Below are 144179 nucleotides of genomic sequence, written 5' to 3'. Positions count from 1 at the left end.
TAGGGTTTGCCCAAAATCAATTAACAAATGTCAGGTGTGTCATGTCTATCTCAGAAGCTCTACTCATATGTTCTTGGACTAAGGTCGCATGCACCAGCGAAATTGCAGGAGATCCTGGTGTGGCGCTGACGTCAGCAGACGACATTACCAACGGATCGTTGACATTACGTCTCTGCACCCTGGCCCACCCACGGGTGGTTATTGAAGTGGCACTGCCTGTCAACTTACTGCTGTGTTTATTGAGTCACGTATTCAACCTTTGTACAGCGAATAGTTGTGAGATTGTGTTCACAGGGCAATGTACACACAAGGGATATATATCCACAACACATGGTTGTTTCGAAAACGAAATGAGAATTTTACTGGTGCAGAGAAACTCATTTATATTAAAAAAATTTCATCTTTGTTTATAACTCTATTTTTATTTTTTTATTTATTTATTTTTGTCAAATATATTCATTCCATCGAGTTCTTGGTGGTGCTAAAGAGAAGATCATTCTGTGTAAGCTTGTTTTAATAAAAATTCTCATCATCATCATCATCATCATCATCATCATCAGTGTTCTCTTGTATATCGCCTTCGTTCTGCATAATATCAACCATAACAAAGCACTTCATTCCTGAGGCGGGGTAAGCTGTTCACCTGTGTGTGTTATGAAGGGGACAGTGTATTTACTTACTTTACACTCGTGAAACACGATCTTGTGGGATTAAAATAGCTCACCATGGTTTGGGATTTTATAACTTCGCGAAGCTGTAGTGAGCTTTGAAATATTTATCATGAGCTTGTACATTGAGAACACTCAACTTGCGGAAAGAGACTTCCTACCTTCCGCGACTGACTCGCGACTGAGATAATAGTAACACAAGCAGGACTTTGTGAGGAGACATGAATAGCTGCAATCATCTGGCTGTCAGCCCAGCTCGACACAACCGCTTTGTAAAGTCGTTTGTGAACAGGTTTTGATGGGGACAGAGTTTTGCCTTTCATGGGAGGAGTCCTAATGTAATGCAGGTGATGACGAGTTCTGCTCTGTTATCACGAATATCCTAGGAGCTATGGATGATGTGGTCAATAAACAAGACTATAACTTGTCCATGGAGTTACAATTTGGAGCTATGCAAGTTTTCTGTATTGTTAGGCATTAGGCGGGAGTAATATGTACACATAGTTGTAAAGGGACACTCAAGCACGCGTGCAAACATGCACATGCACTCACCCACCCACACACAATATCAGAGATGAGTCAGAAAGATGGGCAGGCAGGCAGGCAGGCAGACCTACAGACAGACAGACACCGAGTGAATTTGCGATTAGACTTCTTCGTGAAATAAAAGCAGTCCCGGAAGCTTTATTTCAGGGGTATGCGAAGTTCGCCAGCACCGCCGCGACGACAACATCGTTGTGCACAGGACTGGTGGCTGGTCTGCGCGACTTGTCGCGATGTAAACTGCAGTGTGACTGTCAAAGATAAAATTCCGAACACCTCACAACAAGCTGAACAAGCAGTGCACGCCTCCTGTTGGCCTCAAGACGCCCGATGACTGTTAAAGAAACGCAAACGTGTCCGGGGAAGTCGTAGCGGCAAATCCGAAATTTGTTGTCATGGCAGAGACTGTGTGACCCTCGGTTACTGTTTCAAAACTGAACAGATTCCCTTTTTCACCAAAAATACTTATCTGTGTAAATCTTTCATCAACAATACGACCTGCAAAGTGAATGTAAGTACTGATGACAATGTAACTTGTCCTGCGTTTGACTTAGGAAGAAGAGAGTTTTATTTTCTATTTATGAATAAAATATTCTTTTTCTTTTCCTTTGGTGAATATTATAACATGGCGTGCCTGTAATGTAATTAGGTCGTGAATCTGGAGATCTCAGTTATTTTCAAGGACTTTTGTCTGATGTGTAAAATTATTTGTATGATGTGACCAAGAGGTCATAGTGCAGAGGTTACAGCATTAAAATAAGACAGTAGCCGTGCATTTAGCAGATCATAATTCTATGCAATATTATAAAACGCAATTATTAGTATTGTTATTATTTGTTTTTTTATGGTTTATGTTTAGTTGATGTTGTTTTACATGACGATGATTAACCTGGGTTGTGACTTTGTTCTTGTAATTGACCCTTGTAAATGATTTAGTTTGCTTTAGGCTTTTATGTGAATGAGTTTCTTTTTCTTTCTTTCCTTTTTGAATCTTTCCTCCTCCACAACCTTTCTCCCCACACAGATAAAAACAAACGCACGCACACACGCACACACGCACACACGCACACACGCACACACGCACACACGCACACACGCACGCAAAAACAAAAACCCAAATGCTTGCCGCAAGCTGCAGTAAGTTGAAGTTGAAGTTTGCTTATGGAAATATTTCTTTGCAATCTTTCTTCAACAGCTCCAGGAAAGACTTTCAAAGTGCAGCAAAGACTCACTCTGAGGGTCAGGGGTCATGTGCTGTGGAACTATTACTTCCCTAGAGGTTAAAGGTCAGGCGTGGGAGTATCAACATTTCTATAGTCAAAAGTCATGCGTGGGAGAGTGTAAGTTCTGTCAGGGTTAAGGGTCATGCGCGAGGGACTTTGTGTCTTCAATGTCTAGGTGTGAGCTGCGGTGTGATGGTTGCTTGGCGACTGTCTGGTGCTTCAGGTCTTGTCAAATTTGCAATAACTCGTCCACTTTCTATGCCAGGTTCGAAGCTCAGCTATATTCACGCTGGGCCATGGTAATGTTTGTTCCTTTCGAGACTTTCATTTCTTTGATTCAATTTTTTTAAAACGTTCACCTCTACATCCATTGCTCCGTTGTCTTCTCCCGTAACATTTTAAAACAGATATTAAACAAACAACAGTTCTTTCCCCATAAAAATGTTTAACACACAAAGAACAAGTAAAAACGGCGAATAATAATGCATAACACAAGGGAAACACCGGCCTGACAAAGTGCATTACAGCAGCCAACTGAATGAAACTGTAAAATGGTAATTCTCATACTTAAAACTTTCTATTGATAAAATCGGAAAAATAAATAGGTTGCTAATAGTTGAAAATGTAACTCAGTCAGGTGGTGGACATAGCCCCGCCCCTAAACCCTGTCACTGTGAATGGTTTGAGTTCAGATGCTAGAGCTTGGGAGCAATGGCGTGCTTTGGGAATTTCCACACATCGTCATGGGGAACAGATTTCAGTTTTCCCATTTTGATCATTGTTTTCCTCTCTTTTAAGCTCTATTTTTCATTTTTAAATTTTACATATACATTCTCTCGTGGAGGCTGATTCAGACAATTTTTGATTAAATTTTAAAAGCTGGGTACAGGTTGAACAGTTAACTCGCACATGTGGTTAACCATTTTCAAAGAGTACTGGAGAATGAAATATCGGCTAAATATTGCTCATGTCAAGCGATAGAATAAATTGCCAGACATCATCTTAGATATTTTTTGAACTAATAAAAACTTGAGCAGGAATATCAATCTTTGTTATCAATATTATCGTTGGTCGTTCTCCATCCTGCTCCAGAAGACCTGAACCAATACAAAATTATCTAACACGATAACATGTAATGACAGTAGTGGGTGTGTTGTCTGGCTCTCCATCACTACCTTTGTACATGGGTTGCCAAGAGAGAACCTCACTCTCCTACATTACTTACCTCCTGTTAATCTAAGTTAATTTAACATTATTTTAACATTTTTAACATTTTTCCAGACCTTTAATTGGCTCCTTTGAATTTGAGACCCTTTGTAGGAGAGATTTCCTTCGCACAGTACTCAGCCTCCTACTTTTTGCTGATTTTTCTAAATGAAAACGAAAGTAGGAGGTCACGTGCATTATGTCATAGTGATAAGAGAAAGGTGATTAGTGATGGTCAGGGGGAGCAACAGAGGCTTGAATTTATGACTTTAGAGATTAAAGTGGAGAAGGGCAGTAATTTTACAAGATTGATATGCAACAGCCCATTGAGACATGAAGGAAACACAGATCGTTGAAACCGAGAACACACACTTGATTAATTCTACTGGTCGTGATGTGGTGTTACCCTGAGGTGACCTAAAATAGTGCTTCAACAGTTGCTCTGTTTTTTTCTATATCTCTGTGTGTGAGAGAAGAGAGAGATATTATTTATAACATGTAAGTAGTAGTGTACTGGACTGTCAAACTTGAGCAGACTGCGACGACACTTAGTACATACATATTCATCTCACCTTTTCGTGTCATTTTGGCATTTGGTACATTTTTGTTAATAATAATTAAATGTATAATTTCCACAATATTGGTATTTTTTTATTTTCAATCAGTGCGTGGTCCATTTTACGAAGCAGCATTTGTTGCAGAGCATAAATAATTACAGGAAGCACAGTTTAACATAAACGATGGTAAAGAAAACAATTGAAAACACCCTGAAGAAAGAGCACTACCCTACAGATGTTAAGCGTCTGACAGAAGTGTATCAACATCAAGAGAAACGACGCTGCAAAAATATTAAGTACATAATAAAGGTAAAGATATTCTTGAGGTGCATCTTTTTGTAATGTTTGGATAAATCTTAATACAAGATACTTTTCCCCAAAATCTAGGCTAATATCCAAAGCCGTTCTCGAAACACTCTTACGAACATCCCCATGTGTAGAAAGAAGTCGAATTCGTGACGTCACGATTGTACACAGATGAGTCATCTTGTCCTAGCTCTTCATTGGTTGAGGCCTTCACAAAGTAAGCGTATCTATGTACAATCATGACGTCTGTTTTGGCGATCTCTTATCGTCACCAGCTTGAGTTTCAATAAAAAAAATACTGCAAAATGATCTTCAAAGACAGACAGGCTGACAGTTACACATATACATCGTCAGACACAAACTGTTGTCATCTACAAGAGGTTGCCACGACCATCAACAAGCTTGAACTGTTCAAGACTTAACAGTCATGTAGGAACCTTCTCTCTTGTGCGCTATGGACTGATTCATCGCTAGGACGAGTCAGAATTTGTAAACCAAAAAAACCCCAAAACCTATTAAGTACATAAAAATGAAATTTTACTGACAGTGAAAATTAAAATATGCAGGTTCACTGTGATACAAATAACTTGTTTATAAATCGGTGATCGGATACGACAGGACCCGCTGACGAAATTCAAGAGGAAAACAATTTTGAAATATTCTTTCGTGTGTGTATGTGTGTGGTAGAAACTAAAGAAAAATGCGAAAGTGGAAATGGAGAGGAGAAAGAAAAATGCTTCAGAGATTTCTGTCGGAGTCATGCTGAGATGCTGTACCCCAAGATTGGGGAGCAGGCGTATGCTGTACCACCCTTCCAGATTCACTCCAGCAAAACCTCCGAAACAACCGTTGGCACTTCTAGAATTCTCCAGAGCAGTGAGTCCGAGAGTGATTTTCGAGGATTGACGGGTCAGAGAACGGTTGGACAAAGATTTAGGGTATGTTGTCTTTATCTGTATTGCCTCTATATTTTAAGAGTTTGTGGATCTGCTGTACTTGTATGTTTATGTGTATGGATGTGTTTTATCTATTGCTTGTATGTATGATTATATAGATGTATGTATGAGAGACCAAAGAGCTTTATCTTATTTAAAGAAAAAAATAAACACTCACTTGGGTTAATGCAAGTTAATTTTCATGACATGGAACTGAACACAAACAAGACAAGATTCTGACAACCTGACGGAGAGATATCTTGCCATCTAACCCTAACCCATAAAACTTACCTGGATAACTTTGTCTTCTTTCAAACAGGCCCTGAACCGCACATTTGAAAAATCTTCAAGAGAAAAATGCATGTTTATTATAATAGATTATGTCATGGACAACTTTATGCGGAGGTTCTACAAGACAAATTCTAAAACCTCGAGGCCATCTCTGGAGGACTTCTTCAAGGATTCAATAACAGGGTTAGTTTGTCAGTAAAAGCCTTACTATAATCTCCCTTAGTCTGTTTAATGTCTGATGAACTGTAATGACAATTTGCACAATAATGTGACGGTTGAGAACATTACATGTTGGTCTTCGGATTCTATGAACGCACAGATATATATAATATAAACAGATATACAAGCACATTTTTATCTCTTATCTTTCAGTATCACTATTTTTTTCGCTTATATAGGAACTTCATATATATATATACTTCACTGTGTGTCTGTGCAGGGAAGACATACAATATTTTTGTATAATGTTCTCAAAATTCTTTAAGCACAATGACTCGTTAGTATGTAATCATGAAATTGCTCCGATATATTGTTTTTCAAGATTATTTTCAGTTCCAAACGCTATTAAAAGTGTCCACCTTTAATAGTATCTCGTATTTATTTTCTTCTTGAAGTAAATGGTGGGTTGGATGTCCAGACGATTCAGATGAAGAAACGAAATCTGCTGGGACAAGAAGTAATCAAGATCTGATAGTATTGCATGAAGATAAGGGTCTTCTCTTCGTACAGGTAATCAATTCTTTATTTGACCAAAGAAGGTGATAAATCCGGAACTTAATTTTATTGAATTGAAGAGAATGATGTTGGGGAAAAAAGTTTTTAAAAAACCAACGGGGCAAAAAAATTGAATTATTAAATTGTGTGCTCAGAATCTGAAAATTATTTTGTAAGAAACTTCAACGGATTCACTAGAAATTTCATGTATGTGTGTCTGTAGCAGACATTTAAAAGCAGGAATTTCCGTCTTTGAATTTTTTTTTTTTTTTTAATATGCATGCACTTTTAAATGAGACGGTGACTCGTTACTCATTACGGTGACGATTACTTCAGTTTAGCTATATTTGGTTGTTTATTCACAGCTATCAGTCGGTAGCTACTTTACTTTTGTTTTTAATTTATAGCTATTTCTGTGTAGCTAAATTACTTTTCTAAGTGAACTTGCGATAATCTTTCTATCAAGCATGTGTGTGTGTGTGTGTGTGAAAATACTTGCGCACACCTGCTGTTTATGTTTCTTTCATGCGATATTTTTCCTTGTAAGATCAAATCAGTACAGAAAAATAAGACCACGACAGATGAAGCTGTAGTGAAGTCAATAAAAGATGGACAAAAACAGCTTCTACAAGATGTCAGTGTTCTAAAAAAGTGTCTACGAAAGTCTACCCCACAGAGCGTGACAAAGGTGCTGGCGCTTCCGAACCTGAGAAAACAAGACCTTCACAGTGTAAGAGATGTTGATATTAGCGCTGGTGGTGGTGGTGGTGGTGGTGGTGGTGGTGGTGGTGTAACGGCGGCGTCAATGGTGTAGGTTTATGCGATGGTTGTGGATAAATGATTAACGAATAAACGAATAACGATATAAAATGGATGTTGATGAATGTACGGACGGACAGACGTATGGATGAATGGATGCTGCAGTAGGAAGATGCTAAGCTACTGACGCATCACCCTCATCAGTATCGTCGTTGTCGTTTTCATTTTTGTCGGATAGTTTGTTATAGAAATGCATTTATGTTTAAAGATAAAACAGATAAAAGGATTGGTCGGCAAGGACGTTAAGCTTCTTCTTGCTGACCATCTGTCTGGTGATGAAGATTTTGGAGTGTGGTGGGAAGAGCTGGATAAAAAAAGACTCGGTTCTGATAAAATCAAAGAAATCGTTGGCAGGTACAGTTGAGCTCAGAACTTTTCTAACTTTTTCACGCTGATGTTTGAATATCGGGTGGGTGTATTATTTCCCTGATAACAGCATGGTGCAAAATTCACACACCCATGCAGACAAACACACGATTTTATTTTTGTGCGAAATAAACATATTTGAACTACGTACGTATGCTTGTGTCCTTAATAATGTTTATTATCACAGATACCTAGGGCTTTTTTCAACACCTCAACAGCTCCAAGCAGTAAACGAACGCCATCATGTCAGGGACCACTGTGATGCCCTCCTGTTTACTGGCAGACTCTTCAAGCGCCTCATATTTACACAGAAGCAGGTGAATGTGGTCTAAAACCCATTTCAGTGACTGTTTAGTGCCAGTAAAACAACAAGTGGACTGGGCTAAATGCCCGTTCTTTCTATAATGAACACGAATATATAATTATGTTGTTTATTCAGCAAATGCTTACATTTCAATGCTTTTCACTATGTCTTACTTTTAATAACTTGTTTTTATCTGAATAGCTGAAGATAATCTGAAGTTACAATATGTACAGATAGACATATTGGAAGAACACGACAACACCGAAGAACGTATACATAAGCGGTCCTCCAGGATCAGGAAAAACTCTGATGCTCATACAGCGATCCAAACTCTTTCTGAACTCAGATCCGAAACGGTCGTCGTCTTGACGCATATCGAGGGAGAGAAGGCAGAGCTGTTGGAGAATTCATCGTTCAAACTTTAACAAGGGATAGCAATGTAGGAGAAGGAAGGTTGTACACCTGGCTTTGGACATAAGTGATAAGGATGACTGCCAACATCAACTTAAAAAATTCAAAAAAGGGATGAAAGTAATGTTTATCATCGATGAAATGTTCTCCCACCGAAACTGGGAATCGATCCTCCAAGCGCTTCATCAGCAAAGTCATTGTTTCTGGTGTGCTGGAATAGACCCTGAATTTCCTTTCAAGGGAATAAATTGCACAACCGAAGAGCTTACGTCCATACTACGTTGTCCTCCGTCTGTCAAGAAAGTCCTTTCACAGGTCGACTGGGAGAAAAGTCGCAGATCGCAAGGCGGGTGTTACAACTCCGAGTCGGAGGTAACCGAGAGGGGCACGGAGGGACCTATCCCACTGTGCATCAGACACGAAAAGCATGTAAAGTATTCAGAACAGAAACCGATTCAACTGTCCCGAATGCGCAGAAGAACTTGTTGATATTTTTCAGGAAAAAACTGAAGCTGATTCACACTGAAAAATCGTCAACAGTTCGCTTGCCATGCAGCATCGTCATCCTGTACAACATTCCCCGTAATGAGTACCAGAATACTGAGTCTCGCCAAGTAGAGATAACAAAGACAAATTTTGACAAGTACAGTAAAACTTTATCAGAGTGCACATTTCTAGGCAAGTTACAAGAAAATCTACAAAATGTTGAAGTTCATACTGTTTTGAACTTTGAGGAAGGTTTCATGAAAGGACATAAATGGGACGAAATTCTTTTCACCTGGGTGGACACTTTCCAGGGACTGGAAAGAGACATTGTTGTTTATCTGCCGGGTGATGGAAAGATACCAAGATCAGAAACTAAAACTGGTGAGAGACCCGTTCCTGGTGTGCGAAAGACACCCAAAGAATCTGATACCGGGAAAAAATCGCAGGCATCTACAAGCCAGCATCATTCACCACACGTAGAGCCCTCACCTCGTGAGAAAATGAGAAAAAGAAAGAGCCCTTCGCCTTCAAGCCGCGGCCATCCCAAGGTTTCCAAACATGACCATAGGGCTCTAGAGCCTGAGACGACACGACAGTCGCACAAATCTGAAGTCAAACAACCGCCTACAAAACAGGTAGAGACTTCAGACCGTTGGATGAGAAACAGAGTACCAAGCCCAAAACGTCATCCTTCATCTCAAGCCTTCCGACATGGGCCAAGGCCTTGAAACTGAACCCGAACCCCAACCATCTACAAGCCAGGAGCGAGTGCAGAGTCGCAAACCTCAAGATCGACCAGAGACTTCAGACCGTAAGTTGAGAGACAGAAAACGTGGCCCTGGATCCCCAGGGGATCAGCAGGAACCAAAACCGAAGAAAAACCGACCAGAGTCTGAGATCGAACCCCAGTTACAAGCCTCTACAAGTCAGAACCATTCTGTTCAGTATGGTATGGCATCAATGATGTTCAACGACGATGACATCCAGAGGTACAGCCAATGGGATCAGACCAACCTCTTCCTCGCCGCCTCCAGATGTTGCGCTCAACTCATTATGATTGTTCCTTAACTAAGGTGCTGTTGTGAAGGGATGACTACTTAAAAGTATGAAGAGGGTAGTTGGCAAACATTCAGTACTATGCACCTGCTTGGTAGGAACCTGTTGATGGTGACATTTAAGCGAGTGACCAAATTAAAACTATTTTGTGGTTAGAAAGCAGATTTCAAAATTAGAAGCATGCTAAAGATTTGATGATAGTTGCTCTATTGTTGTCGTGCAAGACTTTGAATAACTTCTATGCAGATGTCTATGCAAAAATTGCAACTAATCTACAAAGAGGATTTAGCAAGGTGTGTTTCTTAATAATTCTTATAAGAACGCTCGAGTAAACATTGCGCACATAACATTCATTAGCTTGGACGATTAGTAACCGTGTAGTCGTCTTTAAGAATATTTTTATTTAGTCTCGACATTGATTGTTAATGTATTTTATAGTGTTGTTGTTGAGCTTTTCAATCATTATTAGTGACTCACACGTGTAAAACTCTTGAAGAAAAATAATTGTGTTTTGCTATGAAACGTGTTATCAGGTTTTATTATGCAATGTTCTCTCCCCTCCCGTCTGCAAAAGACAGACTCGTACGTGTGTGGATGCTTGTGTATGGATTGGGCTGTCGGAAAAGTCAAAAGGTATTTTTCTCTTTTTCTAAGGGCATTAATTTATATTAAAAAAACAACGATCAACAAATGATATTTTGTCCGTTTTATTCAATAACTCTTTGGCAAAGAGACTTCATAATTCAAGATGTTGATTTACAGCCTCATCTGAACTGATTATACCACATAAAGAGTTTTGATGGAAGCGAACAAGTCGAAGTCTGAGGTGCAAGGTGAGGCGAGTATGGTGGGTGTGGCAACACTTCCCATCCAAACTCCAGTAACTGTTGACAGGTGATCAGAGTTGTGTGTTTTCTCCTTTACGATTAACCAGCGCTGGATCTTTCTAGATGATGGATTCGTTGAAATTGCCGACAGTCTACATTCAAATTGTTTGGTCCTTGATGAGGAGCTCCCACCAACCGAGAGCATAACCTTCCTCTGTTGAATGTCTACTTTCTATGCCTACATCATCACCTTGGGACCAAGACCATCTGACCATCACTTTGTTGTAAACAATCCACTTGCTCATCCCTAGTTATCAGACACTTCAAAAAAAAAGATCGTTTTCTTCAAGTTGTTGTAGAGCAGTGTGAGCGGAAACTTTATAAACTTTTCACAATTAATGAAGCGTTCTTCCCTTTACGGAAGTAAAACTTTAAAATATGGCGAACATGAACAGCTTGGTCTGACATCTTCAGCTTAGAATAACTCTAGTTATTCCAAAAATGGACTAGCTCCGTTTATTGCAAAAATATATTCTGACTTTTCCGACAACCCAACATGTGTGTGTGTGGGTGTGTGTATGTGCTCGTGCAAATGTGTGTGTGTGTGTGTGTTTATACATTGGATTTAGCTTCAAGCTCAAACTTGCTGCAATATACGATTTATCATTCTTGTTACTATTCACAAAATTGTTGTTGTTGTTGTTGTTGTTGTTGTTGTTGTTACTCGCAAAACATTCAGTTATGCACTTGAATCGTTTTGCATCTCCTAACAGTAAGATGTATACATATATCAAAACATACATATTTAAAAATAACGATTATTTTTAATTCATGTGATATTATCATATTTTGGGAAGTTCTAATGTTTTTTTCAAAACATTTAATCAGATGTGTTTGATTTGACTTGGGAGACTTTTGTGATCGATACTATTTTCTCTGTTTATATTTATTTACAAAGGAGATGTAACAAAGGAAAGGTTGGAAATACACAGTCAGAACCTCATGGCGTGTTAGAGACCTGTCACGTGACAAACTGCTTTGTTTGCTTTCAATGAGCGCTTCAAGTGACTCTCTCCTGTGTGCATTCACTACTTGTAAACAAAATTGCTTTCATTTCCATCTGATCTAATCAACAGTGAGTATAGCGACCTTCGTGAGTCAGTAATTTGAGGGTTAGTTGACAAAAACAGGAAACAAGTGTAGTGAGAGAGAGAGAGGGGGATGTTGAAATTTGAGAGAGAATTGTTGCGGTTCTGTTGAAGGACAGACAAAATGACTCGGGGTAACCTAAGGCGAAAACAAAAACTGATACTGGCTCTCTATTATTTCTATTATTCTAATCAGCAAAGGGTTGTGGGGCTTACGGCGACAGACATCCTGAAAGCTCTGTCCTCTCTAAACACAGACCTGACCTATCGACAACTTCGTTATTTTCCTCTTTGTCTTTTTCGTCTTCCTCCGCCTCCTCTTCGTCTTCTTTCATTTGTTTTTCCTTAACCCTCCTCTACTTTTTCTGCTTCCTCCCCTTCTTCCTCTACTTCTCTTTCCTCTTCTTTCTTCTCAACTTCTTCCTTTTCTTCTTCTTATTCCTCTTCTACTGTGTCAGGTTTATTGCATATTTTTGAAAATTGTTCATTTGACCCCAAGTCTATTGTATGTCAGGGTGGCAATGTCAAGCAGTTCTTAAGAGAATTCAAACCAAGACTCACAGAAAAACTGGCCAGCAAACTAATTAGTAGTGATCTATATTTATTCTCTATCTCATTTAAATTATCATTGATTTCTCCTTTCCCCCTTGCCCGACTTAGGTTGTGGAAACAAGAATAAGGAGATTGCCCAATCTCTCTCTCTCTCGCCATTTATACAAGACTTCAACGTGAACACTTCAAGACACGGAGTGTGTAGGTTGAGGACTGTAATGATTACCTTGCTCAGGTGTGCGGACTCTAAAGAAACTAGTTCTTTCGTCAAGCATGAGCTGTTAGAGGGCAGGTAGGTGGTAGGTAAAGGAGAGACAAGCAGTAAACAGCTCGACACTAAAATACTTGTCAGGACACACAGTATGAGCGAGTTAGTTGGGAACGGTATCCGATGACGGACATTCCTCTTGACGGGATTTTTGCTAAGGAAGAAGTCGTTAGGTTACAGTTTCAACTTACTTTTGTTGTTACCTAATACCTCATGCAATGTCGCTCACCTGGGTTTCAGGAAGATAAACCGTGTCTGTGGGTGGACAAAATTATTTTTTCTGACATCAATCTTCCATCCTACTACCCACTCACATTCCTACACACCCATGAATCCATGATATCAGATTTACCAGGATGTCAAGCTTCACTGACATCGTGTGAATAATAACACACGTGGGTAACGGTCTAACAGCATGAATAGAATGATCATAGACAATTCCTTTGGGTTCAGAATTGCAGGAAGAAAACAATGCTTCCGTCAGAACATTCTTTTATTTACTTTGGTATTTACAATGTTTCAATATTTCAAACCTTCTTAACAGGGTTTAGAATTGTTCTCTCCAACCGAGATTTTTTTTTACTATCCAACGATACAAAACCTTTGCTGTCTGCTCACCCATGCATGTCTCAGTTTACTTTTCTATCCTACCGTGTTTCCCCGAAGAAAAGACCTAAAATTATTTTTCCCGATGCTCCTACCTCAACTAATAATTTAAGATCCTCATTCAGACGGATTGTTTTGTTTGTCCGTTGAAGCTCATGACAGATATCAGATGACAGATGAATTTAATTATAAAGTAGTGGTATCAACATATTAATAAATAACTTGACGACTTGCCATAAGATGACAGGACTGTATTAGAAAATGAAAAAATGGCATCCCCTGAAAATAAGCCTTTGTACCCTTTTAAAAATAAATTACCGTGAACAAAGATTTTTCGGAGAAACATGGTAAGATAAAACTTCCTCCACAGTGCATGTTCTCGCCATTCTGAAGTTCCCAGTCTTTCATACTGAGTGTCAAGGAGTTCACCGTACTCATGCATGAGTGATGAGAGATTCCTTTCAACAAGGGCGACAAAAGTTACTTTCAAATGTCGTGTTGTCACTAAAAACATTAAAAAATAAAAACGGAAAGAAAAATAATCAAACTGGTTCCCGGTGAAAACCTAAAGAGAGAACATACACATCTGTAGCTTTTGTCAACCAAGTAGGTAATTCTTCATGTCAGTATACACACAACATTTCAGCACACAACAAATCTCAAAAACTCTTAAAAGACATTATTTTGCACACGATGCATGTAAACTGTCGGTAGGAATCCTAGAGAGAAAAAAAAAAGCCCACAAACAGCAAATATCCTTTAGTGAAAAGGAAACCGAAAGTAGATGACAGTTCTCAGAAAATAATCAAAGACATAAGTGTGTAGGTAGATCAATGGGGCGGTGAAGGTGGAATTTATTCTCTCAACTCTAATGACACCGAGACTCATGTCAAGTCGAGACTGTCCTCTGCAAAACACGAGGGTCTGGGTTCGTTTCTTTTTCCTGTAAAGATGTTAAGTAAAGTCATTAATAATATAGAGCTGTGAGACCAGCTTGAGACCTTTGACAGTTAGTGAAGATAATTACCAAAAAATCTGGACAAATCAAATGAGTGAATCCTAAAAAAAATACTTTACTTAAAAACTCGCAATTCCCATTTTCTAAATTAAATTTTTTTTTCAGTTGTTTTTTTTTTTCTCTCTCTCTCTCTTTCGAAACGTCGTTTATATGAAAATGATGAAAAGGTAATGGTGTTAGTAAAAAAAAAAAAACCTATATATATATACACACGTTTGAGGGGGATTGATGTCAGCAACAGATTGCATATCACGATATTGACAGAGGCCACGGCATTGTTTACTCAGAAATATCGCAGTTGACACACAGCACGATATCAATAGCCATGCACCTAACGGCCAGACCACATACAGTCTCTTCGTTTACGATGCAAATATAAAGTAGGAGTGCCATGTGACTAAAAAATATGATATGAAACATCTGGCTGGTGATCTGGGGACAAAACTATGAAGGATTGTTTGTATGCCGTCAGCACCGACACGTTGCATAGAACTTATCTACTTGTTGGGTAGACTGGCACACCGACAAGTGATATCCGCTTTGAAAAGTATTTATGTTGTTTGCGATTGCGATTTACGGTCACATGAACTGTGAATTTGAGGTTAGGTCCTGTGTACTTGTCTACCTGAACGCTACGTCACGTGTCCGTTACTTCTCAGTGCATGGAAAGTTTACAGCAGACGACGCGTGACGTCAGGGTCAGGGCTATTTATATCCGATTTGCTGGGTTGGGGAGGGGTCAATGAACAACGAATCCCTGTTGGTAGAACAAGCAGCAAGTAAACAAAGTGTAGAGTTATGCCTCAAGGATGAGAACTCTGACAGGACTGTGCCGCCGTGTGTAGGGAGCTTGCTTTTTTAATTAATATTATCTCCCTTACCAATGTCATTCTTTATCTCTAACCTTGCATGGGGTAGTTCTCTGTTCTTTTGTACGTGTGTGTGTCTATGAATTTCCACATTTTTTATTATTTTATCTACCTGTGAATAAAGTTATTATTTGTACCGTTCATTTCGTCTTTGTTGTGGGCGGCGTTTATCAAAGGTTCGATAGGTAAGTCTGTCCCGCCTCTGGCTGAGCGAGTGTGTGTGTTGGTGCCGACTGTATGAACGGTTGTGAGTGTGCATCCGGCGACACTGGGGACCAACCGCGACAGATTGATAAACACAGTGCATCCTGTCCATCAGAATAGCACATAAACACAGACTTAACTGTCTATTACACACTTTTCCTTTCTGTCTTTCTCTCTTCCTTTCTCTCTCTCTTTGTTTTCTGGGTAATCTCCCCCTCCCTCCCGAGTGTGTGTGTGTATAGCAGCTGACTGATATATTTGTCATAGGATGAATTATATTCCATTATAACCAGACTACACTTCCACTTTATTACACATGTCTCTACCATCGCTTACAAATAAACCTTGTTTAATTTTCTTCCTGTAACACAAACTAGTTCCTTTGCATTTTTTCATCAACTATCACACATGGAAGTGACCCGTGTGTTTTTTATTTTTACAATTGTTCCAATCGTAAAACAGAAACTTTTTCTTCACGAGTTGTTTCGGTTTTCTTACAACTTCCTCTCTCAAGAGAAGTTTGACTCAAACATCGTGAGCCCTTCACAGACCGTAACCGTCATGGTAGAGACAGTGTAGAGACCTCCGTCGACTCTAAATGTGGGGATCGCTGGTTCGATGCTAGGCCCGTCTGACGTGGTGAAGGCTCTCAGTATGAACTGTCGTCAGACCACTAAATACAACAACAACCACCGGAGAACCCTTGACAGACGGGGACTCGCTGCGCGTGGTTGCCGCCCACACGTCGCAGTTATCACAAGAGAGAGAGAGACTGACAGAATAACTAACTTTCGAAGTAGTGGCAGCCACACTTTCTGTCGCTCTGTAGTTTTATATTTCTGTCTTTTTATTCATACATCGCTTTTAGCCACTAGATGAGAAAGTTATTCGATTTGCTAAATTTAAAAATAATCGTGAGAAAGATGTGGATTCTAAAGCAGTGAGCTGACAGTGAGTTTGGTGACGGATCGAATCCAGTGTTCGCTACAGAAAGCATGTCGAACGTTGGGGCTTTGCGAGGAGGAGGGGAACCTTACCGTGGAACGTGTGGTCCAGGCTCCTGTCGATTCGGAGGCTCGAACAGTTCACTGACGTCGGCGGTAAGAATCACCTTTTCTTTCCTTAAAGGGGCAGAAATCCTACAAGCGCCATGCGCGTCGTTATGGTCGGCATATTATGCAGTTGTGGTTACTGCCCTTTGATTTTGTTACTAAATCTTCCCAAGCACGTGATTGTCTGCTGCTGGGTACTTGTGCTGGAGTGCGCGTGCGCGCGTATGTGAATGCGTTTATGCGCGTGTGTGAATGCGTGTTTGTTTATGTATGTTTGAATGCGTTTATATGCTCGTGCGTGTGTGTGACTGTGTCTCTCTCTCTCTTTCTCTCTTTCTCTCTTTCTCTCTCAGTGGAGTAGGAATCAGTGGCCGTAGGGGAGGGGCAACGAGGTCAGCCCCTTCCCTCCAAGATCCCGGATGGGTGTCAAGAATATTTTTTGCCCTCCTGTCCCCTCTCCCGCGGCTCATTGAGTGAGACGAGATTCCTCACAAAGTGACGAAAAAAAAAGTTGTCGAGAGAGGGAAAGAAAAGGCGAGAGGTGGCAAAGAATCAAAGAGAGACCTATTACACAGCAAGTCAACAAGTCATATTTACATTTACAAGTGCAAATGTTGCTGTCATATTTACAAGTCATGTCGCTGAAATTAAATTAGTCATTTCTTATCAATTTTTATGTGCCCAACACGAAAATGACAAATCGAAATGCATAATTAGCTCTAGTTTTTTTGGTGTAATTTGCAATAATTATTGTGACCATCACAACATGCGTGCTAACAGTAATTAAGTGCTATCACTTTGAGCCCACACAAAACGACAGTTCAGTCAATCGTCAGAGCACAAACTTGTATTACTGGACTGCTTGCAGACCATTTTTCAGTTAACTGCTCGAACGAGGCTGGTGTGTACAAAGCTTCCGGTTTAGTCCCATTCATTCTTTAGGCTCGCCGAGACTAACAGCGAAGAACTTCACAAGAGCGTTGGTCGCGGCTGACCTCTGGGGTCAGAGGAATTTTATCTAAATTTATCGTCAGAGACCATGAGAAAAATGTTAAGGAAGATACATCAACTTTTGAAACTGCATCTCAGTATAATCTTAATGTTTTTCTAGAAGTACGTGGCAAGTTGGGAGGATGAACTACTTAGCTTCGGTAAGTTTCAGTTTCCTAGGTCGTCGACTTTCAACTCATTGTTGATATTTGTGACTGTCGTACAGAATCGCAGGAAGAATAAAATCTCGGGATGTACGACCACATCCGTTCAGCAAGCAGGTCAAGGTCCGCACATTGTTGGCAAGCGGCGAGCTTTGTTTACCAGCATCCAGGCACCACCTCCAGAGAAACGACTGAAGAGAGGAGCTCTTATCACCAGTCGCTCTGTATGTTTGTCCAGTTGTCTCCTCTTGTTTGGTCATTTCAAATTTTCTTTTATCTTGATTTTTTCCTTCAATTTTTCTCTCTTTCTTTCTATTTTTTCTGACTTGTTTATTCGCTTTCATTTTTTAAATTCTGTTCCATTCTTCTATTCTCTCATCGTTTGCTCTCGTCTTTTGTAGTGTTTGTCTTCGTTCTTTTCTTCTTTTTTTCTCTTTGAAGATTAACGTGACGTATTAAGTTTATTTTTTCAGTCCTCGTCGCCGATTTCTCTGAACAGGTATCTGGAAACGGCCCACCACCCCACCGACGGAGGGCGCTACCAGGTGGTGTACACACAACAGTACACACGGCACGTGAAACTCGTGCAGAAGGCATTGACAGTGAGTGGCTGGCAGTGATGTACAGACATCTACTCACAAACACCAGGATTCTCTCACATTTCTGTGTGTGTCCTCTCTACATCACCACCACCAATCACCCACCACCCACAATTTCGATTTTATAAACAGGTCCCTCTCTCTTTATCAGAAAAATTCGATTTCGATTTCCTTCTGCAGCTCACTGACATCCTTTTCAAATGAAAAATAACCCTTGCCGAGACATGAGTAGATAACACATGCAGCCTATTTAAATAAATCAGTACTTGCACATTTTTTCCTGTTCATTTATGTTCATTAACGTTCATAACTGTGTTGTTTATCATCGAGACAGGAAAATGATGATAGCTTTATAACAACACATTAACAATGACAGTTTATTAACCCCTACTTACTACAACATTCATACCTGACACTTGTCAAATAAAGTAACGATGAGAGAGATTTACTTAAATGCTTCGTTATTTATATCTCTGCAAAGGGACTTAATCGACGACTGAAGAAAAAAGAAGGATCAGAAAAGAGAGGGGTTGTCTCCCGATGGAGCGCTCGACACTCCGAGAAGCTGTTTCCGGGCATGTGCCGGAGGACCTACTGTGTCCCTCCGGTCTTCATCAACACTTACGGAATGAGGGAGGACAAGGAGTGTTCCTTCAAAGTCGGGAGTCCCGTCTTCAAAACGAGAGTGACGGAGAGCGACCTCCGAGGAGATAACAGCCACCGAATGGTCGCGAGAGCTTTTGAGGTAACACTGTTTGGATGTTTGTATGTCTGTCTGCGTGTCTGCCTCCAAGAATGACAGACTGCATTTGAGAAATTTAAACCAGTCAGTCTGTCCGTTGATCTATGAATACAATCGGGTGGGGAGTACAGATAGGTTAGAGCAGTCATCTAAGAAGAGACTAAACATTCACTCTGCCCACAAGATGGTCAACCAAAGAATTTTTTCCTCCCATCAAGCGGTAGCCAATAAAACATTTCGTTTCCTACAAACAATCTTTTTTTCCAACACTTTGCCAACAACAACAACAACAACAACAACAATAACAACAACAACAACTACTACCACCACTTCCATTCTTGCTGTCGTAGTCCTTGAGCCGCCAACTGGAGAGACAAGGAGATACCTGCATGTTCCTCATCTCCGACTACACCTACGACAACTACTTCCGGTGGTGTCGTGACCCGCGACAGTTGTGGCACGAGTGTGGCGACTGGTTCCGGCGCCTTCAGCCCGACGCCTCGTTGTTCAGCCATGGCGGAGAGCAGGATTCGTAAGGCTGGCAGTGTTTCTACTAGTCCGCTACCAGTATTCTGAATAATTAAATCTGTGAACTGATCAGTAGTACATCCACCTGATCATAACCTAGACAGAGGAGTTTGTAAACTACTCAAACCACTCATAAACTGTAGAACCAGACGGTGTTAAGTCAGCTTCCCTGACCTTTGTCGTTGGAGAAAGGAACATGACGAATGCAGCAACAGACAGAAGGGGTTTTATTCCTCACAATTGTGATGAACGAAAGCTAGCAGGTCCGGGCCTTAAAGTTATTCGTGCTAACAATTTTAATTTTTTTTTTACAAAGTCAGACACACACTGTCCATTCCTACAGTCAACCTATGAACTCAACCATTAAAACCATGCAGGCTGGATTCTCAAGCAAATGTTGACGGGCTTTCATTTTTGCTTTCAGATGTTTTAGTGTTCCAGAGGATGCTGGAGTCCAGAGACATAAAACTGGTCTCATCGTTCTTCATCAAGACAAAGGCATTCTGCTGATACAGGTAAGCAGCTGAAGCACTTCAGGACGTGGGACTGGTTCCAGCAATAAATTACTCCAGGCCAAGAAGTTATTTTTAAGTCTGAGGACAAGTTCTCATCTTATTTTCTAATCTAATTAAGTTTAATCATCAAAAAATCTCTTTAAACGAAAAGGGGAGATAAAAGAAGGGACAAACTTAATTTTATACAACGATTAAATTTCAGACACGCACATGAAGATATTGATAGAGAGAGGTCCATAGTCCACAAAGGTGAGCTCAAGGCAAGAAGACGCACAAGCACACAACACTTATCAAATGCGTTTTAAAAACACATTCACCATCATTCAGATTGTAAGTACTTAATCTCTCTCCTCTTTCTCTCTCCTTCTCTCTCCTTCTCTCTCCTTCCCCTCCCCAAACGTATGTCCTTGTTTATATGATGTATGGAAATACGTATTCAAATAAGGAAGAATTCTCCACACAGTTTATCGCCGTAAACACGATATCTGTTTGGACAATAGTCTTTTGTTCTCCTTACTTTGCCGACACCCATGATTGTTGAGATCAGATATGCGGTAGTTTGTTGTTTTTTTTTTTAACATATCCATCCACCAACGCGGACGTTAAACATTCTAATGGAGAGCTTTCTGAAATGACTGTTGTCAACCTCAGACACATTAAATCTCCTCAGGACTGCCTCCCAGTATTCTTAAAGGGACTTATCACAATATTGAGAGTAGATGATCCTATGATCGTGAATAAATGCATAAAGCCAGGAAATAAATGCTAAAATGTTTTCGTGCTCGTGAAATGAAGAAGGGTGTGTCGCCAAACTGTTTTCCTGATGTCGCGTTACAGGGAAGATTAACGATCAACAATGGAAAATGTTGACGAAGGTGAGAAGAATTTTCACAGGCTAGGTCACGATCAGTACTTCTATCATCGTGGATGGACAGCGTTGTAAAAATAATATGCGAGCATGTGTTTGTTTGCGTGTGCTTTACATGATGGTGAGTGCGTGTGTTGAATATCTGTATTATGCTGGTCAAGGGTGGATGCCCCGCACAGAGTACTTTTAATGTGAATACGTCCTCAGACCCATGACCTGTCTATACACTTAGATCAAATCTATTGGAAGCCAGGAGACGTCAAGGGAGATCATCAAGCTGAAGATCGAAGACTGCATCAGCCGACAGTTGAACAGAGACGTTCACATTTTATGTGAGCTCCTTCAACCAGACCGCGCCCGTGACGTCACGAGGGTGTTGGCGCTTCCGAACATCAGCACCGAAGACCTTCTCAAGCTCGATCTCGACAATGTAAGCGAACTTCAAACTACCATTACGTCACCTTACCATTAAACTACATGACGTCATCTCCTCGTTAACATTTCAAAGTCTCAGGAATTTCTTCTAATTAACAAGAACTCTGCACAGTCTTCATGTGCACGACAGTAATCTCCGGTAACAACAATAGATACCTTGAAAAATATTCATTTATCCGGATTATCAGTAACCAGCAAAAGGGACTGGCTGACTGACAGACTTGCTCACTCACTCACACACTAAATAACTGACTGACCTGAAACTTTTATCATTCTAGAGGTTAGGGAATAACGTCGAGTTCCTGCTGAAAGACCACCTGTTAAGCGCCGACACAGGTATCCCAGAATCACAAGCTGATGTCACGAGGTTCTCACGCTGGTGGCGACAACTTCCGGACAAACCTGTACCTCTGGAGGTCATCAAAGAGATCGCCGGAAGGTACAGTACGTTTTTCTTGAGGACATCTTCACAGAAGGAAGAGTGGGGCAAGTGGCCCAATAAAAAAGCAAACCATCATTATTTTGTCTTTCAATAAAGGGATAGAGCACAAGGAGGGAGAGAAGAAAAGACTCCATTTTCAAAACTTGCGTGCAAAGGGAGACAAACTTATGGAAAGTATCAATCCTTTGGAAACAAACTGAAGTGAACTACTGATCTATCAAGCCCAGCGTTTTTTGATATCACATGCATTTTTGCTGGTCTTGCCAACGTTAATCCATAAGCACAGCATATCGAATGAAATTCTTCTTTCTCAAATCGTTCTAAAAAAATAGAAAAGAAAGTAAAATTCGACGATGTCAAGGTAGATTCTCTATTGCTCACGCACACACAGCATTGTATCTGTGATATGGAGGTTAAGAACCAACGAGAACGGTGGACGCCTTTCCATCTTCGAGTATACAGTTCTTTGGTGTTATTTGTTATCATGGGCATCTTGCTACAAAAAAACGATTTTAGGATCAATCGATCCACTAAATAAATATAAACCTTTATGAATGTGCTGGTACTTTGGACTGATATATATATATTTCACATAATGTTTGGGGTCATAACACGATCTAAAACAATGCCAACGTATTAGTGGTTTTTTTTTAATTCGGGGTTTTAATATCTTTTGCGATTATTTGCATTCCCCTGACTCGCGATGTTTATTTCCTTTGTGAACAAACTTAGAGTTGACGATGATGATATTTTCAGAAATAGTTATATTATCATTCTTTGTTTGTAAAACTCAGGTACGTCGGAATACTCTCAACACCCATTGACCTGCTTGAAGTCAACGAACGCAGTCGAGTGCGGGACTTCTGTGACGTCACTTTGCTTGTTGGGCGTCTGTTTAAACGCCTCCTGCTCACAGACGAACAGGTTGGTAATGTAATTCTCTCCCCGTCCAACTTTCTTTTCTTTTCTTTATCCCTCTTGTTTCTTTGTTTTTCTTTTTCATGTCTACACAAAACTTTCAACAATACTTTTTGATTTGCTGTTGTTCAGGAACGGATAGTATGTCCGATGCTAATTGTTGTATCAGGCACAGATTGTATCGTTTACAGCTTCTGAATCAAAGAAAATATATAGTGCAACCTCTTTGTTTTGCTCGACGACTATTGTCTGTCTTATTTCTATTTTGGCGATGGTCTGTCTGCAGACAAACATACTGAAGACGCGAGCGTCCGACAAGAGAGTGTATTTGTGCGGGCCCCCCGGTTCTGGTAAGACCTTGCTACTCATCATGAGAGCCCGGATGTTCCTATGCGAGACAAAACTGCATCACGTGGTCGTCCTGAACCTATACCGGGGGGCAAAGGGGAGAGTCATCGGATCCCACATCATGAAAGCTCTCTGCCGACCTGACGATACATACGGTCATGGTGTCGCAGTCGTCAAGTCCAGGGTCCACCACGTCTGCCTGGACCTCAATGACGATGTAAGCATAGTGCAGGTGGTCCGGCAGACTCTGCCGTCAGATGTGGAGATGAAGGACGTTCTGTTTATCATCGACGAGGTCCTCCCAGAGAGGTACTGGCAAAACATTCTGCTGGCGTTAGGGGCGGGGCTGCGGAACTGTCACGTCTGGTGCGCTGGTTTGAGCAGCAACGCCCCTAAGGGCCTGTCAGGCTGCCAGACGAGTTCCCTAAGCCTCGTCCTCCGTTGCCCGCCATCCGTGCAAAACGTTCTACAGCGCGTGGACTGGGAGGATCAGCGGAAGCGGGCCTACCGTGGGGACGCGGACAACCCCAACGTCGCTTCCAATGGCCCCGCCCCTTTGAGCATCAGGCACGAACGTCACCAAGGGGGCGTAACCGTCGCGGAGTGCGCCAAATGCGCCGAGGAACTGGCCAGTCTGCTACAACATGAGCTGCATCTCGTGAGGCCACAGGACAGGGACCCTGCGTTGCCTAGCGACATCGTCGCTTCTGTCCAATCACCGGTACAGATTCCTTGCCAGATCATCGTTCTGTACAGTGTTCCGCGCCAGCAGTTCCGAGGTTCCAGTCTAGAAATGCGGGACGAGCTAGAGCTGCCTGCCGATCGCTTCAAACGTCACGTGGAGAAGATGTCCTCGTGCATGTTCTTCGTGAAGCTGAAGGAGAAGCTGGGTAACGTCACACTTCGTGTAGTCGAGACGCTGGACGATCCGTCAGTTGAAGGGGGAGATAATTCTAACGAAATCCTCTTTTCTTGGGTGGATATTGTCCAGGTCTGGAAAAAGACGCTGTTATCTTTCTGCCTGGAGACCTCTCGGCAAAAGAATCATGTTCTGAGACAGTGGAAGGAAAGCCGCGAATACAGTCCTCAACGTCAATGATTTTTGCAGAATTAGAAGAAATAACAAAACCTCACCTCTTATCAGTAAACATGACTGACAGGATCCCTGTAGCTCCTAGGCGAAGCGAAACTCATTTACAGAGGACGTTCCTAAATAAATTTGTTTCCGGACAATCTTTCAACAGTGAAAGCTTCTCCAAAGCAGCATATAGACACGATGGCGCAACGATCCATCTTTACTGGACCTGTGACCGTCACGGACAGCAGTTTTGTCGGAGAGTTGAAACCTCGCGAGATGGCTGTTCCAGGTTTGTCCAGACGAGACTTACTCCCACCACGAAAAGTCATCCAACCAGCTCTTTCTCAGCAGCAGAGCCACGCCCAAACGAGGCGAAGAAATCGGGAGATGAAGGAGAGGCGAGGTGGAAATTATATTGGAAACTGGGGTAGCGGGTATGCATTGGCTGGTGGAGGACATCGCCAGGTACAGCGAATGGGAACAGAGCAACCTCCTGCTGGCTGCATCCAGATGCTGCGCGCAGCTCATTATGATCGTGCCCTGACCTCCGGCAAGGATATCGAGGTGAGTTGGACAGTCAAGCTGGCCACGTGACCCTGAACGACACCCTGTTGAAAACTATCCTTCAAGGCACCATCGAGGGTGGCCGACACCATAGTGGCCAGAGGTGACAGAATAAAGAATCTTGAATCTTACTTCAGAGCTGAGCTCTAATAAAGACCAATAGCAAATGCGAAAATATCGATACTTTTACAGGTAAAGCATAATACTTGTTCACTGGCACTGTCATGTAATTTATAACAGTTATGACAAAATTTACCATATTTACCATGTGCAAATGTAGAATTAAGAACCTCGATAAATTGAATTCATATATTTCTCCTGAAACTATGTAGAAAGACAAATATTATAATTATGAAACCATCATTTAACAAGTTGTAATTATACTTAGCTGATAAAATTTTATAATACATTGTCACTTGTAAAATGTAAACATGTAAATAAATGTAAATTTGCAATATGTTGGTATAAAACATTCCTAAAACACAAATTAAAGAAAATAATTCTCTTCATATTCTTTTTCTTTCATGCTCTGCAGAGAGGTTACTAATAGAATAATCAAGAAATAAATTATGCCAGGGTCACCTGCAATGACTCCACGTCTTCAGAATTAGGTTTGAAGCCATAGGTCACCTTAAAAAATAAACTATAGACACTGTAGATGATTTCTGAAAAATGATTGTAAATTCCTTATGACTTATTCTCATGACTTTTATTGCCAAGGATTCGTCTGTGTAACGGGACCGTATTACTCAGATTTACTAGGGGCTACGCAGCGATCACTTGAGAAAGAGAGAGAGAGAAGATGGACAGAAGAAGGAAGGGATGGACGGGAGAACGCGACAGACTGAGAATGAAAAAAGCGATCACACGGGGGAATGAAACCGGAATACCCGGAGAAAACTCCCGACGCCCAGTGAACAGATACCGCATACAGTGTCCCGAGAGGAGATTTGAACCCAGGGCCTCTCACTGCAATGGTGGGAAGTGAGAGTTTTAACCACTACATTAACATGCGTTTCCTGTCTTTGTATACACGTCCAGGGGGTCGCGTTCGGAGTGCTCGCACTTTCATCCCCACTGAGAGAGAGAGAGGAAGTACAGAGTGAATGAGAGAGAGAGAGGGGGGGAAGAACAAAGAAAAAGAAAGAAGAAACATTTACATCCGAACAAGCATCACTCACAAACTTGCATGCTGCATACGCCTGTGCACACACACACACACACACGAACGTGTGCACAAAGATATAAAACAAACACACTGGCAATGAAACGTCCAAGTTCGAGTTTAAGTGCAATAATTACCAGCATGCTGTACAAACGGTGTGCCACGTCATCACAAATAGCAAAGCGAATAACAATAAGTAAATGTGCGGTGGTCACATAAGAGTCTACAAAATAAATCTTCCAGTCTCACAACAAGTCACGTTAGAAAAATAAAAAAAATCCCTGTACCTTTAAGTGGCAAAGTTCTTGCCTTCTGTCATTATTCACTAACAATGTGAGACACAACCTCTGGGGCAGCTGTTGGCTAGTTTGATTCCAACCTCTTCATCTGTTTCTCTTTCTCTTTCATTCATTCATACTTTGATACTTTCCGGGGGAGGGTTCTTTCCTTCTCAAAACTTTTCATCATCATTCATTCATTCTTATTTTCATTTCATTCATTATTTATCTTTCATTCATCCTCCTTTTTTATTAAAACTGTTCCCGTTCTCTTCAATTCTGTTGGATTGCTTGGCAATGTCGTCTGCTACACCTATCAGTACGGTGTGCCCTGCTTGCTCCAGGGTACTTTGGCCAGGGTCCCTTGGTGTCAGCCTTCTGTATTTTAGACACGTTGAACACCTCTTCTTCAGAGCTGTCACCCCCTTGCGTAACAGACACGTTGGACTCGTCCATGCTGCAACAAAGCCAAACCCGAGTATAACTCAGTCTGTCTATACGTTCATCTGTCATTCTGTACCGTTCTGTCCATTTGTTCACCCATCCATCTTTCTGTCTTCCTACACACATCACTATTGAAAAAAATAATAACATCAAACAAATGACATCTTACATCAAATGGTTACTGATTCTGTGTATCATCTGTAACATATTAATAAACAGGAAATGCAGTTTCTCCTTTCAGTCCTTTCAGCAGTCACTTCTGTTAAAATCTCTCCCCGTCTAACAATTAAGAGGTAGTAATCGCGTTTAGGATTTAATACAGTATTGATCACATATACAAACGAAACTAACAACTGTGGGACAAACAAACAACGCACAACTCGGTGGGAATGCGAAAGTCGAAGACAGTTGTCCATCTGTGACATTCCGGAATCTTACACAGAGGAGAAAGTGCTGTCCCGGTCGTCCGCTCTTGCGCACGGGAGAAAAGTGGATGTAGAGCGGAGGGTCGGTGTCGAGCCTGGCCAAACTGTCCTCCGTGCTCCTCATCACTGCCATGTGCTGGCCACCGCTGGAGGGCAAGAGGGGCTCCTGTAGAGCTGGGCGAGCGATAAGGAGAGAGCAGGCAGGAGCAGAAGGTTCCTGTAGAGCAGGACTGGATATGAGGACACGGCAGACAGGACGGCAAGAGGGAGCGGTGTACAGTAAGGGAAAGTAAGGAGATGGCAGACAGAGGGATGAGAAGAAAAGAAAAGAATCTTAATGAGAGTGACAAAATGGGAAAGCTACACAAAAAAAGAAAAAAAAACTATTTTGACAAAGCCCCTGCGTGTGAGCAAGAACGTTACTGACGTCACTTATATCGTTATAGCTTGTAGGATTATTTGTTACCATCATGAGGAGTTATGTCGGGTAAATGCAGAGTGAAAGAAGCATCCTAAACAGAGATTTGTAGCAAGTTTTCTTATTAAAAATTCCCCCTTTTAATCTTGATAATCGATGTCTCTGCGCTCAATCGCTACACAACTGATCTAGTCGTCTAGCCTTCAGCAGATGTCTATGCCGTCACATAAAGTTGTACTTTGAGGGATGTATGGACCTGAATATACATACACACACTACTGCAGTTTGAGTGTCTTCAACAGGATATATTTCAATACAGTGGCAGGTTGACTGAGGTAGACAGACGCGCGAACACACACACACACAAAATATTAGAGAGAGGCCTGTCGGGAGTCGCGAGTTTTAGGCGCTCAAGGCAATAAGGAGAAAATCCTCTCAGCCCCATATCTTTATTTTTTTTTTAAAAAAAAAACAAACCCAAACACTGTCTGCAACCTAGAAAAGTATAGCCTAGACGCCTACCTTTTGCAGCATCTCATTTGACACGTCAGCATCAAGCAGCAAATAACGAGCATCAGTGACGCCATAGCAGCCGCCATCATTATTGCGTACGTCACGGCGTCTTTCCAAGAGCAAACAGACAAACAAACAAACAGATAAACAAACAAATAAACAAAATTGCATATATCTGCATCACGTGACTCAGCTTTGTGGAATGGTCCTGAAAGATCTATAGTGACAAAAGTTTGATCTGATTTCGGACGAAAAAAATATTTTTTTCTAGGATATCTTCCCACACCTGGCAAAAAGTTTTTCCGATTTCGTACAAAAGGATTTTGCATTTCACTACACTTCACTTCACACAGCGAGGAGGGAAATAGAATTTTTCTACCGATACTGGATGAAAATCTCGTCACAGACAGTACACTCAAACTAATGATGATGATGATGATGATGAGGAGGAGGAGGAGGAGGAGGAGACGTTACCTGTCGAGCCTTCCTGGGAAAAGACGCGGAAGATGCTGGCGATGTCGGAGAAGTAAGATCCCTTCGAATCTACTTTCGCTTCTGTTGCTAGGTCTTTTGATTCTGTTTCTAGTTTTGTTGTTGATACAGGTGATGCTGGTGCCTCTGCATCATCTTTCGCCACATTAATTCCGTCAGAGTTTTCTGGTGCAGGGGAAGCTACTCCTTCTTTCTCTTCAGTGCTGTCTTTCGTCTGTATTATCTCCCTTTGACCGTTCCTCTCATCGCCAGGGCCCGTCTGTTTTAAATCGGAGTACCTGGGTTCGTTTTGCGTTTTGGCCTCCTTCACAATCTCAGGAAGGTTAAGTCTTCTCTCCACACTTGGCAGGACAGCAGTCGCACTCGAGTCCTCGGACTTAGACCAGGCGACAGGCGCCTCCATCGTTAGAGGAGGTGGAGGCAACACCTCCAGCTCAGTTCCATTGTCATCTTCCGGTCTTCTGGGTAACTGACTGTCTACCGCGTTTTTCATTGACTTTTCCTCTACGTGTCCGTGCACCACATTTTGATGAAGCCCAGTCTCCCCGAGTGTGTCTTCAGGGATGTCCTCGACTTTTATCGAGATCGTAGGTTCTCTGCCCTTTTGTGTCTGCAAACTAGAGGATTCATTCCGCGTCCCTTCCTCGTCTTGTCTACCCGTGAGCTTGTCATCGCCCTGCTTGACATTTTCTTCCGTGATCTTAATTAAGAGTGCTCCCCCCTGGTCCTGTAAATCAGGTTTTTCATTGACTTTTCCCAAGATCTTGACAATTTCCTTCGAGTTTAAGTCGGTGGTCACGTTGCGTGTCTCCGAAGTGTTTAAAACAGCGCTTTTACCGTCTCTTCCTTTAACGAACTTCTTTATGAGGTCACCAGTCTTCATCTTAAACTTTGGTTTTCCGCCACTTGTTTTCATAACCTCAACCAGGAGACCTTTCACATTCTGTTCTGTGTACGGTTCCTTTTCATTGTCTTCTATAATTCCTTTCAACATTTCTTTGATTTTCATATCTTCTATATCTTCCTCAAAGTGACGTTCTCCGTCACCTTCTTCTAGGAAATCGCTGTCCATGGGTTCTAAATCGTGTCCCTTGTAACTTTCTACCGAGATCTCGTTTTCTGGAAGCTTCTTCTCCTTATTCAGCGCAAGTTCTATCCCGGAAGCTAACCCCTCGATCTTTTTCAACAACATCTCCTGCTGTCCCAGCTCCCTAGCGATGTTCTTTGCAAAGACTGATAAATCTACCTCCTCTTCGTTCGATTTCTCTTGTTTGTCCATCACAGCCTTTATCCACCCTTCGTCCACTTCATCATACACCTCCTTTCTGCTGCCTTTCTTGTCAAACCGAGCAGTCGCTGCATAGTCATCGTCCATGAAGGGACCTAATGCCTCAGGCAGAAAGTTCTGTCCTGCAGTCGTGTCCACTGGAGGCCTTGTGAGCATGTGTTCATTCAGGCCAGTGACTCTGTGGACGGGCGCGTGCAGTCTTGGTCTCGCGCCAGGCGGCACTGCGATGTGAGAGAGGGACGTGGGAGTGTTTTGTAACGGAACGCGGTCAAAGTCTCGACCTGGGAAGAGCGAGGCCAGCTGCTCCTGTGGTCTTCTCTTCTTCTGTCTTTTAGATGCTCCTGCTGACAGACAAAGAAGTCAGATCGTGTAGCCCTTGGTTGTTGACAAATTATTTAAAAGATTGGTAAGTAAATTAGACGTCTGTCTTGGGCTTATCGGCAACTTTTATATTAAATGCTTGTGAGTAGAGAAAGAGGATGTAGGGGGTGTAGCGATAGCTTTAAAAACCTGAAAAAGTTTATGAAACAAATAAATCAGCCCTACTCACGTCAACAGAATAATAGGAAAAGGTAAAATACTCGGTATAATGGAACCAGATTTTCTTTAAGCAGCTAAGAAATACTATGGACAAGATGCCTGCAAAGTTCTTCGGGCTGTTCCATACTTGGACAGATTTATGATGTCAGAGTCCAATTTATTTGCAATATATGTGTAGAAGTGTGTATTGAAGTTTGCTATGACATACAGCATCATCTGTTTTCATAATCTGTTAATTTTGAGAACTGTAAAATGAAAGAGAAATAGGCAAGGGAGCTAATATAGCTCAGCTTAGTGGATGGTAAGATTTGCTTCCCCTGGACTATAAAGGAGACTTCCATGGGTCTGTGTCATATCAAAACGTTCCACAATATTTTACACTTTTGACCACAAGTTACACTACACTCAGGGCCGTTCTTAGGGGCAGGCAGACGAGGCATCTGCCTAGGGCCCCGCGCTTCAAGGGGCCCCGCGCTTTTGATTGTAACCTATTGACGAACGTTACAAATAAATTAATCGTAGGCTTATGTTGTAATGTGTATGCAGCGTGCTGTCAATGATAAAAGACGAGATATCCCTGAGGAAAAAAGTGACTTTAGATCCCAACTAAAACCGTGTGATCGTGGAGTGAGGGCCCCGCACATGCCCTTTGCCTCGGGCCCCGCGGGGGCTAAGAACGGGCCTGACTACACTTTTATATTCTTCTTTATTATTTCATCCTGCCTTTTGAAAAAAACGGTCTAGATTTTCTCTGGGATCCTTTTTCTTTAGTTATTATATTTTGTGGGAGCTTAGAGATTTTGATTGCAAAAACAACACAGTAATAATAGGATATGAATAGCATCTTACGTTAGGGGAGGGAAAATAATGTTTTGTGTTATTTTGATTTTATCTTGTTTGTTTGTTTGTTTGTTTCTTTCTTTCTTTGTTTGCTTGCTTGTTTGTCTGTTTGCTTGTTTGTTTGTTTGTTTGTTTGTTTGTTTGTTTGTTTGTTTTTGCTTGTTTGCATGTACAATTTTTTGCTTGTTTTATACCTGTAGAATTCTATAAACCCCTTTCGTTCACATGAAGCATCTATACTTAATCTAGAAACAGCAAATAAATGACACCCATTCACTCTTTCGCCACCTCCACCTCAGCCATATAGCCTCCTGAGAAACAAGCCCCCAGGAGAATTAATAATAAAATAAACAGAAAAAAGTGCGTGTCACTTAACCTGCGCAATCGACGAGAAGTAGGACGAAGAAACAGACGACGACACCGCATGCCCTGGGCTCTGCATTCGTCTCGCTGTGCATTGTGTCTCATCCTGGTCTTGTCACGTCAGTCCAGACAGCGACATGGCGTCACACCACTTCTTGTGCACTTTGACGTCATAGGTAGTGACGTCTTTCTGGGCTTGACGTGAAGTTTTTGGTGTTTTTTTTTTAACCTCCCTTTGTTCACCTCTTCAGTCCGACCTCTTGACCTTCCTGCAGACCACCATTTTGAATCTACTAAACAGTTTAAGAACTCCAAATAATCAACGTTGACCTGCCAGTGAATGAATTGAAAACAGAAGTCATAGAAGTCCCTCAGTCCTACTCCTTCGTCCCCCACCCCACCCCACCCCACTTTCAGTGTTATTCCGACCCCGACCCCATCCAATCTCACCTCCCTCCCCCATCTTTTCTACCCTCCTTGCCTCTGGAAAATGAATCGTTCTGCCTCGTCGTCAGCAACAACTACTTTCCTGCGACGACCCTGTCACCCGAGCGTCCCACCCGTCAGGAGCAAGGAGCGAGTAACTCTCAATTACTGTCTCCACAGGCTCCCTGACCAAGAGGGCTCATTTTCAACATGTCGTCAGGACAAGTGGGCATGCGTCGTGAACTCTTTAGCGACAAATGACCCTACTGGCCTCAAAAAAAGAAGAACAAAAAGAATTGAGAGAGGAGGGAGAAATGAAAAAAAAGAGAAAAGGTTTGCACGGAAGTATGCCATTGATTTCTCTTCATGGTCGTATTCTTCTCTTGTAAAATGTCAATGTGTCTTTTCTTCCACCGGATGAAGGATGGAAGGAGAGGATTTTTTTTTGAGAAAATTTTCTTAGAGAAGGTTTTTGCTGTAAAGTACATAGTCACAAGGAGCATCATGAGATTTGGGGCTTAACATGTGTTTGGTTTGCAGCAGTTTTGAAATACGTCAAACAATATGAAAAGAAAAAAACGAAATAAAAAATTAAGGAAAACGTATAAACAAATGAAATTAAACAAATAACAAGAGAAAAATATAAATAATAACAAGAACGGATAAAGAAATAAATGCAAAGCAAAGAAATAATTGTAAAAGGAAGCAAAGAAAAAAGGCAAAGGAAGAAAGAAAATAAAGAAAAAAGAAGGAAAGAATTGAAAGAAACAAGGAAGAAAAAAAAGAGAGAAAGACACAATGAATGAAACTCATTTTTTTTTTTTTTTTTTTTTTTTTTTTTGGTAAATTCTGTGATTACAGTCATCGCATCGGTAGTGATGGTGCTGGTGTTGCCAGGAGTAGCAGCAGCCGTAACGATGGTGTTGATGGTAGTTTTAGGTTGATGTGGCACCACCTCCACCAACAACTGCAGCTGCAGGAGACAAGAGGACTTCTCTTGTCGCAGCTCTCGCAGCCCGGCTTAATAAAGGACAACCTGGAAAGGATCGTTCCCCCCTTGTCGCCGGCAATTATCGCCCTTTATATGTCGCCTGTCGCCACGTCCTTCGTTTGTCTCCCAGCGTGGACCTGTCACTCCTGCTGCCCTCCAGTGCGCAGATCCTTCCGCTCGGACAAAGAGTCCGCAACTGCCCTGTGCTGCGCGCTGCTGGGAGAGAAATTGAAGATGTTTGAATTGCGCTGTTCTTTTCAATGGCAAGACAAATAATTTGGGCGAGGACCTGCTCGGGATGAAGAAGATGAAGTGACGAGGGTAGAAACGATCCATTCTAAGCAAAAAATAAAATAAAATAAAATTTAAAAAAAGAAGTGGAGAAGGAAAGTGGTATGCTCGTGCCGTCCTTCTTCATGCTCGCATGCGATGGTGTAGGGCTGGTGCTGGTCTCGATGTTGGTGTTATTATAGCGTTACTATAATGTTACTATTGAGATATATATATATACACATACACCACACGGTTTTTCTATATTGTTTGGTAAAATTATAATACTTTGTTATTATTTGTGCACTGTCGGTTTTATTGAACTATTGTTATCATAATTATAGGTTTTTGTTGGCGTACTATTTTGCTGTGTTGGTGTTGTTGACGTGTTGGTGCTTGCTGTCGTTGTACTGTGTATTATTGTTGTTAACGTGTTGCTATTTTTACCGTGATGGTGTTGGTGCTATTGTGATGTTGATGTTGTGTGAATGTGACGCAAGTGATTTTATTATGGTGTAATTATGGTGTTATCATGGTGTTAGTGGTAGTGGGAGGTCTAGTGTTGATGATGTTGTGGTGTTAATACTACGTTGTTGGTGTTAGTATAGAGCAGTGATTGCATAGTATTTGGGTAAAACTAAACAAAAACGTTATAAAAATATGGTAAAAGACTAAAAGAATGAACAAAGAAAAAAAATCAAACGACTAAAAGGTTCATAGAGTAGGAAAGAAAGCAAGAAGAAAAAATGAAAATAAATGAATAAATTTCTAACTAACAGGTTCAAGAAAAAAGTGAGAGAAAGAAAGCAAAGAAAAAACCCAGCTGATTGGAATAAAGAAAGAACGAAAGAAAAGTCGAATACAAGGCGGAACCAAAGGACGAAAAAGGGAAAAAAAAATAACGAATGAAAGAAAGAAAAAAACACGCTTGTATGCGATAACAGTGTCACTGTGTCACGATGTCATGTACATCCCAGTAATAGTCCGCTGCATCCACTGCGTCGATCTACACAAAAAGGAAAATTACTTCATTTCTTCCAGTTTTCCATATCACAAAACTGTCCAAAATCGAAGTGCATGTGTTAAGCTGTTTGCTGTTGAGATTCCCGTTACGGGACGTCAGGCAAGAAGTTGTCACAAAGTCCTTGACGCCCTCAGTTCGATGAAAGACTTTAAAAAAAAAAAATCAACCTGCGACGACAAGTCTTCTGGTGCGAGCTGCATACAACAACATCGACGTGGTGCAAGGCGCAGATGTTCTAATGACTTCATTGTTTCCTTTTAGGTGTTATGCCGTCTTCTTCATCTTGGTCTCTCCTTTAATTTCCAATGTTAGTTTTTAGACTTCATCCAGAATTTCTTGTTTGCTTTTCATTTTTATCCATTGGCAGCAAGCCTGTGGTGGACGAAAGACGATCTGACATTTATCTGACGACAAAAACATGGCGATCATTACGGATTACTTTTGTTTCCAGAGGACAGACTCCGTAATTGTTCATTGACATCTGTACGTTGAGAAGAGGAAGACTGTGTGTGACTAGTCATTGATGCAACAACATCTGACAAGAGGAAAACCACGTGATTTACATTGACTAGGGTGTTCTAGTAGTCGGTGAACACTCAATACAGAACAATAGAGTACAATACAAAACGATACGATAAAGTACAACATGATGCGATACAGGGAGGGGACAAAGACAACAAGAGAGAAGAAAGTAACAGAGAGGAAGGGAAGAAAAATTGAGAATGTTAGTGTGGGGTGGGGGTAAGTGGATGAAATGGGGTGGGAGAGCACTGGCTATATCGGGTTGACTTGCTGAAGCATCTAATCCTAAAATATGGTTTGCTCCCTTGCCCGGCCTTGTCCCACCAACCGTCTCGCCCTCACCCCGAACCGCCCACGTCCATCACCTTGAGTCGTCTCCGAGGCCGGGACTTAGCTGAGACTATGCGGTTCCTGTGAGCAGCTGGATTCATTTTTGTCTTAAGTACAAAAACAGATGAGTTCAGAGCGAAATGGACGCCCCTTGCCAGTATTTTTCATCCTTAATTGTGCGGCGTCTTCTGCAAGGACTTGCTCCGCCGTCTGTAGACTGGAAACCGGCAGAGGATAGTTTATCGCCGGCTTCTTCAGGTTCTTCTTTCTATGTCTGTCTGTCTGTCTGTCTGTCTGTCTGTCTGTCTGTCTGTCTGTCTGTCTGTCTGTCTGTCTGTCTGTCTGTCCACATCGGCTACATTGTCGATTGAGATGACACAGCGTGTCGTATCTCCACATGACTCCCCCAGTGTCATTGTCCTACTGGGCACCTCTCGCATCAACGACACACACGACGCAGCTCACGATAGGGGGGTGGAGCATGACACCTTGTGTCAGCGATTAGACCATCCACCCATGATCCACTGAGATCATCCACCCAAGGTAGAAAGCTAACTCAATAAAGCCTAGCAAGTATCCTCCTCACAAATATGTTAATTTGACAACGCCTCTCCCCTCTCGTTATTTTCCCACCCGTGACTTACTAACTAAACTACAAGCACACAATATTTTCTTCCGAAATAATCTCGTTAGATTTATTTCTGATGTTAGTCCTACTGGAAAACGCGAGCGAGTTGCCGACTGTAGATCACAATCAGTGTCCCAGCCAATCATGCGCTTGGCGTCCGTCACGTGGTATTTACTGGCTGACCACCCAGCCAGTTAGGAGACACGATCAGACAGGCTGAAAAATCTAACGGTTGTTAGCACCTAATGTCGGCTGCTCTGTGACAAGCCCGTCTTCAAACGGGGTTGAGGGCGAGGGGTGAGGTGGAGGAACAGGCAGCCATCTTGGAGTCTTCTGATGCAGACATCGAGGCGTTCACGTCAGTGATGTTACGTGGTCCCGGTGCATGATGGGACGGTCTCACTGCAGAATACTGAGAGAAGATGACTTTTGTGTCTTTTTTTCTGCTCGTATTTTGGTTTGTCTGTCTCTTGGGCTGTCAGTGAGACCAAGAGAGAAAGTGTTCGTGAGTCAAGAGATATGAGTCAAGAGCAAGGATGTGAGCATTTGTCAAAGTAGCTACACACCATCTTAGAACTGATATAATCCAGTCATAAACAAGACCAGTCCCAAATCACCTTCAGCACACACACCCACCACTCATCCGCCATCTCAACTCCCAAACAAACGAGACAGCAACAGTCCGAGAGAAAAAGATGGATTCATTGTAACTTTAGTGTTCTAAGAGCCTGTCTCTCCACCAAGGGCTTAATGAGACTGATCAAAGTCATTTTACCGCACACTTGGCTGTAGACATTAATACACAACTCTATTCAAATCTGAATACACACACACAAACACACGCACACATGCATGCGCGCCATAACACCAGAAAAAAGCTAGCCTGATAAGCTGCCGCCTGAGGTTGTATTTCATGGCTCACGACAGCGAACTCAGTTCAGGCGTCAGTCTCCGCATCCTTTTCCCTCCTCTCTCTTTTCTTCCTCTCCTCTCCCCCCTCTCTCTCTCTTTCTTGTCATGGAGATGACGGCTTTGCGGGTACACCTCCTCCTCGTTCTCCTCCTGGCTGCACTCCTCCGCTAGCCTGGCCGGTTACGGCAGTCGCCATAACGGAAGCGAGGGGAGAGAATCGTTGACATTTCACGCGTATACCAAAGGACCGGCGAGCCGCCATCTTTTTTCCACCAATTAGCCGCGCTAAGACGGACCGAGGCTCAGCCTCGTTCTGACAGCCACAGCCCTCGCCGTCAGCTAAGGAGAGACAGAGAGAAAAAATCCCTGGACAAGACTGCCGCCCTTATCTGTCTATAAATCCGTTCGTATGTCTGTCTGCAGGCTTGTCTGTCGGTTTATCTACCCGTCTATCTCACTGTGTTTTATCATATATCTATCCGTCTGTATGTGTGTTTCTCTGTCTGTTTATTTGTCTAACCGTTTGTGTCTCTGATTTACACTTTTGTTTTCTGTGTGTGTCCCTCTCTGTCCATTTATCTAACCGTTTATCTGGTTTATCTTTTTTTCTCTTTCGACTGTGTGTCTCGCTCACTCTGTGTCCATCCATTTATTTATCCGTCTTGCTTTCTGTCTATTTATTTATCATCTATCCATCTTTATATATTTCATTTATGTATATTTCTGTTTGTCAATTTGCAAGTCATTTGTTTATGTTTCTGTCTGTCTTTAAGTCCCTATACACTTGTGTGAACATGACATATTTGTGTTAACAAACTCAACAAAAAATATTTACCTTAAACCGCCTTTTAAAGCAGTTATCTTTAACAAATCTTTTTATTTAAAATTAATTATGTGCTTCCTTACAGACTATACTTACCTGCCTCTGGTAAGCAGACCTGTTGTACTTTGACGGGTTTCAGAGTTACATATATTACAGCTAATTCTCAAACATTACAGTTGTTGATATTTGATTTGTACATTACACTAGTTGAAGATTCTAGGTTATTTTCCGGGGTCACGTGTTTTTTTTTTCTGAAAGTTTTTTTTTCTGAGTGTGTGTGCCCTAACTAACTGTCAAAATGGCACATTACATCTTCTCGGTAATGGCATTACACAGCTAACGACTGTTACAAAAGTGTCGTAATGACGACATAGAAGGTTGAGAGAGAGAGAAAGAGCAATCAATAATGTGAACACAGATGAAGAGGTGAATTACAAAAAAAAAACATGACAGAATACATGACAGAAATAACTGGAATATTAACCTCTGTAACACCGGGAACTACTTTTCATTTATTACATGTCACCAGTGACTCGTTGTCGTCAAACTGTCGTCAAGCTTGACGCTGCTGTAAAACTGCCGTCAAACGCCACGGTTCTCATTGGTGGATGTTTAAGAGGAACACTACAGAGGCCAAAACAAAAACAAAAACAAGACTGGAGTATTAGAAGTAGATAGGGACCAAGCATCCATAGTCTCAGTCTGAAAGTACAAGTCTGAGTACATTTAGGTTCTGATAGCAATTTCGCTTGAAGAAAAAAAAAAAGAAAAGAAAAAAAGAAAATATTGGTCTCAGCCTTTCAACTCAGCGTTAACTGCGCCAGACTACTGCCCACCGAATTGCGATGAACCCTTCCGTTAACTCTTGCTTGAGTATTACATCTTCATTTGCCTTAATAGCCGCTTGCTGAAACGATACCATCAAATAGTCTCTGGAAGAAAAAAAACTTGAGACCGTCTGGAGCCGTACTTTAAGTTAAACCGGAAGGACAGTAATTAGTGTTTGAACAATTTTCCACCTGGGCAGTTCGCGAAAGGGGAGTCACCGGCTTTTTGGTGGTACTGTTTTCCCACCCGGGGGGAGGAAAGGGGGAGGAAGACGGGAGGGTACGAAAGGGAGGTTGGTCATTTCGTGGAGGGGTGACAGCCTCGAACCTGGCCGGGCGAGTTTTCCTCCCAGCCCTAGGAGAGTTCGAGACGGATGCTAGCTGCCTGGTCTGTCAATGGCTCCTGGGAATTATCTGTCGATTCCTATCAATCACATCCTCAAAATGTCTGCTATTAGGACTGTGCGCCCCCTTCAAGCTGGGGCAACGGTTGTCAAGGGGTTGTCAATTTTGCTTCGCTTCAGTTCTCTAGTGTGACATCTTTTTAAATCGATCCAACAAGCACCTCCAGCCCCTGTGCTCATGCGCAAGGACACCCTGTAATTTTAGGATCGGAGACAATGGGGAAAAGGTGGAGGGTGTGGAGAGCGAAACCCAACCTTTTCTTTCTTTCTTTTTTTCTCTCGCCACTCCTTCCACGCCAAGCATATTTGTCAGCGCGAAAGGAGCAACTGTTGATGCGGGTGTACGTTTGTCAGACTGTGAATTAAGTCCAAGATTTATTCATAGGTTTCTCAGACTAGAAATTAAGTCAAAGATTTATTTCTTCGGTGTTTCGTCTTTAATTCATTACTTGCTGGAGAGGTTTTTTTCTTGTTAGATTGAGTGACATAAAAGTGGAAAGTCTACAAATTTGTTCTAACGCATATCTTTATGGAACAAACACAGATGAAGGAAATGAAGAGTGAGAGATAGAAAGAGGGGACGGTGCAGGAAGGAAGGTGCAGCTATAACTATATTAAGAATAACTCTATGGAAAACTTTTGCTCATGAGTTGTTTAAGTGTATTTTAAAAAGTACTAATGCTCAAGATCTGAGCAAATAATTGTGTTATCATTAGAGACACATCTTTAAGTTCTCACCAGGGTTTTGTAAAGAGGTCAAAACTTCCTGTAATACCACAAATATCGACTCTCTGATTTTGTCAGCAAAAATTGTTCTGATGTGATTTAAAAAACTTGAACGGTTTAATTTTTAAATAGTTTAAATAGTTCTAAAATTGTGTCGTGCGTGGTGTTCCTAACTTATTTAAATATATGCAAGGCCTAAAAGTGTTTAAACTGATAAATGTGTTGCTTGTCTTTTTTTCTAATTTTTTTAAAAATAGAACTAACGACCTCGTTTGATCTTCATCGAGTATTGGTCTAGTTAATATTTTAGTTTACAGAGTTGACCTGATTTAAAACCAGAAAAAAATAAACAAACAACCAATCATTCTTAGGAATGGATATTTCAAATGCTTTGTCCTGTATCCTCACCTGTAAATGTCTACCCACCGAATCCAGTGCTCTCCATCTTTGATCACGTCCTTGACGAGTGTTCCACTTTTTGTTTTAGAATTCATACAAACTTCGCCATCTTTGGAGCTAAATTTTTTTAGTCCTTTTTATGAGCAGCAGGACTATCTCTGAAGAAGGTTGTATCCTTTTTTTTTTTTATTGCCTCCATAAATGTTTGGGTTGTTGGCATCTGGGTCTGCTTCGTGTGAGCAGCGACACTACAATACTTGAGACATTTCACAGAAACAATTTTTCACTGGATACGAAGATTAAGTATCTAAGTCAGTGGATATGTCATGGTGTACGATTTTACTGGGGGTGGGAAGGGTACTTACTAAGAATGAAACATGATAATAAAGATGGTAACACCCACAGAAGCGTCAAATCGCGACAAGATAATATTGCACAAAAATAAATTATTATTTTACATGAAATTGTGGTGTAATCACCATAGAGATTGTGTGTGTGTGTGTGTGTGTGTGTGTGTGTGTTATTTTTAGATTAGATGTTAACGAATATCACATCTCCATTTCCATCTGTTGGAGGCCCACATACAGCCTATGCTGTCCAGGCGACAACCTGGTGCCACTCACCAAAATCCTTCTCACCAAAATTGACAGACTTTGCAAACGCATGTGGAATGGAGGCCAGAACTGACAAGAGCAAAGTCCTGGTCAAAACCAACATCAGTAGCAGAGTACATTAATAGAGTAGACAGCTCAAGGAGCTTGGGAGCCCCTTTGTAAAGATGGCGGCTGCACGATAGACAGCTACGTCATGGTTGTATCAGTGACAGCAGCGATGGCCAGGCTGGACCGGATCCGGAGAAGTAGCACTATCAGGTACAGACTATGCAAGTCCCTTGTAGTTCCCATCCTGATGTTGGAAGTGAGATGGAGAGAATACCCCAGCCATACCTGTCTGAGGAGGCTGCTCTAGAGAGGGGACACCAAACCAATGACGGGCAATAGAATGATTAAAAAATACTCAGATAGAAAGAAGAAAGATATTTAAAAGAAGGTGTGGGGAGGATGGAAGGTAAAGAGAGGTCACCTGACCCATTTCAAGGCATCTGAATATTGTCCTGTTTATGTCCTGATGAAGACACCTTGACACTGGATACAAGAGAACGCTTCTTTATTCCTCCTGTTCTCTCTGTCACACTCCGTGCTACAAAGCACTTTCTCATTCGCCGTCGGGCCCTTAGACCATTGATTTCGTATCGTCTGCTCCTGGGGCCAGCCGGTGCTGGTGATTAGTATACAGTTTCTTCTCTCTCTGTCTCTCGACAAGATGGGAGCGGCGTTATGAACTTGTATAAAAGTGTGATATTCTGGACCAACGAACTGTCAGAGGGACGAGGCGACGATCCATTCCTCCTCCCTCCTGTCCAACACTCACGAGTCCAGGAAAACCTCGCAGCGCCATCTTTGTATCCTGCTCATCGCGCCATTCAGTCCTCGGACCCTTTAGCAGAAGGTCTCGGCGACAATTTTTCAGGAAGGAATCGCTCGCCTCCCTTTTGCTAACAAGCGCGACAAGCAGCAGAATGCAGACGACCGGGGCCTGAGTGATTGTCGTCTGCTAAGTGGCTTCATTATTCGTCAATTACATCGCGGGCGTTGCACGGCGCATGCGCAGGCCTCGTTCTGGACTCATTAGGCCTCGCGGAGGCTCGCGACAAGCACGCGGCGAGCGCAAGAGAAAGATGCACGTGCGACACTGGAGAAAAAGAAGATGGGAAAAAAACAAGTTCAAAATGGAAGAGGAAGGAAGAAGATGGGGAGTGAGCGAGGGAGTAAAAGATGTGAGGGGGTGGGTTGCTGGGGGTGGAAAGAGGGGGAAGCTGCTAGCCGAGACTGTAGTTACGACTGTCCTGTTGTCTTTTAAAGTTTGCTTTTGCCAGCGCAGCCGGGTTCTTTCAAAACTAACTTCGACTTCCACGTCAGTTAGGGACGACTGGCGCACACGATGAAGTCTGCTAGGAGGAAGGGGACTGCGATTGAGAGGGGATGGGGGATTGGCTTGGAGTAGGGGGAATAAAGGCAGCTGGTACCAGCAGGGGCTGCAACTCTAGTCGTACTCTCAGCTCTGCTGTTTTGTTTCCTTTTTCATCTTAAAATGAGGGGTTAGGGAGTATGTGTCTAGGGGATGGTGGGTAAAAGAGAAGAAAAAATGTCAATCTATTTTTAACCGTATTGATAGCAAATGTTTGTGTGAATCTGACGATTTTGTTTTCTTCTTTGTTCCAATCCTGCTTTCTTCCAGTTAATGTCTTTTTTTAAACTTTTGTGTGGGAAGGTATGCTTCGTAAAGAGGAATAAGCAGAGATATATTTGACTTACTTTTAAGGGCCGCCACTAGTTCACAAGTAAGAAACGAACGCTGCCCATCCACACCCTGTACCTGAATCAACCATCATCTCAACGAAATCCTGTGTTTGTGTATCCATTTAAAATAATGACAAAATTATATAAACAAAAGAGGGTTCTGATATTATTTGAAGAAGTGATTATCATTTTTCAATCGGATGATGGGGAGATAATTTATGATTGGTAGTTGCGGTTCCTGGCCAGATGCTTCCGTTTCTGTGGTCGACTTTGCGCCAGCAGCGGGCGACCTTACAAGGAGTCCACACACGATGAGGATTCCGGGGCCGTGGGCAAGTGGACAGAAGCTTTGTGGGTAGCCTGGGTGGCTTCTTATCTTCAGGGTAAAGCGGAAGTCGAGAGAACACAAATAGCGATTTTCTTGTCTTCCTTTGGTTTTTCTTTTTCAGTGTGCGTGCGTACGCACGTGAGTGTTTGCAAGCATTGACTTTTGACTTATTTCTGTCTGATTTTTTTAAAAAATTTCGCACTTAAGGGTGTCTTCTTAGCTGTACCTCTCTCTTTTTTATTTTAGTCATTTCACCATTTCTCTCTCATTTTCTGTCTTTCTCTCTTTGTAGCTATCCATAGTAGAAAGAAAACGAAACTGGAGTTTGTGTCCATATGCCTTCTTCACCGACTGATACTATCCATCTAACTATCTCAGCTCACAATTTCATCTTTCTTTTTCCATCTCTCTTTCTCTCTCTCTCTCTCTCTCTCTCTCTTGTATCAGTCATTTCAGCTAACGATCTCATCTGTATCTTTCAGTCATTTTATCTCAGGTTCATCTTCTCTTTTGCCCCTTTCCTCGTCCCCAGCGTCCTCCCTCCCCACCTAAGAAAACCCAGAGATCTTGAGGGCAAATCGCGAGTCGGTAAGCCGCAGACGTCAGCTGGATGCACAAACTGGATGCAAAGCACACCAGGGATTTCCCGACACGCTTTGGGCTGTGACTTCATTAGTGGGCGCTAATTGGTCAGTCCTCCAGCAAAGCCCTCAGCTATTGGCCGTTGCTATGGAGCATGGCTTGAATTTTTTTTTTAAAAAAGAAAAAAAGAAAATGTGAACAGATTTTCGTGGAAACTACGAACGTTTGAAATGTAAGTGAAGCGTAATTTATTTTTAGTAATTAATTCTTAAATTAATTTTTTTAGGAGAGATGGTACAGTGATTTCACATAACACACGCCCTCTCTCTCACACACACACTCAATCACATATTCATACATTTAGAGGTGAATTAAATAGTGTAAGACGTAAACCTCATTTTCTAAAGATAGAATAGCTTGATTAATTTTTTTAACCATCATTTTTTTTTGAAATTGTATCGATGTTCCTTCCCTCTCCCCTCCTCTACCGAGATTACATTAGACACATTAGCTAGTTATTTATAGATACTTTGTGTCACGACAGCCAAACAGAATATAACGATAGGACAATTTGATACACATGTGACCTATTACCTCTGTGACGTAAGACACACCAGCACTTTATGTGATGTACGTCACCACACAAACTTCGCAAGTGACAAAATATAGACAAGGTATAGACGCACACGTGCATGTCAAAAAAAGGGTCACTTGTGGCCGTAGGAGGGACTGAAGGAGGGAAACCACAACAAAAGCAAGACACAGTGAAGCACGTACACCCTGGGAAAAGGTCAGCTGACAGCTGGTGCCGTGTGCAGCTTGAGGACATCTAAGATATGCAGGTGCACGGGTGCCCCTTCCTCACTCAAACTACCCATCTCCCCCTCCCCCACGTGATGGGGCTAGCGGCGTGGCAGTGAACTTGACCTTTATTACGAACCGTTAAGCAATTCAATGGTAACGGCCATTTTGGAGGCCGATTTGGACAAGATATTTGTGTCCTCCACCTAACTGTGTTTGTAAGAACGGCTAGGGACAGAAAAAAATCTATTACTGTTAATGGTAGGTGTACAGAAAGAGTTATCACCCTTTTAAAGAAGTAATTATCACCCTTTGATATGTGTGTGTTTGAGTGCTCGCTTGATGTTGAAGAAAGTAGGGTATCTTTAATATATACTAGAAACGACACGGCATCGCCATCGTCGTCGTCTTCATCGTCTTGACCTTCATCTTTGAGTTTGTCATATAAAAAGTCAAGGATTATCTAAAGGTAACGATAATCAAACAACAAAAAAGTTATTAAAACAATCCCTTGCCACCACTGCAGTGAGAATATTTTTTAAAAAGAGTCCTTGGGTTCAGATCTCGTCTCTGGGCGCTCTTTGTGTATGACACTTGTACGTAGGGCTGACCGTTGGTGTGTGTGGCGGGGGGCTTCCGGGTACTCTGTTTATAAGACGACAGGATGATAATGATCGATAACAGTGATGATCTTTATCTAGTGGCTGTCGTGACGGTGGTAGGGAAGCAGCGGAGCTGACCAGCTGAACAATGGGGGTATCTAACTGGCGACACTCTCATCATCTTGTAGAAATGCCAGAAAGTGGAAGGGAAAATGACACCCGAGACCAGAGAAGAAGGTGCTTGACAGGAGGACTACCCTTTACCTAGCTTTCTACACCCGATAAAATAATAGAACTACTTAGCTCAAAGCTTGAAGCTGACCTTCAACCTCCTGTCAAGTTTCCTACTCTGCCTGTAACGAGGACCAAAAAGTTCACGCCGGTTGAACGGGTTAGAAGATGGACATGCCACAGGACGATGAAAAGGGACATCACTCACAAGACTCTCTGCAGCTGTTTATTTTCTGTATCTCTGCTGACTTCACTTGCCCTCTCAACTGGACATGAACCTCCCTTAATTCCGAGAATTGTTTTCCTACCTTTGGTATTGTTTATTATTTGACACTAATTATTTGATATTGTTTGTTCTTTTGTTGAATCTTTTATTTTTCTGTCCTTACGTTCTTCTTTTCCACATTTTTTCTTGTTAGCTACAGATGTATGTAAAGTAATCTTCTGACCCAAAGCTTACATGAAAAGCAAAGAAAGTTTAACGTTTTCGTTCGTAAGTTCAATATTTAGACCCCCTACCCGACAAAGGGAGAGGAAAAATCCTTGAGAACAGAATGGAAAAGGAAAGGAAAGTAATAACTGGACAAAGAAGTATTAACCCCAGCCAAGGTTTCCTTTGTCATTTTTTTTAACAGATTAAAGAAACACCGCTAACACTGGCAGAAAAGCGGGATAAAGAGTTAAAGAAATGGAGAAAGAAAAACATCCCTTGCTTTCCTCTCTCTCTGTCTATCTCTCTCTCACATCCACACACACACATATTACATCCGAGACTTAGCGAAATTTCCCATTTTTCTCAGATGCCCGCATTTCTGATGAAGATCCGACACACTGACAAGGGCAAAAACCTCCCTGGAGTTGCCTCCCCCTACCCGTTCCCAGCAGACTGCTTGTGGCGTCGTTGACAGTCGACCGAAATCCAAGCCGGAAAACCTTCAGAAACTCCACACACTCGTCACTTCCTGTCGCCGGCGGCGCGCGCAAATCGTGCGGGGAAGAGCACGTGCGGTTTGTGGCGGCTCTCTTCTGCTGCCGAGAGGAGGACAGTAGCGCCATCTGAGGCCACTGTCCCTAGGGCTGCTGCAGACAGACGAAAGAGTGAGAGAGAGAGAAAGAAATAGAGAATACTGTAAAGCGTGAATGTTTCTCTGTATGTAGTTGAAAGAGAAAGAAAGTTCGGTTAACGTGAGATAGATTTTGTAAGTTTACGATGTCTGTGTGTGTGAGAGAGAGAGAGAGGAGGGTATGAGGGTGTTTGTTTTGTGTGTCTGAGAGAGAGAGAGAGACAGTCAGAGACAGAAAGAGAGAGATTTGTTTCGAGTGTCTGTGTGAGAGTATAGGAGAATGTTCTTGTGTTTGTGTATGTTTGTCTGGGTGGCGAAGGGTAAATGAGTGTGTGTGTGTGTTTTGAGTATACCTCATATCAATGTATGAGATACATGGCGCTTTAATAAAACTCAGACATACAATAAATAAACAACAACTATTTTAATGGCTGATGGACGTATGAGGCGTTTATAGCAAAGGTCAAGGATCACCCTCATTATTTCTGTCTTACCCAAGCAATATATTTATAAGCAGGTAAGGACGGCAACTCTGAAGACCACTGATGGTCTGTTTTCTCTCTCAATCTTTCTTCCGTCACTCTCACTGTCAATTTTCAATTAGTGTTGGTTTAATGTATAATGATAATGTTCTTGTGGTGTATTTTACAGAATTGTATTAACTGTTTTGTACAGAATCAGAATGCTTGCTGATGTTGTTGCTCACTTTGCCCCTGGAAACAGGCTCAGGTTTATTAGGCCTAATCAATAAACAGTTTGAGTTCGAGTCGATTTCTCCCAGTCTGTCTGTTCTTCATGCTGTCTTTTTTTTTCCTCCACGTATCTCTGTGTGCATATGGGTGCATGAGTATGTATGTGTATGTGGAAGCTGCTCTGGCCTGCAGGTACATAGATATTCAAACTCACCTAGATGAACTCATTCATAGCTCACCCTCCCTCTCCCTCTCTCTTTGTCGGTCGCTTTCCAAATAAACTCTCATCACGCACTGATCAGACCAATAAATAATATTTCATAAGTTAAACCACAACAACAAATATTCCACAAGTTGCCAAAGTGTCACCAGATACCAACAACCCATCTACTGTCTACGAACTCTATGCCCCACTCTCCCTTGCCCAGTGTTCAAGACAGTCTCCAAGTCAATTTATTAAAAAAATTCCCCTGAAAATAACAAAGAAAAGAGGGTGCAAGAAATGGGCCCCGATGAGTGAGAAAGAGATTTTGAAAAAAGTCTCTGGAACACCCGAGTCTAGTCACCCTTTTGTCTTCAGGAACTCTTCACCGAAAAGGGACGTAACCCCGTCGCTACTCATGGCCAGGCAGGCTTTGCAGCTTGTCCTCGCCCGGAAGCAGGCGTGACGGCATTTTCAAAGGAAAATGAAAAAAATCCGGAATTTTCCGCCCCTTGAAAACTGCAGCGAGAACGCCAGAAGACTCTTGAGACAGGATGTTCCTGAGATTCTCAAGATCCTCCAAAAGAGCGGCCTTCGCATCTGCGTCTGGCGCCATCTGAGAAATCAACAAAATGAGAATAGAGATTTTGAGGAAAGACACTTTTGTCATTTTTTTCTTATTTTTGAGGGGTTATTTTTTGTGTTGAAGTAAAGGGCTAGTGCGGAAAGTGAAAATCAAAGACCGACAGACTGACGGAAGAACAGAAGATAAGGAATTGGAATAATAATGAACACGCGTGTAACAATGATCAACAATGATCAAGAAACACCATGAGTGTGTTCATATCAGTGAATAGGGACACGTGTAAATTGTGTGTAAAACACGGTACATGTCTGTATACATTAATACTAATTGCTACTTTACAAGAACAAAGATCAAAAGAGATATAAATAGTTCAGCCATTTCCAATAATTCTTTGGAATTCCCATCTAAGTTTAAATCTTAGCTATGCGTGAACTTGAACATTTAACATACAAAACATTCAGCATACAAAATACTTAGAAAACAGAATTGAAAAAACACGTAGCATGCAAAATAGTGTAAACAAAAACATTCAAAACATGTAGCATGCAAAACACTTTATTATCTCGGCTGTGGTAATTTTATTGTCCTGATGAGAGTTTTGTTTTTGTTTTGTTTTGTTTTTGTTTTCTTTTTTTCTTTTTTTTTTTTTGTTGGGTTTTGTTGTTGTTGTTTTTTGGGTTTTTTTTTCAGAACTCTGTTTTTATTTAGTTTATAATGTTTTGCCAAACATTCTTGTGCATGTAAAACAAAACAAAACAAACAAACAAACAAAAAAACAAATAAGGGTGAAGTCGAGACACCAGAACGAGAGGTCAAGCCAGTGCAAGTGTGTGTCTTCCATCCCCAGGTTGACCACCCGATAAACACTGACATCGAGGTCATGACTTCCACCCTGTGCCAGACATGCGCCGACCCTTCTTGTGAGAGTCATTTCCGCTGATGCAGACGGTAATCTGACCGGTTGTAGGCACTTTTAGTGCTCGATATTATGGTCGGGGACTTTTTTGGGGGGGTAGGGAGGGGAGGAAATGAGTGGGAAGGTGGGTAAGAGGATGCGGTATCTCGTCTCATCGCCGCGATATGTCGTCTGCTTCCAGAATTTATTGGTCTGCACTGACCGCCGTTGGTGCCCCAAGAGACCTTTGTGGCTGGCCTGCTGTTTGGCCGGTCGGCACCTGAATGTTGTGCTGTGTGTCTGAGTGGGCTGTGCTTGTACTAAGAGGTGTTGTGCTGCGGCTTTGATTAATAAATAAAATGAAGAAAAACATTTCTGATTAGTTGACAGGTTGCTTATTATGATGAGATACAAACCTTTGATTGACTGACTGCCTGTTGTGATAAATGAATAAATAATATCCTTTTGACTATTGGAGTGGCAGCTTATTATAATGAATGAATGAGATACAATCAGTGGATGCTTGGATGGATTGATGGATACAATTTTGATTAACTGCTTATTATGATGAATGCGTGTAAAACTTTTCAGAATGATAGACGACTTTAGTTATGATAAATGAATGAATAAAACAAGCTGGATAACTAAATGAAGCGACTGATAATTGAGAGAAATAAATATGCTGATTATGATGATGAAGATGATGAATGAATACATGAATTGACTTATGCAATAAATAATATAGTGATAATGAATGACAGATTTGGTATGATAATAAAGACGATGCGTAATGAAAGAAGAACTGATGATGATGATGAGGAGGAGGAGGAGGAGGAATATTTTCTATGACATTTCAGTCGGGTTTTTTTCTCATAAGTAATAGAGATCCAACTTGAAATAAAATTCGGGAGGGAAAAAACTGACAAAACTCTGTAATGAAAGTAAAGATAAAAGAAAATGAAAATTTAATGCTTTCAAACTACACTGCTAAGAATGATAATGGCCTTACGACAGGTCTAAATTGCAAAGCCGACACTCCATACCTCGCCATCTTCATCCACACACTGCTAATGACTCTCGCCGCTAATTTGACGTTTCCGTTAGCACGAAGGAAAGGATAAAAGCTTTATGGCATTTCATCACTTATTAACATGCCCCTTCCCACCCTCCCACCCCTATCATCTCCAACCTGTTATCGCGCCTTAGAAGAGCTTTTTCCTCCAGGGTTCCTTCTCCAAGTCCCACGAAGAGGACCGGCACAAAAATACAAAGCGGTTATAAGGCTAGGGTGGTGCAAGCTCTAGGTCTGTAGGTAGAGATATAGGGCTAAGACAAAAGCTCTACAGCTTGGCTTCTACCAGACATTGAATTACAGACTGCTACAAGTTACAATCATGGCGTCGGTGCCAGGCAGCAAGTAAAAATAGAGATGAAGGGATGGGAGGGGTAGAGAGAGAGACAGAGAAGTGAGGAGGGAGGAGGTTGTGTCTGCAGTGTTATTGATTGGGTGAGGGGGCGGTAAACTGAACAAGCCTTATTATTAGATAATTTAATGTAACTTTAAAGGGAAACAAAAAAAATGGGGTGGAGGAGGGTGTAGGGGGAGAAAGGACCTGACAGGTTCGCACTCAGCAAAAAAGGAGAAAACATTTTAATACGGATTGTGTTTTGTCTTCACTGCAGGAAACCTTTGTTCTTGTCGATAAGATGCCGGGTAGAAAGAAAGAAAGAAAGAAAGAAAGAAAGAAAGAAAGAAAGAAAGAAAGAAAGAAAGAAAGAAAGAAAGAAATGAAAAAATCAAACTCTGCCCTTTTCAAGCAGGCGGTAAAGTTGAAGGAAAGAGATCTTGGAGTGGAATCGGAATAAGGGAAGTAGAAGAAGAATGGACGAAAAGAAGTGAGGAAGACAGAAGATGGAGACGATGAGGATGCATAGGAAGACACATGATGTAGCGAGGATAAGAGAAAAGGTACCGTTAGGTGGAGAATCGTGTAGACAAGGGGGGTGATCGGTTATAATGAAATATTAATAATATAAATATTAATATAATGAAACATAGATAACAAATAGACGAATAATGGTAAATTATTCAAGATGTACTTATGTGATCCTCCAACTACTTCCAACGAATCTCTAGCTTTGACGAAATTTTTTTTTTTCGCCTGTATTGAGGCCAGCATAGTTTTTTTTTTTTTAAAGAAAAGTTAACTAATAACTAATTAACAATCTTAAACTGATCGCATCCGACACTTGGGATTTCAGTAAAGGGAGAATGAATAGGAAAAGAGATACAAGATGAGGGGAACAGAAAGAAAGAAAGGAAGAAAAAGCAAGGAAAAAATAAACAAAGATAGAGGTTGTACGATGAGGATGCATAAGAAGATATATGATGTAGGAGGAAAGAGCGATAAAAGAAATAAAGAAATAAATACAAGAAAAGGGGGAAAGAGAGATACAAAAAAGAAAGAGTTACAAGAGGGAAAGTAGACCAAAGAGGGAGAGAGAATGAAGTGACTAACAGAACGAAAAAGTGATAAAATGAAAGACAGAAGTTTTGGACGAAGACCTGTTCGTCCTTCTTGCCCCGGTGTACATGAGGCGGAAAGCGAAGATAACCTATCGTGTCGTCTGCGGCAAAGACTTGGACTGCAGGCGCGAGAACCGTCGCACTTGGCCGCCAATCATCTTCACTGACCTGTCCTCTCGTGCAAATCTCCTGACATGCGCAATGAAACCGAATCCTGCTTCCGGACCCTATCTTCCCCTCCACCACCGCGACTCTGTACACTAAAATCTCTTTTCGCGTCTTTTAAGTAATCCTTGGTCTCACCTGCTAGGTGCTTAGTGAGCGTCAACTTTCTGTTGGCGGCACGCATGCGCACTGGAAAGTTTAAAACTTCCGGCTTGAGGCTGCACGCTTGCGCAGATAACGACGGTGCAGCTGACCACTATCTCGGACCGCCGGGTCCAGCGGCGGCTTATTTTTATCTGATTTATTGGGAGGAGGAATTTATTGACGCCATTGTGCGGTCTCTTGTCAGCCGACCTGCCGCCTGCAGTTCGACAATCGAAGGATGGGAGTACAGGCTCACAGAGAGAGAGACAGAGAGAGACAGAGAGAGAGAGACAGAGATAGAGAGTGGGGCGAGAGACAACTCCACGTCAGGGAAAGTCACCTGCGTACCTGATGGCCGACGACATCAAGCTGGCAGTGGGTCCACGTGAGTGCTAATGACTGTAGTCACAGTTCAAGATTTTAGGTCCGTCTAGACCCGGAGTGGGCAAAGTTTTCTCTCTGCGCCCCGGTCTCAAAATTCCTAAGCTATGAGGCTGGCCGGTAAAATACCCAAAACACAGACCACGTGACTGCACAACACACCTAGTGATAATGGAATGGACAACAAATGAGTGCATAATGGCGACCACTACCCAATTTATTGTGTTAAGGGAAGCTGAATTCTCTCGCAATAAAACTTTAAAACCATCTTTCCCTTGAAGGCAGCGGACCCCCCCGCTTCTCTCTATAACGACTCCATCAGACATGTCAGCTTTTATTTGTGATCTTTGTACTTTGCCTGTGTTAAAATGTTAGGGACTGCCAATTTCTAACGCTGTTGTACTTGATAAATTAAATTTCAATCAAACTAACCTAGGGAATTAAAAAAATTGAAAACAAGTGAAGTTCACATTTTGGCCGACGGCCTGGTCCACTGGCTGTACTTTGCCCACCCTTAGGTCTGGAGGAACCACGCTTCTAGGAGACTGGGGCTGAGGTAAGGGCAGAGATTTTTAACGAGAACAACAACAACAACAACAATAACATTAATAATGTAGAATTTCGGCCTCTCATGAGGCTTGTTCTCTTCAGCTAAAGGAACATTCAAGTGCTCCGTGAGTGTGCAGTCAAATATTCAAGCAATCTGTTCTGGAACACGGGATCGAGGATCTCCCAAGTCGATCAATTATTATTATTATTATTATTATCGTTATTATTATTATTATTATTATTATTATTATTATTATTATCATTATTATTATTGAACCCTGCGCCAACGGACATAATGACTGAACTGAGTTAGTGTAAATAATAAATAATGGACGAATCCTAAGCCAACAGGAAACTGAACTAGAGTAATTTTTTCAAAGTCCATCAATTTATTAAACTGTTTTTAATGTAGTCACAAAAGCATTGCAAGTATCTGATCAGGAATTTAGTAGTTGTTCTTCTTCTTCTTCTTTGAAAATTTCAAAATTCTGATTGCGAACAGTCGGAAATGTCAGCAGATGTAAGCAAAAATGTGTACTTACATTATTTATATTAATTCTTTTAATATCGGCTATTGTCGAGCTATTCTACAAGTAGTAAATTTAGACATGTTGACATCTTTGGGCTTTTTGACGTCAACATTATTGGCTTTCATACTGTGTGTCAGTTGGGAAAGGTGCATCTGTAGCTTGGTCAAATGTTTCATTCCCTCGAGTCGGTGGTGAAAAGGTTAAACGTACTTTGCTTTCAGATACATCTCATAACTGCTGAAAACTGTTGGAATTCGTTATTTCTTACAAAATAATAATATCACTAAGTTCTCCCACAGTTTGTTCAAACATCTTGTAAACAAATAATTATTTACCTATTATGTTGCTATGTTTTATTGTATTTTAGCCGCTTCCTGCCTTAAGGATAATCTCTCTCTCAAACACACACAAACACAAAGCTGTCGTCAAATTCATTTAACAATTGAACAAGCTGTAAGTTGTAAAAAAATAAATAATAAAATAAACAAAGACACAGAAGAAACATGTTGATACATATAGCACACAAGCGCGCACGAGGAGAACACACACACACACGCTCTCGTGCAGGTAATAGGAGGGAAAAATTTCTGAAAGTCGAGGACACCTAAAAGAACAAGAAGGAAAGTGGGATAAACTTATCAATGATACGAATTCTGGTGAATGCGAAGAAAATCGTTATTACTATAGTAAAATATATATATTGCTCATGAGTTGATCAACTTTTTAAAAAATAATCGAAATTTCCTTTGTTTTTGTGCTGCTGAAGACATTCTTGCTACTTAATACACTCTTCTTAGTTAAGGAATGTGCTGAGACAGACACAAAAAGGCTCTCTGTCTCTCTCTCTCTATTTTCTCCCCCTACCCTGTTAGTTTCTAGTTCCACTCTCATTCTCTCTCTCTCTCTCTCTCTCTCTCTCTCTCTCTCTCTCTCTCTCTCTCTCACACACACACACACACACACACACATATTTACACACGTATCTATCAATCTATCTTAATCGGATGCTTAAATTCACTTTCGTTTCTTCATTAACATTTTCCCACCCAGTAACGTCTCTCGACAGGCTTGATTCGTTATCCTTAAAGACTTTGTCTTTCTAACTCGCTTTTTCTCTCTCTTTCTTTCTCTCTCTCTCTCACACACACACATAACTCTTTATCTCCTCCTCCCAGTAACCCCCTCAAACCCATCATTCGCTTGCTACAAATAAGTTTCGACTATACAGCAATGTTTACGATCGCCAAGACTCTCAAAATTTCTCAGTACTTCTGCAGGGATCTGCAAAATTTCTTTTTAAAATATAGATATTTCAAAAAAAAAAAAGAAGCTAAAATCTACAGTTTTGCAATCCCTCTCCATTTAAAGCGAGGCAGAATTTGATATAAACCCGACCCGGTCTGTGGCGAATTTTACGTACCCTGCTGGCAAGCTTTGATTAGGGAATAAATCTTCCTTCGCTTCCATGGCCAGGCGGTGTCAGACCCGACTCCCTTTAATTAGAGAACCACCATTTTATTTATACGTCATTTACGCCATTTTTCACAGGTTGGCTGGGACGGATTTGAGCCAGGTTGGTGAGACACGAAAGACCTGCGCCAAGATAGGGGCTGAAACCTTAGAGCAACGCCAGACGTTTTGATTAGAGCAGGGGTCCCTCCCTGTGCTTCTAATTGGATGAAGTGGGGTTCGGGTTTGACTTGGATCCAAGTTGGGATGCAATTTATGACTCTGTGGTGAAAACGTAATTGGTCTTTGGAAGACTATCACCCCTTGCTTCCGTATGTATGTTCACATCTGCTTGATAACTTTCATATCGAGTTAGGTTTTGCTGCAGATGGGGCTGGGGGAGTAGCTGGGAGGAAGAGAAGAGGTGGTTAAAGAGGGGTGTGCCAAACCATATGGAAACCCTTCACGGTGGAAACAGGTTTACGAGTTCGGTTCAACCTCGGCAAAATTATTTTCAAATGATTGCCTTTACCTCATTATAAGATACTCAGCCATCTAAATCTGTGGGATCACTCCGGTCCGGTCGGACAAAAAAGTTTTCCGATAGCAGGGTTCTTGTTCCGTGCAAAAGGAAAGAACTGAGTCGCCATTGTAGGGGCAGACATCACATGACCATCGTAAGGAAACGAGAGAGAAAGAGGGAGATGAGTCTCGATGAACTCATGGCCGGTTGAGTGAGTTTGTTTCCTTTCCATTTTTAATTCGCTGCTAATCGTTGCAAGTGTACCACAACATAAGGAATTCCTACGAATATGAAAATATGGCGCACTGGAGTAACCGGGGGCTTTGCTCAGCAAAATCTTTACAATTTTGATTGTGATGGTATTGGCGTGTACAAAGCATCTAAGAGAATAGAACGTCTTGGTTGTTTGTTTGTTTGTTTGTTTGTTTGTTTGTTTGTTTGTTTGTTTGTTTGTTTGTTTGTTTGTTTGTTTGCTGTGACAAAGGAAATCTTGATGTGTCTAATTATGGCAAAACGTTTACCAAACTTATAAATTAAAATGAGATTAATGAGCAAGACCCGGGAACACATCCACACCTACCCTGCCTCCTCCCCACAGTGAGGGACTACAACATGCACAAACATATAGAAACACTCAAAACAAGCAACAGCACATGCACGCATACAAGTACGCGTACTCTCACACACGCACACCTACGAGTACACACATAAATACACGTACATACGTGCACACACACACACACAAAAACGCGTTCACACTAACATGTAATACACCTATACATACGCGCGCACACACACACACACCTTGCACATAAATTTAATGAAATGCGTCGAACAAAAGCACACACACACACAAGCACAAACAAACTTATAATGTCCTTTGAAATCTGAAATCATGAGCTCACCCATGACCCCATTGGAACTAATGTTTACGAGCTGGTAAAACTGTTGTTGTTGTTGTTGTTGTTGTTGTTGTTGTTGTTGTTGTTGTTGTTGTTGTTGTTTCCATTTAAAAAGAAGAGACACACAGGGCAGAATATCCGTGAAAATTGTAAATATCTAATTCTATTTTTAGGGACTTTCCTGTTATTTTGGCACAAGCACACACCGGTATTGTTGAAACTGTTGTGATAACAGATGTGAAACAACGAACAAATCAAAGCTCCGTTTAAATTGTTGCTGTTGTTGTTTTGCAAAAGAGAGGGTTTAGTTTATGGTGTGTGATTGATAAATAACTCATTTCAGCCAAGTCGGTATGGATCTTTCTGAGATCCCTACATAGTTAGTAGTATAAAGGAGGGTTACTTTTTCACACGGAGTTGCACATTCTATCGCCATGTCAGCACTGTATTACTGCGCGTGTCCAACATGTGTCACACTGCCATCATGGCTGCCTTCCACATGTGTCATCGTGCTGCTCAATATACGATCGATTACAATTATATACGATCTATATTGAGCCATCCACCCGCATCTGGTCTCCTCTGTGTCTGTGTCCCTCAGCATACATACCTCCCAGTCCCCTCCCCACCTTCCAGCCCCACCCACCCTATTTCCCTCTGTCGCGCAACACCCGGCACATGCACGACGCACCCAGCCCTCTGAACGAGGGGTGGAAACCGAGGAGGAAGGAGAGAGAGAGGGAGGAGGAGAAAAGCATCGTTGCGGCGCAGGTGCAGCACCAGCTCGGCGCGCGCTCCTGGATGCACGTGCTGCCGTAAGAGACACGTGCTGGCCACGCTCTGCCAATGGTGCGATCGGATTTCGGTCCGCTGAACCCCTAGCAGCGGGTCTTTGAACACGGAAACACGATATACCCATCAGAGAGTTCGGCCTCCTCGAGATCCGATCACAAGGCCCATGCCTTTCTGGAGTTAAACGTAAGAGAGTTTATGGTCATATGCCAGGATTTTTTTTCTTTTTTTTTTCTGGAACTGGAAAGTATTTTTTATTTTAATACGACTCGCGGGACACCGCAAAACACCTGGTGTCATTGAAATGACCATCAAAGCGATCATCACCGATACCGACCTGCGCACAGATACGGAACCACTGTCCAAAAACTAGAATAAGGGAAGTGTGTTTGTTAGTCTGTGTGAGAGAGAGAGAGTGTCTGTGTGAGTGTATTTTTCGGTGGGTTTGTGGGTAGAGAATTTAACATGTGTGGTTTTGGAGGGAAGGTTAAATAAAATAGAAAAAAATTTGTTGCAATTGCAGGGGTTGTCTGTAAAGACTAGATTATTTGATTTGATGGGAAAGAGAGGTATGAATTAATAGGGTAGATGAAGTTTGGGGTGGTAAGAAAAAAACGCACAAAAATTCTATAGTGAGTAGATAATATGAATTATTAGTATCAAAGGTCAAAGCGGGATTTTTTATGAAGAAAATGAAATAAAAATGTAACATAAATATAAAACTGCAGTCTGTCTGATGGATAAGTAGTAAAACAGACAAACCAGGGTAGTTAAGAAATTAAGAACATTAATACACACGTGCAGCTTATTATGCGCTCATACACACACAGACGCACGCGCACTTACATACGGAAGCACAAACATACACACGCACGCGAATATACACAGGTATCTTCTGCATATACATCAACACGTCCCTGATTAAATTTCATCTTCATCCTCATCATTATCATCTGAATCATCATCATCATTGATCATTTCGTCTTTATCACACGCTCCCTTCACCTGTCTCCCAGAATTTTTAATCTTTTCCGTCTCTCTAACCCTTTGTTGTTGATCTGCTTTTTTATTTTCTTCCTTTTTTCCTCCGTAATAAGCAGTTTCTGTTTCAGAGGTCCGTACCAAACAAGACTGGGAGACCCAGTCTCCACCCAAATTTCTTCAAGTGGCAGGAAGGAGGGACTGCGCAGAACAAGGATAATGAATAAACGCAAACAAAAAAAATAAATAAATAAAAGAGAGAAAGAGATGGAAAAGATAAAAAAGGTTAACGCAGCACTTCTGCTAAAAAAACACATACACAGAAATAAAGAACACGACCATTTTTTTCCACCGGTTTGGAGAAGCTGGCTCTTGCCACGTTTGAGAACTGTAAAGTGGAGGATGCAGTAAGTGATGCACGAATCAAGCAAGAATATATTTTTTGTACAGGTTCTTTTGTTTTTCTTTTTCTTTTCTTCTGACTTTAGCCTCAAAACCGACTCGTGTTGTGTGATGAGAGGTCTGTCAGAGCGAATTCTTGATTGTAAGCTAAGGCCAGCCTCAGTGTAAGTTTTCTAAGAGTTAGGTAAACAGGATTGTTTGTGCCTCTGGTGTTACATATGTATCTTGTATTTACCTGGTATGGGGCATAACGATACGAATCGGTTTGCTGTCCTACTTCAGGCAGACTAAACAAGTAGTTTTCAGAGAACAGAAGACTAGAAGAAAGCTATATGGTTGATGGCAGGTGTGGAGCTTGTTGCAGCATCCATCATACAATAACAATAACAGAGGAAACGAAGAGAAGGGAGAAGCCCAGAGCATCACGACTGCCAGCTTCTACCAAACAGCTCTGCCAAAGAAAAAGTTCCGAAGCGTATTATGAATTATGGAGGAAATTGTCCAATTCTTTGTGGTCGAAACAATTTTCACAAGCACAAACATAATTGAGGGTCTCATGATTATGACCCCTCAACAACATGATCAAATTCTGAGCACATTTTCTTTTTCTATTTTGGTTTCATTTGTTTCTGTTTCCTCTGCTTATCTGTCCTGTTGTAGGGAACTGGAGTTGTCTGCAGCCTTCATTTCTTTTTCTTCATATATAAACACACATAAACCAATTTATATATCAATAAATGAAATTATTCTCTAATTCATTTATTTGGGTTTTTCTTTCAGTTTGTTCCTTGAATTTTATTTTTCAGATTCCTCATTCTAATCATTTTCCCTGATTTTGAAAGCTGATTATTGTTTTTATTAAAAATATTTCCAGTAAAAAAAAAAAAAAAAAAAATGTCATCAAATTTACACAACAATGAGTGTTACTTCAACAATTGATGATATTTACAGGGGCTAAAATATTATGTCTGTAAGCTTTTTGTTGTCGACAAATAAAACAACAACATCTATATATATAGGAAGAAAACAATTCAAGAAAGTAGCAAACTAAACAAACAATTGAAAAATAACAAAAAATAACAAATAACTATTTTCCCTAACCCTAACCCTAACCCTCAACTTTGTACGTGTTGTTCCTGGTACTTTAACAACCCTACAGACTAGAGATAAGGAGGTAAGCAAGTGCGTCTCCTATTAGAACAAACTTTTCCCCTTATGTTGGTGTATTTCATGTCCAGACGAAGTATTAGCGCTGAGCACGAGATAAGAAGACAGAGAGAATTGTCGAGGGCTTAGTGAGAACACGATCACACCCGTTGGCTGTCTTGAATAAAACATATTATCTTCGCAGACAGGAAGGCGGGACCTGATCAGACGAAATCTAAGACAAATTTCTAAGGTAGGGAAGCAAGAAAATAATATGAGAAAGGTGGAATATACATCAGAAATAGAGAGAGGCAAGCAGAATGAACGAGCAAAGAATGTTGATATAAAATTGGATTCTTATAAATAGCAGAGTTGATTTCAAGGCTGGCGGGAGATAATTATTTCTCAGGCAAAAGAGACAACCAAACACGTCCAGAACAAAACATCAGACTTGTTAGATGTAAAGCCTGCAACACACTTCCCTCCCTTTTAAAGACAGGGGCTTCGGCATGACATATTTCAAACGGGTTAGACATTGTCAGACGCCAGGCGCCATCTTGCTTCCCCAGCTCTCTTAAAATCACGCGAACAATTACCTGATCGAATGAGTTACAGGTTTTTATTCGAAGTATGCCAAATCCTTTCGGAGTAAATTTATTGCAAATCAAGTTCATTATGGAGCAGTTAGCTGCTCAGCTTGGCATCACCTACCACGACGATTTTCCGTGCCGTCTCGGCTACAGACATTTGCTGTCAACAAACAAATATTTTAGGAAAACAAATACTCTCCTTTGCTGCAACAGAGATTTACTACGTCGTGTTTAGTGCTGTTGTTTCAACACCGAGAAAGCAAAGGTCGCATGATGACTGTAAGAAACAGTGGACGTAGTGTGTTAAAGGCCTAGTGGGGTGCAATTTGGGCGAATATTGCTTTCATTCTCGAGATACAGGCTTGCATGCAATCATCATGGAAAGAGAGGTGGATACAAGCTTTGAAGTCATGTTTGTCCATACCTATACCTAATTAACATATGGTCTCAGCTCACAGATGCTTTGACACTAATCTAATCCATGTACAATTCTGACGTCAGTGTTGTTGACCGCTTTCTGGATGTGGTGATGGTTATACACGAGTGTCTCCAGGACAGAAATGCGACATTCAACCAGTTTTTGAGAAGCAACATCTTGCACTAAGCTTTACCCTGTCATTATCTGCACCCCACTTTAAAAATGTTGAACTCGTTTTCTGGACATCACATTTGCTATCAACGGTCCTGCTTTATGGATCAGGTGGAAAAAATGGCGATCAATTCACAACTCTCGTCTGTACGTGATCTGTAGCTTCATCACTGTACCAATGAGGACAAATCTCTACAACACACGTGGTCTGTACTTTGTTGTTGATGACATCGATATGTATTTAATGTTTTTACAGTTACGGAAATCGCTATTAAATGTTCCCCCAGTTATTGCAGAATATTTTTATGTTTCCGGTGCTTTCCGGAAGTAGCAGAGGATGTAGTCTATTTTTAAGCAGTTTCTCGTAGTACTAGGCATCAGACGTGGTACCCTAACCCTTCCCAATGACAGCACACTGGTTAGCTTTTCCTCCCTTGTCAGCCCCGCCACCCTCCTCCAGCACCTGTCAACTGATTAGCTTCGTCTGTCAGGAGGCGCCGGTCAGGCGGTACTGCGCATGACCAGGACAAATCAGGCGCTAAACAGAAGACGATTGGTCGATCAAGAGAGACACTGAAGTTGTCCCTGAAGATCAGCGGGTTAAAGTGTCCATTAAAATAAGACCTCAGTGCACTTTTGTGAGTCTTTGTAAAGAGATCAAGTCTTCCTTTTCTTCCACTCATTCTTTCCTTCTTTCTTTGCTCTTTCTATAATTTTGTATCTTTGTATTATCTTCTTTTTTTCTTTCGTTCTCTTTTACTTTCTTCCATCTTTCTTTCTTCTTTCTCGAACACTTTCCAAAAGGCAGTATTTCTACTTCTAGTGCAGCGGTCGTAAAAGTAACGAACGTTTGTTACTTTGAATCAAATGCTTGTTTAAACCTACTCTTCCTCTCTCTTTCTCCTTTCTTTCTTTCGTGTAATTTTGCGTTCGATGCGTTAGTTAATTACTGATGCCAATGAAGTCTTCGGGATGCAATATGCTCTTGAACGATTCGGTCTTTACTGTGGTTGTTGGCATTTGAATTTTTCTTCTTTTTTTCTTTCTTTTTTTTTTAAGCTTCTTTTTTTTCTTTTTTCTTTTTCTTTTTTTTTTTTTCTTTTTTTTTTTTTTTTTTTTTTGTGTTACCCGTGTTCCCCTCGCTCACCCAGGAACCAGAGGGAAGCTACCCGGTCTCGACCTCCCTTTTGACCAATCACGTCACAGGAAAAAGAGTCGCGTCTGCCCGAAGTGCACAACCTCGTGTGGTTCATTTCCGGTTCGCGCCTTCACGCCAAAAGCTGGCAGGAAGCACGAGAACTAACTCTGCCACAGAGTGTGGTCGGCGTGTCACAAAAGAGGACCTCGTCTTTCTCTCTCTTTCTCTCTTTCTTTCTTTCTCTCTCGGGTGCATTTCGAGGTATTGACAGTCAACACGAAGTGGACACTGGGAAAACGTCTGCCGTCTGTCGTCTGCTCAAAGAACGATAGCGACTGAAAACGGATGAAAGAAGTAAATAAAGGAAGAATGGCACAAAGGGAGAAACGCGTCTGCTTGTCCTAGAGTAGTCCGAGAACAAAACTCTGCAGTTGGAGACAGCACGGAGGACAATGGACGGTCCCGGTGGGGCTGATGCAGCATGGAAGCTGCATTGTCTGTACAAAGTATTAACTGGGAATTCCTCTGTTTTGTAAACTATGCACAGACACTTGTATTCGAAATATTCACTCACATATTCGGCGCCATGTTCCATGATGATGTCAACAAAATATCATGCAAAGAAATTGTGACATACACATCACGACAGTGGAGCTTAAAGTCTTAAGACCTTTCTTTATTGGAAGAAATGTGGATTAAATGTTTGACAAAGTTTTCCGAAGTTTTTGCATAGCAGCTATAACATCTTTCTCAAACTTGGTCAAACATGACAATATTGTCCAGTGAAGACCGTTAGTGTGGGTTCAAAATTATCGTCAAACAAGGGGCGATTACACAATATCACATTTCTGACTCGTTGATTGGTTGGTTGGTTTGGCGAGAAAGTGCTTCCGCCTAGAGGAGAGTTCGTACTATGAGAAAGATGGAAGGGGAAGGAAACCGAGATCTCAACTCGGACGTATTATTGCAATGATGACCAGCGAGTGTTTTAACCACTACACTAACGGGTGTCCCTTCTGTTGACTCTGGGTGCTGGAGAGAAGTCAAGACGACTTATTTATTGTTTCCGAAGCTCTTACACCGGGTATGGTCTCAAAAGAACATTAATTACAAGTGCCTAGCGCTTCTTCGTAGCAAATTAATGACAAACTTCAAACCAATGTCAGAGCAGTTAACTTCGTTTTTTTAACTGTGCAGTTAATTTCATAACTGAATCGGGTTAGACTGGAAAAGGACACAATTTTTCCACCTAGTATTTCGTCTGAGATCGCATCAATTTTGAATCTTGGGTACAGAGGTCCGCGTGTGGATTCAACGACCGTTGGGCCGAGCGGTCGACGACAATTAATTTGAATGTGGGGTGGATGTGATGAGTGAGTTCGTAGGGGGTTAGAAGATGGGGACAGGGTTCCCAGGGCGGAAGAAAGGGTCCACCACATGGCCACACGCCGACAACACGCGCCTTAACGTCAGTTATTTCCGGTACGAGGATGTCGGTCTTGACGTTAGTGCAGCACGTGCAGCAAGCGCGAGGAGGACGGTGGTCACGTGCTGGGGGCGCCGTCAGCAAACGCAGTGGCGGACGGTCGAGGTAGGACGAGTGGGTGCAACAAGGGTAGAGGGGAGGGGAACCTTGCAAGACCGTGGAGAGGACGCTGGTCACCCTTGGAGGCCCGGCAGCTGTTTTGTGGAAGTAGAGGGGGGAGACTATCCGGAGGATCTCAACCCTGGCGAGGACGTGTGAGAGCGGAGTCTCTCGATTCGCCGGCGGCTCTTTTATAGTAGAAGACACGTTTGGTCCTAACCCACTTCCGGAAGGACAAAAATCGCAAGTCACGGCGGGAAAACGGACCTCCTGCAGACATTTCAGTCCGTCTGTCCGACGGTCTGTGACCTCAGTTAGCCTGCATGCCTGTCTTCCTGTCTCTGTGTCCGTATCTCTGTCCATCTACCCATCTGGTCGGCGTCCAGCTCTTTCTTCACACTCTTCTCGCACAGTAATGTGCCGGTCACGTGATTCACATTGCGATACCTTTTAACAGCAGTTTGCAAAATTGTGTCAATATTTGAAACAAAACAAAACAAAACAAAAACAGAAAAGAGAGCAATGTAGTCACGCTAGTCTCCGCCCATGTGAGATAGTTCTACTCTTTCTTAACTAGCTTAGTCTGGTGTATGATCTGTCGAGACGCCTATAAAGCACGTGCATAACAAAAGAAAGGAAAGCTTTTATTTGAGCGCCAACCCGAGTACTACAATACATTATTTTCAATTGAGAAAGTTCAGTTAAAAGACACCAGTGTCCCAAAATCAGAATTGCAAATTCATAACTTAGTTACAAAACTTAGACCTAACTGTGAACTCGATCACGAAACACTGTATCTGTTTTCTAGCATGCCCACACACTAAACGGAAATGTCTAATTAATGCGTAGTCTCAGCTCTCCCGTTGGTTGTAGCTTGACAACGGAAAACTTAGCATGTACTCTCCTGAGATCAGTAACTTTTTATTGATATCAATAGATTATTATCATCTTTCTAGTCTGTTGGTCTTCATGCATATCGGAAAAGAGTCCGGTGAAGGGAGCGAGGAATGTGGGACCGGCATCCTGTTTTAGCAGACACTGTTTTCTGCTGAGGTCAGCTTAGTAATTCGAAAACAATTTCCGTGCTCGTGTTGACCTTTAAACTACAACTACCAAACATATTGTAGTAACCATCTGCCAGCTGAAGAAGCCAACAGCACAATCATCGCAACCAAAGCCAGCAGCATAGCAATATATCCTGCAAGAGTCTTTCCCCTTTACCCCACCCTTTCCCACCCGTCACCTTAAGTGTGTTTACTCTTGTCAACCTTGTCAGCAGTTGCAACGTGCGTCCGTCGCCCTGTCGCAGCCTCCAACGGCTGCGGATTAAGCAAGGGGCAGATAATACGGGTGCCAGGAATGGGTTGGGGAGGTCGTGTCGGAACATGCGAGCCGCTAAACTGTCGTTAACCCGCTACGTGGCGAATACCCCGCCACGCGGCCGCAGCGCCCTCTGTCCCGTGTATCGTGCACGTGAGGGTGGCCCGACGGGCCCGCATTTGGGGCCCTTCCCACCCCGCGTCGTTCCTCACCCGGGGGACAGTGCTTGGGCGGAGCTCGTGGCCCCGGGTGGATGGAGATGGCTGTATCTCTTCGTCTTCCCACGCGGAGGGGGAGACGAGGTGCATGGTCTTGAGAGACTGGGTGGGCGTGGCGGAGGCAGTGTTCCACCCCCACCCCAGTGCGTGCCAGGACGGAAAGGTCAGCGTCGGAGGAAGTACTTCAATAGAACGTCTTGGTCGCTGGAGAGACCGAAACAGGAGAGACAGAGACGCCGATGAGAAACACAAATGAGGGACAGAGAAAGAGAGGGAGAAGGGGAAAGAGAATGAAAGAAAAAGAATTAAAATAGGTTTGTGTTTGAACTTATGTATATCTGATTGAACAAAAGGATTAAAAGAGAAAATACAATGAAAAAACAAATAAATTAATAAACAAACAGACAAAACCCTAAACAAACAAAAAACCGGGTAGCAGACAGGCTGAAAGAAAGAGAAAGCACACAGGTGAGTGCTCGCGCATGCGCACACACACACACACAATCAAAGCTTCCTGGGACACGCCTGGTGCGGTTCTCTTTGTACCCGAGTCCTTAATACCCGGTACCTTAGCTGGTTATCGTCCGTAAGACTTAGGCGAACGCAAGTGTCTTCAGACCGCCTTCTTTCATCTCGGGTATTGTGCGACGATCAGGGACCACGCCAAAACCTCGCATCGCCCCGTCCTCAACCGGTTCACCGTCCTCATTAATGTAATGACATCTTAAGAGTCTATCCCTCCAACACACTCATTAGGAAAAGTCTTCAGCCGTAAGCACTGAAATCAATTCAGCCACAAACCGCCATCGGAGACCGTCAGAAATGATCTGTAATCATCAGGTTCATATTTAAAAAAAAAAAAAAAAGGAGAAAATATAAATCAACTTCGTTAGTTTGCGGTTTTGTACTCGTTGGCGAACTTTGATTGACTGTTGTTCTCTCTGTCCTGTTCGCCAGGGTTCACGGCTTTGCGAGACAGGTCATCCTCAAATTAAAAAAAAAAAAGCACGAAAAAATCTGGTTCTGCTTGGTTGATTGTTCGTGAAATGGGAAAATCATCAAAGGCCTGTTTCACATTGTGTGACTTAGTCGGTTGAAAGTGGAAGTATTCATTTTAATATTTCTGATTTTGTGTTGCTGTTATTTATTATTTATTATCCTCTAAATGTGAATATTATTCAAGCATACGCTAACGTGGAAAAATTGTTGTCGTGTAGTGACTACTCAAATAACCTCACTATAAGTTGGTTCGAGTCTCATCTGGGGTAGCAGACTTTCTACAGTCGACCCAGCTATGTATACCTGATTACTTAAAGGGTTAATTAAGGAAGGTAAGGTAGCAAAGGGAGTGGAGATATTGGCACCGTCCTCAAAAAGTGGAGTCCCTAATAACTCAGAACTAACAGGCTTGGTAACTACATCACATTTCTTCATATCTCTTTCTTTTTAAGAAAATAACATTTTAAAATAGAGACATATCCTTCATTTATGTATCGTCTCTTTAATTGTTTTATTTATTTATAAATTTGCTAATAAACAATCTCTTCCACCCTTTTACCTTTCAATCTCTTTGGTGCTCCTTTCTCCCACCCATTCCTACAATTTTTATCCCCACCCCGACCCAGTCAACCCACCCTCCCATGCCCTCGTTTTTTTATGGCCTTTTTATTGGAAACTCACCATAAAATCCATAACATTTTACTTTCAATCCCTGGGTTTTTATATTTCCCTCCTAGCGGCCATTGTGTGGAAGATATTGTTTCAAACCTCGCTTCTTCGTCCTCTTCGGATAAGAAAAGACTTTGTTTACTTTTTGCAGCTCTCGTGGGACTTAGTTGCTGGCTGACAATGGGAGGCTTACGCAAGGCTTGTTAGGTCCTCAAACATGGCCGGCGCTCGTCGGGTACGCCTGCGAGCTGAGCAAACGGGCGTGCTGGCGACACCTGAACAGGTAAGGGATTACGTGGCAATCTGGGCCGCGCATTTCAGGTGTCTGTGATGATAAGATGTTGTAAGAGGCTTTCGCGTCGCTCTGTCAACAGAGCAGAAAATAAAACTGGAAAATAAAATAAATCAATATTTGTAAAACTTACTAATAAGAAAGTAAAAATATTCGGAAGGTTTCTCGATTTTTTAAATTCTTCTTGTGTGTGTGTGTGCGCGTGTTATGTGTTTATGCATGTATGTGTTTATATTTATGTGTTATGTTTATGTGTTTATGTTTATGTCTTTATGCCTCATCCTCTCAGGTCTAAAACGTTTTTAAATGTGTTTGAAAAAAGCACACATACAGATTGTGAAAGTGGAGAAGGATAGAGAACAAGTAGAAGGCAGAGACCTTTGACCTTCTATAGAACCTCCGCCACATGAAAACGTTTGTCCGAAAACAACTTGGTGAAATCGAGTCTGGGTAATATACAACAGGGATTAGCACGAAGAACGGTTACTGTTACTTAGTTCCAAGGCAAAAACATGCCTGTAGGGGGGAATAATACAGTTTCAGTCGTTTTATACACCTGTGCACCTGACTGTTCACGCGATTCACTAAAGGACTTATCGAAAGGTATATATAAATAACAGCAAGACCTCCCAGTCCATGTAAGATTCACACTGGCAACATGATCTCGCAAAATGATCAGACGACTGTTATCGCAGATGGAGAGATGGGGCAGGGGGGACCACCGTGATGCAGGCTGCAGGTCGTTGTTGATAAACGCATCTTGACGTTGCGGGTTAAGGTCCAGGCTGGCCCCTGCTTCTCCTCACCACCAGCAGTTGGGTCCCACAGAGTCATCGCCCTTGCTGCAAAGTCGCCTCCCTGGAAATCCGCGCAGGGCCCGCCACTCTTGCCTATTTGAGGACGACCAGTCCAGTCTTTGGCGTTCGTAAATCAGTTCTTCCTGTGGTCACCACGGTGTCGACTACTCTCCGACATGCCTCGAAGGATACAAGATGTTGTTCCAGGTCACATGGCCAAAGAAGATCATCTTACATCCCTTGACTTTTGAGAGTAGAGGTTCCTGATGTCTTACGAGTGTAGCAACCTTGTTACGTACAGTCGTTGGTTCTATGTTCTCTGTATGAACATACTTCTCAGGCACATGTTCTCGAATGCCTGGATTCTTGGGATGACGGTGATCCAAGGACAGGAAAAGAGTTCTGCCCAGTAAACTACCCCGGGTTCACAAGACCAGGAATCATGGATAAACCTTCAAAGGTTGATGTAATCGATAAAAGAACCAATTTTTTTTGTGCCACGTCATCTTAGCACCTCTCTTGCACCTCACATCTCTCCCCACCCGCGCCTACCCCCATCACCTCACCTTTGCTATCCAGCCCCTCCCTATCCTCAAGATAGCCCCGAAGCCACCTAAGTCGGGTGGCAAGCCGCGATGACATGAGGTAAATCTTGACGCGGTCACTCGAGAATCCTTAACTCCACCCCGAACTCCCTCCCTTCACTACCCTCAGCCCTCCAATCAGCTCTCGCTTAGATTATGGTGTGCGGAGATGCACCTGCACCACCTGATGAAACGAGACAAAAAACGGTTTTTCTTTTTCAAATTTTTTGAATCAGGCACGTGTTACATGTCTTACCACGTTCTACTCTTAGGGAAAAATCTGTCTTTGATGTTTTATTGCACTTCTGCTAGTAGGTATATAAACCAGTATGAGTGAGTGAGCTGAGAAATGGAAAGGAGTTGTTACGAACACGAGGTGTTTATATTTATAAGTGGGGTCAGTTAATTGATATTTTAAACGGCAACCCTACTCTTTTGTAAATACAACAAAATTAGGCATAGTCTTCCTTCTCCTCCACGAGTCATTCATTCATTTATTCACTCCAAGTCTTCTTACTTTTTTAAAACAGACTTTTTGTTTTGAAAGGAAGAACATGAGCTGTTTCATGCTAACCTTTCATTTGCTGGGAACTGTAAACTAAATACAAACATTAATTAAACATAAGCTAAACACCTCAAACACGGGACCATAACACGGGATCCGAAGAAGGAAGGGGAGAACACTGTAACCATGTCAACAATAAAACAGAAAACACATAAAACAGTGGAGAGAACTCGTGTCCGTTAGCCATCCCGTTAGTCCTGCGCCTCAGACTCACACGTCAGCTTCTGTCGTTGTCGCCGTTGTTAGCTTTTAGCGACATGGTTATGTCCCCTCATGGGTTTAGTTTGTCTGGGTGGGTCTTGCCAGATACCAGCTGTAGTCTCCCTTGGCGATCGTTCAGTACTCGTATAGCCTCGAGAGCTGATTGATGTTCTATTGAATGCGTGCGTGCGTGCCTCTCGTTTTTCTGTGTGTGTGTGTGTGAGAGAGAGAGAGAGTGTGTGTGTATGTGCTCATCTACTCCCATTGGTGGTGGCAGTCGCAATTCACATCCATCTCTTAACTTCCTGTACCGGACATCTTTAGCTTCGTCTCACAACAACGTTTCCAAACTTCGTCTATTCCCTATCACTCGAGCTCTCATTTTTATGTTTTCTATTGTCTAGTCTTCCTAATGTTTTTTCACATAGACATGCAAGCCATTCAGTGACGTACTGCTGACACCGATCTCTGACAAAAGGAGCTAAAAGGAGCAGTGATCAGGAGCAAAAACGACTAAACGAGAGTAGCAAGGAGCAGAGACAGATAAAGGAACCGGAGCTCAAACAAAGGAACGGTTACCACAAACACATATAGCTAAAGGAGGAGTAACCGAAGAATGGAGGTAGCTAAAGGGAATCAAACAACGAATCAGGAGCAGAAACAATGAATGGAGCCGTAACCAGATGGAGCAGCTAGAAGAGACGTTACCAGGAGCAACAACAACAACAACAACAACAACAACAACAACAAAATCACAAAACTCGCCCACTAGAGGTGGTCACTGTTACGTTCTTCAGGTTGCAAGTGTTCGGGCGAGTGATGTAACGCCTTGCAAATTGCCTGGCAAGGTGGAAGAGAGGAAACATCGAAAAGAACCGATTTCTCTCACTCTCTCCAGCTTTCGACTAAAAATGATATGATAATGTTATTTACAAGTGCCGGCAGGTCTGTCCATCCGTAAGCAACTCAGACAGCGCTAGCACGCTCCCTCTCTCTCTCTCTGAAGAGCTTCTTTCTCCTGTCTGGGAGACTTGGCGACAAGACGCCGCAGACTATGAAGACTATGCAGACTTGCAGCCAGCCATTGGAACCGAACTCCCACATAAATGTCGCGCTTCGTCGTCCTACGTTCTGACCTTTCCTCCAACCACCACTCCTCAGTCACTATCGACAAGGGGAGGTCATCTCTGCCTGCTCCAGCAACTCCTTCAGTCATCTGTCCAGGGCCCGGCCCCAGGAACCGTCGTACACCCTTTCTATACATAAAAGCGCCCATAAAAGTCAGTGTGTCATTACGCGTGGAAGGTGAGGTACCAACAGGGTATGTCTAGGATCTCATGCCAAGCATACAACGCTCGCGTCTGGTTAGGTTTTCTCCCTTGTGTCTCCGCCCCTGTGGAGGTGAGACGAGATCAAGGCAGCTAACATCCCGGGGAGTGATGGATGGGGAGAGGGGGGTCTGTCATTGTTTTGTTTTTGTTTTCTGGTAGCCTGGTTAGATAAACTTATTAAACGTCTTGCACTTACCCATCGATATTTTTCTTTTGTTGTTTAGGTTTGTTTGTTTGTTTGTTTGTTTGTTTGTTTGTTTGTTTGTTTGTTTGTTTGTTTGTTTGTTTGTTCATTTCGCTGATCGTCTTGTTTTCTTTGGATCCGATGCCATAGGTTCGAATCTCGTGTTCTTTAGCTTCATGTTGGACTTGTTTACAGGGTCGTCTACTCTGTCGTGATGAAACCTTACTTTTCTCTAGCTTTGCCTAAAACATCTCAACAATTGAAAAAAAATGTCAATGGATTAAAACGAAAACAAAGCCGGGTCTGAGGATTATCATACATGGCAACAGCAAATATGTAGTGATCTTTTGAAAAGATGAAGAGCAATATGTGTGTGTGAGAGAGAGAGAAGGACGGCGCACTTGTGAGAAGAACATACTGCCCGGTGATTGTCTCTACCCAGACAGGATGGCTGATGTTGGTTGGAATCTTGACGCCGATGTTTTCGGGTGCAGTGCGCACCTGCTACTTTTCGAAAGCTTCTACCCACCCCCACCTACCCCCAACCTCACCCTAAACTACCTCCTTCTTTCATCCGCCTTCCTCGTCTTGATGACGATGAGTTTTCGAGGCGCCCATCCGAGTGCGGAGGAAAGCATTAACCGTAAATTCTCTCACTGAAAACTGTAAAAAGAGGAAAAAGATACCAGCGCACAATAACAATAAATATTTACCTGAAGTAGACTGGCCCCCGCGCGCAAAGTCAGGAATTTTTTTTCTTCTTCTTCTCGTTTTCCCAAAGGGCGTTGCGAGTTTGATTGACACCCAGGGCGTCAGCGTAGGCAGATACAACAACCAATCAGCTATCGACAGTCAGAACAGACCGCGCATCGCTTATCCACGGCCGTCGGGTGACGCGGAGGGAGGGCTAGACACAGGGGGCGGAGCTTGCGCCGCACGGCTTGTGCAGGTTGGGTGAGGGGGCCAAGCTCCGCCTCCCTCATTTGGCGTTGAGTTTTGGCGTGACATCCAGGGAGCAGGAATACCATGCGTTCGTGCGTACGCGCTCGCGCGCTGCTCAACACGTTCGCTCGCGTCCTGTTTCTTGCTACGCGAGAAGGGTTGAGACCAGAGCGAGGCAGCAAACGTCACAGAGTTGGCCAGCGCAACACGACCAGGCGGGAGATTACTTCAAGAGAAGAGTGATGGCTCCCAACGCCAGACACGGCCGCGAGTAAAAACGTCGCAGTGCTGCAGCCGCGGAGGCAAACCCTCGTCTGAGCCTTGCCAACCCACGGCAACCCTCGTGACGACAAGTCTCGTGCTAGGCGTGACAATCAAGCAGAAGTACCGGACTCTGGGAAGGCGATAATAATGATGAGCACACATTTTCTGCAGCAATCTGAGCAGCAGGGTTAAGGTGCAGCACGACCCAGGTTTCCTCTTGGGAAGAGAACAAGCAAGCGAGCGAACGAACGAACGGACTGGTTCGTGACGAGTTCTCTCTCTCTTTCTCTTCCTCTTTCTCTCGCCGTCGCGTCAAGTTCGTCGGCGCAATTACTGCTGGAGTAGAGGGGAAAGAATTTAACCCCCGCTTGCCTGTGTGCTTAATTGTCTGTGCACCTGCTAATTGGCAGGTAGCTTCGCTTCTGTAGCTGCCGCCGCTTCGATTTTTGTGACCGCGCTTCGTGCTGTCCACGACTTAAAAGGAACAGCTGTTGAGGCGAGTGAGAAATTAAAAGTGTCAGAGGTTTCTCTATTCAAGGCAGCTGTGATTTGTGGTGGATTATATAATATGGTGGAATCAGGTGAGGTACCTACCAACACCTAACTGATTCTTGCAGCGAGAACAGCATCATCTTTTAGTCATTAACATCCAGGTCATCATCGAGTGTGTATTTATTTTTTAAAGGGACTTCTAGAGATCAACACGGTTGTCTTGTTGCTTGCTGATGTCGTCTGGCAAGTGTTTGGACAATTTCGTCGAAGGCTTCATCAACTAAGTGCTCTCTGTCTGTTTGTCGTCGACACAGGCTATTTTATGGGAGTGGAGAGAGGCTGGGTGGTAGCTCACCACCAAAATTTTCATCCCCATTATCATCATCCTGCTCATCAACATCCTCCTCTACCGCCTCCTCTTCCTCCGCCTGACGTCGACAGCAACTACATCCACGCTGGCGACGACGGCTGCGAGAAGCTGATAAAACTGGAAGTTCAGGAATACTATCGCTTGAGCAGTCAGGAGTTTGAACGCCATGCACTGAACCACCACCACCACTACCATCTGCACTTTCATCCTCAGCACCTGCACAACCACCACCCGCACCAGCACCAGCACCATCATCCTAGTGACAACAACAACCTCGTGAAAGTCCGGGAACATTTCTTCCACGAAGCAGGTGAGGACAGTCGTTTACCAAGTCCGAGCCGGCTCGCGAAGGGAGAGAAATCGGGTTGTGTTATGATTATTCCAAACTCTCTCAGCCGTTACCACCACCACAACAACAGCCACAACAACAGCCACCGTCTTCGTCCGCTCCCTACAACCACATTCCTTCCCACTCGCTCCCCAACGACGTAGACGACGACAACAACCACCCCTCTGCCATCGCCACCGCCGTCAAAGCCTTCAACATCACCAACGGCTACGACGACAGCGGACTGAGCAAGGCGAGTAGTCTGGGGGCGGGGGAGGACAGGGAGCGAAGTCCCGCCCTGGGTCCCATCGCCGCGCACACCACCCTCCCGTCCCCCCACCTTCCCGGGTACGCCTCCTACCCGTCCATGTCCCCCAGAGGCCAGCAGTGTGAGCGAGGTATGGTAGAGAACGCCGCCATGGGTCCGGTGACGCTTGCTGCGTCGGATGGGGACATCACGGACATTGGCGGACGGTCCAGCGTGCCCTTCGACAGGCAGTGTGTCAGTCACAGGGTAGGTGCTGAGTTCTTGGCTCTCTTACATTTGTTTGAAATTAATTGTTCTCGAGTGGTTGGCCTTGCTTCGTCCTTTATAGCTTTTCTGTTTATTTTTTTTTTTTAACTTTTATCGAAGTACATGTTTGAAGGATCGATTGATTATGTTGATAGATTGCTCCTTGCTTGGTCATTTGTAAGTTTGGTTTTTTTTCATATTTTTTTCGTCTCTCCAAGAACAGGGATTTGAAGGATTTAAATATCATGTTGGCTGATCTTTTGACTCTATTTGAATATGCATGCAAAAGTTGTTAATGTTTGTTTCTATGTCCATGTGGGGGATGTTGTGTGAATGTGTGTATTATATCTATATATATGGTTATGTATATATTTTTGTGTATGCCAGGGACGTGTGAGTGTGTGTGCATTCATATATATACATGTGATACATACATGTATATCCGTATATAAAGATAAAAATCCATGTGCTCGTGCGTGCATGTGTGTGCGCGCTCACTTGCCCCCACTTGTTTGTGACAATGTGAAAACTTTGACTAAAAAGGAGGACAATTATTCGCTTAATAATAATCATGCAACAAGTTCAATGCTTGAGCAGCAATTTGCATGCTTCGTTTAATGGATGGCTGATTAAGGTAGCCTTCAAATTACTGTTACATTTAGTCTCCCTTGGCGGTGAAACCCTCAATGATGACTGGTCTGCTTGAGTGAGTCGTGTTTAATTACAAATATCTCCAGGCAATCTGAGGTTTGAAAACAGGTTTCAAGCAAAATGTAAGCCTCTAGAAAAACATTCTGAAATGAAAATAAACGGGAGTTTTGTTTTTTTATCCTCAAAGAAAAACCGTAGACATTATTTTGCGCCTACTCGAGTTGTAGACAGTATTAAACTTTCTACATATGGTCTCTTGTGACCTTTATTGCTGTTTTTCTTAACCTTTTAGGCCCAAGCAAATGTTTCATAATCCGTTATTTCTCTGTGTTGCTTGTTCATTTATTGACCAACATTACAAAGTATCCCAGTTTATTCGTTAAAATATATTTGGCATTATGCGTGTGCATAGGGACGCTGGAAAACTGTGTTAGAGATTTTGGTTGGCGGAAAAAAAGCTTGGTTTAATTTCCTCCTCCTCCTCCCCCTCCTCCTCCTCCTTCTCATCCTCTTCCTCATCATCATCATTATCATCATCATCATCGTCGTCGTCTTCGTCGTCGCCGTTCAAGAAAACTATGTCGGAAATAAATAAGTAAAAGGAGGCGTGAGCAAGCCTGCTAGTAGGGTAGCTATTATGATCAGGCCCTCCTTTGGAAGTTTGGTCTCCTTCTGTCTCTCTGTCATTGACTTCCATTTTCTATTAAAGTAATTAAATACTTTTCTTCCTCCCTACGCTACGTACATTCTACACAAAAATTCTTAAAACCACATTCCATCATACTCCTAAAGAACCTTAGCAAATTGTCTCAGGCTCACTCACTCACACAGCGCGCGCAGGAACCCGTTAGTGTTGCCCTGATTAACACATTAACACATTAAGGTCTTAGGTTAAGCCCCCCAAGGCGATCTTTCACTAGACAAAATCCTTTTGTTTTGTTTGTTTGTTTCATCTTACCTGAAACATACCGATGGTGACTTGACTCAGTTCCGAATGTTGTTGTTCTTTGATAGCAATTAAATTCTAAATGTGATTTCTGGGTCATCTTGACATGCGTGAGTGAGCGGAGTAATTCACTCGAGTCAAAATTCTAGCCGCCGTAAAAAGAGAGAGTTAGAAGGGGAAAACATAGTTCTCAGGGTACTTTTGTATCGGGTAGATGATGCACACACCATCCGATGAAGTAATGAGCAAATAATTCCAATGACTTTACAAGCAAACCTCACAGTGTGAAGTACCGTGCATTTGAAGCACATTCGTCTTTTGTAATTATAATTTTAATTGACGAAATATCATATATCATCTTTAACAGTAACAACATCTTATTTAGACACTATGGTCTACTTTGTTGTGGATAAACCATGTAAATTGCACGTAAATATTGTCTAGGGGACATGTTGGAGCCATTTTGTCTACGTTTAGTAATGAAATCTCAAGGACTACCGGCGATGCGAAATGCAACTGTTGTTGCTGTTGTGGTTGTTGTTGTTGTTGTTGTTGTTGTTGTTGTTGTTGTTGTTGTTGTTGTTGTTGTTGTTGTTACCTCGCCCCGAATGAGACATATCCTTTTGAGGTTTCATCTCTTTCTTTTCTTTCTCTCTCTCTGTGACTTGTCTCTTGATATGACCCCGATGGTGGAATCGATAAAATGATCAAAGGTCCTTCTCTCCATTCCTTAAAGAGAAAAGGTGACGTCACATAGCGCAGAAATCAGGTGCCAGTAATTTGTCTCGACACGAGGGATGTTTGAAAAAGGAACTCTATGACGTGTCGCTGTAGCCATCTGTTGGTGGAAGTCGGTCACTGGCTGGGAGTCTGGTAAACAAACAGCAATGTCACTGCCTGCGCTAACACTCCCTTGGTACTCTAGTTGTTTTTCTCTGGTTGTCTGCGGGGCACTGAGCTGTCACTCCCTGGTGTCACATCCTGGTGTCCGAGGCACTCCATGATACTTGTCATTGGTGTCTGAAGTACTCCCCGGTGTCAGTCCTTGGTGTATGTGTGTGTGGCACTCAACATTGTCACTTCCTGGGTATCTGTCGTAGACCTATTGTCCCAACTCTTGCGAAAAGGAAAATCTCAGCGGTTTGGCCAGCTGTGTCATGAACTTTGCTTTCAAAGTGCTGAGGATGTCACAGTAGTCACTGGTGCTGCTACCAAATAAAGGCAATTTTCAAATTTGAAAGTCCACTGGTAAACAACTTCACGGGTGGGATTGGAGGCGAGGGAGTTGGTGGGGTAAATCGCAAACGTATGCGTAGACAAGATGACACATGCACGCACGCGCACACACATGAGCATGCTTTTCCGAAATATTCTACTTGTCGACACTAGGTACACGTATTTTCGAATACTTCTATGCGATCTGAACACTCAAATGTGGGCATCTACCAATGTTTCCCCATCGCACTGCAATACTCACGTGCATTGCATTTAAAAAAAAAAAATAAAACCTTTTGCTGTTTGTAGAATAATGCTATTTTTTTCCTGTCTGGTATTTGCTCGAGACGTAGATTAGTTCCCTGGCTTCTATTCTTTGTTGTCAATATGTCATTGTTTTTTAAACAGCTCTTGGTAAAAAAAAAATTATGATAGCAAAAGCAGAAGAAAAAAGAAATTTAAGCGCTTTTTATTTCGATCTGTTCACTCTGAAAACATATCAAGAGACGCAAAACTTTTTCTTGACAACCTTTTCAGAGCAAAAAAAAAAAAAGAGAAACATTAATAAAATGAAATAATGGTATCAATCGTTTTGTTCTTAGGATGGATAGAAAACAAATAGTGGAAGGGGTTTTTTTTTTTAATTGGGGGTGGAGGAGGGGTTTTGTAGCATCACTTACCTTTGAAGAGCCGAAATAAAGTATATTTTTGCAAGTGTTCTCTCACCAAAGTCAGCAAAGATTCCCTTCCCTTAAAGAGGTAAACACAATTATCTTGGCATAGATATTTCATATGATGGATATTTCCCGTGACAAAACAACTTGTATTAATGGTCACCAGTGACAATGACAGCGAGATGGCATCTGCACAAAAAGTTTGCGATTTTGACAATAACAGAAAAGTGCAGTATAATATGTACTACAATAAAACGGTTGTTATAAGGTTCAAAGGTTACATCAGCACACTTGCCATTGGTAGAGTGGAGAGAAAGTTGGTTTTTTTTAAGGGAAAAAAGAGGTAAAATTATATTGGCAAAGAAGAAGAAAGTGAGCGTTCATTTGTGCCAACGGTCTTGACTAACTGTTGAATAATTTCCATCTGAAATAAATGAGTAGAACTTCTACACGTTTATCTATTAGAATGGTAGTCAGGACAGGTTGCTGCTCGGGCATTTTTAGATCACCGGCGACTTCGAAAGAAAATTGCTTGAAAGTGTTGTGAGTGGACAATGACTATCACCATGATAATGTGACGATGACGATGACGACGACGATGAGGATGATAATTACGCCGATAAGCACACTGTCGTCAATGATGTCACCTGTTGAAAACTGAGGAGAGACAAAGAGGAAAAAGACACTGCTGTTAAGAAAGTTGCAGAAAACTACAGGCGACACTTATGTGTAGGACATCTACTTGTCACGTGCTATCTTACTGTCACTTTGTGTGTACTCCAAGTATCCTTCACAAGAGCAATTCTTTTATTCTTGTGTCTCTTGTCTTTTTCTTGAGAAACTCTTTCGCAATGATTGACTGAATATTACTTTTGCTGTATTTCATTTTTGTATATACACATAAACAAGTCAGTCGAGGTGATTCTTTTTCTTTGGAATGGCCTTTTAAATTTTTTTAAACTAAATACCGCGTTTAAATTTTTATTTATATCACGCTTTTTAATCGATGTTTGTCACATTGAGGCCAGAGTAAGATATCTAAACTCTCTTACTTTTCGCTTTTTACTGTTGTGAGCAAAGCATCCATTTTAAGTACATTGTGTGGAATTCTGAAACAAAACACAGAAAAGGAAACCATGTGTATTCTAAAACAACAGTGTATCCCGTTAAAGCGGACGTCATTACTTTGAACCGTTTGATCTGCACTTCAACAAACAGTTTTCCCCTCATTATTTGCTCGACTGTTTGGGTGTGTGCACTGTTGCTTTGTCTCCTCGCAACTATTAGCCATTCCTCTCCTTAAGGGCAAACTTCCAAAAAACAAAATCATTTTCAATGTTTATAGGATGTAAGTGGAGAAGATCAAACACAGCAGTAAAGCAAATCATGTCAGCCAAACACAATAAGTCGCACTCGCCCACTGAATTATGGCAATTACAGCCTTTAATCACCAGGTGGGCTTTTAAACAGCGATTCCGTTTAACGCCGTTTAGAGCGGAGTATTTTATAAACGTTTGAAACACGTGTTTTTAAAATAATTTAATGTTCTTTCATGGGTGTAATTTTTTTTAACATTTTCTGAAAAGATGCTGAATAAGATTAAGACAAGAGTTTAAACCAGAAGCACCCAGAATACTTACGGGGTAAGAAATTCAGGATAGCTCGTGCCTCTACATGTCTGTAAAAATGTTCGGATTGAATATTCGCAATGTTTTTGTGTTTTTGTTCTTTTTTTTTTTTTCTTTTTTTTTTTTTCTTTTTTTTTCTCGTGAGATCGGTTAATCGGTTCTCGTAAAACGAAGAAGGAACGCAAGAGAAACTGTGGATAAAAATTTGCGAGTTGTATATTTTCGTTGCTCGAATATTCTGATTACATCTTGTAGTGGGATGTACGTAGTCCTCTGGAGTATAATTTTTCTAAAACTCCTATGAATTATTAACATTTTTGATTGACAGTGGAGAGTGATAGACAAACATTTATCTGTACGTGCGATCCTGTGTTTGTGCGCGCGCGTGGTTTCTACACAACTTTTTCTATTTCATAGCCCCTATCCCTAAAAAAACAACCCCACATTGATTCAATGTATGTTTACAGATTCCAAAACAGATTTTTTAAATTAAAAAAAAAAAACGTCAGCAATGTCCCTATCTTCACAAAGGACAGTGTAGCATTAAAAAGATTTCTGGAAGGTAAAAAGTTTTTTAATGTCAACGATAAAGGCAAAGAAAAAAATCAAAAGTAAACAATAACTAAATGAAAAAGTGAAAGTAAGAAGGAAGCTAAAACTGTGGTATGGAAGGGGAAAATAAATGAATGGGCCAACACATAAACAAGAAAATGTTTAATCTAGAAGATCTCGAGGATTGGTGTAGCAAGAGCGCGAAGAACATTTCTTGAAGGACTGAAAGAAGCACAGCAACCCAAGAAACAACTTCTCAGCAGTAAAAGAAATGATTCCATATGAGCTACAGCCACGCGAGAGGGTGTTTAAGAGAACTGGGGAGTAAGGTTGATGGAGGGGGGGAAGTGGAGGGTTGATGAAGTGGAGAGAAGTAAGGGGAGATAAGGAGTAAGACTTATGCGAGTCACGCCCCCTCCTACCCCTCTCGCAACCCACCCATTTCCTCCTTCAACCTCCCGCGATTAGTGAGTGTGTACGGGCTTCAACCAGCTATCAAAACAAATTTCTGCAAGTGTCCCTACCCGCCCTGTCTCGCATGCCAGCACTGCTCGTTTCGTCTGCCAGTTATGAATTTCGATATCACCACTAAACCGCCCATTGGAGACACCGCGTTCCACATGGAGGAGAAAGTGCACTCAAAATCGCGGATCGGATTTTCGCCGGCCCGCCACTGATGCGATTTACATATTTCGCGCGGCAGGTGAAGAAAAACTTGCACTCAATTTTTAAACGGTTAGAAATTCAATTTTGCTCCGGTCGCACCCCTTTCACATATTTTGACTTCTCAACGAGAGAGAGAGGGGAGGGAGGGGAAGGAGGAGTGGGTAGAGTAGAGTCAGTGGGGTGGTGGGGAGGGGACGTATGTGGGTGGGATAGTCCTCGAGATACGCTTCCACCCACGGGGAAAATTCTGACATGTCAAACTGTTTTCCTTGTGAGCCGGTGTCGGGGATTCTGGTCTGAGATAAACAACTCTGAAAAACTGAGACGGGGTGCTCAGTGGCTGGAGTACGGGCATGCGATTCGCGCGCGTGTGTGTTTGTGTGTGTTTAAAACACGAGCATGTTTTCAACAAAGATCAGTAAAGTTTGAGATAATTTTTCTTGAACAACTGTCTTTTTGTTTCTTCCTTGGATAATGAAGGGGACAGGAGAGAGAGAGAGAGAAAGAGAGGGTGAAATAAAAATAGCAACGTGGAAAGACGGAGAAGAGGAAAGGGAATTAGTGAAATTACAACCTTTTGTCAAAACAGGTTGACAGCTTTGTTTTGCATAGCTGCCTTTGCTATTTATGCACTTGTCAAAGGCCTGGCAGCTGTGCTTTGTGTAGACGCCTATAATGCTCATGCACGTGTCCAAAAAAAAGTTGACAAGTTTGTTTTTATGTTGATTGTGGATTTGTCAGAAAGGTTGACGGGGATTTTTGTTTGTTTGTTTTTTTTTCTTTTTTGGTTTTTGTTTTGTTTTTTGTGGGTTTTTTTTTTTGTTTTTGTTTTATTTTTGTTTTTTTGGTGGTGGTGGTGTTTGGAGTAGATGCTTAGTCTGTTAGTGCATTTGTCTCCAAATGACAATTTTGTTTCGTAAATTTCTTGTGCAATTACCAAAAGGATTGACTGTTTTTCTGTTTCTGTCTATGTGTGTGTCTGTGTGTGTCCCCGCGCGAGTGGTTATCTGCCAATGTCTGTTAGAGCGTGTGTCAGGTACTGGATAGAAACAATACATTTCTGAAATGAAAAACATCGCTTTTTTTTTTTTTTTTTTTTTTTTTTTTATTTTGCATTTAAACTGATCCGTCCTCATATCCCATCAGTCAAAAACTTTACTGATTTTAGACGACCTTTAACTTCACCACCTACATCTATCGTTCTGCTGAAGATCTCCTAACCACAGAGTTATGGTCCTTGTTACAGCGAGGGCCCCCCTTGATGGGTGGGGGTGCGTCCGGCGACGAGCAGCCCCCTGGGGTGTGCGCCGGGTGCGGGCGGCGCATCGTGGACCGCTACTACCTGCAGGCCGTGGACAAGCAGTGGCACGTGCAGTGCCTCACGTGCAGCGACTGTCACTATCGCCTCGACTCCGAGCTCACGTGCTTTGCTCGAGACGGACAGATCTACTGCAAGGAGGACTATTACAGGTGAGCCAATCGTCGTGGAGGGTGAGAGGGAGTATGATGGAGCCTTGTGTGAGCGTTCACTTTCTCTTGTTCATGTATGTTCACATCTTGTGTTCAACGATGTTAACCCTCTTTCCGTGGCCATGGTCGACTCTGCATTCTTATGTTCATGTCAAGTCAATGTGTTCACTTTTCGTGTTCACATATGTGCCAGTCTGTTTGGTGGACGTGTTCTTCTCATGTTTATATGTATTTTCTTAATAACCAGTAATATTCCCATATGTATGCATCTCTTTCGTTGACATTCAATCCTCTTTTGTTTAGTGTTCACTTCTCTTGTTTATTGGAGTGGCTTTTTTTCTAGGCTGGAATCCATATGCAATCAATGCTCAAATTTAGTTGTCAAAGGCTTTATTGCACAATTCTGTACATAATAATGATAAACAATTTAATCCCCTCTATGATCAACAGCAAAACTCTGTCAATAGATCATCACATCGGAGTTACAGCATTATTCATAGTGAGAACCGTTTTTATTGCAGAGCGGACAGAACAAAACAAAGCTCCAAAATTTATAAAACAAACAAATTATTTGTATCATGACATATTATATAATGTAATATAAATTGTAACAAACAACTGGCAGAAACGGCGCACAGTTGAAGTCATCTACAGCTACCAATATCATTGCATCAAACATTGTTCATCATTCAACCGTAATCTCAATAGCATATTTTCCTTCCTTTTTTACGATTTCCTTCTCTACGTTTTCTGAGGACTACTCTGTCATTTTTTTCCTTTTCTTTTTTCTGTCTGATCTTTTTATTTTTTTCTGTCATTTAGTCTTTCCCTTTCCTCCCCTTCCCACCTCCCAGCTGTTCTATTCCTCCCGTTTCACCCTCATAGCTGTATCTTCTATCGCTTCATCGACGGAAGCCTTTGGAGGCCAACGGGTGAGAAGAGACGTTAGCTGGCTTATCAGTACGGCGCATTGTTTTTGCTGTAAATCCAATCCGAGATTAAGGCTAACATTTGCACAAAGGAAACTCATCGATCTGGCCAACTCCTGCGCTGGTAAAGATTTCTCGTGTTGTCAAGGGGACGAAAAAGCAAACAGCGAAACGTGCCTCGCTCTCTGAACGTTGTTGCTGCTTGTAACGGAACGAACCCTTTACGTGATTTTTACGTGATTTTTCTCGACTCTTCTCCTTCTTCTCCTCCTTCTTCTTTCCTTTACTTTTTCGGAAAACAAATTAACTCTAGATTGCAAGCATATCTGCACTGCAGTATCGTTCCAGAGTTTTACCCGCAAAGTAGGAGCTAGCCACACACATACAGGAGAGGAGGAGGAGGCTGTAGATTATTTTTTTGTCTCTACAAGAGCCAGTCACCAGGGTTACGGATGTCACAGATTGCGGAAGCTTTTGTCACCAACGTTGCAACCGGACATTTTTTTCTTTCCTTAGAAGCAAAACTGATTTGTTATTATTTTACTTGGATTTTCACTTTAATACCCTTTGAACACGTCCATACACCTTTATTTTAAGTTTTCTTTTCTAAAAAGAAAAAGACCTTGAGGGCACTGAAATGAATGGATGTAATGGTGTCAACTTCTATCTCATATCTGTCCATGATACAGCGACCATGTCTTGCGATGTGACCCTGAGGTCACATACACGGGTCCATGAGGTCTTCTTGCCGTGGCCAACATCCTGTTACTAACTGTTGCTACGCTCACCGTGGATAGCCACTGTTCCTCTGTCATACAATGACCCCAACCCACCAGCTTGGCCACACTGACCGTCCTCCATTCTTTCTCTGATGACGTACTGTGGTCAGTTCCACAGTTCCATAGATTCCCTCTGTACACTAACATCTTTAGAGCTGGTGTCGATGAATTCTGTTACTGCTGCTGCTTGCGGGGGCGTGGCACCATCCACCATTGCTGCAGTGGCCTGCCGCTGGCTCCCGTAGAGCAGCCTCATCATCAAGAACAGCCGCAGCGACACCTATGCCTTAATGTGGATGTTAAAGTTTTTCTCGCCTTTTCGATTGCGATAACTATAATGATGATGGAAACGATGAAGATGGCGGTGGTGTTGATGATGATGATCTTGTCCGTGTGGTTACAGAGCAATTGCACTTTCCAAGGTGTGCCGCAGGTGTACGAGTGCCCATATAAACATAGACAAAGCCACACACATAAACACACACTCACCTACATACACATACAGGTGCGCACGCATACACGCATACACATGTACATGCACAGATGCACAAATGCACTCTCGAACATACTCACACACACACATATAAATAAACACGCGCGCACACCGACACACATACACACACTCACGTACGCACGTGTTGTCGCTGCAGCGGACGGCTGAGCGAACGGGTGAGCGAACGCGCGCTATCTGCCAGCCCGCCTGCCAGTCAGGTCCGCTTAACGCAACGGCTGTGCACGCGCATGTCTGTTGGCCGGAGCCCGTGGCAAGCCTGTGTCATGTCAGAGAGTGGCATTTATAGTACATGACACACACACTCTCTCTCTCTTCCGCTTCCCCTTGCCATGTCACGTGACACTTTATGGAACGAGGAGTAGGAGGAGGTGGTGGTGGGGATGGTAGAGACGATTTCTTGCCCCCTAACATGCGAGCATGCACGCTTGCAAACGTCCTGTGACATGTTTATAGTTACTTATGTATTTTTCTTGTGATTATTTATTTTATTTCATATTTTCCGATGCCCGGACATCCGATGTTGAAGAAACACGAGAGAATAATACAGGGATCATCATTTTAGATAGAAGAGCAATAATAAAGTAATGAGTATAGAGACAACAACAGTTACAAGAAACAACAGCGGTAAAGATTCCACCCGTATTGAGAAAACAGCAATACAGTGGCGACCTCTATAAAGACAACGGCAAGAAAGAGATAATAATTTGAGAGACAATAACAATATAGACACAGCATAAATGCAGAGCCAATAATTCAAAGACAATATCACAATGACAGTTTCTATATTCGGTAGGCTCATGCCCATAACTGATTTTGGAGGAGTGGGTGGAGAGAATCAAATAAAAATATAAAATTCATAAATATAGTACCCTTAATTCATTAAAATTACAACATACATTAATTTGTTATTAACGATAATTTGCAAAAAAATATTTGTTCTCTGTTGTGCTTTAACAAGAAAGTAGGCGACATTTTGGATTAATTTTAGACATATTTGGAAATAAACGAAACTGAGAAGAATATTTATAGAATGTTTCATAAATGTACAGAGTCGTATATTTTTGCATTTTCATAAACACAAAATGTAAGTCTGTTTCCTTACAATTGTAATGGAGGCATTTTAAGGAGGCAGTAGACAGTTTATGTTGTTAACTCCTAACCTAAACCTTATCAGTGCATTTCTAACAGCAATATGTTTAATTTCAATTAAGTAAGTACTTAGAGTTAAGAGGCAATAGCAATACAGATAACCAGTCTAGAGAAAAACTAGATTAAAGACAAAATATAGAACCAATCCGTTTAGAGAAAACCAGTTAAGAGGCATCAGCAATATAGAGACTGTCTTAAGACAACTAGCATAAGTAGCATAAGTAGTTCAGAAACTACAATATTGAAACAGCGAAGAAAGTGTCAACCACAAAACAAACGAATGAAAGACAGAAAGTGGAGCAAAGAAGATGAGAAAAATATGCAGCGGAAATAGAGAAGTTTTATATATTCATGAACAGAGGGTATCAGAAGTTTAAAGAAAAAGAAGAATGTGGCGAAGAAAGGAAGACTAAAAAAGGATACAGAGAGGACATAAGAGGACAGAGGCAAGTAGCGAGTCGACCGAAAGAAACACGAAGGTGGCAATCAAGGTGACGCGGAACGAAGAAATAATTGCGAAGAAAAGAGGACAGGAACCACAACGAGAGTGGTCAAGGACACAAAAGAAACCTTAACAAGGGGAGATAAACAGAAACAGGATGAAAAAGACGGACAGTAAAGACAGTTCACACGCGCAAACTTCGAATGTTGCAGAACGCCGGGGCGGATCGAACCTTACTCCAGCAAGAAGAAACAGCACCGGCAACCGCCACCACAACAAAGAGAGCAGCCCGCCCTCTAGCGACGTGCCTCCACCCGCTCCTCCACCCGCGCAAACAAAGCCAGAAAGCAACAAAAGAACTCGCGAGGTGCTCCCCCTTCCCACCCTATACCCCTCACCCCCACCTCCTTTCTCGTCAAACGAGAGAAAAAACTTTTCTTCCTTACCGATCGAGAGTGCACGAAGGGAGAGAATAACGCACAAACACACACTTCTTTTCTTACCTGCCGGCGCGCAGAGCGGAAATCTTTCCAAGAACGATAATCACGACAAGGGGAAATAATTAGCTGTCAAGGGCTTTACTAATACGTTTATTCATCATCCAATAAGACGGATCGATGGAGATCTGGTCGCGGGACTGATCGGTGCCGGCCCCATTGTTGTCCTGTGTTTACCCTTCGCGCACAACAAGCAGTTCTGATCTGGCGATGTGCATCTCGTCTCATTGACGTCGTCATCGTAGAGGACACACAAGAATTTTTTTTCATCTGACCCAGAATAATTTTTTCTTCTTAAGTTCGCGCGTGTGTGTGTGTGCGCGCGTGTGAGAGAGAGAGAGAGGAATGAGAAAGAGAGAAAGAAAAGGTCTTTATTCATCCTATTTTTTTATTTGTTGATGGTGTTTGCTGATGGCCTGATTATCGTGTCCACACATTCGTTACCCTCGCCGAAGGAGAGCGGACCGTCGGTACTGTTGACGCTGACAGCCGCCGCTTTGTACTAACGGCTTATCGCGTGTTACCGGCTACATCTGTGTAGCGAGAAGTATCGCTTTCTCTGTAGCGGGGTGCTGGCAACCGGGTGGGTGATGCTTCCGCATGCCGCAGCGGGCCCTTCAGGGGAAACGGGTGCGCGGCGGGCTGGGGGGTTAGGGCGGGGAGGTAGTGACAGTAGACACGCCTCACGAAGGGCACACAAGGGGGCGTCCAATAAGTTCGTAATTTGGTAATGTAATATTTTGTGATAAGGATTATATCGTGAAATAGCATATCTGTAAAAAGCGAGTCTGAAGGGGCGGGTAGGTGTGTGTGTGTTGGGGGGTGTCTAGTTGTAGCTGGGAGAGCACACACACACATACAAGGAGGAGCGCCCGTGTTTAGCAATGATGGACAGGTTAATAAATACGAATTGTCACGTCCTTTTAGAGTTATGCGAATACGCATATACACCGGTAGGCACGCACGCAAACATACATGCTTGCAACTACACTGTCCGAACCCACAGACGGGTGAGCACACAGGTAATAAATGTGAGGACATGAAGAGGCCACTGGACTCAGTCTCAGCCAAGTCACGTGATGTCCATCAGTAGCCGATACACTGTCACATGTAGGTGCAGACGGTCGTGGTCGTTGAAAACTGTCTCTGGAAGGTTCGTGCAAAAAAACAAACAAACAAAAAACAGAATCGGGTGAGAAGGGTTAATCTTCCTGGGTGGATGTGTTTCGGGGTTATGGAGGATCAGCTGTTACTGATGATGACAACGATGCAATAAGCAAAGCAAATTGCCAATGGTGTTGACGGTGACGCTGATGGTGACCATAGAGAAAAAGCTGGGTAGAGAATACCTGGCTGTCCCCACCCTTAATATAAGAGCAGGAGCAGACAACTGATGCTCTCGCCGTTACAGTAACATATTGTATCTCATAAAACATCAGTCCGCTCGATGAAAAAACAACAACCCGAGAACTGGTCGATAACGTAAAAGATGGCAAATTGGGGTGGGGGGTAGGGGTGGAGAGTGGGAAAGGCTAGGCTGTGAAGGGTGGGGGTGTGTTGTCCATGCAAAATACAACAAACAGTCTTTTGAGAGTTTTTCCTGAGAGCACCGTTCAAGTCGTCACATCGGAGAAGCTTTTTCTCCTTTGATGCAGCAACAAAAGAAAGATTGTTGAACGAAACTGCAACCTTTCTTCTCCTTCTTCTCCTCTTGTTTCTCTTCTCTTTTTTCTTCTCTTTTTTTTCTTTCTGTATGCAGAACACTTTCGATTATCGCGGATGGCGAGTCGTTCTTGCAGAAGCACGCGGGGTGCGCTAACAAGCTCGCGGGGTGTGAGGGGTGCAGGTCCCTCTCCATCCATCCCCCGACCACTAATTAATTCGTCATCAATTATTTAAACGTCATCAGTTCTTAATACGTCATCATGCGACCTTTGTTGGTGGTCTGACCGCGTGACCTCAGTGCAAGCGACCTCTCAAGGCCGGCCAGACAAGATGGCGTTCAGAACATCTTCGTGCAGGACACGGATGGTGAGGGTCGTTGACAGGAATCATCGGAGAGGTTTGGGGTGAGGAAAGAAGTATGAATGTTAGTACACGCGCTAAGCTAGGACGTCTGTGTGTGTGGAAACGCACGTGCGCACGCAAGCACGCGCGTACACACACTGAAAAAAGAAACTGTTGTGTGATCAATGGCTGCCAACGGCCCTTCAAGAAACGTTACAGTCGAACGAAGTGATATCGGGTTTATTTAAGTTTGGGTGGGGTCTCCACAGTTTTTGTTTCTTAGAAAAGAAAGACAATGAAACTCTTTTATGTAACTGAAGCTTGCTCTCTCACACGCGCACGTACGCATGTACACAAACTCACACACACACACACGTACAGTCAAATAAACACCTTATGATACTTTCTCACACATCCTCGTTTTATTGTTTAAGCCCTGCGAGGAGCATCTTAGTGTAGAGAGAGAGACAGAGTCTCATTGAGATAACAGAGGAACAAATCACCTGAAAAGCCGTTAGGCAAGGTTTTAATTAAAAGCGGATAGAAGAGGTTTGACACACACCGCTGCAAGCGACGTAAATAAACACAGAGTGGAGGCGATCGACTCTCAAGCGGAACAATGAGAAGAAAAATCATCGCGGGTACTTCACCGTCTAACAATCATGCCTCAGACTTCAGGAGTCCGTCTTTCAACCATACTTCATCTCAAAACGCTTTTCTGAAGAGAGACCTGGAGAGGTTTCTAGAGCTCCCTGGCCAGACACGCTGTCGGATAAGGCATTCAGAACCTGGACAAACCATTTTCTTGAAAGGTGATTTCGCGAGTCTCGAAATTCTTACACATACCAGATGTCTGCGTCTCTGAAGATCGGTGGATTTTTGTGCACTGCACATAACCGGCGAGTACTGTGGCATTATGTTTGGTAATTATCATTACTGCTGTTTTTAGAATTTTTAGAATTTTTTCCTGAAAACATGAATTCTTCCAGGTATTAGATGTTGCAAATTCTTTCTTTGATCAGTATGTTAAACGTGCTGTTCCTTACCTGTTGCCAAACAAAACGAAACACTTGTAGCCTTCAGTGTCAAATATGGACAAATGCTTGACCACTCTGTGAAAGGTTTCATTATATTCAAAGGTGAAAGGTTTCACTTGCTAAACTTGGTAAGGCCTCCACGACGTCAAGCCCACAGGAAAGGATTCTTTCCGAAAGCAGTTTTTCAAAATCTTTATCTTGGCCATTCAACTCCAAATACTTTCTTTTAATTGTTTCCCTATAATTATTTACCCTATTTCAAGACCTTGTTTCTCCCGTCCTGTACACCCGCCTTATTGCGGGTGACACATTCTACCCACCCACCTTCTTTTTCCCCCACCCCCCACAAGAAAAGAATAAATTGTGCCACCCACGACATTTCAGTCTTTCGAGAAACATCGGTGAAGGTACGTGGCCGGAAACGAGGGTGGAGGGTAGGGGGTGATCGTAAGCGATGGCACGAGCCGCGTGAGGCCAGCGATCAACGCCACCTGTCGGACAAATTATTTGCGATATTAAAGCAAGAAGTAACATAAAACGAGGCCTGATTAGGACTATCATCAGGAATTTATGCGCACTCTTGCAGTATTCCAGAAGGAGCTCCAACAGATCTCCTTGCTTCTCACACACCTACTCTCTTCATGCTACCTCCTACGCCTCTGTCTTCTCTCTCTCTGTCTCTCTCTCTGTCTTCTCTCTGTCTCTCGCATGACTAAACGCAAGATGTATCTCTACAAGTTGTGGATTATGTGCATCACATTGTCTCGGAGGCCACCTTGCTCTCGATCATACGTCACAGAGTAAGGAGCTCAGTTCTGTCTCTCTCGTCAACGACGATTATTGTCAAGCACATCAGACACTGGAACCACCTACCCCATCATCTGTATGTGCTTGCATTACATTTCCGTCTTCTGTTGGTACCTGGTCGCGTACCTAAAATATCCGTGCTTGTGATAACATGCATAGCCATAGATAAGATTGGTGAACGAAACATACCTAAACCATACGCACGTGCTCGCGATTAGTTACATAAGAATAAGACTACTAGGTTATACATACATAACAATTACATTGGTACTTGTCACTTAAAACGTAGAAGAGCATAGTGGATAAAGCATTTCCAGCTTTATATTTTCCAGCTCTATACTTGCGATGGATATGACAATTCCCTTTCTCCAATTCTCCGCCAACCTTCGCCCTCTCTCACTCTCTCGACCAACCTTCATCTCTTCTCTTCATTCCCTCTGGCCCATCTTAGTCTTCCCTGTTACTATCCCGTACCAATCCTCAAAAAAGCGCATTAGCTGGGCTTCCTTCATCCTAGCAAGTCAGGGAGGAAAACACTGATTCCAGATAATTTCCTTTAGGCTAAACAGACGTTTGGCCGAGCCGGCATGGAGGTGTCTCAGATGACAATTAATGCAGACAGGATCAACTGGACATGGAAAGGTATCTTCAACCCTGTGCATGGGGCTGGGAGAGGGAGCTGGGTGGGGAGGTGTAAATTAATGTGGACTGCATCCGGCTGGATGAATGGCGACAGACTGTGGATATTGTTCTCAGTGGAGAGGTGTGTATTCTCGCACACACCATCATCATCGCAATAAATTATCGGCTTCATCCCATTATCCTCGTCAGCAAGGACAATAATTCTTTGCTGCGACAAATTACTAAAGGTAATAACTTAACAAAATTCACAACTTACAGAACTTAAAGGAAAACAAAACAAACAAACAAAAACTCAATGCATGGTGCCCTTGTAAGTCTTGAAGTACCTGGATGGGTTGCACGAGGACTGATATCTCACGTTCGACCGTACATTAATCTCCACATCGGATTGTAGAAGACGAAGGCTCCATGCTACGTGCCCCAGGTCTGCTGTCAGAGACAGCTGCAGGTGCTCAGTGCCCGGACCTGACAGCTGCGACGTCTCCAGCCACCCTGCACCCTAACATTGTTGTCGAGATAAGACGCGGGTGTAGTCGGATGTCAACATTCCTAAGCTGACCACTCCCTCTCTCACGACTGCAAGTGGGGTCTGACAACGCTGACTTTATTTATTTATTTTAAATAGTTATTCTTTCCAGTTTTATTCCGTACTCTTGGTATAAGGTGACCAGACGTCCCGCATTTGGCGGGACAGTCCCGCTTTTGACCTCGTGTCCCGCCTGAATATCGGGCTGGAAGCCCAATGTCCCGCTTTCTGGCTTTCTGGAAAGTCCATCAAATGTCCCGGTTGTCTTTAAAAATCACTTTTTTCGGCGTTTTTTGACGGTGACGACACCATCATCGGCACTTGTCCCGCTTTCACCCCCGAAACGTCTGGTCACCTTATCTTGGTAGCAACACAAAGTGAAATGCGCTCACGAGTCGTATATATTCACTCAGAAGGTGAAGGTGGCTGGAGTTGGCCAAACATGTTGAGAGGGCGAGTCTCACAGCAAGTACTTTCGTACTGTTGCGACTGTTGCTGTGGATTCTGCTGTTGGTGTTTTTTCCGCGCTGTTTGTTTTCGCCAGTTCTCTTGTGCTCCTGCCAGCTGCGCGCTGAAGAACTCGTTGGTCAGACCGCTCGCTACGCTCCAGACATGCGCGCGCATGGTAAAACGCTAAGAGGCGAACACCTGCAAGGTGCTTGCTGTAGCCTTCATGACGTCAGCAGCTCTCGTTGTGTTGGCAGAGAGTGTACAAGAAAAGTTTGGCTACCTTTCTGTGGTATACCCTTAGTTGCTGACTCGGCGTTAAACACCAATACCCTCCCCGTCCTTTCTCTCACCCGCTCCTTCCAACTGATGAAGAGCTCCACGTGGTGGTGGTGATGGCCAACAGCTTTGGGCGACTCTGCTTAACCCGTCTGATCGCCCAGACGAGCAATTTGGCCTCGGCGCTGCAGTTTTTGATTTAATCACTGGCTGCCGGTCCGACGGCCAAACAAGATTATTGTTTGTTGCCAGCCCGCGTGGCTCTTGGCAACCACGGATGACAACTCACGCCCCGCAGGTTGACGAGGCGTCGGCGAGTTTTTAATCAGGTCCGCGGTGGAGGCTTTGCGGAGTTAAAGCTGGTATTAGATGACACGAGTACTCAGTCGGGTGTTAGCGTTAAATGCTTGGGTCCTGTCCTCGGGCCGTTCCCGTCTCGACCTAAGCTAGCGATTGGTGATCGCTTCTTAATAATAATAATCATCTCGATTGCCCGTATTTGCCGATGCAGTGGATGGGGCTGGAGCGGAGGAGAGTGGCAGGGGACGGCGAACCGGTCTGAAGACGCTGGACAAGTTTCTGGACGTCAGCTCCTCTGGATTCCAAAGCGCGTGTTGATCGCAGGTCCGCGTATTTCAGAAGCAGACAAAATAATACAAAAAAAGCTTTCAATAGTTCAGAATATTTCGGAAGTAGATGAAATGCAGCAAAAGGTTTCTACCGTTTAGCAATTCTGAAGCAAAGCTCTTGTTCATCGCTCACATACAACTTTCTAACCTCATTTATCTTTGTTCTTATTGCCAAAGGAACCACTTATTTTCTGAGTTGGTAAAATATGTCTATTTCGAATCAAAAACCAACGATGACCGTGTTTTTTCAAAATTATGGTTTTTCTTTCACTGCTGGGAAAGTGAAATTATTTTAATAGTAATGAATATTTTTATGGCTGGAGTAATAAATAAATTTGGGAATAACTTAAATAATTTCTGACAGCAAAACCTAAATAAAAACAAAACAACTAAACGTGTGTGTAGCGATGTACACATTAAGTTCTTTTAACAATGAATCTGCAAAAGAAATATATCGAGGTGTAACATTGAATAAAGGGTATCTTCATATCGGTGATGGCACCTTTTCTCGGAGAAATAAAATATACCTGCAATAGTTACCTTTCACCTTCTGCAGTTTTGGAGTACAATGAAGATCATATAGATTATATAGAAGATCGCAACACATTTCAACGATTTATTGTTTATTTCGTATCCACACTGCTGCAGGACTGCAAAAACGCTCGGATATCCTGCCAAGAGACACGTGCCTTTAAATCTTACGGGGTGGCCAGGCTCCTACACTATGGTTTATGAACAAAAAAAGAGATATGAACGCCTATGCAACCTACCACTGCTTTGAAGCATAGGTCGTTTGCAAAACAAAAAGAAAAAAGGAAAGGAAAAACAAAATCCTGTAAACAATAAAATAGAAAAGAGAGGGATTGGGGAAGATGGAGGGTGGGGACGCAGGAACGATTCGCACGTGCACCGTGCAGCTTTGTCATCCTGACCCACATCCCGCGAGCTTGAGCCTAGTTTACGGCCATGTGCTGAAAGTCCTCACCTTCCTCTCCCATCCTTACATCCCTGCCTCCCCTCCACCCCAAACTTTTCTTTCCTGTGATAGTCTTCAGATCGGAGACTAAAGGATTTAATAGGGTGGATGGTTGAGGGGGTAGTGATGAATGATCATAGCAGCCGGACGATATTGTGTAAACTTCTTGGTACTGTCTACCCTGCATTCGTATGACCAATATTTACTCGAGCAGAGGTGGTTTTTTTTCTTTCTCCCGCATCCTCCTTCTTCTCTTCCTGCTGCAGTTGATCTTCTGCGTGGTCCGGGGTGGTTGGGTGGGTAGGGGTGGGATGTGCTGTTCATCAAACGGCCATCGCGACATCCGCCACCCACAGTTCGCACGTGCCTGCCAACGCTTCCTGCCGCGCGCTATTGCGCGCACGTGTAGCAGGTACGCCACGCACATGCGCGGCCAGCATGCGCAGAAGGCGCACCCACAAGGATCCTGACTTCTTGGTCCGTAAGGTTACCTTCCCCTTCTCCACTTCATCGGGCTTTTTTGTTCTGTCTTCCGTCTTGAACAGTGCACGGAGATGCTAATGGCTGAAAGAATAAAATGGACAGTCTTGAAAGTAACACTGATGTGATTTCTTCTCCACCCTGCCTTTTGCTTTGTTGATTTCTTGACCACACGTTTTTTTTTCTGGGAGGGTATAACGACTTTTTTCCCTCAAAGAAATTGCTATTGTTGTTGATGTTGTTGTTATTGGCTTTACAAAAGAATTACAAAAGTGGCTTCCCTCACTAATTTTGATTGGAAGAGGAGACCAGCTTTGTGTTCAGTTTAGGAGAGACAAGTAAAAACAAAATGATGGAATTAGCTGCTTACAGCAGTTGGAGCATCTGTAGGGGTAGACAAGGGTCTGTGGTATACATTACGCCTCTGGCCACATACGACATTAGTTGTTGTATGCTGTAAGCCAGACCAGGGGTAAGGGGAGTAAATCCCATTCCCAAGTCAAAGGAAGCTGTTCATCACATTTACTGTAAGAAAAACTGGCATCCCGTAGTTAACTCGTGCTTTTTCTGGATTAAGATTCTGAACAGCGCTCAGGAATGCTGAAAAGCAGGAGAAAAATAAATTACTGCGGATAAAATTAAAACAAATCACTTGGCAATGTTTGGCATCCATTCCTAACGGACCTGTCACCAGAATCGGAAATACTTCTGATGATCCCAAGGTTGATGATTGCACTTGAGCAATTAACGGCGTTATTAACGAGCGTGCAACGCTTTCGCAACATCAACGTGGACGGGGATCGAAGGACCTGCAGTACGTGATCCGCCGGCCTGTCCGCGGCACACACACACATGACGAGTGTTGGAGGAAGAGGAAAAGGATCTGGCCAACACATACCTTGCAGGTGGCACAAGAGTCGATGCTGCCTGGGATGTCTTTTCCTGACTGTGCTCACCAGGCTTTGTAAGATGAGTAAGAAAAGAAGCGGGTAGCACTTACCCCTTTTTTCTTCGCACCTCCAACTCCTTTTATTCAAAAAAAAAACACCACCCCTACCTTCACCCGACATTCCCCATCCCCAATCCCCTTCCTCCAATGACGTGAACCTCGCAATGGTCATATCTGGCTATGCGTGCTAGGAGAAAGGGAGAGCACTGGGTGTGGTGGATGTTGGAATTCGTAAGTCAGAGAGATAGGGGTTGGGGTTGGGAGGAGATGGGGGTATGTGAAGAAAGGGTGGGAAGAGGAAGACAGGTATTTCGTTTTGCCTGGAAACCAGGTGGTCCGGCTTGGCGGGAGGCGCGTGTTGGATCACGCGTTTTCTCGCGATGTTTGGCGAAGCCGTTGGCGTTAACAATAGAAGTTAGACTGAAAGACGTGCACATGCCTCGGGTAGGTTTTTCTTTTTTTTTGCTTCCAACAGTGAGAGAGTGTGTGTGTTCTTTCAGACTAGAGAGAAAGAAAGATGACCGGAATGAAAATTATTGGGAAAAGGTTAATAGTTGCTCTGTTTCGAAGGTAGTGATCAAAGAAATCACTGCCGTCCTGTGATTCTCCTCCAATGGAACACGGTGTGACTGGGGGAAACAGAGGAAGTGGTCTCCTGTTCGAAGTGATGAGAGAACACACGCCGTTACCTATAGCGAATGGGTAGAGGGGAGTGGGGAATGTTTACACCATCAGCAGTTGCCGTGTAACTCACGAACCTACTTCTCTCTTGTCGTTAATATTGACCTCGTACACAAACTAAAAATGTGTTGTGAAGGTATGAAAGGGTTGGCGTGGTGGGTGGGCAGTGGGAGAGAAATCGCTTTGGGTCCCTTGTCATCGGCCTGGTCTTCAAGCAGCGATGGGATGGTCTGGTGACGTGGAGCAACACCGAGTCTCACAAGACTTTAAAGGTCGTTCACAACCGGACAAATATGGATGCAATGTCGAACCAAGTTGCCAAAGTTTTTACACGATGATCATACAGAACCATTGCCAGTTTTAGCCCGAACCTTCGTCCAAATTTGTCCTGTTCAGAAGGTCCTTAAGGTGCGGTTTGCCGTGTTCTGAACAACCAAGCTGACGTTACCATGCTGGCGGTTTTGACGTTTTGAAACACATCAAAGTAGCTTTCTTGGCAACCTATTAATTGGAATCTATAACAGTGGTGAGAGGTTTTATTATTATTATCTAAAATATCCACAAGCTTATCTTTTCATCTGTTACTTATGTTATGTCCACCCTTCCCCTCTTCTTTGTCTACCAGGAGAGCTCCTTCTAGTGTAGAGGCACGTCAGATCGTCACGGCGTCTGCGCGCGCATGTGCGTTGGCACGTGCAGGTGCGCGCTCTCATGATCGGGCATGCGCACTCCAGGGCATGCAGCGAGCTACTCGATGACCCACAAGCATGGGAGCGTGCACGGCGTTCCAGTCGTGCTTCGCAAAGTCAAACTTTACAGCTTGCCTTCCGTTTCTCACCTTCGACCCTCACCTTTGACCCAATCTCGCGCCCTGGGTCGAGTACTTCTGTAGCGCTGCACACGTTCAAGCTATAGTTGTCGTCACGAACATGAAAGGGACGAAACCACGACATCCGGTGTTAAAGGAGAATTTTCTCACCTTTCTTCGTCGAGACTCTTGAGGCGAATATTACTTAACGCACCGCGGAGTGAGAGTGTCAGCATCAAACAATTATTAATTAGAGAGATGGAATAAGAATCAAACAAGTCTTCCCCAACCCCCCAAAAAAATATTTTCAACAAAGGATTGTGATACTATTACAAGCATAAGTTCTTTAATGAGAGGTATAAAGAAAAAGCAATTAATCGAGTCATATAACAATTCATTAACAATGAAAGATGTGAGTCTTGAAACTTTTCCTAGCCTTCACCTAAAAAGAGAACAACACGTTAAAGTAAATAATAATGAAATATAGTAGTGCCTAAAACACTAATAGAGGAAACAATAAAAGATAATACACAGTAGGTAATTTATAAATATGTCTACTTAGAGAGCTTAGAGACATAGATGACATGTATGTCGTGTCATTTTAGCTGCCACAACAGGTTTTTACAAGATTTACTTTTAGTTCTACTTTATTTTAAGAAACCACAGAAATCGTTGATCCCGCTAAAACACAAGTGGCTTACAAGGTGTAGTAGCCAAGAGTTTACATTAACGCCTTTGTTTGTTTATGTTTTCTGTAACTTGTTTCGCGAAAAAAAAGAAGATGCTTGGCTCGGCTTCACTTGCTGTTTGAAATGTAAGTCTTGACGGGGACCGGACGCACAGCAGCCCGCTAAGTTCTAGCAGGATGGCCAACGCCGAGCAGTCAACTAAGCCGCCGAGAATTTTTCTAAGCAGTTTGCTGTTTCTTTAGCCAGGGCCAGCATCCTTTTGCACTCGGTCCGTTTGGTGCTTTCTCTGCAGTAAGCACTTTTTTTTTTTAACCACACAACAACAAGAAGAAAATAAATCAAACAAACAAAATAAAAACTCCAAACAAAAAAATGTGTACCGAGGCTTTCCTGTTAACTTCTCTTTTTGCCATTTCCTCCCCCTATTTATATTTTGAGCTTTGAAAATTATTCTTCGACCCACCATTTTATGGCGTGTTGTGTCGAGGGCAACACCTGCGCTGTGCACGCAGGCGAGTGCGATCTCAAACGAGGCCAAGAGTGCAAGCTCGGTGCTGTCCGTTATGCCACCGGAAGTTAGGAAACGCTTTTCTTGCAGACCCGCCATGGAGCGCGCAGTCAGTCTGGTTGTGTTTAAGACTCCAAAGACAGACGCCGAAACGTTCGTTTTTCTCAGTGTGCACTGGCTTGGCATTGAAGGCCATTTTGTAAGAGTTGTCCTTGAGGAGAATGGGGGGAGTCGTGGTATTGGGGGAGGGTGTGTTGTAGGGAGGTAAAATAAGTTCCCCTTCCCCCTGTTAAAGGCCTCATTCTCTCGTCGGAGCTGAACTCCCATCGTTTCTGGCCACTCCGAATCCTCATGAAGTCGGCCCTAAGCGCACGTGCTCACAAGAGCGATCTAGGGGGTCAGGAGGAATCACACTGTGTGGGACCCTGGGACCCTGGGATCTCTAAAGAGGGGCAGAGGGAGTAAACATGTTGGTACGCACGCGTAGGTGAAGCGGTGCGTGCGCAAATCGGACATTTTCAAACGTGCAAGAGAGCCCTCCTCTCTCTCTCACACAATACACGACAATACAAATGTACAATATCTTTATTTATCCTTTAAAGGAAATTGTTTTTTCGGTCACATGAGAACATCCAGTTACATAAATAATTATTAACGGCTTTAAAAATAAAATTACTCTATCCTATTTATTTACGTTGACACTTACAGCCCCTCTCGCAATTATTAAAAATATGCACACACACACACACAAACAAACAAGTGTGAGATTGAGATTTTCGCTAAATATTACTAATAATAACAACACAGTCTTAACACTGGCCAGTAACGCTCCATAGACTATTTTTCCATGTATTTCAGACGGTTCGCCATGAAAAGGTGCTCGCGGTGTCACCAGGGAATCTCGGCCAACGAACTAGTGATGCGGGCCCGTGACCAGGTGTTCCACCTCATGTGCTTCTCGTGCACCGCCTGCCACCGAACTTTGACCCCCGGAGAGGAGTTCGGCCTCAGAGACAATCAGGTGTACTGCCGCACAGACTATGAGCTCATGTTCCAAGGAGACTACATCCCGAGTTTGAGTCCCGGGATCGGAGGTCCCGCAGGGCTTTCCACCCATTCCCCTAATCCCAACGGACCCATCCCATTCTACAACGGGGTGGGCGCCGTTCAGAAAGGAAGGCCGCGGAAACGGAAGAGTCCACTGCCAGACGGGGATGGATGTACCAATATGGGTGAGTTTAATAACTGGAATATATTCTTGTTTGTATATTTATACACAGGTTTGAGTGTGTTTGTATATATATATATTTATGTGCGCAAGGATGATGATTCTACAAACGCATGCGCACACTGTTCAGCGGCTCCATCACAGTCCCACACAAGCATCTTCCACACGCATCTTCAACACAAGACACGCATGTGCAAACACTGGAATCGAGACATCAGTTTTATTCTACCATTATTATTGAATCACGATTGCAGGCGAATAAAAATTGTTCACTTCTTATGAACGCTAAAACGGTCATTCGGGAGTAAAGGATGGTTAATCTGGTAAATGGAAGAAATAAAAAAAAGTGGTAATGAGTCTTTATAACTACAAATCTGTGCTGAATAAATATGTTATTTACTTAAGATTTGTCAACACAGACTGCAACCAAAACTCATGTATGCTTAACACGGTCCTTCGACCGACCTTGGGCCTGGTAGCTTCTGTAGAAGCAGTCACCTGCGCCATCAGGGTCCTTAGCTCAGCACTTGAAAGGGTCGTACTTAACCCTTGACCCTTAAACCCCTCGCCCTCTTAACTTATTCAGCCTCTGAACCTCCCGCAGTTCTTGTCTCGATCTTCACCTACAGAAAGCAGCAAGTATCCCACTTTTCAGTGAGAGTGTCACTCTTCTCGAAGTTTCTAGTCAGCTGTTTGGGGTGGGGTAAGGGGTGGGGTGACCGATGTCGAGAAAGTAGTGCATTTATTTATTAATAATTTTTTTTAGTTGATCATCATCACATAACGGGGAAACACAGAGGTGTCAAACCTTCTAGCAGGTCATAATCCAGGTGAGGTGACTTGTGCTTGAGTGTTCTGGGGGATGCTTGCCTCCATACTGTTTCCTCCGTCTCGCACTTCACTTCCTCTGAGCATCTTTCTGTCTCCCTCGTTGTGAACATCGAAGTGTCAGAACTTGAGTTTCACATCATTATGTGGAAAAGTAATACAGCTGCATTCATAAGAGCTAACCACAACGGCAACAACAGCAGCAGTGGTGGTTGATATTGCTGTAGTAGAAACTGTAGTAGTAACGATCGAGGCGACACCAATCCTGCAAGAAAAATTGTCCGGCACGTAAAACCAAGTCATTATCGAAGCTTTTTCTCCTGAACAGTTTGTTTTTCGGATGAGATGCTAGAGACCAGCACCTGACGTGAGAGCGAAAGACCAAACACGAGAAAAGACGAGACTCTCGCTAAGAAGGAGCTAGAGAAGGCGGTTTGGGGTGGGGTGGGAAGCGGGTGGTAGTGGAAAGATTGGGGTGGGGGATGGAGAAAAAGGAAAAGGGGAGTCATTGATTTTTGGCGTGCTAAGGGACATCAATAATTCACAAAACAAACAGCAGTTAACGGGCCGAGCACGAAGCAGGTCCGTCGTCCCCGTTACGTAAGGAAAGAGGAGAGTGAAAAAAAAACCACCACCCACCCGTATTTGCGATTTATAAAAGCGTGTAAGCGGTTGGCAACAGGCAAATTGTCGTTCTCGTTGCTGTACCCGGGTATCGAGGTATAAAGACGGACGGCTGTACCCGGGAATCAAGGTATAAAGACGGTTCTTTAGCGGAGCTGTCTGATTGAAAACTTAAAGAGTGTCGTTAATTGATTATGACGGAAGTGCTCCTGGAGATGTTTGGTGAGCGCAGAGGGAGGTTAGATGGGGGTAGAGGGAATGGGGTGGCAGGGAGGCAAAAGTGGTTTGTGAGCGAAGAATCTTTAATGTCTCTTTTGTGCTCAAGATTGTATGTCGCACGCTTCAAGTGCAGACAAGTGAATCGGTTTGTTTGCTCAGGGACTGGCCATTTAATTGCCGCAAGCCATTGCTGGTGTGGGATTTTCATCGGAAGATGGCGCTACAGGCATATTAGCAGCAGAAAGAAAACAGCACTGCACACCAAGGTGTAACACTATACATCAGTGTACATCCCCGTATAACGACAATTTATTGTTCAACTTATTTTTCTCCTGAGAATATATTTTCAGCAGAAAATAGTCGCTTTCTCTTTTTTGAAAAAAAAAAGTCGTTGAAAGAATTTTTCTTTAAATCAACCCTAATTTGGTAACACATTCTCTTTGAAACTGTTATAATATTAATATTTCTTCTGTGTGAGTTCAGATTAAGTTCAGTAATATTAAAAAAAAATGTGGGTTATTTTTGAGAGATAGATTAGTCAGCTATTAGAACTAGGGTACTCGAGGTTAGTCTGACCTGCAAGCTATCATATTTATTGCTTAACGAGTTTGTTTTCGTTTTTTTAAACTTTGATAAGGCTCTGGAGCTAGCTGCAGTGTGGTCCATTCAGGGCCAATTTTTTTTTTTTTTTTTTCTTTAACGCTGCTGCTGCTGCAGTCGGTTTGGCAATCGAGTTCTAGATGCTTTTTCTAGTGCCTTCACTAAAACTTCCCTCTAGGCTCAGTGCCATCAGAAAACTGTGTCGCTCATTTCCAGTCGCCTGTAAGAGTTTACTTCACATGTGAGAGGTGAACAGACAGACTGACAGAAAAACAATAGAAGCGATCCACAAAATACATAGATAATGACATGTCCAGCGCACACAGAGAGCGGAATAAACAGATAACAGTCGAGGGTGATTTTTTAATCTTGCATCGCCGGGCATGCAAACACGTAGACACAGAGAATAGAAACAGACAGACAAACACACAACCAGTGCAGAAGAGGCACACGTCTCCATTGTCTCAGCTCTGTCTTTCCCAGAACTATTTCTTTTTGACGGGAGCACCGTTTTTTTTCCCCTCGCCGAGAGTCCTAACTACAACATGTTGGAATCAAAATGTCGATGTATCGACACCAGCGCCCTCGTCTGGTGTTATTTCTTTCCCCTCTCATGAGGGACGTTCGACCAGCGGGAGCTTATTCGGGTATTCACAGACGTTACGTACAGGGGGGAACTCCCTCGCCACCCGCCTGCCTGCGTGCTTGGAGGATTGAATCGAAGCGGTTTGTTAGCAGGTTCCGCACCCAACGACCAGACGAGGCGAGGTTTCCTCAGCAGTCATCTGCATGTCCTTGACCTCACATGTAGAGGGAGGGCTGAGAAGAGAAAAGTTGCTTGGGGAGGGAGAGATGTTATCAGGTTTATTGAAATTACGGGGTTTGGGGTGTAGACGACAGATTGGTCTTTCGTAAAGGGAGATTATCTTACTGACCCCTTCGTGGCTAAGGAGAATATTTTCTTGACTAAACTGTTACAGCTCCTTCATTTCTTTTTTTCTTTCTCTCTCTCTCTCTTGCGTGTGTGGGTAATTTTATTTGCTTTATCTTTGTAGTTCTTAAAAACTGAAGAGGAAGTCATGGCCTTATTATCACCCCTGATGATGTTATGTCATCAAAAACCAAGCAGATCACTTTTGAATATTGAAGATGGCGGTCGGTGGTACTGGTGGGAGTGTTTGTCGTCTTTGTCTTGGTGGGGTAGTAGTAGTGGCAGTGCCAGTCCTTTGACGTGAGAGCGGCTTTGTCACGTGATACGGATGAGTTCCTGTTCCACTTCAGTGCTCGCCCCTCTCAAAGACCTGCTTGAAAGTGAGACTTCCCGTGGCGCTTCCTGTTGGGGGCACAAGGGTGGGGGAGAGGACTGACTGCCTTGCCCCTTCGTCTCGATGGTGACCGGGCAAGTTGTGGTCAGCTGGTCAACGGGTCCCAGCAGCCTCCGCGTCCCTCCATTGTCGAATGAAACCAACATAATGATGTCACGGATCTGTTCTGGAGGACGTTTGACTTTCTGATTATGGTGTAGAAAAACCTGAGCTTAAATTTAAAATTAAAAAAATGATAGACGATCATATCTTCGATTCTGTGCTGGTGTGAAATGCGGGCAGTGCTTCATGTTTGGAAAACAAGAACATTGTTCATATTTGAATAGAATCAGGAACCGCAACCACCGCGGGTGCAACCCCTTGTTTCATCTGACAAAAGTGTGAAAGTGGAAGATTTATTCAGTCTTTTCTTACACTATTTTTTTATGTTTCAAATTTATCAAAGTACAAAGGCGGCAGTCTCAGGTCTTCAAACCTCGATGAAAGTCAGCAAGTCACCCGAGAATGGACGATAACTAAGGGGGCGGTCGTGCGCCGCCTAAGTGAGCAGGAGAGCGAAGGGAGAGCACTCGCAACGCCCCCTCGCCTCCCCCCACGTGACGACTACAAAGAGCAGGCGACTCGGTTTGCGATCGGTGAGGCGGGCCGCAGCGGCGAGGGTCGGAAAATCGTGCGCGTTGGAGCGTGTGGACTCGCACGTGCACGCAAGAGGGCTGTTCTGCCTGCACGAGCATGTGTGGGCACTCCGACAGAGGATGGACCTGCAGGCGTTTTCATTGTCCTTCTCAATCGGGCCGTCTTTCTCTCCCTCTGCCACATCCATCGCCTCACACACCCCCACCCGATTCTCCCACCCAACACACACAGCGAGAGAGAGAGAGAGTTGCTTCCACAACTAGAAGAGATCAAAGTCTGAATGACGGCGACTGCAGCCCCTAGGGTTAGGGCCGGGCCTGCTGACGAACTCTTGGGGTAGAGAGAGAGAGAGAAACACAAATAAGCTTGATTTTACTGGAGAACAATGTCGCCCAAGGAGGAGCAGGGGGCTTTCGGCGGACCTCCTGTGCTGTTCCTGCCTGAAGATGTTCCAAGAAAGCATTATGACATTCTATACACCAGAGGAGTCGTTCGGTTGCTGATGGGATGGTTAGCAACCCTGGGTGAGCGGTCTTTCAGGTGTGTGAAGGTTCTGGAACTCCTTGACTCACTCATTCATCCATTTGGGACGCTCAGAGTCTATTTGGTATGTACGAACGTGGTCTGAAATGTCTGTATGTGTGTGATGGAGGGGGAGGAGAGAACAGAACTGTCAAACCATTTACAATGATAATTAGAAGAAACATCAGACCCTCAGGGGGCTGGCCCTGACCGCAGACCTGCTCACTGACCACCGGGAGCAGCGACGACCAGCTGGAGACGCAAAGGGACTTGGAGACGAGATGGGGAGGGGCAGCCCCTATCCGCTCTCTTTCTCTCTCTTCCTGTGGGACAACGCCGTACACCACGTGACCAGGAAACGCCGCGAAGGCGGCGGCGTCTCTCTGATCCCCTAGAGGCCTCTCGGGCATGCGCAGTAGTGCGCTGGCCAGGAACTTCCTTCCGTTTTCGCGGCGTAGCTTCTGGCTCTTGAGAGAGGGGGAGGGGAGAAACTGGCAGGACTGACTAGGGGAAGGGGGAGACAATGCGGGCAGCAGAGAGGGAGTGAAAGCAATCTAGATCCGCGCGTGTGTGAGTGTGAATGGATAGGGGGAAACAACTTTTGAAAATTCTTCGTATCGCACAGTGTTAATCAGTGATGATGATGATGACGATGGTGATGAAAAATTAAGCATCCATCTTGGCCATAAATACATGGATACAACTGCGAACGGAGAGTTCCTTGTCTTGTTCAACGTAGTCACTTTGTGGAGCCTGCCTCTCTCTCTCTTCACCTTTACCCTTCTCCGGCTAACTCTACCCCAACGCTTTTCGTGACATGAATGGATGCACATTATACTCTTGAAGAGAGGGTGACTTGCACTCAGGAGAGAAGCTTCCCTTCATTTCGCTTGTCTAGTGTTACCCGGAGAATTTCGTGAAAGAAGGTGGGCTACATGACGAGTTGCGACACGGGGACCCCGTAAAGTCACGTAGACATCACGTAGAAGGGCAAACATTTTGGTAGTTTCTCTGGTCTGAAAAAATGTGACTGGTTGGTGGGGAGGGGGTTGCGTGCAAGGACGATTAATCGGTTAATGTTGATAGATGGTGATGATGCTTGCAATAATGGTTGTCTGGCGATGGTAATTTACAGACGTGAAGGCAAGGGTGCTATTGAAGATGGATTGTATTGAAAGTTGTGCTAGAGAAAAGAGGTGGAGAAAGTGGATGGTGAAGGGGGGAAGTGGGATGCCGGGAAGGCGGAATCCGAAGCTGTTTTATTCTCGTCCTCACATTCTAATGAAATGACTGTAAAGCTTCCTTAACCAGACTATTTTCTAAGAATGACTCAGGTAACCTTTACATCGGCGCATGCCCCACACACACTCACACACGCACAGACAATTACAATCCTGAAAAGTAAAGAGTGTGATTAAAAGTCTTCACTCTTTCAAGGGGTCAGTTCAGTTCACTCGTTATAGGAGGGGTTGGGTGGGTTGGGGGATTGGGTAGACGACGGATGCCGCTGTTGACATGATTCTCCAAAGTGACTTTTGCTGAGCAGTAAGCAGCGGAAAGGTCCAGCCTGGGAAGTCCAGTCCACTCCTTCATCTTCTCCAGCCAGTCGACCTCAGCGTTGACCTCGCTCTTCGAGGCAGTCGTGAAGGAGGTCTTTGAGTGTGTTGTGCCAGGTCACATGGCCTCGCCACGAAACCTACTGCTGAAAGAAGACTATTTGTTGATATATTGGGGGGGGGGGAGGGTTGTTGTTTGTTTGTGAGTGGGTGTGTTTTTTTATGGGGGGAGGGATTGCACCAGGAAGATAACCTTGCTCAGTGTAAGTTAGGCCTGATGTTACAGATTCTTGAGAAAGTGGATAACCCAGGGGCTACAACATCAAAGTCTGAACCCCAACTCGCGCACACTAACCAGTTTACTACCAGCGAACAAGGTTGTAGAAGATAAAGCAGCGGAGAATCGGTAACGAGCATTGCCTATGGAAAAAAAACAACAACAACAGCATCAACAACAAAAACAAACATCGAGAAAAGGCTGCGTCTACTGGTGGTCAGTCGGTGTGGAGAGTGACGGATAGGTTCTTGCCGTGTAGTAAGGTTGAGAGAGGGTTGATAGTGGGAGGGACTTGTCTCGTAGCTAGATTGCTTAATGTAGTTAATCAGTATGTCAGTCCCTGTTTGGTCCCTGTCACCTGCCACTAGTAAAGAAAAATATTTTTAATCTCCCCATCTATTACGTCACTGCATGGCAGGAGTAAATACGATACAAAGGTGCATCCGGATGACGTGGCAGTACGTCTTGCATGTAACGGAATGTTTTTATTCTCGATCTCATTTTTCTCCATCTCTCCCTTTCTCTAACGCTCGCCTTTTAAAATCCTACAGTCTCTCTCTCTCTCACACGCACACACACACACTTCACATCTCGGCTTCAAACTGTTTTCTCTGGAGTCTCGAGAGTTCGCCGGTGGCTTCATTTGTAGCGCGGACGATAAACATCGGGCCGACTCGCCTTATCATGTCATCGGTGCCTCGCGTTGCTGTCTCTGGTCAGCCATGATGGCAGCCAACGGGAGGAAATACAACGCAGGTACCTTCCCGAGCTCCTCTCGCTCGCCCCCGAAAGAGTTATCTGTCTTTTCACTTCTTTTTATTGTCGTAAATGGAAGGGGGATCAGGTTGGTAGAGGTGGGGGAGTGGAACAGCGGGCACAAGGAATGTGGACGAGTACAAAGCAACAAAGTACAGTGACCCAGCCTAAACTGCTTCAGAGAAAATAAAGGTTAGAGGAAACAGAAGGCTAAAGAGTTATGTTTGGAGGAGCGTAGTAAGTAGATTTTAAATGATTCCTGGGTGTCTGAGATTTGTGGAAACAGCCGCTTCCAAGAAGACTCCGTTTTTGATGTTTCTTTTTGTGCTATGCTGGATTGCTTTTTTGAGCACCATTCCGTCTCCTACCTCTCCGAAAAAAAAAACAGTTTCTCCTTTTTAATGGCAAACTCTTTACTACAAGAAACGGTAACTTTCTGAAAAAAAATTATGCTACATTGCTGTGAACTTGCATAATGGTCCTGTATATTTCTCTCCAGCACCTTACTTGCAGCTTTGTCCTGGATTCTCCACTCCGTTCTCTTGCTGTGGGTTAACATCTTCATCAATTGTCTAACTCATCCTAGCCCCGCCTACCCCTCCCTGGGGTAATGTTTTTGCCCGTGTAGCCGTCTAATTCTCTACCCAAACTGTAGGGTAACGTCTTTTGTTTCGTCTATACTCTCCACCCCAAAGCCCCCACAGTGAGGCATTAACAATATAACACAACTTAACTATATTGTGAAAGAAAAATAAGCTTACTATGGTGTCTGGGTTGTAATGACATATTACTGTAAGGTCAACATTTAGCAATATAGCCTGTATTAATGTTTTAGTGATGTTCTCATGCTAACGTTGGCAGAAAAACAATTTCCTGACAAAGATTAATAAAGATATTTTGCCCCACCTGAAGGTACTTTCAGCTCTTAATCGCTGTCCCTCACCCTTCACCATCCTGAGGAAATACCTTTGTTCTCGTCTAACTCTCCAGGCACAACCGTGTTGTTACCTAGTCGTTCCTTCCAACGGTTCGAGATTAGGTCGCCCTTTTGTGGCACTCGCTCGGCATCTCTCTCTACCTTTCTCTCACTCTTCCTCGGCCATAGCCATCCTCGCCAGGGCTCGGCCTCGTATCTATGGCATCTGATTTCCGCTCGGCGGGATGCGACGGCGGCCGGGGCTCCGCCCAGCAAATTTACCTGAGCCAAAAGGTAACCCAAACGTGCGCCGCCGCCGATGATCCTCTTGCCTTTGTCACTCCGACTTTTCCGCCGCCGAGATCGGTTTTGACTCACATGGTGATGATTACAGACGGCCGCATGCCCGTAAGCGACAACTACTTCACAAGGAGAAAAAAAAACAGTCCCCACTATCAAAGCCTATTTAAAAAGTTTGCGCGCGAACCCTGGGCTACTGGGTGTGACCCCTACCCCACCGTTTCGTCTCGTGTCAAGCTAGCGGACCCTGGGGGTGTTTGGCATCCTTCTTCTGTCTGAACCCGCTCGACGGTCGGTCTAGGGAGGACAGGCTAGCGGAAGAACGTAAAGATCCAAAGCGAGGCTGGGTGAGTTCCCACTGAGAGCCCAGAGGTAGGACTGTGCGTATGTGCACGCCGTGTGACGAACCGACGATTTCACGAAGTTTTGGGAGAGGATGAGGGAATACTCATCCCCTTACTCCCTCACACACACGCACACAAATGCGTCCTGAAATATAAACACGTTCCACAACTCTCCCCCTCGGGTTTGTGTGATTGTGCGAGGCCTGGAAACAATCCACGCTTGCCCCGTGACGTCATCCATCGCAGAAGACGGTTTTGAGGGAAGATGGCGGTATAGGCTACGGAAACTCTTGTTTAGCTCCTACATTCGGTGCCTCTAGTGTGAGGAACATTCTTTGGAACCTCTGACTGGGAAGAGCAATCGTTACTGCCTCTGGCACATGGAATTGTGGACGGGTCTTCTGGCCAATGGCTGGTGCCCTTAGCACGCGCATTCTTTGACAGCTAGTGGACATTCTTTGGTCCCTCTGGGTAGTTGCTATACACAGGTACCGGTTGGTACTTTTGGCTAGAGGAACATTCCTTGGTACTAGCGGCTAGTGTTTGTTTGAGACAGTAAACATTCTTTGGCACTTCCGGCTAAAGGGCATTTCTCAGTATCTCTGACTAATCGTGTTTTTCACTTCTTCTTGTTCGGATGGCCTCTAAATGGCGGGCTCTCTATTTCTAGCTCTCTCTTTTGCATTTCTTCACTCTTTGCGTGCGTGCTGTCCTTCTGTATGTATGCGCGCTCGCCGAACGTTTCATGCTGATCGCAGTTTATCTCTCCCACCCCTTCCTTTTAAAAAAAAATCCCAGCAGGTCCGCTCACCTAGGATTCTGGGGATCGTAATCGGTTTGTTCAAGGGTGGATAATACTTCTGACACTCTACCCGACTCTCGACAACGGTCTTTCAACCTCCCAGAAGCCGGCGTGCTCCCGCTGGGAGTCGACAAAAAGCGACTGTCTCCACCCGGATTATAGACCCCCCGCCACTAAATGATGTTCTGGTTGAGAGCAGAGTTTAAAGCGTGAAAAGGGAGGGGGCTTTGCGTGGGGTAGAAACGGCGACTTTTTCAAGGGGTACAAGTGACAGGTGAAAAGGCGTTGAGATAGGGTACAACCACTCACGCGCGATTGTAGATACGTCACGACAAGTTATTGGCAACTGCGAATCCGCTTATTATGGCAATAAATAAGTAAACTAAATAGCACTGCAGGGTTGAGATGGTTTGCAGGTGAAAGTTTTGCTCAGGTGAATCATAGGGAACAATTTTGCGCAGGTGATTTTTGTCCATCGTTTGACAACAAGCGAGCGTCCTCTGTCCGTGTTGTTAGTCTGTTTCTCAAGGAGCAGGACCTTCTAGTATTTGATGATTAGAGGAAACATTTTATCACCCCTCTATTCCACTGATCTTTAAAAGAATGTGTTAAGTCTGGAATACGAGAAACCAAACATCCACCTACCCCATCTCCCACCCCTAAAAAAATAAATTAAGAGCTAAAAACAAAAATAAAATAAAACAAAACAAAATTGATTTTGCATATAACAACTAAGCTTTTTTTTAGTCAGTAGCTGTAGTGAAGCTGTAAAGAAAATCTGTCTTTGACCTTTAACCTTTCCTCATGTAAGGCGTCAACAGGTAAGATTTTGACCTGAAAACGCTGGAAAGGTAACATGACAATCTTTTGTGTCCTTTCGCTCCAAGACTGGTGTGAAGTTGAATGAGGCCCATCAAAGCCGTTTGGCATGTCCCTCATCCGGGCACAATGGCTGCCGCTTATCGCCATAGTTACTGGACGAGCAAGAGCAGAGACAATCAACACCTTGGGGGTCGAAGCCAACCCTAGGGGCACGGAAATGATGTAACAGACGCCTTTGGTTTAACTCAACCCTGGATGGTTTGGCCAACGTACACTATTTTAGGATTTAAGTTTGACTTAAGGGTCCAGTTATTATTACAAGACAGAAAGACTGACAGACATTTAAGCAAGCAATAGGACAAGTGAGACAGGAATACTAATAAGCAAAGAGACGTGAGATTATCTATATATATAGAAGAAAAATAAATACATAGCGTGCTGCCATTTATTTCGTGCATGCTGGGGAAAGGAAAGCAGTTGCAGGTTTCTGTTAGTGTAGAAGATTCTCATCATGTTTTTCACCTTTACATGGCATCTTATTACGGTTATTAACCACGTTTACAAACTCCATTCACAGCGCAATAAGCTAGGATCGTCCTGTAGTAAGGTGGTGGGGAGGGATGTGACACGTGATCTCGCGCTGCTAGCAAGAATAACAAAAATGTAATAACATAAAGGCTGAGGTTATTTCACATGCAGTGTGCGACGATGAAAAGCGTGAAGGTCAGTTTCTCCGCGTCACGAGCACCAACCGTCAACAATGACGTCGACAGGGAAATCTGTCAGCGATCACAATGCCGAGCGCCCTCTGTTGGCTTTTGGAGCGCAGAGGGGAGACCAGCCATGTATTTCTGTCCCACCAGCCGCTTCCGTTAAACATTTTGTCGCTCGCCGTTCTTGTTGGCTGAACACACACAAAGCCTGTCGCGTCTTGTTAGGTTATGATATGAATGGTCCACCATACGACAGTCTTAGTTCTTCTCTTCCAGCTTTAACCTTTAACCCTGTGACATTATGCACAAAACCTGAGCACACACTGAGGGCAACATTGCACAGCAGACATTTTTTCACGGTTATTTATTTCTTGGTGTGTGTGTGTGTGGTTTTTTTTTTTTTTTTTTTTTTTTTGGAGGGATGTTACTGAGCAAGAAAGTAATTACTCAGCCACAGTAAGTCAACCGTATAATGTATCAATTCGCATTGTTACTAAACTACACGATTTATACTCCATAATTACATACTTCGCCTCCTCTTATTTTATTTTCTTGGTAGGTTTTTTAAAAAATCAATCCAATCAACTGTCGCGTTTTTTTAAATGTAGCATCCTTCTTTATTTTAAAGGAAACTGGGCAGAATTTTTGTCTTTACTGAAACAAACAAAAGTACGAACAACGAAAATAAGATATTTTTTAATTATCCTTTTCTCTAGCAGTACCTTTCTTTGCTTTCCTCTGTTTAACACCCCTTCCCTCACACACACACACTTTTTACCGCTAAAAAACAAAATTTTCGATATATCGAGGTTTTGTTCTCATTGTGTTATTACAATTTATTTTTCAGTTTCTATTGAATTCAGCGTATATAATTTTGTGCTTTTCTAAGTATTTTAAATACGAACACTCCTTTACAAAGATCGGGTGAAACTCGTTTCTTTGCTCAGCTTTGTCTGTTCTGGTTTTAACAGTCTCAACGCCAATCATACCTCGAGGAAACAGAATTTATTCTGCAGAAAGTCTCTTCCCTGTGATATTTCTTAAACAGAAATTTTCAAACTTACCAACAATCTGTCAGTCAACAACAAACACTCCCGCCCTTCCACACCTGGCATTGTGACGTCACGATTGTATAAAGTTTTACTTCAGCCCAGCTTGTTATGGTTTTTTTCTTTTTAAAAAAGGAAAAAAAAGACTAATATGAAAAGAGAATAATTATACGTTTCCCTCGACGTTGACAGTTGTAGCAGAAGATCGTTTAGCACCAAAAGGCCATGTCTTTAGTCAAAACTAAAATAAAATTAGGACCAGTCTCTTGGCAAGCAATCGATGGCGAGGAGCAGCACAGGCGGCCCTTGTCTCTGGCGCCAATCTGCTTACAGGCGGCCTGTGTCGTCTTAGGGACCCCAGGCTCCTGCAAAGCCGCGATCTCTCCCCCGGATTAGGGGTGCGGCCGGGATTCCCTTGCACGCGCTGTTGATCCCTGTCAATAATCTCAGAGGAGGAGACGTGGGAGAAGGAATGGGCTCGGAGGGAGGAGGGGGGTATGCATCACCGGAAGAAGTTCACCCATGTTTGTATGAAATTTTTGTTGTTGCTTTTTGACTTTTTTTTTTTTTTTTTTTTTTTTTTTTTTTTTTTTTCTGTAATTAAGTGTTCGAATAGATTTACAGACTGATAATGTCTCCATTTTTCCATTGTTTGCGAAGAGAAACGGGAGCAAAATATCTGTGAACTGCATATATGCGATCCACCTGCAGGCTTTACATTGACACATTCCCCATTTTTCATTGTGGACAATATTCTCTGCCTTTAGTGCATTCCATATTTTCCAGTGCACTCCAAACATTGCATATTTTCCACTACACTTTCCACATTTTCTACTGCACTCTACAACATTTCCCATTTTCCACCGTATACTATAAAAGCTGCTGATGTTAATGCCTCTTAATTTCTACATCTTTTTCATTTTTCTTCTTTTTCTCATCATCCCCCTATTGAATCTATCCTCCTTTTTAAAATATAACAGAGAAAAAAGAAAGTACATAATATTATACTAAATAAAAAAAAAAAATCTAAACCGCTGCTAGAAACCCTGTATTCACTGATTTCCCTTATCCAAGAAGATGACTCAGTAGCCTAACCCCAATCTGGAGCTGAAAAGCTGACCAGATTCTGTAGAGGCGGGTGGGACACTCCACCCTCTGAGTTCGCGATATGAAGTGGCATCTATGTCGATTATGTGGTCGGGTTTAACAAAAATAAAGTGTTGCTTGTTTTGTTCAGTTGCGCTGGCCATTTTGACTGCTTGTTTCGGTGATTTTCTTTTTAGTTCTCTTGCTGTGGGGCTGGGAGAGTGGGATTTCTGTTTATGTTTGACCAGTGTCCACCACCATCTTGAATTTACCGATAATATTCTCACTTTAAAATAATTTTTTTTCAATCTTGTAAAATAAACAGTGACCATAACTCCGACGATGCATCAGTTTGCCTCGAGCGCTAAGTTTCTTGTCTTTTTTTTTTTTTTTTTTTGAGTGGTGGGTACCTCAGCTCGCCCACCCACTGCTTGCACGCCATCAGACACTTCGCAGGTCAAGGTCTGTGCCCGGAATGGCCTCCTTGTTAGTAGTCTACCCTACTTCCTCGCTTCATCTTGGACGCAAGGAGGTAGTGGAGGGCGTCCTTGATGGTGGTGGGCGTCGCTGGCCGGCCTTGCGAGGTCACGTCCGGTGTAGCTGTCTGCACTCCGGGGTCACGGAGAGGCGCGGGTCGTGGCGGCGGACATGCAGGGGCTGAGCGGCCAGAAGTCGGGGGCTGGCAGTGCCATGAAAGTGGAGCCGGCTTCTCGTCTGACCTCTTCAGAACCAGTCAGGTCCTAGATCCGGGGCCTAGTAATACAATTCCTCCTCAATTTTGTAATATGTCTGCTCCTCCGGAATTTGGCTGTTGTGTCACTTAGGAGGATGGGGGAGCTGATGGTAGGGATGTTAGTCTTTTTTTCTGCTGTTTTGAACACAGAGCATCTCTACTTTTGGTCTCGTTGATCTCTCGATTCTAGATAATTTCTTTCTTTCTTTGTCTTTTCAATCTCCCCTCGTTTGGTAAAGACAAATCTTTTATAATCTGAAAATTTCTCTCTCTTCTTTTTTTCTGCCTGTATGAAAGTGTTTCTTTCTTTCCTTTTCGTCAACACATAATATGGAAAATATTACCAGCATTGACATACGGCATAATAAATTTCTTCATTTATTTTTTTAAATTTGGACTTACCTCACGTATAAAATTAAATACACATCAAAACATTTAAAGCTGCTTATTTTTTTATGGTAACTTATTATTAACATTCACATATTACTATTTTTTAATTTGTAAGAGACAACAGCTGAAGATAAACATTATTTTTGTGTACTATGTTTGTGCTCTGGTTTATTGCAGTAAAAGCTCGGAATTGTCAGTGGCAAGAAAAGATAACCGATCAGCTTGATTCTCCCCCCGCATAGTTTTCTACGGACTCTTTGTAATCTTACGCGGTTGAGATAACAACGGTAGTGGCAGGGTACGAGAGCAGTTGGCTTTTTTTCCCTCCACCCTAGCAACCCACTTCTGTAAAAATTCTCACCCTTCTTCTCTCCCCTCGCCATTATTATTTACACTTTGCCATTCATGACACAGTCGCCGAGGTCTTTTGTAGAAGTTCGCCTCGCATAGAAATAGTTATCCCGCGCCCTTTACAGTTTCAACACACCCTCGACCGGGCAGATAACCCCCGTCGCCTACAGAAACGCTGTGCATCTTTTATGTGTCCCTTACTTCCTTTGCAGCTGGGTTGTCTCTCCCTGATGCTGCTGACCTCAGTGAGGGTGAAAGGGAGGGCACTCTAGCTGTCAGTGAAGCCTCTGGTCTGTCCCTGACCAGGAACGAACAAGAGACTGGAATTCAGCGAAGATAGTCACGAGTTATGTGGAACGTTTTTACCTCGAAAAGTGACTTCTTGTGTGTGTGGGGTGACTGACTGGGGAGCACTTGTCTACCTATTTTTTTATTTATTATTATTATTTTTTGTTTTTTTGGCAACCCACCGGTTCCGCAATCGACCTCTTTGTTTTTTTCTTATCACAGATTACTTCTACATGTTATACCACGAACTTGTATTATTGGACTGCTGGCAGACGATTTTTTTCTTCTTCTTCTAAAACAAGGCATGATACTGCAAAACTTCCGGTTTAGTCGCATTCTTTGTTTAGTCTCGCCGAGACTAACAGTGGAGACCTTCGCAAGAGGCTAAGCGTTGGTCTTGGCAATACACCTCCATGGTTATACAAAAACCATTTTAACCGTAGTTCTTTCACTTTTAACCTTTCCACTATTAATCTGAAGACGATAGGAAGGAAGATAAAAATAAACCTTTTCTTCTTATTATTATGTAATAACAGCTGATATGACGGTATATTTTATTTTCATTTCCCACAAGTTTATATTTTTGGCTTTTGTCATTGTTTTGCGTTGGCAATAAATTATTATTGATACCGTCTGTGATGCCGAAGAAAGATTTTCTTTAAGGATGGGGGAATCCAACACGATATTTGTTGAATCTTCTATTACATAGACCATTCGTCGTCCAAGCATACTTCCAGAAGAAGCGGTATGTAGTACAGTCTTGCTTCTGCAGGTGTTGTTGCTTTTCTGATGAAGGGCCATCAGGGAAGCAATGGCCAGCCTATAGGAAGCAAAGCTTTTCTTATCAAACAGCTGAACAGAGGGGGTGGGGAGAGGGCAGGGGAAGTCACTTTCACACGCTCGCTATCTCGGAGTGACCTTTTCTTCTCTAGCGCTCCCGACACGCCTTTTGTTCCAACCCTCGTAATTAGAGGAGCCGAGCGTCGGGTTGCAGGATGGTGGAAGCTCTGCGATTACGGCCTGCAGGACCGACAGTGGTCAAGACTTTTTTTCCGCTCCCGCGGTCAGAAGAATAAAAACTGCGCGCTGCCAGATAACGTGGAATTTGATCCGTCGCGCCTCGGCACGAGGCCTCGCGAAGAGAAGAAGTGCCACTGGCTGCTGCAGCCTTTGTGCTCCTTCTCTCTCTCTCTTTCTCGCGAATCAAGGGGAGGGGGCGAACCAGTCGCTCGTGTTCTCGAATTACGAGCTCTTACCTCTTGAAGCTTGCCCTCGAGTTACGTACCTCGTGGTGTTGTGAACGGTCGCGAGGCTTTGTCGAGTGATTCCACTGTCAGATAGAGTGTTTCAGGACGATAACAGAGGGAGTAGAAAATTGACTCCAGGAAAGAAGAGCAGGCCTGGTGTGGTGGATCTGAGGGATGACAAGGGTAAGTGGGAGGACAAGGCATCATGTCGGGATGGTCAGCTGGGGGAAGGGGTAGGCAGATTTGGTAGCCGAGGATGTCCAGGTGTCCGTCCCACTCCGTATTCAAATGGTCCAAGCAGGTCAAGTGTTTGGCTCAAGGATACATGCGTTTCGTGCTTTGTGTTGTGCGCATGTTCATCAAAGAATCTGCTTTCGTTTAGCTTGTTCTTGCAGGCTTCAGTGGGGGTGTAAAGTGAAGTTTGTCAAAACATCACATAAAGCTTGTTGATGTTTGTCGATTTCAGTAGCAACAGATTGATTAATAACGAGTAAGTGCTCCGACAAGATATGGGGGCACATGTTTTCTTCATATTTGAGCTCCAAATATTATTTTACTTAGCCCATGATTTTCTCACTTTTGCTACTTTTCTTGCTTTTCTTCAACCCTGAAGATGGAAAAACAGTGTTTAAAGCAGCTGGCAACAGGAAGAGAGGAAAGGAAGGAGTGTAAGGTGGCAAAGGATGGATGGAGGAAGCTGGTGTAGGAAGCGAGGAGAGACTGGAAGAATTTCCGCAGGAGCTTACCTATAATCCTTGAAATATCCACTTTCACTTCTTTATCGCTATTTGTCCTTTACTTCTCTCTTAATGTTAGAAAGGAGGGAAGGCTTTTCGAGTAAAGGTGGTGTTGGGATCTGCTTCTTACAATTCCCCCCTACAACCAGCACCACCGCCACCAGCACCACCACCACCTGAGCTTCCTCATTCTGACACTTTCTTTTAGAATCTTAATCCCTTAACTGTCTCCCGGCGAGCCTTAGGGAAGGATCGGGTGCGGACGAAAATGCTCCATCACGTGCCTGCACGTGCGGCCTGACACGTTAAGCCCGCCCGCGTCATGTGACGTCTTTCGCACGCGTCGCGCCACAGAGACGGTGCGCACATGACCGTAAAGCAACTTCCTGTTCCGAGATTAAGGGGAATAACCTTGCAGAGTTTCGAGCGCATTGTCTTGGGCCGAGAAAATCGTATATTAACCCTAACCCTCCAGAAAGGCGTCGCCATGGGCACAAAAGGCCGACACAGTCATTTATCCAAGGGGAGTTCATCTTTGAGGACTGCCGCCAGCCTTCGTGGGTCTGCAAGTGAAGTGTAGGGAAGTAGGACTGTGACGGGAAGTGTCATGGCGCAGGGAAGCCTAGGAGAGTGTGAAGAAATATGGGGGCTAGTCTACAAAAGAAAAAAAATAGAAACAAACTAACATATACCCCGGTGGACAAGCCACACCACCCGCACTTCAGTCTATTCCTTGTTATGAAATAATCAGTTTCATTTCAGCTTCTATTGTCTCATAAGACAGTTTCAGGTTTTCCCAGAATCCTCTTTGTTCTCTGCATTGCAATCTTTGTCGGCGGATGTATTAATTAAGCACGTGTCATAAAACTGCGCCCTGTACTTAGATGATATGTATGATGCACCATTAACCCCCTTTCAGTTAAAGTATCTCAACATTTGTTTTTTTTTTTTCTTGTCTTTTCTAGACTAGTGTCTTCAATCAAAACGTGCATACGCATATGCGCACGAGAAGACACGCAGACACAAAAGACTGCACACACACACACACACACGCACGCGCATGCGCAGTTTAATGTATCATTAAACACACAGTAATATTTCCCATTACAATCTTTATTGCTAACCTGTTTCAGCTACACAAATATTTTTCTTTATTTCTCGTTCGCTTTTTTTCTTCTTCTTTATCTAGCCGTGCGGGTAGAAGAAACATCGTCGTTAGAGATGAAGATCGATTTCACATAGAGGCTGCCGTCTGCTTGTAGGTCGTTTGCTCGCATAAAGGCAGTGTCACGGCCTGCATCGGAAAATAAAGCAAACGTTTTCAAAATGCGTAAAGGGCGGATGGCGATAAAAAATGTTGCCCAAGAGATCGCATAAATGATATTTCATGGCCGTTGGCTCTCGTGGAAGCAAGGAATATGCGGCGAGGAGGTAGTGAAAATATTCTTGGCTCCTGTGGAAGAGTAGTCAGAGACAAAGGGAGGCAATAAAATCGTAATTTCCTCTTCTCCTTTCCACCCTTACCCCGATATGGAAGAGGGGTGTTGGAGAAGGGAAGGGATGCTAAGGGCAATAAAATATGGCGTACTGTAGCGCCGGTGACCTGAATGTCTTTATTTTAATAAAAAGGTGGGCAGGTAAGAGGAGTTATCTGTGCAAAACATTGTTCTCCTTGCAGTTTTAACGACGGGTTAGGCATGCGCTGCTGCGATGTGAATTCTTGCTGTCTCTGTCTCTCACTCTTGCTATCTGTCTTGCGTTTTCTTGGTCTCCTTTATGTGTGTCCGCACCCTTCACTTTCTCTTTTCCAATGGATATCCACTTTCCATAATTCTAACTGTTCGTCTGTGCGAGGGAGATCGACTCCCTTTCCCTCATTTTTCTTTCCATTCCTTATTCTCTTTTCGTTTTGTTTTTTTGCGTTTGTGCCCTTTCGTTCCAAACCCAGACATGCGCTTTGCATCGAATGACATCACGGTACTTGAGTTTCTAGTCCTGCTGACCTAGATTTTTCTATATGGCCACTTGAGGGCGCTTCGAATTACCGGAAGTGGCAGCGGTCACGCCAAAATAGGCTTGTCCCTTTCCTGACCCTTCTGACCCTAGCCTGTAAGGTTCAAGTGACTGCTAGTTGTTGTTTTTTTTAAAGAAAATTAAACACACACACACAAACAAACATTGACTGTGTGTCCACAGGGATGATAAAAGTCTTATTGGGGAGAATTCTGCGGATACAGAGAAGCGAACCTCTAACAAAATACTTCTGGCAAAAGTTTGCCGATTCCTGTCGTTGCTATGGTGAATGAGTCGCGTCGACCTGCATTTTAACAGCAGCAACGACAGCTCCACCACTGACTCACATTGGCTCTCTCTCTCTCTCTCTCTTCTGTATGTCTCATCTGTAGTAATACCACCACCACCACCGCCTCCCACTATTTCCAATCCTGCTGATTCTGCAGCTTTAGCCTGTACTGCTACCAGCAATTCTACAAGTGTTACTACCACTTCTACTAGTGCCACTACTAGAGGTTCTCTGTATCTCTACAGCTAAAAACTAATGTCAAGTCTCCCTCCACTCAGTCTAATCTCATCACTTGTCATTCATTTTGTTTCCACTTCTGCTTCTTTGAAATCTTAATTCACTTCGCTGGTGTTTACACTGCTGCTGTTAAGATAGTTGTATCAGTACTGCTAATACTGTTGTCATATTGATGTTAATATTTTCGGTATTAATACTGTTGCTGGTCATTACTGATATGTGAATGTTGCTGTTAATACCACAGTGTTAATGTTGTGTTGTGTTGATGTCGCCATATTGTATTAATACTGTTGTATTGATACTGATGTTTTATATATATCTTCCTCCGTGTCGTGCAGCTACAAACACTTTTACCTACGTCCTGCGGCCACAATTATCACCACCCACCCACAGCCACCACCACCACCACCATGATCGGCTCCACCCCTATGCCGCTACATTTTTTTATCATTCCGATAATGACAATGAACCCGTTTCCTCATCACCTGATGCATTTCTGTTGGGCGTGTTGGGTATCCTAATAGCAAATATACAGGTTTATATAAGTTTCTTTTCTTTTCAATATTTTCTTGGTCCACACCGAAAGCGTGTTGCTCGTTGTCGGCGTTGTTATCACAACAATCCCTGGTGCTGCCGTACCAACTCATACCCGCTGCCGCCCCGGTCTGGGTACAGAGACAGATTCTTGGTTGACAACCAGCACCCAGGTGTTCAGAGACACCCGAAGCAACACCGAGGGCAGCCGCCTGGCAACATGAGAGATAACTCTGGCGAGCTTCAATGGCCCGCACTTCAGCCGCCCTATCGAATGAAGTCAAAAGCAAATAGAACATGAGGGAGGACTTGTTTTTGTCCAGGGACAATGGCGACTGCAAGAAAAAAAAAGATGATCTAATAAGAATCGATTCCTTGAAGCAGATTTAGAATGATGTGCTGCGGCTGTTGTCTGGCTCCACACTTCGACTTATCGACAGTTGTTCGTTCGTTCTTTCCTTCCTTTTTATTCCTTTTTGTCTTTTTTCCCTTGCGCTTGCTTGCTTCCTTTCTTTCTCATTAAAACGGTTAATGATTATTAGGAAAAAAAATTTGAATCGCGGTTCGGTAGCTTGCACGTGCTGGTATGCGTGTTCGGTAGCTTTGTACGCCTCTATAAACAAAATGTTTGCTAGATAAGAAATTTATTTATTTGTTATTATCAAGCAAAGGCAAACAAAATTACTTAAAAAATTTAAAACAGATGAGAAGAAATATAGGAAGTAGGCAATCAACATTTAAAAAATATAAAGTTACTTTAAAAAAATATTTTTAAAGTAACAACATGGTAATAACAAAAACATATAAAAATCTTCTGAAGGATGCATAAAAACAATCAAGCGAATAAATGGAAACAATAGCTAGCGAGAAGATGAACACAAGAAAACTCATGACTGAGGTACAAATAAAAAAAATTACACAGAATAATAAATACTTACACGTGTTTAGTTATAGATGTTTGTTTATAAGACAACTACAAACCAAAACATTAAAACATTGCAGGCTCACAAAAGTAGTACAAATAATCCAACAACAAATATACAATAAAATAGCACAAACAATGCATCAAATAGTAATGAAAACACAAAAGTCATCATAAAATATGACAACAAATAATAATAAATAACAATATAGAAAAAATCATGTTTAAGACAAAATAATTTGCGCATAAAGACACAAAGTTGGTATCATGGTGGTTATCTCCCAAAGTGATGTAAAAATAAGTGAATCAAAAGAAAAAGAAAGGCGATCAGAACGATGAATAATAATAATAATAATAATAATAATAATAATAATAAATATAAATATAATAATAATTTAAACAAAAACAGAAATAGAATAGAAAAGTGAGGAAGGAATATGTCAAATACTGTGTGGTAAGCGAAGTGGTGATCAGTAGATCATTGAATCGGCATATTTACTATTTATTTGCGATTTCAACATATCTTTGTGTGTGTGAGAGAGAGAGAGAAGGAGAGAGCGTGCGCGTGAGGGAGAGAAAGAAGGAAAGAAATTCTGCTTTAAACTTCAGACTGGATATCTACATGCAGTTTTTATTTATTTCTTGTTATTTTACTTTTATCTTTCTTCCTCCCGCGGCGGTGCACATCTGTGGAAGCAAACGACCAGGGGCTCTGCGAGTAGTGCCATCGCTGTCCAGGCGCAACAGTCGCTCCCCTTCAGCGTGTTTGACGCGAGTTGCCTCCTCTTGGTGGCGCGAAGTCGGCGATTATCTGCCGCGAGAGACTTTCATTGCTCCGTGTATCAGACTTGCAGGCACTTTCCGCTGGCGTTGAGCAAGCGGTGGGGGACTGTGCACGTGGGAGGAGGGAGGAGGAGGTAGGTAGAAGTGCCATGAAGTGACTGTGAGGGGGTGGAGCGATGTCAACGATAGGGCGTGGCGAATCGCGATGGAGTCTGTAATTGACAGTTTTGTGGGTGTGAGACAGGATGGAGAGCTGAGTAGGGCAAGGAAAATTTTAGAAAATTTCCTACAAACCTACAAACCCTTAAAAGCCCTTTTTTTAAACTCACTTCAGAATAATTTATTTTGTAATCGTCTTGTGCAGTCACAGATCTGGCGAAGAGAGTCCAATGTTTGGCAATTGATGCTCGACAAGACCCTTACCCAAGTCTGACAACAACTTCGTCAAATGTGAAGAAGGACCCTTTTGTCCCTTCACCCTAAATTTCCCTTTCTTTGAAAATGACCAGATTTTACTGCCTTGTGTCTGATAGTCTAAAGAAAACGCCGCAACATTAAAGAACAACTCTCACAATACTTCTCAGCAACAGCAACAACAACAAAATTGAGGCGACAACTCACTTGGGATGACCAACTCGTCCATAGAGCGTGCTGAACCTTTAAGTCTCGAACCGCCATACCTGAGACTCGCACGACCATCGTTCCAGTCCCTAACTCTTGTCTCCTTTCCTTCAATTCCGGCACGACAAGACTTCTTTTGTCTGTCTTTGTCTTAAGAGATGCTGCCTGCCTACCTTAAGTCAAAAGAAACAAGCGGGTACGCCAACAGGAAGATGAGGAATAGAGGAGGCAAGAGCCGGCGACACAAGCGCACTAACCGTGTGGAGGGCGGAAGAGGAGGGAGTGAGGAGAGTGAGGAGGAGGGGAGTTCTGTCCTGTCATCGCCGTTCTAAATGCGCGGGCACCTGTTCCCCAAGACCACTATGCCACTGCGCATGTCTGCGGATGCCGGCGTGCGCGCTGTCTGCTGGGAGTGCCTGGCAGGTTCCTGTGTCGCCTTTGCAGGAGGAATGTATTAATGAGGAGAGATAGCGATGACGAAAAGGTTGACGAAAAGAGCAGTAGCACTCGTTGTAGGAGGGGGAAAGGGGGAAGTGTTGGACATGTTGAAAAGCGCAGGTCTCTGCTGTTCTCTGTCCGCAAAAAACTGGTGAGAGAGAGAGACAGAGACAAAGATTTGGACATGTTAAACCACACAAACTGTCGACCACACAAACATGGACGATCATTCGACAAGTTTGGCAAAGTTGTTACTCAGCCATCATGTAAGCTCATTGCCAAACTTGCTCCAACTTTTATCCACGACTGTCTGCTTGAGAATGGACTGAGTGCACTTCACTCTGATTTCACGGATGCTGCTGCCGTTGGTGCTAATGACAGCCACCGCCATCGTCATTGTCATCAATACTGGAACGACGAGCATCGCCCGTTCTTTAGTTATTGGATGTCACGTGCTCGCGTAATGATTGAGACTGCCTTGAAGTCATTTTAGTTCTGAGTCTGTGTGATCTACCACAACGTGTCTGAAACGTTTGCATAACGTAACGACATTAAAGATAAACTTTTCTGCCATTAACGTATCATGCAGTTAGAATTTTTATTCTTCCAGTTCTTATTACACTTTCTGCAAATCAAAGGCTTTCCAAATTTTTGTTCTTCCATTTCTTATTAAACTTTCTGCAAATCAAAGGGTTTACCGAAGGAAATAACGTGAGTAAAATTCACGAGACAATACAGAGCTTGTAGTCTAAGTGTATTTGCACTGAGCTCGTGTAGATGAGTACGACTGCACTTATTTATGTCTTTTTGAAAGCGATTTGTTATTGGAAACGGGAAAAGGTAGGAGACAGCAGGAGAGAAAGAGACAAAAAGGTGGGAAGGTTGTGGGGGGCTGCAGGGAGGGCGGGGAGAGAGAGAGACAGACAGACAGGCAGACAAACCTCGCAGCAGCCTCGTTTTTCGATCATCACCTTCGACACGCCTTGTCAAGGAGACTGTTAGTTTTTGTCAGGGTGACGGCCCCTTGTTCTCGCTTTCGTATCGCGGGAGACGGGAACATCGTGTTTCCTGTCACGTGACGCCGGCCTCAGTCAGTAGGGTTGTTTGTATCAGTCACAAGGCCGTTACGTCACTCACCACTTAGCGCCAATGGCAGGCGGTGCCGGAATGAGCCAGAGAGAGGCTGGAATGCTTGCTTTTATGGACGCTGAAATGCCAGCAAATAGTATCTAGTTAACTGGCTGGTGGAATCGGGGCCAGGAGACGAATTTTGTGAACGGAAGTGTAAAGAAAGAGAGAGAGAGATGCTGACAAGATGTGGGGCCTCGCTTGGTTCATTGGAGCCTGAGTTTTTTTTTTTTCTGATAGATGAGAAAAATTCTTCTGAATATTTAAAAATTTTAAATGCCCTCCCTATTCTTACATTTTTATTATTTCCTTTTTTATAAAAAAAAATTATTTGTGTGTTTGTATGAGAGTGTGTGTGCATACCTGGACTGTGTGTCAGTATGTGTGTGCGGGTGCGTGCGTGCGTACGAAAATTCCGTTACATTTCTCTGCCGCCTCCATCTGCAAGCCACAGAGCGCTCCGTGTCTGGCACCGCCGTAGAATGATGGATATTCTGACTGTGTTTGACATTCGAGACTTACATGCTGACGTGTCACCCCGCCTGTCGTGGGATTAGATGGCTGTGCATTCTCTCTCTCTCTTCCCCATCCCGACCCCCCGACACAACTTCACTCTCCTCTTCACCTTAATCCTTTCCCTTCGTCGTCTCTTGTGGCTCTTGGAGAGGAAATTTTTCTGCAACCACATGCCCTCAACCTATATAACTCTTCCACCCATGAAATAACACGACTGGTATGTGTTTGGCGATGGATGGGTGGAGGGATGTATAAAATGGGTACACGACTTGAATTCATGACGCATCGACGGATGTACCTTTCTCATTAATGTTATATAGATAGAAAGAACGGTGTAAATATATATGGATGAATTTGTTTGCATGAATAATATGTACGTGTATATAACTGTGTATGTATGTGAACATATTTGTGTGTAGACTCTGTGTGGACAGTCTTATCTTGTCATTCCGCCACCATCGACCATCCGACCACTCGTACCCAACCACCCGACCAAAACAAGTCCTTGACGTGGAACGTGAATATAGAGGGGACATAATCCATAACCAAAGGTTGGGGGGGGGGGTGGGGCGATTGACGAGATATCGAGATGAGAATATGTGTATCTGTGTGTATATATATTACACAGTATATTAAAGGGTGTGACATGCGGCATGCAAACAGTACATGAGGTAGGACATGTAACAATGTAATACATTGTACTGCCCTGAGGTACCCCAGTAACGCTGCCAAGGGTACGGCATGTAACAGCGAATGATGTACGGCATGTAACGGGACCCAAGATACCTATCTGTCGTACGTTGATCGAAGACGACTGCCGAGAGAGATGCAGGCTCTTGGAAATGTCGACTGTTGACGCTCTTAAACGCATGTGTACAACATCATGCTTATTTTATCAACATGCAGCAGATGTCTGGAACCCTCTCTCCTACCCCTCCCTATCCCCTCTGGCTCTCATCTCATCTCTCTCTTCTCATTTCTTCTCTCCCCATTTCTTCTCTCCCCAAACTCTGCTATTTTTCCTTCACTCTCCTACCACAGCCTGCGTTCCATCCTTCCTCATTCACCATTTCCCCTCGCGCATGCGCGGGAGGCAGCTGCCGGTGCGTCTTTCCCCACTTTGTTCTCCACTCCAGTACTTTAAGCTACTTACCTACCTTCCCCGTCCTCAATATGCATGCGTGTGCCCGTGTTTATGTCTACACGTGCATGCGCGCGCGGAATGTTCCTTAGATGCGTTTGTGTTTGGAGAAGGATTGTATTGACTTTCTCTTCCGCCGCCAGAATATTAACGTCAGCGCTGGGTTTCCTCCCCCTGGCACAAAAAAAAAAAAAAAGAAAAAAGAAAAAAAAAACTCACGCCTGTAACGATTCACAGAGAGTACACCTCCATCCTCCACCCCCAAGTCTCCTTCTGGTACCCGGTGTCTACCTATCGTGTCTAACTGTGTTTGTCTCGGACAAGAATTTCTATATAAGCCACTTTTATTTAAAATTTCACCTGATGACTCGGAGATGCTTATTTCTTCACGTCTTCCTTGTCTTTCTTTTTTTCCCTATTTTATTATTGCCTTCGTCTTTCTCCCCTTCTTTTTATTTTGCTCTTCTTATTATTCCCGTTCTCTGTCTTCTGGTGATTATAGAAAGCGAGAGAGTCTATTTATTTATTTTTACGTATGTTTGTTTAATTTTAGTTTTTAGTTTTGGTTTTTAGTTTGGACTGTTGGTGGCTTAGTTGTATCCTATTGTTTCTTCTGCCGCATGTCACTCCCGAATTCCTATAATATCACGTGTGTGTAATTTTATCTACATACGTGTGTGTGTGTGTAAAGGGGGTCTGTGAGACTGAGAGAAAGAAAGATAAAGATTACAGATACAGCAAGTTTTGTTTGCGTTGTGTCTGCTGCATTGTTCGGTATTCATTTTCCGTAAATAAGCGGGTAGACTTACTTCGTGTTTGGGTCTGTCTGCCTGAGAATCGAAATGACAAATGAGAAAATAAAAGAAAAAGAAAAAAGATGAATGAAGCTGCTGCTGCTGCTGCTGCTGCTGATGATGATGATGAGGAGGAGGAGGAGGACGACGACGACAAAGACGACGACGACAAAGACGAAGGTGATGATAACGATGAGAGGAAGAAAGGTGGCCTGCTTACAGCAAATCCTGTAGGTAGTGGCTTAACCGACACAGCGTGTGCTGGGCTGTTGCAGCTCTCCACAGTCTCTCTCTCTCTGTAGAACCGGCGCACAGGTGAGCGAGGCTTTTGTTTGTTGTTCACTCGTGCTCCGCGGCGTTCGAAAGCGCGTGCTGACAAGTTTAAGGCCAGTTAAGACGCGCTCTTCACCCAAACAACCCCCAGTCACCCACCCACCATGTTTCCCACGTGCTTACTTTGCTAACCTTCCCCCACAGCCACCCACCCCACCCACACCCACTACACCTACCCAACTTTCCCTCGGTAACAAACCACGTTAGGTTTGATCTTTGCTTGTTATTTCTTCTGACTAGAAGTTTATTTTGTAGTTTCTGTTTCTGGTTGATTGTTTATTTTATGGTTATTTTCTCTTTTTGTGATTGATTTTGGGCGCAGAACGATAATAAGATTTTTTTGTCCTTTTTTTTTTTTGTGATTAAAAACGATTTTCTCCAAATTACTGTTTCCACCCCTATATGTTATTGTTATCATTGTCTAGCTTTTTTTTTAATTCAAACTTCTCCGCGCTTTTTTAAGAAACCAACAAATACAGTTTTTATTGACTCGTTTATTCCTTTTGTTTGTTTATTCACTTTTATTTATTTTTTATTAACCTCTCATGTTTGCTTTTTTAAAAACTCGACTGCTTGTTGTTGGCAAATCTTTCCTTCACTTTGGTGTGTGTGTGTAATATGTGACACCTTCTCTTTAGGTGCACCAGCATCCGTCTCATTCTTACTTCAGTTGAAAGCATGATGCTGTTTGTCTGTCTGCTGACGTGTCTGTCAACCTGCTTGTCTGTCTGTCGGTCCCTGTTATCCGCCTGTGTGGGAGCAGCTGTGGGACGACCCGCCCACCTGGTATTTAAAACGTTCGTCAAAACTCTGCCAGCCGACCGTTGTGTCGCGGTTTATCTCAGGTTATCGGTGCCAAGGGAAAATAAATTCTCAGCCAGTTGCCGCTTCTTGACCGCTGACATCGAAGAGGCGGAGCGTTGCCATGATTTTGTGGTCGCGCAATGTCTGGCACTGCGCATGTGCGCGCAGACTCTGCCTGCGGCTGGACCGAGCGGATGATGATGAGGGGCTTGATAGTGGGTGCGGAGAGGGTGGTGGTTTGTTTTTCTCTCTAAGAAAGAAAAAGAAGCTTCAAAACTAGAGAGAAAAACCAAAAGAGACTGTACAGAATTATCGGCATCGTCTGGAACCACTTCACCACTCTCGCGGCCAAACGCACGCGCGCGCACACACGTACACACAAATCACGAGCCTGCGAAAGCGAGTGTGACAGACAAACTAACAAGGTCTTTCTGTACTAAAGTTAACCCTTTCTTTGCCTTCATCTTTACCAACAAAAATACTTTCAGTCAAGTAATATACTCTTTTCCCAAGTGAGTTTGAAAAATTTAAAGCGGGTAACAAGCAAGTACATTTTTTTATTTGTGTTCGTGAAAACAAATACAGCTTTCAGCGGAAAAAAGAAAATCCGAACAAGAATACAGAATCATCATCATCGTCATCGTCGTCATCATCTTCATCATCATCAATCATCATCTTCATCATCAGCAGCAGCAACAGCAGCATCTAGTAATGATTCATAAGGTTTATTTATAATAGTATTAATCATAAAATAATGATTATTAATTGTAATGTTAGTTTACTCAGTAATGTTTAATACTCATAAGAGGTAGAAAACAACTGATAAAACATTAGTAAACGTTTTTTTTTGTTTTGTTTTTTTTTGTAAAAAATAAATAATAGTAATAAAAATGCTAACTCCGCTTAGAAATTTGTGGGATGAAATTTAGCTTTGGTGACATGTTGCCTCTGTCGTTGATTGACTGGAGGGTGTGGAAACAATATTAATCTTACTCGTTTCCTCAGGAAAAACACACTCACGCACGCACCGATACATGTTTGAAAAAATGACACGACCAAAGAAATCTATGAAGCGGAAACTGAAGACAGAATCTCTTACCTCTGACCTTATTCTTCGAGACGGCATCGTTCAACAAGAGGAAAGAAAAATAGAAAAATATAACAAAAGAAAAATATAAATATATTTAAAAAATCGTTTTGAAAGGGTGGAGCGGACACTCTTAGCTGAAGGATCGGCCAACCTCTCATGATTATCTTCCTCATCCTGAGTTACACTGCAACCACCTCGGTTGTCTTTCCCTGCCACCATCGCCTCTCCTCATCCGATCTTACCATCCTCTATCTCCATCTACCCCCGACTACCCTCCCACTCTCCCTTCCTTATTTTCCGACTTCCTTGACAGATCTCCTGCAAAATAATTTAAAAGAAAAACGTCCACCCACCCCTGTACCCAGCTCACGGCTATCCCAGCCACCCTGTCAGAATGGCTGACTGTCATGGCAGGTCTCCCTGGAACAAAATCAATTTTCTTGGAAGTTCCTCCCTCTCCTCCTCCCTCGTTTGTGGTTATTGACCGCAAACGGATCGCGCTGCCACTCGACAATAGCTTCTTGCTCTGTCTTCTTGTTGTCTTAACGCTCGCCAGAAATTCGGGGAGAGCTTAGAGGTGGGAGGATGCTGGGGGGCAAATGGATTGTGGGGGTTGGGGGGACGAGTTTTTTTTTTTTTTTTTCTTTTGGTCCCCGTGGTCGATCGCAACGACGTGTCAGGCGTTTAAAGACCCACGATCAGTTGTGTGCTCGCTGTTATCGATCAACGCCGTTAACGTTAAAGAGACGAGGGTTTGCGAGAGCGAGAAAGAAAGTGTGCGAGGAGGATAGGGTGAGGTGGAGGAGAAAAAAGAAAAAGGAAAGGTAACTCTGACAGTTCCTCAGGAATTTTGTTATCTGATCTTGTTTCGTGTTCAGAAGAAGAGTTTTTTTTTAAAAGAAAGAAAAGTGTAAACTGGCTATACATGCCTTCCAACAATAAAGATAAAAAGTGTAAAGTTTAGTAAACTTTTCAAACAAAGGAAAACACAAAAGAATGACAGAGAGGGGAAATGCAGAAAAGCAGGTTGTATCAGAGCCAAGGATTGCGTCACTCAGTTACTACTAGGTATATGTCAGTTTTATCAGCAAAGGAAACGGTTAAAAGACAGTGTCATTATCTATCTCTCTACATCCTCAGTTTGTCAGTTTTTTGTGCTACCTTCGAATAAATACCTGTAGCGTACTATCAATATCTAAAAATAAAGCACTATGGTGATGATGTGTGTTTGTGTGGTGAAGAACAGAACTAATAAACAGAACTACAGAACTAATAAATCAACAGGCAAAGTCCCTCCAATCACCTGTTTTTTCATCTGTCATTTCTCCTGTCACCGTCTACACCGTAATCACATATCACTAACCCTTCACAATCTACTTAAATACATCTCACTTATCCTCCACACTTTTCTGACACATCTAACTTACCCTTCACAATCTTTATAAACTAATTTCACTTACCCTTCACTAAAAACTTCTCAAGCTCTTTTTAAATTCGTTTTTTTGATTCCCAGAAGCAATTTAAGATAGTACTCATGCTAGCAATGATGTAATATATATCACTTACCCTTCACAATTTTTAAAAAAATCTCTCTTACAGTTCGCACTTTTTTTTTTAACATCTCACTTACCTTTCACACTCTATTAAACACATTTCCCACATTTGTTCCCAGTTTACCTTAGAAACGTACTTCCTTCTATAACGTTAAGTTCACCGACATTTTAAAAAAAAACCCTCAAAATATATTAAACTCCAACGGTTTTTGCTGTGCAGTTGGGTGTACAGACTTTTTTTTTTTTTTTGAAAATGAAGGCGAAGGAGCGGCGGGTGAGGGCACGTGAGGGTGTTCTTCGGAGGAAGAGCTGTGGTCTGATTAGCCCAATCTACAGCCGCGCGAGTTCACACGTGCCCGTTGCCACTGGAAACGGTGTGAAGGGCAAGCACTGCTGACAGTTTGTCTCCTGAGAGACGGCAGTCAGACGATGCCAAATTTTTTTTTAAATTTACAATAACACACACAAAAAATCAGATACTTGGACTGTTTAGATGGTGTATTGGAAGTCATAGAGAGCATCTTAAGAAATCTCTTTCTCCTCTCTCTCTCCTTCTCTCACACACACAGTCCCCAAGCCTCTCTCACACTCACTCTTACAAGTCCACACAGGAATACAGAGGAAAGTACTGACAGATATAAATTTAAAAAATATGGCGTCGAATTAACGATCAACGATTCAAATTTAGAAAGAACATGCTTCTGGCACTTTAGAAGTTGAACATGCCGATAAAGCGGAGAGACAGAAAATGAAGGAGAGAGGAAGAGAGGTAGGTGTGTGTGAGGGGAGAGACCAAGTTTGCACTTTTCCCCCAGTGGTAAAATTAATTACTTTCTTCTAAGGGCGATTTAATTTTGTAAGACAATACTTACCACACACGTAAAAGGTTCATGCCATCCGTTGCGCTCTTCTCCGCTGCTGTAGCTTCTGTTTTACTCTCTCTCTCCCACACACATATATATATATGGACTCGCGTGTAATGTACCCACATCTACATTTATTTTGATTTTTTTAACCTTTACCTATTACAATTAGATTAAGAAAAGTGTTTAATGTCTTATGATTTATTATCATTACTAGCTAGGAGGCGACATCGCCCAGGGTTGATTCTTGCCGCTAGCGTCCAAATGTGATGTGAATGTCAATTTGAATCAGTCGCTTTATTGAATATCAGTGTACGCATGCGCAATGTGATGTTAGTGTCAATTTTGAGTCAGTGGCTTTATTAAATATCAGTGTACTCATGCGCAATGTGATGTTAGTGTCAATTTTGAGTCAGTGGCTTTATTAAATATCAGTGTACTCATGCGCAAAGAAACAGTGCAACACCTGTACTCTTCATATCCTCTCCCTGATGACACAAACATTCGAGTGAAAGGCAAAACAAACATTGCTGAAGAGTCATCTGCCCTGCAACTGTCGACTCACTCACTCATTCACTCACTCGATTCTTTGTGGGGTGCCTGGTGGTGTGATGGTTAAAACACTCGCTTGTCACTACTGCTTTGAGTACTTAAAGGTCCAGGGTTCAGATTTCCTCTCGGGACACTCTGTATGTTGACACCTGTTCCTCCTCCTCCTTATTATTATTATTATTATTATTATTATTATTATTATTATTATTATTATTATTATTATTATTCCGACAGGTCTGAATGGGCTGGATATGTCCGACAGACCGGGTGACGTGCTGGAGCGTGAGGGGTACGGCCACACCCCGCCACGACAGAAGCGCGTGCGCACGAGCTTCAAGCATCACCAGCTGCGGACCATGAAGTCCTACTTCGCCCTCAACCACAACCCCGACGCCAAAGACCTCAAGCAGCTGGCACAGAAGACGGGACTGTCCAAGCGAGTTCTGCAGGTTGGTGGCGCCCTCTCTGACTGATACCAAACCTACCTTCTCCTCCTCTACCTTCTTGGCTTCTCTGTCCTCCTCTTTCTCTTGTCCTAATTTGTCGCCCCTTTAATCTGGTTTAGAAACACCTGAAGGCAGGCCGAAGAAACCGGGTGTGGGACAAAGTCATGCACTTCCTGTCTGCTTGGGTTGCCATCCGTAGCGCCTGCTTTTCTTGCTATGAATCAATGTTTTATTAAAGTCTTTTTATTTTTACTTCATTCATCATGGTCGCCAATTGCTTTTATCGCTTAAAGTTGCTGTTGCTGTCGAAACTTCTATCGTTATCACCATCGTCTTAGTCAACCTTTTCGCCACGTGGACACTGTGGTGCGCCATCTGGGAGAGGTAGGCTCTCACCCCTGCGAAGGGGCCAAGTAGCGCCTCGCGTGTGGAGTCCGTAGGGTAAGGTGGTGGAAGACTCAGACCACCCATGCGCTCCCCTTGTACACCGCGATTGAAACACGGAGTGTTTGCACACATCCCCTTCTCCGCCATGTTTACCTGCCATCAGCTTTATAGGTGGGAGGTTTTTTTTAACCTTTGGCCCTCCTCGTCATTTCCCACCATTCGCGTAGAGCGTTACACTGCCCGCCGTGACCGGTGACCAACCAGCGCGCGCGTTAGATCGGATCCGGCCCGAGAAAGATGGTGGTCATGTCAGCAGGCCCGAGGAGGAGCTTTTGTGGCCGGGGCGATAGTTCAATGTTTATTTTCGAAAGGCCGGCGTTGACTGGCTACAATAGCCGTCTTTCCTACCACGCTTCCCTCCCTTGTGTCACCCTGTTCTTCCATCCCGTACTAACGAATCTCACATCCAGCCACCCACCCCGTTCGTTCATAGGAACAATACGGAATCGTTCGCGATGTCGAACAGAAAAGCTCAGGTGTGATTGATCGGCAGACGATCGTCACGCTTTCCTCGATCGCGTTAGTCCCGACGATGGCAAAAAAGTGAAGAAAAGATGTTTAATTGAATAACTTTTCTTTCCACCCCCACCACCACAATCAAACCACCGCCACAGGCCCTTCATCCCTCCGGCTCCCATACCTCCCTCCCACAACCTCGACACCCCTCTATTACCTGTGTCGAGCGTTGGCTTTGCCACCCGGGGTTTGCTCAAGCGACAGAAGCTTTGGCCGAGATGGTATAGTGCTGGCCCGTGACTGAGTAAGCAAAGCTTTCCCAAGGGGGTGCTTGGTTTGTTTTCGCTTCTTTTGACCGGCCTACGACGCCGTTGCACTCGTGGTCCGCAACCTGGCGAGGGTGGGATCGTGTTCCGTATTGTTCTTAATGGACCTCTCCGCCCATTCTGCCAATCTCGAGCCGCTCTCGCCAGATCCCGCGACAAATGACATACTCGCATGACCTATGGACACCTTCTACGGTGCGATTTTTTTTTTCTTTCTCCCTCTCTCAGTTTAAGAAAAAAATTGGAGGGGAAGGTGAGCGAAATTGTTGTTTCCTGCCTTCTTCAAACGGCGTCTGGGTATTTTCTCAAGAGGGTACTCGGGTGTGGGATACCTGGCTCTCTTTTTTTTAGAAAACGCATTGCCGTCAAGACCCACGGAACTATTTACGCCCTATCTACCCCTTTTCGCAAATGTTGATACCTGAGGCAGCTGCTGAAATTCCAAGTCACTGGTTCTTTGTTCGGTCAAGGTATTTTACGGTTATTCTATCCAGATCGTTTTACACCACTATCCACAGCATTTTACATTGCTATCCAGCTCATTTTACGGTACTACCCAAATCATTTTACGGTACTACCCAAATCATTTTACGGTACTACCCAAATCATTTTTACAATACTATCCAAAAATGTTTTCTACACGTACAGCCTGACACACTTCTAGACACAGACATAGTTTTCAGACGTTTAATCGTTTTTATAATTTGTAAAGAATGTATTCTGTGCATTTGTGTGTGAGTGAGACAGAGAGAAAAAAAAGAGAAACTGTGTGTGTGTGAAAGAGAGAGAGAAGGGCAAATAAACCGTTGGCCAAATATTTGCTTTGGCACTTGAGGGAGTGACAAAAGTTTGGCTCGAAGCTGACACGTATTGTATGTGCGACGTGTGTGAGGAGGGCAGAGCTAGAAAGGTGACGACTGAAGAGGGTGGTACAAAAAAATTGTAGGAGGGTGAAGGTACACGAGGTAGCTTTAGCAAAGGTGCGACTGAACGTGTTTGGGAGGAAACAGCCATCGTGATTGGGATTAGGGTGGATGGGGAAGGGTGGTGTCAGAGAATAAGGGGTCCAGGGAGGAGGACAATTTAAAATGTAGTTTTGAGATAATGTCGAGTTTATTTAAACAGGTATATTTCTCTCTCCACTTCGTCTCTTAACAAAGAAAAAAAAGATGCTGTGAGAGAATTTGCGATGTAGAAAACCCGTCAGTAACATGAATATTAAAACTTTTTCACCATCATCATCATCATCATCATCATCATCATCATCAGCAGCAGCAGCAGCAGCAGCAGCAGCATCAGCAGCAGCAGCAGCAGTAGCACATTTTGTCGATATTGTTATTAGTACTGTAATAATGATCATCGACATCATTATTGCATTTTTTATCTATTTTTTCTGCTCGGCAGGTGTGGTTCCAGAACGCACGCGCCAAATACCGCCGCAATCTCTTGAAACAGCAGCAGGACGCGGACAAGAACGGGCAAGGGGCTGCCAGCTCTCCGACAGGGGGCGACACTAACAAGGAGCGCGAGAAGGACGCGTCTGGGTCTCTGACGGACCTGTCCAACACCCGCTCGCCGGCCCTGTCCGACATCAGCTCCACACCCTCCCTGTCGGACTTGCAGTCGGGGGCCATGGAGTCAGGGGGCGAGCAAGGCAGCTCCAGCTCCATCAGCGAGCTCTTCTCCAGCACCATCGCCTCCATCAACTGACCTGGCTCACCCACACACCGATGCTCACCCCAACCCTGACTCAACCCTGACCACCCCACCACAAGCCCCACTACCTTGACCTTTCCGACTCGGCGCCGCAGGACCTGTTGCTGTCGTGGAGGTCTTCTTTCTTTCTTACTCTCTCGTCAACTCCTCGCCAACCAGGACAGAATCTCTCATCGCCTCTTTCCTTGTGCTGGCATTTATTCACGCCCGAGGCGGTTGCTGCTGCTCCTGTTGCTGCTGCTGCTTCTGTTACTGTGGGTAACCTCTCATCCCTTTTCATCGGTTCACCCAACCAGCCTGCATCATTCTACAGGTACATCTGCTTTCGGGAGACGCTGAAGCTAAGTCACTGATACTGTCGAACTGTATCGATAGACTGTATCGATAGACCTTATGGTGATGCCGGTGCTTGTGGCAGCGGGTCTACCTCCAGAGCACACTTCTGCTGGTCAAGGAGAGGCAACGACCGTGTTCGTCGGGTTCCATGACAACACACTTGGCACGGAGGATAAGGAGGATCTGTGTCAGGAACCTCCAGTCGGACTCCAAACTGTGTTGCTAAGGTTCGCAAGGTCCGAAGAACCCCTGTGGCCGATCGACTCTTTCACTCTTCTTACTGATTTTGGGGATGGGTAGGAGGATGTAAAACAGGAGTGAATGAGTCTGAGTGAGTGAGAGGGTGAGTGAGTGAGTGAGACAAGGCAGAACTGAGAATACTAGATCCCAAGGAACAGCTTGACAGAACGCTTGTATTTACTGGATCAAAGTGCTACATTTCCAGAACATCTCTCTAACCCTCCTCTCACACATACACACATACACACATACACACATACACAAATGTGAACAACGCTTTGAGTCTTCAGAGAACAGTTCAAGACACGGACGTTCACAGACTCGTATATGAAACAGTCAATGTAGCTGCCACTGTGGCTATCATCGGGGTTTTTTTTTTGTTTTTGTTTATTTATTTATTTAATCATCGAGAATTCCTCCCAAAACGCAACAAGACTCGTTCAATGGAAATACAATATAGAATGACAGAGCACAGTCTTCTAGCGAGGTACTTTGTAAAACCCACGAAAAGACTAAATATACTCAACATTTTTTTTTTCGGTATCATTAGACAGAAGTGCTAGATGTTCAGAATGGTGGGAAACTGTTAAACAAAAAGTGTCGTCTGGTGTTGATGAGTGACTCACAGTCAAACCTGTTTATTTGACACAAGAGTTGCAATGCACCGTGGGAAATTCTGTTTCGGGATGTCGTGACTTCTGCTTTTTAAAGTAGAAGACAAAAGCCACGTGGCTACAGAAAGGACATTTTGTGATATCGAGGACACCTGTGCACGGAAGTCTATTCATGGAAACAAGTGCGTGCGCACCTCTGGAAACCTGTGCGACGTTCGCTACTCACGGAACGCGGAGAACAGCACGTGCTTCGCTCATCCACTTGTGCAAGCATCTGACACTTTGGAATACTTGCCAGTAACACCATGGGAGTGGACGGGAGGATGGTGGTGCTGGTGGTGGTGGAAGAAGGGGGCGGGGTTGCGGAAGGAGTAAGAATGCAGAACAATGGAAGGTCGCTTGGTGGGTTCAGTTCGTCGTGCGAACGTAGCCATCCGCACTTGTGGCTTCAATCTGCTCGCGTCTGAAGATTCTTCGGAAGAACACTTTTTTGTTTAGCGACGATGACAGTTGATAAAATCGTCGCTAACCACGTTCCCGGAATCGCTGCGAGAAAAAGGACATGATTATTATCAATCCACCTGATATCTGCTTTGATATACAAGATGAGCGCTGATTTCTTCTCTAAAGTTTATCTTTCATACCATTTTTTTTTATTTGTTTCCAAAACTTTGCATTTATATCAAACTCCTTAAATCAAAGCTGGATCGCAGAGAGAATCCAGAATGTTCGTCTTGTCTTACTATGTTCTGTCTTTGATTTAGTTAATTTTTTTTCGCAGTGTTCCAGGCGATTTAACCAAGAAAACTGTGGCATCCTTACAACCTCAAAGAACTGAGTCAATGTAAATTGGATTCAACACTTAATCTGATATCACAAGACAAGGAAAATACCTCATTACAACTTTTTTTGAGAGACCGAAAAAGAAAACTTCATTACTTTATTCCCAAAAAGGGTTGTAATGTGTCATTCCCTATTAACATCAGCCATTCATCTTTTTCTTTTTTTTTTTTTTTGTAAAGGGCCTCTTAGATCAGATGTCTGTTTGGCAGAAGAACAACTGTTGCAAATCACAACCTTTTTTTCATCCTCATTTTATTCGCGAAATTAGCAAATCAGCTGATAAAATACACCATGGCGCGCTTGTTTAAAAAAATATATGTGCCGCAACTAAAATTTTCTGTTAGATGAATTTATATTTCCAAGTAAATATGTAAATTCACCAATATCAGGTATTTATTAAATTTTACTTAACTTTATTCTCTCATCGTCCATTTCTTCCACCAATCCATATATGCCTATCTCTTCCTCTTTCCCACTCGCAATCCATTCGTGTAAATGAATGTCCAAGCCAACGGGATATTATAATTATATTTTCGTTTATTTCAGCTATTTCAAATTATATTATTTCATTCAGCTGTGCTCTAAACGTTCTAGCTTCTCTATTATCATAAGACCTCAGAACCAGTACCCACCACATCCACCTCTGGTACAGATAGATGTTTAATGATTGTTAAACCAAATTTTATAATTTTAAGAACATGCAATGGTCTGCATCTTGGAAAACAAATTCATTTTCATTCTTTAATCGCAGTAAATCAACGTGGGACATTCTTTAAAACTTTTTAATTACAAAGTAATTATTGTCAGTACTATTCAATTGGCGGTGTATACAGAAATAAAATTAACATTTGTTACAGTAAAATCTTTGTTAAAGAAAATAAAAAAGATATCTTGAGCTCATGATAGTTGGCTTTGAACACACATAGGAAGTGAAGTAGGAATAAGTTTGTTTTCTGGTGATCAATAGCTCCCTGTCTAATGTATTTCCAGTTGAAGAAAGCAGTCAAAACCACATTTCTTTATTCCATTTATTCTATTTTTGTCCTCTTGTATTTAAGAAGGACGACTTTTATCAACCTACCCCTTATGCTTCTTGCATAGACATTTATTTAAATTTAATTTTTAAACTTGTTTATGTTTATCAGCTGCATGCTAGCTTTTAAAAGTTGAGATTTTAAAATATTACTACTTTAAAAACAAGTTTTTTGATGTGCGATAAATTTCGTAAATATGATTTACCTTTTTCTTTCAGAAATTCTTTTTCCGCAGTCCTTCAATATCTAACTGTATTTCAATATTTTACAGCAAGTGTATCATCCGCAACAATACACCTGTATCCACTTTCGCTGTCATAACTGCTAAGGTTAATTTAGAGCGATGTGATTGGCTCTTTTGTGATAGTACACTCCCGGTTCGGTTCCCACAGCAGATCAATTAATTAGTGTTAGAGATAATTATCAGTGAAAAATATTACTGTAAGTGTTTAGATTGTCTCTACTCCATAATCAAAGGTTTTATCTCAAATTCTTACGTTCATTATCACAGACAGACTTCATTAGTCATAAATATCAGCTGCCACACCGGAAGTAAAACTTCAGTGTATATTTCAGTCACGTGACTCAGTCCACGTGCAACATATGGCCGCTCGGACTCTCGGCGTTGTAGCTGACACTTCTGCTTGTCGTATACAAATCGCGTCAACCTGTAAAAGTATTTTAGTATAAACAATGTCTGTATCTGTGACGTCATTCTTTCAATGACTTTTGTCGTCACAAACCTACTTTTCCCGCATCACTGTCTCGTCTCCCTCCACCTTATTACGTCAAAGTGTGACGCATAATAATAACAAAGACGCTCTTTTGCTAATAATGGAAAAATACGTATGCTAAAACATTTTAAGCTCTGCGATTCAGCTCCACCCGTCGAGTGGAAACATAAGGTCAGAGTTCAGTGATCGCTATGATTAATTTGATCGGAAAGAGTTTAAAAAAGTCTTTGTCACACGTTTTCCTTTAAAGTGTCTGCTTCTCATTCATATTTTCGCTTTGAATTTTTAAAAAGATATTTTAACCCAGCGGTTAAAAGTGGTTTCACACATGACTTTTCCTCTTGGCGCCGACTTACTTGTGAATAGAAGTATACTTGTTTTGTTTGTGACTATCTTGAAATTGTCAGCCATTCAACTAAATGTGTCCAATGGCTACTGGAAATAAACATGTTCAGTTAACGATAACTTGTTGCTTCTGTTTTTATTTGTCTTTGTTGTCGTCTTAATCTTTGTCAACAGAATAAATTCGAGACGATGTGTGCATTTCTGTGACTGCGTGTAAAGTCTGTAAAATTAAAATCTTTGCAATGAATTGCAACAAATAAATAGACGAAGGGGTGAGAAAATTACTAAAATTGATAGCAAAGAGAAGCAGAAACATTGACACAAACATAACGCATTGAAAACTCTCCACGAAGCTATTGTTTAACAATAAACATGTGTTCTGAGAGTTACAAGATTTCGCGTTTGTTTTAAAATGTTTGAATACACTTCACCAACAGGAAAACGTTTGTGGGGTTTTATGACATTAAAAATATTAAAAATATTCCTTTTCACGTGTAACGACCTACCCGAATCAGTAAAAAGCGTACCAGTCATACGAAGAAATTTATAGAATATACCTACAGAACATAAACAAAAAAGCAACCCAAAACTTCTATACATTTTGTTTCAAGAGTTTTGAATGTTTTCCTAAAATAAAAAATGAGTACATTAACATTAAAAAATGTAAAAATAATGTGTAACACTAATAAAGAACGTCAGAAGAAAGCATAACAACAGGAACAAAGACGTGACAAAAAGTACAGTTCTAGCGAACACCAAGTATTGAAGAAATTCTTAGCACGGTTAAGTTTTCCAGAAATACATCCGTTTCAGAAGACATCAGCATGCCTTTGCCGTCACCAAAAAAATTACAAATTTCAAAAATAAATTTTCAATAGAATAAAATTCGAATTTAAACATCTATGCTAAGCAACGATTACATTATAATTAAGTTAGTTCAGTAATCGTGCTTGAAAGCTAGATATCCCATGACGGGAGAGACAAAGCATATTCCGTCCTGGCTAGCTGTAATGGAATAATTTAATAATATTTGAGAGTTTTTATTTTAAGAGAGAAGGTTGTTTGAATATCGAGCAGCGTACATCTATCTCAAATTATGAAGCCAGCAAGAGGCAAGCCACCCAACAGCGGCCGGCTGTAACCAGTTCCAGATGCGGGGGGCCATTAAAGTGTACCAGGCCCAATACCAACATGCCTGATGCCAAATGTCAGGAAATTTCTTAGATCAGCGTTAGTGCAGGTGTGACAGATAAATTTCTCTCTCTCTCTCTCGTTCTCCATCCCTCCCCCTCCAAGTCTTGTGTGTTTCGTTTTTTGTTCTTGTTTTTCTCTTTCCTTTACTTTCGTTATTTTTTTCCTTTATATCTCTTTTTCCGTTTCTTTAATTTTTTTATTCTACTTCTTTCTAGGGTTTTTAAAAAATTTATTTCTTTGTTCCTTTCTCTTTTTTTTCTTATTTCTCTTAGTTTTGGTTTTTATTATTATTTGTGTTGGTTCGTGTTGATTACTTTTTATTTTTTGCTTTTTTTTTTTTTTGTTGTTGTTGTTGTTGATTTCTTTACTTTCTTTCTTGTTTGTCTTTACTTTATTTTTTGCTATTTCTTTGTTTCTTTGTTATGTTCCTTTTTCTTATTTTTTTCTCCTCTATTGTATTTACGTCTTGTTTACCTTTTTTCACATCTTTGTTCGTTTTTATATATTTTCTCTTTTTATTCGTTCTTTCCTTCTTTGCTTTTTTTCAGTACTTTTTACTTTTCTTTTTTATTTCTTTTACCTTTCTTTTGTCCTTTTCTTTCTTTTCTTATTTCTTTCTTCGGTATTTTTCCTTTTCTTTCTGTCTTTCTAAAGCCGTCTCTCGATTCAGTAATGTTTCTATGATGTGTGATATCGTGTTTGAGCGTTAGCGAGTACAAATGAGAACCATCATGTTATTCAGCCATCTGTTCATCCAGTCATCCATCCAGTCACCCAGTCATCCAATATAAACCCTGACACCTTACCACAGCGACCACTTCAGACTCAACTGCCTTCAGTTCTCAACGAGAAGTGCGTAGCTCCCTACTGTCTGGCGTTGTAGCTTCTGTTTTTCGTTGCTTTTTTTTTCTCACTTTAATGTCCACGAAACACATTTTAAAAATTTCTTGCTCCTTACGGTAAGAGAAAGATTCTTAATTGAATTTTAGAAGCAGAGGAGTATGTGTTGCCAAGAAATTATTTCATCTGGCACGAGCAGTCCCTTTGACAGGGGAGATAATCGCAGGGATTAGGCTCACGTGACTCGGCTTTTTTTTTTTCCAATTCTTAATCTGTCTTGTAGTTGATTAGTTGATTTACCTGTTTATGTACGCTCTTTTATGTGGGTCTTTTATCTTTTCAAAACGTTGTTCAGGCACTTTCACTTTTAGTGCAATTTACGTGTCAGATAAGTAACTCGTAGAAAAGAGAAAGATATCAAGATTTTAAACTTCTCTCTCTCTCTCTCTTTCTCTCTCTCTTTCTCTCTCTTTCTCTCTTCCTCTCTCACACACAGCCTTCTAGTGACACTGAGTGAGTTGTCACCCCTTGCAAGCATTATAACTTACCCTCCACCCAGCAGATGGAGATCACCGACTACCTTCGCTCCTACTCCATTACCTCCAGCCATCCACCATCCCCCTTTCCCCCCTTCTACTGCTCCTGACGTCTTGTTCGCGCTTTTCCTCCCTGCAAGATGCCCGGCCGCTACTCTCGTCACCGACCACCTGGATCGTCCTGGGTTTATCTCCCTTTTATCCCGCGTAACTCCTCGTGTCAGGCAGCTCCTGCTATCGGCCTGGCGGGCCTGGAGCTGTGTGTGTGTGTATACGTGTCTGTGTGTACGTGTACGTGTGTGTGTGCGTGTGTGTAGTGTACGTGTCTGTGTGTACGTGTGTGTGTGTGAGAGAGAGACACACACACACAAACGCTATCCTCTCTACCAAGCTCACCGTCACTTTGCATTTTTACCCCTGGTCTACTAACAGAAAATGTCTGGCACAGGTGCGCGGGCAAGTCGGAAGGTGTCGTCGAGCTTTTGCCACACACAGAAAAAAAATTCTCCCAGAATCAAGAAAAACGATTTAAACGACCGCGCGTGGCTGCCCACTTTATCTGACGCTTGTCGTCTGTGTTTACTTACGAGACTTGCCGAGAATGCTTCCCTGCGAGGTGGTACCGACGACAATGAAGATGGCGAAGGAACTGGGAAACCCCACCGCCAATGTATTCTAAACCGAATAATATTGTAGAGGGGATGGTGGGAAGCATAAATGTGTGTGTGGGGTGGGGGTGGGGGGTTGCTTTGTTTTGTTTTTGTTTATTTTTTTTATAGTTTGTTTAATACTCTATTTTCTTCATGAATTTACATGTCACTGTTTGTTTTGTATTTGTTTCTTTTGTTTATGTTAAAGATATTTGAGTGTTTGCATGTTTTTCTTGTTTCTTTACTTTTATTTCTTGTTTGTTTGTTTGTTTTTATTATTATTTCTTTATTTTTGTTTGTTTTGTTGCTTGTTCTTTTTTTCTTTGAAAAATTTACACTACGGCTTTTGTTTGTTTCTCTTTATTTACTTGTTTGTTAGCTTTCGTTGCTTTTTTCCCAAGAATTACTTATCACTGTGTGAACAAGAATTTGTCACCAGCGCCTTTCATTCGAGATAGATGCACAAACGGACACAAACGGACATAAATAAAGACCATCTTTTATTCTCATCGCTCAGTCATTTGCAATCTTGACAGAAACTTCCAAATCTCATTCCCTTGCCGACCAAAGTAGCACCTTCCTGTCACGTGGTATGCCTGGTCACGTGGTCTCGAATGGAAAGTTTGGAGGTCGACTCCTCAACACATCCGCTGCTGGAACTGTTTTCTTAACTTGAAGGTTTATTCCTTCTGCTGGTTGGTTTGCCCGAAACCTGTGCAAGCGCGCGCCGGATATGACGCAATCAACTCTCATAAGCAGAAACGGCGGAAAAAGTGTAAACTTGAGCTAGCTTCCTTCGAGGTTGGGGAGTCAGGGGAAAGGACTTCCTAGCTTCCAAAGCCTAGGAACGAAACAGGAAGTGATGAAAGGTCCAAGCAGCGGATTTTGTTTTGTTATTTTAGGCTTTTAAATATGTTGTCGCGAGACTGTCAGTATTTATTAATATTTTGCTGCCAAAACGATGCGATGTTGATGTCAAGTTTTCAAAACATCACCACCATCAGCAAGAGCAACAACAGCAGCAACAGCAGCAGCAGAGCGTCCCCACAGCGCTTGGAAGAGCAGAAGGCCTTTCCCCGCTTGCGACGCACAAACGACCGTGATCTTGTCTGCCGGAACGATCGGTTCCCGGTCTTCTCTCTCTCTCCCCCCGATTCTTGGCGGCAGCTGTTATCGGTTAGCATGTGGCTGTGGGCAGGCTTTGCGAAAACAGTTTAGGAAAACAGAGAGCAAGTCTGCTGGACCAGCAGCGCACAGTAATATCCGGTTTCCCTTGCCAGTGCGCGGATGCCTCCAAGCTGTACTTGGCAAAACAAAATGGCCTCCATGTGTCGTGCACGTGCAGCGCGTGCACGAAGGCTGTCAACTCTGCGGAAAGAATTGCCAGTTATCTCCCCTTCTCCCCACCTCCCTTACCTTTCACTTTTTTTGAAGGGGAGGGGGGACTCGGACGTTTGCCAAAATCAGGACTAGGTTGGTGGTGATGGTGGTGGTGGTGGTGGTGTGAGGGGGAGGGAGAGATTCTTGAGTGTGCAGCTGCCTTCTAAGATCATGGAATTTTCTTTTTTCCTCTCTCTCTCTTTGGCCAGCTTTGTGGAAAAAATCTGAAACAAAAATACTACGTGCTTAGGACCTCAGCAAAGTTTTAAGCCATGAAGACAACACCAACCGCAATATCCATAAAATCTTGGGCATTACAGCATCAGGCAAGCAGAAATACACACAAAAAGAGACTCAGACAGCTTCTGTTTTACATACCGTAAAAAGAGAGAAACAGACAGGAAGGCAGAAGCAGACAGACATGGAGAGTGACAGTACAGGCTTTACAGAAAGAAGAACAGCATTTAACACATTGTCACAATGAACACAAAAATTAATGTGCGGAACATATGTGCGAGCTTTGTGCCAGATCCGCATCTTCCGCAAAATGCGAATTTGCTTGTGAGAAGAACCTCAGATATTGTTTTTAGCAATCATGGACTAGTAGGAGTGTTCTATGACGACCGCACATCTTCAATCTGCTCAGATAAATAAAATGAAAAAAAAATTGTCTCTGTGGTTTACTAAGCATATTCACCCAACAGGATCACTCGACTTGGAATAAAAGGATGGGGAAACAAGCCCGGGGTAGACGAAATGTTCCTCCAGGTCCATCTTTTTATGGGATACCCAAACTTGATGATAAAACAGACAATAATTTGCTTATCCTAACTAATATTGTTTCTTCTGCATTATGTTGACAATGATAATGATGTAATAATGTACAATAGATCAGAGAAGTTACTTTGCAAGTTGATATGAAACACTTTGAAAATAATTTTGTTTCTTTGCTGAAGTTGTCATGTTTTGTATGATGTGTATTAAGATGTGATGTCAGCTGTTGAAAATAGTATTGTCGACATTAATATCAGTATGAAGTCTTATCTGCATTTGTTGCTGAGTATCAGTACAGATTAAAGGCACTTGGGGTAGAGCTAACCCACATTTCTTCGTCACTTCAGTGTCCAGGCTTCAAGAATAATTATGATTGTCGTATTAGCACTGAAGTGCCCTTTCAGTAAAAGCGACTGACCAATCAGAGGGGAGCTGTTCCCCACGCACCTTTTGATGGCGTCACGTGAAAGTGGTCAACAGGATCGTACTTACACTTACTCTATGATAAATTTCTGTTCATGTTTATGTCTAAGTCTAGCGGGGGATGGCAGTAAAGACATGTAGTTCATTTAATCAGACAACAAGCCGACGAGGGCCACTGAAGAAGCACCGCTAAAGCAACAAGATGGCGGATGTGAGTCGTTGCTAACGTGTGTGTCACGTGCTGCACCTCCCCACCAAGTGGAAGCAGTACTATAGTCTATAGCCAGCAAGGACAAGCACACTATCTGGCCGATGTTGCAGACAATAAAAAGAAACTCTAGTGAGGGAGGTAAGATGGAGGATAGAGAGGAGAGAGGGGGTGGTGTGTGCTGCACATCCTGTTTGCAGCAACATCTGCAGCTGTCGCAACACTCGTTACACCATGCGCAATGTATTGCTGTCGTCATCACTTGGAGATTGTCTAGATACTCTTCTGTGGGAAACGCTGCAGGAGTCGCTGTGGAAGAGGAGTGAGACGCCCAGCAGTTCGTGCACTAGAACACGCATGAGCAGGAGCATGCGCAGTTCAGCATAATAGCGCAGGCAGAAGCCCTCACATACAAGAGCTGATTCTAGAGACAGGAGAACGAAGGAACGAAAGAATGGAAAGAAGACAAAAGAAGAAAAGAAGGAAATAAATGAAGAAAAGAGATAAGAAGTGAAAAACGAAGGAAGGCAGAAGGAGAGAAAGAAAGGAGTCAAGGAAGCTAAGAAGAAGGAATGAAGAAGAAAGAACGAATAAGGAAATAACAAAGGGAAGAACAAGGAAAGAAAGAGAAGACGTAAGAAACGAAAATCGGAAAGAAACAAGGAAGAACGGAAATAAATGAGGAAAGAAGAAGAAACGATAGGATCAAAGAGGGGGAAAAAAAAGAAGGACGAGGGAAGGAAAGACAAAATGAAAACTCATACACAAGTGAATACGAAGAATCCTCCCTAGAGTACAACGTAAAAAGAATGAAAGAAAGAAGAAAGAGAAAATAAATAAATGAACGAACAGTGGTTAGAAAAAAAGAACACGCGGACATACAAACAGAGAAATGATAACGGCAAGATCTCGGTATTCTCCTTCATCGTTACACGACGACGACGATGACGACGACTACGACGACGACCACCACCACCTAAAATAAGCCCAGCAATTTCTTCCATGCTGCCTTCTGTAACTTGACACCGGTAATGAGTGTCATGCAACAGACCGGATATACAAGTCCTCAATACCAGGATGTAATAAAGACTGCTGGTTAGCGCTACGTCATTCGATATCACTATAGTAACCAAAGTGATTCATGTTTTTTTCTCAGACTTCTCGGTGTCTCTGACATTTAGGCTTGCGCAAGAAAACTCGTTTCAACAAATCTGAACACATTTAGAACAAACCAGTGACAAGTAAAGAACTTTTTAAAAAATTTAAAACTCACGTGGTCTTTAGTGACTCGCAAAGTCATGTGACCGACTAATGTCATGTGGTGTCTGGACTTTATTAATTTGAGGTCAAATCAATGTCCCCCGCCTACCTTCAAACGGTTTAGTTTCAGGTAAAGTTCATGGTGTGGTCTACAGAAGCAAGAGAGTTTCCTTCACATTTCGCGTGTTGAAGGAAGATCCTGCCGCAAAGTAGTCCCCTCATCAGGAGTGGGAGGAACAGGTATTTCTCGAACCGAGACAGCAACTAAGGTTGTGTCACTGAAAAGCAGCCAGCACATGTAAACAAAGACAAAACAGCGTGCGCGAGACGAGATCTGAACCCAGGACAGCAATTCCTCACTGGGAC

At 43.0% G+C, this 144179-nt stretch overlaps 4 protein-coding genes across 10 annotated transcripts; 3 read left to right on the top strand and 1 right to left on the bottom strand.

Annotated features, from left to right (window-relative positions):
• The first annotated feature begins 581 nt into the window (after window positions 1–581).
• Window positions 582–11715, top strand: LOC112575598. Of its 5 annotated transcripts, none has more exons than XM_025257565.1 (10): window positions 582–1722; window positions 2407–2497; window positions 4342–4506; window positions 5191–5441; window positions 5758–5912; window positions 6344–6458; window positions 6991–7173; window positions 7471–7616; window positions 7816–7945; window positions 8166–11715. In XM_025257565.1, the coding sequence occupies exons 4-10, from the start codon at window positions 5271–5273 to the stop codon at window positions 8355–8357; spliced, it is 1092 nt and encodes a 363-aa protein (XP_025113350.1). In that variant the 5' UTR covers window positions 582–1722; window positions 2407–2497; window positions 4342–4506; window positions 5191–5270; the 3' UTR covers window positions 8358–11715. The 5 variants fall into 5 exon arrangements, with proteins under 5 accessions (XP_025113350.1, XP_025113347.1, XP_025113348.1 ...); XM_025257562.1 differs by having other exon boundaries at window positions 2407–2551; XM_025257563.1 differs by having other exon boundaries at window positions 2407–2551; window positions 4306–4506.
• Window positions 11716–15953: 4238 nt separating this feature from the next.
• LOC112575590 lies at window positions 15954–24795 on the top strand. Of its 2 annotated transcripts, XM_025257544.1 has the most exons (10): window positions 15954–16477; window positions 17646–17807; window positions 18057–18185; window positions 18664–18927; window positions 19275–19456; window positions 19877–19967; window positions 21068–21265; window positions 21549–21709; window positions 22507–22636; window positions 22917–24795. In XM_025257544.1, the coding sequence occupies exons 1-10, from the start codon at window positions 16373–16375 to the stop codon at window positions 24075–24077; spliced, it is 2583 nt and encodes an 860-aa protein (XP_025113329.1). In that variant the 5' UTR covers window positions 15954–16372; the 3' UTR covers window positions 24078–24795. The 2 variants fall into 2 exon arrangements, with proteins under 2 accessions (XP_025113329.1, XP_025113330.1); XM_025257545.1 differs by lacking the exon at window positions 15954–16477 and having other exon boundaries at window positions 17668–17807; window positions 18083–18185.
• A 1092-nt stretch (window positions 24796–25887) lies between these two features.
• On the bottom strand, window positions 25888–31545 carry LOC112575591. Of its 2 annotated transcripts, none has more exons than XM_025257547.1 (5): window positions 31400–31545; window positions 28338–29984; window positions 27873–27972; window positions 26944–27149; window positions 25888–26520 (listed from the first exon to the last, which is right to left on the bottom strand). In XM_025257547.1, exons 1-4 carry the CDS (start codon window positions 31479–31481, stop codon window positions 27056–27058), a joined length of 1923 nt encoding a protein of 640 aa, XP_025113332.1. In that variant the 5' UTR covers window positions 31482–31545; the 3' UTR covers window positions 25888–26520; window positions 26944–27055. The 2 variants fall into 2 exon arrangements, with proteins under 2 accessions (XP_025113332.1, XP_025113331.1); XM_025257546.1 differs by having other exon boundaries at window positions 28338–29987; window positions 31400–31534.
• Window positions 31546–70420: 38875 nt separating this feature from the next.
• On the top strand, window positions 70421–136668 carry LOC112575597 (LIM/homeobox protein Lhx9-like). The gene is made up of 5 exons (XM_025257561.1): window positions 70421–72474; window positions 80053–80276; window positions 96910–97283; window positions 129246–129460; window positions 132091–136668. The coding sequence occupies exons 1-5, from the start codon at window positions 72328–72330 to the stop codon at window positions 132394–132396; spliced, it is 1266 nt and encodes a 421-aa protein (XP_025113346.1). The 5' UTR covers window positions 70421–72327; the 3' UTR covers window positions 132397–136668.
• The last annotated feature ends 7511 nt before the right edge of the window (window positions 136669–144179 follow it).

Source organism: Pomacea canaliculata, linkage group LG11 (assembly GCF_003073045.1).
Source record: "Pomacea canaliculata isolate SZHN2017 linkage group LG11, ASM307304v1, whole genome shotgun sequence".
NCBI lineage: Eukaryota > Metazoa > Mollusca > Gastropoda > Architaenioglossa > Ampullariidae > Pomacea > Pomacea canaliculata.
This window is presented reverse-complemented; position numbering and strand designations above follow the sequence as displayed.

Bases quoted from the DNA above. Each gene is read 5' to 3' on its own strand.
- LOC112575591 (XM_025257546.1), bottom strand. From the start codon at position 31,481: ATGCACAGCGAGACGAATGCAGAGCCCAGGGCATGCGGTGTCGTCGTC. The intron at 29,988-31,399 runs GTTAAGTGACAC...TTTGTCTGTCAG, and splicing joins ACTTCTCGTCGATTGCGCAG to CAGGAGCATCTAAAAGACAG. The intron at 27,150-27,872 runs GTAGGCGTCTAG...CCTGCTCTACAG, and splicing joins CAAATGAGATGCTGCAAAAG to GAACCTTCTGCTCCTGCCTG.
- LOC112575590 (XM_025257544.1), top strand. From the start codon at position 16,373: ATGTCGAACGTTGGGGCTTTGCGAGGAGGAGGGGAACCTTACCGTGGA. The intron at 16,478-17,645 runs GTAAGAATCACC...ACTGTCGTACAG, and splicing joins ACAGTTCACTGACGTCGGCG to AATCGCAGGAAGAATAAAAT. The intron at 21,266-21,548 runs GTAAGCGAACTT...TTATCATTCTAG, and splicing joins TCAAGCTCGATCTCGACAAT to AGGTTAGGGAATAACGTCGA.
- LOC112575597 (XM_025257561.1), top strand. From the start codon at position 72,328: ATGTCCCCCAGAGGCCAGCAGTGTGAGCGAGGTATGGTAGAGAACGCC. The intron at 97,284-129,245 runs GTGAGTTTAATA...TTATTCCGACAG, and splicing joins GGATGGATGTACCAATATGG to GTCTGAATGGGCTGGATATG. The intron at 129,461-132,090 runs GTTGGTGGCGCC...TCTGCTCGGCAG, and splicing joins TGTCCAAGCGAGTTCTGCAG to GTGTGGTTCCAGAACGCACG.
- LOC112575598 (XM_025257566.1), top strand. From the start codon at position 5,271: ATGCTGTACCCCAAGATTGGGGAGCAGGCGTATGCTGTACCACCCTTC. The intron at 5,442-5,757 runs GTATGTTGTCTT...TCTTTCAAACAG, and splicing joins CGGTTGGACAAAGATTTAGG to GCCCTGAACCGCACATTTGA. The intron at 7,617-7,815 runs GTACAGTTGAGC...TTATTATCACAG, and splicing joins ATCAAAGAAATCGTTGGCAG to ATACCTAGGGCTTTTTTCAA.